Below are 140,290 nucleotides of genomic sequence, written 5' to 3'. Positions count from 1 at the left end.
AATGGAGGGAAAAGGCCTTTCAAGAAAAGGGAATCACTTATGTGATGGCCATAAAGTGTGTGAGCCTGACCCAGGGGGCTCCTGGAACTGTAGGGCAGAGAGAACAAGGTGGAGCTTGGTGGAAGATGAGGCCAGAGAAGCAGGGGTCGGATCACACAGGACTCCATAGGCCTCCTTAAGGAGTTCTATCTTTAGCCTAAGAACAATGGGAAACCACAGAGGGTTATAATCACAGGTTACTGGCGAATATTCAGTTTTAAAAGGTCTCTCTGGCTGTAAAACTCAGAGCAGATGGCTAGACTATCGACCCCCTAATGCACCTTCAGGTAGTAAAGTTGCTAAATACTGCTAGATGATCCTTCCTCCTCATCCTTTGCATCCCTCAACATCTCTTCATGGGATGATTATAGAAACTGGTCTCCCTGCCTCCGGTCACACCTCCTCTACACAGGCTTGATTTTATTTGATCTTCACAGCATGCTTGCAGGTAAGCAAAGGAGCAATCCTTATCCTGAGTTTGCAGATGAGAAAACTGAAGTGTAGTGGTGATGTGGGACTGGGTTGCGAAAGACAATTGTTAAAATTTCAGAAATTCTGTAAGCCAGTTGTTAAACACAGCCAATTATTGAAAATCAAATCATACAAACATAATTAAATGTATTAAAAACAAAGGTAATAAATTCCCCAAACTCATCACTTCTTAATAATCTTACTATTACTATTTACCTATGCTCTTGAGGCTATTTGTATTACTGTTTCTACTAAATAATATGAAACTACCACATAATAGTATTCTCTGTATTCAATAAAGTCAGGACGGTAGACTGAAACCAGCCTTGGTGGGAATCTTTGCACCATAGAATTGGCAAACACTACAGAAAGGGACTTGATTTATTGTTCTTTCTCTATCTAGATTTAAGAAAGTGATGAAGAATAATAATTCAGATTTTAAATGAATGTATTATGTCTGTAGCCATTACGTTTTGGATAGACAAAGCTTGAGGAAACATCCTTTCAGTTATTTGAAAACTGTTTTCTGATCAGCAAGGAAGTTGCTCCCATAATTGACAGTTAAGACGTCTTTGTTTATTCATTTTTTTCTTACACGGACACAGAGGACATCAACCAATAACCTTGTCGCAATTACATTCCCCCCCTCAATCGAAACCAGTTTGGCTACCCATATAGGAGTTTGGCAAAAACCAATGAAAGTATTCTGTGAGAATAAATTGGTTATAAAGAATTTGCAAATGTGCATTATTATTTGTAAATTCTGTGTTACATATCCTTTACTTCAGTACAATTTATGATAAATTTATGTACATATATATGCATATATTCCCCTTTTCTCCCAACAGTCGGCTGTTCAACATTTATCACCACAGCCCTGGCTCTAGAACATATTCCTCACGTGTCATTCTACAAATATTCGCTGGATGCCAAGGGGGGGATACAGTCAATGAACAAATGACTCGGCCACGGTCACACGTCGCAAGCTGCATAGGTAGGACCAGAGCCAGAGGTATTGTCCTCCCAAAGCCAGCGGCTCTCTCCCAGGACGATACCAGGCTTTCCAGGGCCATCCCACCTTACCCTCACCCGAAGGGGTGGTTTCGCCCAGAGCGCCCGGGAAGTGAAAAACTAGGGTCGGGTTGAGGACTAAAGGCCAGGCGAGAAGCAGCTCACGACCAATAGCGGCCCAGGCTTCGCGCAACGTCACTCTCTGAAGAGGCCAGGGCGAGCAAGTCCTGGGGGAGGGGGCGTGACCACCATCTCCCGGAAGTGACGCCATCTGGGGGTGGTGCTCGGTGGCGGCGACGCGCGGCCTGGGCTCGCACTGGGCTCCGCGCGCCCCCCGCCCCCTCTATGAGGCAGAGGCCGCGGCGGCCGTTAGCGCTGTCGCTCCGGGGGCCGCGGCGGGCGGGGCTCCGGCGGGGCCCGGCTTAGTCCCCACCCCAGCCCGGCTCCCTGCCGCCCGCCCTCCCTCTCCCCGATGCAGGGGGCCGAGCTCCGGGATGGCGAGGCGGCGGCGGCGGCCGCTTCGTACCGCGTCCTGAGCCGCCTGCTCGGCTATGGAGAGGCGGCCCCCGAGCCAGGCCCGCCGCCGCCGCCCCCGGGCCATGGCCCCGCGCCGCCACCCTTCCTCGCGCGGCCCGGCCCGCGGGGCTCCAGGCCGCCTCAGCTGATGGTGTTCCGCAACGTGGGTCGGCCGCCGGAGGAGGAGGACGCGGAGGCGGCCCAGGAGCCGGGACCCTCGGAACTGCTGTGTCCCCGGCACCGCTGTGCGCTGGACCCCAAGGCCCTGCCGCCGGGGTTGGCGCTCGAGCGGACCTGGGGCCCGGCGGCTGGACTAGAGGCGCAGTTGGCCGCTCTGGGGCTCGGGCAGCCGGCTGGGCCGGGGGTCAAGACGGTCGGCGGGGGTTGCTGCCCGTGCCCGTGTCCCCCGCAGCCGCCCCCTCCGCAGCCCCAGCCGCCTGCTGCCGCCCCGCAGGCCGGGGAGGACCCCACGGAAACGAGCGACGCGCTGCTGGTCCTGGAGGGCTTGGAGTCGGAGGCAGAGAGCTTGGAGACTAACAGCTGCTCGGAAGAGGAGCTCAGCAGCCCGGGCCGCGGAGGAGGAGGGGGCGGCCGGCTTCTACTGCAGCCCCCCGGCCCTGAATTACCCCCGGTGCCCTTCCCGATGCAGGACTTGGTCCCTCCCGGGCGCTTGAGTCGAGGGGAGCAGCCGCAGCAGCCTCCCCCGCCGCCGCCGCCTCCTGGGCCCCTCCGGCCACTCGCCGGCCTTTCTCGGAAGGGCTCCCTCAAAATCCGCCTCAGTCGCCTCTTCCGCACGAAGAGCTGCAACGGTGGCTCTGGCGGTGGGGATGGGGCCGGCAAGAGGCCTTCTGGAGAGCTGGCTGCTTCAGCTGCGAGCCTGACAGACATGGGCGGCTCTGCGGGCCGGGAGTTGGACGCGGGGAGGTGAGACCGGCTCGCGGGCATTAGGGTTGGCTGACAAACTTCCTTTTCTCTTTTCATTTCCCTTTTATTCTACTGCTAAAAAAAGATCCTGACAGTTCTTAACATGTGGCCTTCATCAGGAGGCAGAGACTTGGGGCTAAAGGTGGTAATATCGCCCAAAAGGTCAGAGCTGTTTGTGGGAGCAGCCTTCACTCCCCCCCCACCCCCACCCCCACTTTTCAGCTGGTTAGCATCTCTCTGGTTGGGCGATGATTTGAAACCACCCCACCCTGGCCCAGCTTTTAAAGTTTTTTCAAGATATGTGTCTACCATTACCCCTGGCAGGAAGCTTGCTGGAAAGGTGTGGCCTTTGGGGCAGAAAGTTTGAGTTTGACCACCTTGCTTATTCTTTCTGTGTACCAGCACCCCCCTTCACACTCATGCATGCAAATGATGTGACAAACTTGTGTAGTTGTAGGCCAGCAGTCAACTGGGCATCTCTAGTCAAAATTTTAATGTTCTTGATTGGTTGCTTAGAAATTCTTGATATCTCAAGCCTGTGTGCTAACCACTGTGAGAATAGAAAATAGCCTTGTTCTCAAACCTGTATGAGAATTCTAAGTATGATGTGCATGCATACTCAGTCCTGTCTGACTCTGCGACCCACCAGGCTCCTCTGTTCATGGAATTCTCCAGGCAAGAATACTGGCATGGGTTGCCATTTCCTGCTCCAGGGGATCTTCCCCACCCAGGGGTCGAAACTGCATCTCTTGCATCTCCTGCATTGGCAGGCAGATTCTATACCACTGGGCCACCTGTACATGAATTCTACCCCAGTTGATGAGAATTCCAAACTTAGACATAGATTTTTTTTCTGCATTTCTGAAGTGCAGACAGCTCTCTGACATCCAGTGTTAGATTTTCTCTTGTGGTAACTGCCATTGTGGTTTGCACTGCTGAATGGGTTCTTAGAACGTTTGGAATTGGTTTTGGTGCAGCTCATAAGATGCACCAGTAGCCACAACCCAAGGCTGAAAAACAGGTAGACAAATTGAGAATTTTACTGTGCACCAGAATCATGTGGGGAGCTTTGGGAAAAGATCAGACGGCCCCAAGATTTGAATTAAAAAAAAACTCCCTCATATGATCTGGACTGAAAATCACTCATCCATGGACTTCTCCTTTCAAAGGAACTTTTACTCCAAGAGGAAAGTATGGGATCACTTTTTTGTTATTCTTGTTGGCCGCATGGCCTGGGGAACCTTAGTTCCTTGACTCAGGGATGGAACCTGTGTTCCCTGCAGTGGAAGTGTGGAGTCCTAATCACCGGACCTCCAGGAAATTCCTGGTCAGTTTGATTTTGTTGCCTTTTCTGAGCAGCTTGCCAGGGTCTCATCTTGGGATCAGACAAAACCTAAACTCCCTGAAGAAACCAGTAAGTTGAGGCATGTTGTCCCTTCAGGTAAATGTATGTTTCACCATTTGCCTCCCAATAAACTCACGCTGGGAGCTCAGGTCTGAAAAAGCATGTGGCTGCTGAAGCAGCTTTTTTCTGGTAGGCTCTTCATTCGATGCTCCACTTAGCGGTGTAGATGAAATTTTCATTTGCTGGGGGCAGGGCAGGATTGGAGCTGTGGGTAATGACCTAGGGTAGATTGCTAATTTTCTTGTGGTTTGTCCTGCCTTTGTTCCATATTGACCAGGACTTGGTCTAAGATTCCAGAGACACCAAATATGAGGTGTAGCGTGAAATTAGCTGCAACATCTAATAGATTAGGAACAGGAAAAGGCATATAACATTATACGGTTTTTTGCCTTTGGAAGCAGAATTTAATGGTCATTGGCTGCTCTGTCACCAACCCTCACGCTAAGCACAATACCGATTTCTCCTGCAGAGCAAATTGGTCTGTAGCTCTGCAAAGAAGCTTAGTTCAGGGCACTGGAGAATTACATTTCTTGGTCCAAGAACTTTTTCTGATGAATTGGAGAAGAGCTAGGTATTCATGTATGAACGTTTGGTTGACTGCTGTTAAGAGGCAGCATGTTGTACAGAGAATGTGAACATCTGGATTCCATGTAGGACTCCAACATCACCTGTGAGATGCAGCCCAATTTTGTTTTCTTCATGCTTCCCTCCTTTTTTAATCTGTAAAATGGGAGTGATTCCTGTCTTGTTCCTGACCTTATAGGAATAGAGTGAAGACAAGAGAAATTGAGATGGAATATTTTTTGCCTTTGGAGGAGAGGTAGTAAAATAGAACTGGTGAAGTTTTAAAAAATGCTTAGGATTTGGTACTGTTAGATTTTCTCGTTAGCTTTTCCATAGCTTACTATGTGCCAGTCTTGCTGGCAGTCTTGCAGCTGTGAGAAACTTGATAAGTCTGGCCAGGGTAGTTGTGATTTCTGTGGCTCTACACCTCAGTAAGTCTGCCCTGTTGGGAGGAAGGATAAGTTTGGATTTTTAGCTTGTTCTCTTGTTTCGATTGGTAGGACCTGGAAGCCATGAGAAATGTCAGCCCTTTGCCAGAAGGTGTATGCCTGGCTTCTTATTGTTGGTTGGAGTTAATTATGAGTCTCTGCAGTCTTTGCTGTATAATTTGGGGATTTTTCAGTAACCTCTAGGCATGATTCTCTTTGCTCTTCTCAGTATTTGCCTTTCCCACAGCTGTCACGAGAAAGTATCTCCAACAATCTTTTTTTTTTTTGGCTGTGCTGTGTCTCTCTTGCTGTGCACGAGCCTTCTCTAGTTTCAGTGAGTGGGGGCCACTCTTTGTTGCAGTGCACAGGCTTCTCATTGCTGTGGCCTCTCTTGTTCCGGAGCACAGCCTCTAGGCTTCAGTGGTTGTGGCTTGTGGACTCGGGAGCACTGAGTCAGTATTCGCCTCAGGGTATATGGGATCTTCTCAGAGCAGGGATTGAACCTGTGTTCCCTGCAGTAGCAGGCCGCCTCCCAACCATTGGACCACCAGGGAAGCCCTCGTACAATTATTTTAAATTTTGTTTTTTTTGGCAGCGCTGCATGGCATGCAGGATCTTAGTTCCTTGACCAGAGAAACTAACCTGCACCCCCTGCGGTGGAAGCACAGAGTCTTACTGAACCACAAGGGAAGTCCCCCATGATCATTTTACAAGACTTAACAGTTTCCATATTAAAATATATATATATTTATTTATTTGGCTGCTATCTTTAGTTGCGGGACACAAGAATCTAGTTCCTTGACCAGGGATTGAACCCAGGCCACCTGCAGTCTTAGCCACTGGACCACCAGGGAAGTCCCTCATATTTTAACATTAAGCAAGACTTTAGTTCCTTTCACATGCTTTGGAGTCTGCTAAGTTGACCTTCCTGGATACACTGAGTCTTAGGTCCTGAGGTCTAGTATGAGTTAACTTAGAGAACTCTTGAAGTGAAGGAATACATGGGCTCACCAGCTCATCAGGTTTCTGTTCTGGAGAACTGGGCTAGGCTGTGTAAGACACATATGTTGAAATTCAGAGAGCTGGGCTTGATGCCTGTGGGCTTCGGTGTTATATAGGATTGCTATTTCAGGAAAACCAGTGAAGTTCCCTTGTCTGGTTCACATATGTTTAGCGATTGTCTTCCCTGGTATTTGGTGAGAAATAGCATTCAACCTGACTTTTTTTGAAGCATTCCATAATACACATTTGGTTGAAAATGGGTACCTTGTTCATTTCTCAAGGTTTTTTTTTTTTTTTTTTTTTAAATCCTACTTAACGATTGAGGCTATTGCTGGCAGTCTTCATAGTTGTGAGGTGGAAAAATGGAGAACAGTTTTGTAGTGGTTTCCTATCTATTTGTTTGGGAAAAAAGATACAATTTTGGAAAGAAAGGCTGCCTTGGCATCAGTTTGGGGCCCTGCTGTCATGGATAGACCTGGCAGACATGAGAAACCCTTTTCTCTGTTTTCTTGGGTCTTCAGGTCTAAGAGAGTCTTTTTGAGAAAGAGCATGACATACTGAGAGAAAAATGATTTTATGGTGTGGTGAAGAGGGTCTGCCTTTGTGTTTAGGTTTTGGGTCCGTATTCTGTTGATCTTTTCAACTATTTTTCCATGAAGTGGTTGTGGTTGGCAGCTCTATTTTGGAATGAGCAACCTGGCTTTAGAAATCTCTGTCCCTTTGAGTCTTGTGTGTTTTACTCCTTTACATTTTGCCCACTGACATCATTTCTAAGGTTTTAGACCTTGGGCTACCCCTCTGGGCTTTTCCCTGGAAGTTCCCTCCATAGGTTCTTTAGTTGGTTTATGGTGGAGTTTTGGATCTGACCTTGTTGCACAGATGTCTGTGTATTGGAACTAAAAACGAGCACATGCTTTTTGTGCCTGTAGCACATGAACAGACACTGGCTTGTGATGTGTTGGAAATGGCACAGGCTGGCTGACTTGGCACTGTGTGCTTTAACAGGGGCAGAAGTAAATTGTGGCTGCAAAACCTGATACTTGGATCCTACATTAAAAGTTAGCAAAGGACATGTGTAAGTCTTAGGACACTGTAGAGGGGATTTATGGACAAGAGAGAAAGAGCATTACTATGTCATTGTTTGTATTTTAGGTTTCAAGGAATTTGAAAAGTGGCCAGTAGTTATATCAGTGTGTTGTCAACCTGTCTAGTCTAATGTTTTTAACTCCTTTTATCCCACAGATCTGTTGCCATTTAATTAGTAATTTGCAGAGTGGAAGTGGACAGAGACATCCTATGTCTTTGTTACCTGCAGCACAAGCAGTGCATAGCTGACACAAAGCACAGCTAGCCGCAGAGAAGACCTAAGGTCTTCCGCTTGCCACCTGAGGCATAGCCCACCAGTCCTACCCAACATCACCCTTCAGGTCTTTCTGCTGCTAAGATGCAAGTAGTCCACTGGCAGAGTTACAGTGGCTTAACTTTGTACCCTAATGCTTGTCAAGGTGATTTGTGGAGCAGAAGAAGAATATGGGAATGTCGTATAGAAGGGTTAGTTAAAAATTTTACCTGGAGCCATATCATTCTTGTTGCTTTCCAAAAAACAGCATATCTAGCTTAGAATGATTATCATTTTAAATGTTTCAGATATACAAAAAGAAATTTATAAAATGTATATACTATAATAATAATGAAATGTATATTTAGGTAACCATCACTAAGCTTAACAAATAACATGTTATCAATATCTTTGAAGACCCCTGAGTGTAGCTTCCTGATTACAACTCCCCCCTCCCCCATGTGACCACCATCCTCAATTTTATGTTAATCATTGCCTTGCTTTGTTTTTTATAGTTGTCTAGATTGGTCTTTCCATGAATGACTGCCATTAGAATGCTCTCAGGATCCTTGAGACAGAAACTGCTTTGGATTTTTAGTTAGACAATATCTCCCCAAAGAGAGAAGGAAGCACTCATATTTGTTACTGGCCTTTCAGCCTCTTAGACCTTCTACCTCTCTAAGCTTCCTTATTTGTCCGACAAAAACCATTCTGAGATGCTCAAATGGCTCTGCCTGGGTTTAGAGTCATACATATTTCTTTTTCTAGATCCTAGAAACTGTGATTTTCTTCTTCAAAATGTCGGGGATGGGGAGAAGATGAGCTGGAGTGAGGAGGCCTCGGCAGGATGTGTGCATTGGGTGCTGCTGTTCTTCAGCGCTTGGCACCGAGGAGCTTCGTCCTCAGCATGGGCAGATGGCAAAGCATTGCAGCTTTCTTTGAAAAGAGGCAACCAGCCAAATGGCTGAGGTGTGAACCCTCTGAGAGGCCAGTGCTTCAGGTTTCTGCTTGCTGAGTTTAATGTTGTATCTGCAAGTTACCGAATAGAAATCAGCTTGGACACTCTTCAGTCTTAAAGTTAATGTCCAGTGGAATTTGTTTTCCATCCCAGACCTCTGGAGTGTTGGGACTAAGCTGCAGACTGCCACAAGCAACTTTTATAAATAGAGGGACTGTGTGTGCGCCTGTCTTTTTCTGATGCAGCCACCTCTCCTGTGTGTGCTGTGGGCGGGGCGTTCACAGTTGGCACCGTCCTTAGACTTCTCAAGTCTCAGCATGGAGGCGGCTACAGAGGGGGTGTGAGATGGGTCAGGAAAGGGAATCCAGCATCTCAGCTATTTCTGAGTAAGGTCTTCACAGTATGGTTTTGAAATTCTGTTTGAAGTGAGTTCTGAGAAGCACAGACATCTGTGTTAAAACATAAATGCATAAAGATCATCCAAAGTCAAATAATTCAAAGTAGGATTTCATTTTGGATTTTCTTTGCTTTTCCCCATCTCTTGGTGCAGTTGAAGTTTTATTTAAACCTTTGGGTGAGAGTAATTTTGGAAAGTGAGCCAGCTCTAAGGCGTGGAGTCAGGCATTTAATTTGGTGGTGGATTTTTTTTTTAAAGGCTGATTTATTGAGATACAATTTATATACCACCTAAAATTCACCTTTTTTTATTGGTTAGTTCTGTTAATTTTGACAGATGTCAAAATCATAACCTCTTCCACAATCAAGATATAGCATATTTTCATCACCTCCACTTCGTTCCCTTATAGTCAGTTCAGTCATCCTGAGGTGATTAGCACATTCCTAGCCAGAAAGACTTTTATCAGTCTTTTGGATTCCTTTCATTTCATTTCTCACCCAAAGCCAGTTCAAATTGGTGCAATGTGAAGTACCTTTGGTGTGTCTTCAGAGATCTGGGTTTTCCAGCTGGTTTGGGAGCAGCATCAAGAACAGGCATGGGGTGGTGGGACTGGCATGACTGGCAGCACCTTCTTTGGGTGCCAGGCAGAGCATCTTAACTTGAAGAGGCTCCTTTGTTGGCTGTTGGCTTTGACCCATGGCTTGGGGGCATTTTGCAGAAATCAGAGGCCTTACTGGTTGAAGATTGCATGTATATCCTGTAGTTCTGTTCTCAAATCCAAAAATCTTGCCTGGTTCACTTTGGGATCTCCTGCTCCTAAGAGCAGGCCCAGAGGGAAAGCTGGTGCTCTGAAGTGGCACCTGTTCAGATCAAGAGCCTTTTTCTTGGCTTTCCTGTGAGAATCAACTCTGCATCTGAATTCCTTCCTCTAGAAATGGACTTACTAATTACCACTCAAGATGTTTTACTCTTTTAAGGTAATGGGTGTGGAAAGCTCCAAAGAGATTTCTTATTGCTTTGTAGGCTGGTGAATTCTGTAGCCAAATCTATCTAAGGAATCGCCTTAATTATTTTTCCCTCTTTAAATTTTAGTCTTTATTACAAAAGCGTGGTTGACAGTGACTCGGGTTTGCTTTATTTTTCAGTGCATCTGGGATTGAGCACTGCAGTGATTTAAATGCATGTGTGTACATTCTCCGCCTCATTCTCTGTGCTCTCTTGCCCCTCAGGAAACCCAGGTTGACAAGAACTCAAAGTGCCTTTTCTCCAGTCTCCTTCAGCCCGCTGTTCACAGGTAGGTGATCTGTTTCTTCTTCTCTAGCATCTAAAAGCAGGACTGTTCTGAGACATGTCAGGAAACACTTGCAGATGCATCGCAGAGGGAGCTGCAGGCATGTCTGCAGTTATTTTCTTCATTCCCTGCCTGCTGGGTTTGGGGTGACGCTATTTTTAAGTTGTGGAATGTGTTCTTAACTTTGGATGCTTTATAGTTTGAGGTAGAGACTGCTTGCTGGTAATTAGGTGGCCCTGGCAGTTATGCAGGCTTTAGTTCAGGGTCATCACATATAAATTAAAAGTAGGAAATACAAATTTATAGGCTCATAGCACATAAAGGACTCTGGAAGTCATACAGTTCCTGTGCCTGCTTCCAAAGGGAGTTCATGGATTATCTAATAAACATGATCCACGATGATCTGGTCTATTTTTAAAGACTTTGGGCAAAGGGGAATCACATGAACTCTTGTCTTACCCATTTTGGGAGCTAACAGTTCTTGCAGCTGTTAAGAGTTCTTATTGGATCTAATTTAAGTCTCTCCTCATGCAGCAGGGAACACAGTTGCTAAAGTAAGAAAGTGGTCAAATATCCTTTCACCTTCTTCTTTGAAGGGGAGCTTTTTCTGAGAGGGAAACCTTTTGTTCTGTGAGTCAGGTGTGGAGTTTCTGCTTGAATGAGCTGTAGAAAAGGACATCTGGAGCACCCAGCCTCGAGTTTCAGAAACTGAGTGCTCCTCACTGGGTGTGGCCGAGAATCCTTTAACCCAAATCCTAGTTTCAAACTCTTTTGGATATTGTGTCCCTTGAAAAAGATGATTACAAGAATTATGATCTGGGACTGGACATTTTCAGGAAAATGTTCAACAGTCTAGTAGAACCCCCATTACTGAGTAGACGGCTGTGAACTGTCAGAACAGGTGAGTTTGGTGCCCGTAATAGGCACTAGTGGAGAAGGAGGACCTCTGTTCTTAGCCCAAGCAAGGAATTAAAGGATCTTACCCTGTAGCAGAATGTCTTTCTAGTTAGTAGTTGTTTCCCTTTTAAAGTAATGAAACCCACATTTGTAGTTTCAGGTCCCATGTTCTTATTTCAAAGAACCTTAGCTCTCTTGAATTATTTCCTTTAAGTGCTATACTACCTACAAGCTAGACCTCTCTGACCCTTCCGGAAACCTGGGCTCATTGCATTGCTCTGGGCCGCTAAAGTGAAAGTGAAAGTCGCTCATTCCTGTCTGATTCTTTGAGACCTCATGGACTGTCCATGGAATTCTTTAGGCCAGAATACTGGAGTGGGTAACCTTTCCTTTCTCCAGGGGATCTTCCCTACCCAGGGATGGAACCCAAGTCTCCCACATTGCAGGCAGATTCTTTACCAGCTGAGCCACAGGGGAAGCCCTGGGCAGCTAGGCCCTCAGTAATTAAGCTGTGTGATGAATTCCTAGAAGTTCCACTGATGACTTTCGGAAGAGCTTTTCTGCTTATCTTAGTGTTCAAGACCTTCGTTGGAGGAAAAAAAAAAAAAAACACCACAAACTGTATTAGATTCTGAATGTCCAGTTTCTGGTCTTTTAGAAATATTTGTTACCTCATTTTCTTAACTGGGAAACATTAAGATTCTAGCTAGGGGCTAATTCAGCTTCCTACAAAAGAAAAAGGTATTGGAAATAACACCCTAAGGGCCAAATTAGAGAAATCCCAAATTCTGACTTGTGGATAAGATCTACCAAAACAAACTGACTCTTTGCGACCTTCAACAGAAGGTTGATAAAATAGCCTTCATTCTCTGGTAATTCATGGGGAGAGAGGGTAGCTGTGCTGGGTGGCAAGAAGGAGTGAATGTGGTAGAGAACAGAACTGCATAACGTGCTGGAAAGTAAGAGAAACCGTGTGTACCTCTCCCCGCCCCAGTTCCTATTAAGAAGCTTCCTCTAAGCTTACCTGACTTTTGCCTGACTGTGGAAGTAATTAATTATCAGGGTTGTAAATGCACTTTTCAGCCTTTGTAGGCTCAGCTGTTAGGAATTAGTTGATACCTGAAATGGTTGGGCTTCTTAGGAGTGACTATTCTGGAAAATCTCAATGTGGAAAACCCCATTTAGGAAGAAGTTGGGGCTAACATTGGGACCTTTATCTGGATTCAGCTTAACAGTTCTTATATTTTAATGGTGCTTGCTGTCCGTGTCCATTTGGGCTTGTAAAAAGTTGCTTGCCTTGCTCCCCGAGGCAAAAATTGATACACAAATCTGTAAAAATAAATGATGTGGGTTCCATTTGAATAAAGAAGACTTCTTGTTCAAGGTTATATCCTCAGTGGCAGAGCCAGCGATAGTGGCTTTTCCACTGTCAATCCCATGATTTTGTCTTAAAGATCCTTGATCTGTAACAGGGTAAAGGAATAATGGAATTTAAAATTGACTTCTCAGGTGTCTGGACTGGGGGGCCAGCCGTGGGAGCATTAGATTTTGAACTTTCTGAGAGCCATGGACCTCTGGCGTCCCTTGCTTGCTCTCTGCCTCCTTTTGCTTCCTGGCCTTGGCTTTGGGCAAGGTGCTGCTGTAACATGCTTGCTCCATGAATCCCTCAGGTGAAACAGTGTCACTTGTGGACGTGGACATCTCTCAGCGGGGCCTGACCTCTCCACACCCTCCAACTCCCCCTCCTCCTCCAAGAAGAAGCCTCAGCCTCCTAGGTATAGTTTCCTCCCCTCTTCCTTCTTGCCCTGAGCTCTGTCGACCTTTTGTTCTTTGCCAGGAACCAAACAGACTCCTGGGTTTCTAATGATGACCCAGTTATTATATTTCTTGTCCCATTCTCAGCACCCCTCTCATCTCCAAAGTGGTTAAGTGGGTCTCTTACCTGCATGCTGTAACATCTAATGTCCATATATTATTTCAATCTTTATTTATTTATAAAGAGTATTTATCTTGTTCTGAATCTACTGCCAGTGGGCAGCTTTGGGGATATCCTTACTTTCCTACTTTCAAGCAAAGGAAACCAGATTAAGATGATTGTGGCCCTCTGCAAAAAAGACAGGGTGAAGCTCAGGCCATTTTGCCCCCGAGGGCAGCCTGATGATCCTCTTCCCTCTCCTCTGCCTTCCCTGTGCTCATTCTGCCTGTATTTCTGAACCTCTTGCTTTTGTTCTCTCTTCTAGATGATATCAGTGGGACGCTGCCTACATCTGTCCTTGTGGCTCCGATGGGGTCTTCCCTGCAGTCTTTCCCCTTACCTCCGCCTCCTCCACCCCATGCCCCAGGTTAGCTTAGCTTAGAGGCAAGACTTGCAAGAGTGGGGAGTACAAAGTGAAACACTTTTGAAGGATGGGAGAGATCTATTTATGGAAATAAAAGAACTTAGGAGAAAGCTTAAATCATATCCCCTTGGCTGGACCAGAACTCCTTGGAAATGAGGCCAAGCACTGGTTATTTTAGCCTGTTTTCTTTATGGAGGCAAATCTGATTTTTGGTAGAGATAAAAGACTGTTGGATTTTTTTTGTCTCTTTGCTACTGAAACTTGTTTGCAATTCTTGAGTCAGTAGGAGGTTTAATATGTTGCTGGTTTTCAAAGTTCTGTGATCTTTCTAAGCTTTTAGCATTTACTGCAGCCTTGTAAATAAGTACCAAGCATTCAGTAGCCCATACCTGCTTGACCAGCCCCCAGTGCCCAAGGAATAAAATGAATGAAATCAGCATTCTTTTCTACTTGCCTGACAAAATCTACTTGCTTGGCAAAATCGTTGCTCTTCCTGGGCAAGTTAAGTGAGTCACTATTTCCAAGGCTGCCTTACTGGCACTTCACCTCGAGGTGGGAGAAGTTGGAATCGCTCTAGGCTGGTGCAGGCCCTGAAGTAGTCGCCTTAGTCAGGTTAGTGAGCTGCTGCCTCCCCCTTTCCTGGGGCTAAATGCCCCCACCCACCCTTCACAGCTTACACGAGCCCACACAGCTTTCTGTCCCAGCCCATCCAGCTCTTCCGCACTGCTTTGGCTTCCACCCTTTCCAGCTTAGCTTCTAATGCCTTGCCCGTCTTCAGTTAGCATCTCTGTTTTGGGGGGAGGGAGGGTCTACTTGAGGTTGGGAATGATAAGGAGCAACATGTGACCACTGCGCTCTTGCCCTGCAGATGCATTTCCCCGGATTGCTCCCATCCGAGCAGCTGAATCTCTGCACAGCCAGCCCCCGCAGCACCTCCAGTGTCCCCTCTACCGGCCTGACTCGAGCAGCTTTGCGGCTAGCCTTCGAGAGCTGGAGAAGGTAGGTGGTGCCTGAGGACTGGCAGCTTTCCTCCTCTCACATTCTCCTAATTCTAAGCCAGGCTCCCCTTTTATTCTTTTTAGAGGAAGAGTAGTTTCCTTGTTTCTGTATTTACAGTGACAAAACAGTATGTTGCTATCATTAGTTCTATGAGATGTTGTAAAATTGAATCTGAAAAAAACATCTGAACCTGGTGAGAAAAGTTATGGAGAAATATTTACATAGTCTAAGCTGACCTAGGTCCCTTGTCTCTTCTTTGTAGGGCTTTGGTAATGGAACTGTAAAGTTTTTCTGTTACTTTGAAGGCCTGAAAGTGTGATGAACCTGGAATTCATTGCTAATGGTTGAGGCACTCCTACCAGCTTCTGCCTACTGCGGTGTTTTGGAAATGGGGGGTTCTTGTGGTCAGAGTAATTGTGCTGAAAACTTTGATGTTTCTGTGTTCTAACACCTTGCCACTTCTTTGATAGTGTGGTTGGTACTGGGGGCCAATGAATTGGGAAGATGCAGAGATGAAGCTGAAAGGCAAGCCTGATGGTTCTTTTCTGGTACGAGACAGCTCCGATCCTCGTTATATCCTGAGCCTCAGTTTCCGATCACAGGGTATCACTCACCACACCAGAATGGAGCACTACAGAGGTGAGAGGTGCTGGCATTTGAAGGCAGCCTTCTTTCCCCTTTGGCTTTTTCTACCTTTGCTATCTGATTTTCTCATTGGAAGGATTCACAGAAATGGAACTGTGAGTAGGTAGGAAAATCTCAGGGACTCAACTGAATATTGATATATGGGCACTGATTTCGATCACAAGAAATATTGGTGGGGATGGTGAGGAACATACATGTTCCATTTAAAAGTTTTCTCAGCATCTTGTCTCCTAAATAGAGTCTGAAGAAGACTATTGAAGAACAGAATAAAGCCAGTAAAACTCTCTTCGTAGCAGGAAGAAATAACCTAGGACCATGAGACAGATTCTCCCAAGCTTTGGTTCATGATTAAACTTACCATCTAGAGATATTAGTCATGTATATAAAGAGGAGAATTTGTTGATCCTATGACTGTTCTGTTCTGAATTTCTTTGCATGGCAGTCACATCAATGATAATTATGTCTTTTCCTGGTCAGCTTTGTAGTCTTGTAGGAAATAGTCATCAAAACTCTATGAGAATTTGTGGAATCAACATACCGTCTGTCTTCCTCTGTGGTCAGGTTGTGCTTAATATTCCAGTCATGTCGAGAAGCTGACTTGTTCAGTACTGCTGTCTGGATGGACTTTGCATCAGGACATTTGGTATTTGATTTGGGCCACAAACTTGTAATGGTTATTGGTGGCGGGGCTGGCTAACACATACTTTGTCAAAATACCTGCAATATGCTACAGATTTTAAAAATGTGGAGAACTCTGGGGAGTTTTATGGACTTGCCCCTCCGATTCCTCTTGCTCTTCCCACATGTGATGAATCTTAAATGAACTGTATGAGATACAGCATTTCACGTAAGGGGCTCTTTCATGCTCTTCTCAGGCACCACTGTATCTTTCCTGCTCTCAGCCGCGTTCTGCTGAATTAATTTGGTTTCCTTCTCTTGTTAGGCAAGAGGTAGCTGTTTAGGTCAGCATAGCTTTGCCCATGGTTTCCTCTGCCCCCACCTCTGCTTTCAAGATGCATGAAGAGAAAGGAACTTCAGTCCAAAGACTTGAGAGAATTAGAGAACTGTGGGGTAGACTGCTACTTGTTTTCCTGCTGTTCCTAAAAGCAAAAGTCGAATAAACAAAACAAAACGCAAAAATAGCATTTCAGAGTGAAGTGCTTTTATAAACCTATTGAAATTATAAATGACTAGGCCATGGAAATGATGAATAAATGCTTGACCTGTAGGTTCCCGATAGGCGAGATGCCTATCTCAGAGTATTTTCAAATGGTTCTCCAATTACTTTTTGTTCAAAGGAACTTTTCTGCCTTGAATAAATGGAATCTTTAATAGAAGCCCTGGGCCTTTCAGTTTCCAGTTTGCAATGGAACATTTGTCTTCATCTTTTTTTTTTTTTTTGTCTTCATCTTTTTAAGTGATCCCGAAAGAGTAGCCAAGGTTCTCAAATCTGCAGTTCTCTTGAGTGATTAGTATTCCTTTTGTGACTCTCTTGGATTTAGTGTTTTAGTTGAAGTTTTTTTTTTTTTTTTTTAAGTTATGGGAGTTCAGATTGCTTTTTGCCTTTGGGATTCTAAAGTTTGGGGTGGGATCTTTGTAATATGTTGGGGTGTGGGATTTTAGAAGTTACAGAAGGAAAAGACTTAGAGTTTGATTTTTGTGCTTAACACATACATGAATGAGTGCGATCCACAAAACCGCTGTTCCTGTCTTTCCTATTCTATGCATACTTGAAGATTTAAATCTTGAGGAATGTCATTTAAACTCACTTTAGCATAGCTGCCTTTTCTTTATGGTCTGTGGTTTAAAGATTAGTGTTCATACTCAACAAAATCTTTTTATATCTTTTTCTGACTCAAATTTATTATTGTTTAACAGAAACATTGTAAGACCTAATTTATATATTATTAAAAGCAACATCTTTCTTTCCATTAGTTGTAGAACAAGCAGGAACAGGGACCTCTGACTCAGCTTGACCACAAGCTACTTTTCCAGGAGGGAAAATCATTAAAATGTTCAAGCCAGCTTCTCAAGTCTTCCTAAAGTAAGTTTTGCATTTTTACCTCTCCTTAACTTTCCATGGCAGGAACCTTCAGCCTGTGGTGTCATCCCAAGTTTGAGGATCGCTGTCAATCAGTGGTGGAGTTCATTAAGAGGGCCATCATGCACTCCAAGAATGGGAAGTTTCTCTATTTCTTGAGATCCAGGGTTCCAGGTAAGGCTATCGTTACATTAATTATTTAGCTTACTTGGGTATGATCAAGCATAATATCCACTCCCCACCCCTCCCCTCCCTCTTCTCCCACAGTTATTCAAAGCTTTATATTAATTATTTAACTGAGTATGATCGTGCAGGATCTCTACCTCCACTCCTGCACCCACTCACCCAAAAAACCCCCAAACCAGAAACACTTAAAGCTTTTTTTCCTGGCTCTTGTAGCATCCACTCTTCCTCGAGCCTAGTGGGTAATATCCTGTCCTTATACGTTAATCCCCCAGGAGCCTGGTGGGCTATAGTCCGTGGGGTCACGAAGAGTTGGACACGGCTGACTAACACACATATTGAGAAGGAATCTTTGCTTCTCTGATCACGTGAATGAGAAAACTGATCCTGCCTCTGATGTCTGGGTGTCATGTATTCACGTTTAACTTTCAGAGGTCTTTCCTTGTTCCTGATCCAGGCATCTCACATTTACATGTGAAACAGAGAGCTCTAGGGTCATTTTCATGGGAAACTGGGAAAGTAAAAGAGTCTTCACTAGAAATGGGAGTGTCAAGGAGGCTGAATTTAATAGCAGTCTGCCCTGGATTCTGTGCATTTGTACTGAAATTTTTGTTAGAGAGTACTTTGTTGTGTCCTGTATCCCTGCCAGTATTGAATTCAGAGGCTAGTCTCGGTTTGGGAGCATTGGCAGTCCCTATCCTGCCCACTAAATAGGGGGTATCTATATCATCTTTGTTGAAGGCTGGGTTGAAGGGATGGTTTGGAGGAATCTGCTTTTATAATGTTGGAAAAAAGTAAAATGAGGAATTTGTAAGATAGAAACGGAACTTCAAATGAGAACATCATGCTTTCCCACTGAATCAGATTAAGATTCTTAAACTGGGTGTCAAGAAATTGCTCTAAAAAGAAGTTATAGGGACGCCTCTGGCGGAACATCAGATGATATCAGGAACATCAGTTGAGCCAGGTTACAGGAATGTGTTTTATAGTCTGGTGATTTCAGTAAGGCACGACAGGGTGTGAACTGTTAACTCTCACTTCATTGACTACTTGCATCAGTGCTGTCAGCACAGTTGGGTCTCATGCAGTTGACTTGGTTAAATGGAAAAAGTTAGAATCCTTTCTTATAGGAACTGATTCTGCCTAGCCATTTTTAGAGTTTGTGGCTTTGGGGGGGTGTTTATTTAATAAACAGTATCAAATAAACTCAGTATCAAAAATAAGCTACTTCTCCACCTCAGAGCGGAGAAGGCAATGGCACCCCACTCCAGTACTCTTGCTTGGAAAATCCCATGGATGGAGGCACCTGAAAGGCTGCAGTCCATGGGGTCGCTGAGGGTTGGACACGACTGAGCGACTTCACTTTTACTTTTCACTTTCATGCATTGGGGAAGGAAATGGCAACCCACGCCAGTGTTCTTTCCTGGAGAATCCCAGGGACGGGGGAGCCTGGTGGGCTGCCGTCTGTGGGGTCACACAGAGTCGGACACGACTGAAGTGACTTAGCAGCAGCAGCGGAAGCCACCTCAGAGAGGGATTCCCAGGTGGCTCAGTGGTAAAGAATCCCCCTGCCAATGTAGGAGACACAGGTTTGATTCCTGGGTTAGGAAGATCCCCTGGAAGAGGAAATGGCAACCCGCTCTAGTATTCTTGCTGGGAAAATCCAATGGACAGAGGAGCCTGGCGGGCTACAGCCCTTGGGGTCGCAAGAGTCTTAGGCGACTGAGCACATACACTACCCTCAGAGAGCTCTTAGCTTCAAAAAGGGGTCAGGTAGGAAGAGAAGGCAAGAGCCCATGTTAAAGTCTATATAAAGCCTGGTGGCGATTGACAGGGACAGGGTGGGTAGTCATCTCTGTTTGTGGGTGGATCCTCTCAGAGGACTCGGGAGTCTGGAGCATGTATCACTTGTAGAATATTGAGAGACTTCATGGAATCTTGGACTCCTCAGGTATAGCTCATTCATTCCACAAATGTGCCTTGTCTGCAGAAATTTTAAGTAAGATTTTTAACACTGCTGAAGGTCAGTACCTGTAGTGGTTGCTGCTATTTGTTATGTGCCTGCCTACGATGTGCCAGGTATTTTGTCAGGATCTTTATTAAATATCTCTTAATTTCTTGCAACAGCTTCAAAGTTAGCTAATAGATTGGTCTCTCGAAAAAAAAAGTTTGTTTTTTTTTTTTTAATTTTGTCAATGAAGAAACTAAGGGTGTCTCAAAAGTGAAGCCACTTGCTCTAAAGGTTACTCAGCTAATTAGTGCTGAAGCCAGGATTCAAACCAAGGCCCAACTGACTCCAACTCCTGTGCTTTACTTCCCACCTTCTGCTATGGGAAAAAAAATAGCAGTAAGCAAGTTGCAGATTGAGTTTCCTGGCATAAAGGGAGGACATAAAGAAGTCAGAATTGTGTTTATCTGTGGATAAACACGGTGGAGAGTGTCTTTCTAGGATACAAGTAGGATATCTATTTGCACTTAAAATTGTAATCAAATTGAGAAGGGAAAGCAAATTAGTTTACCCCTAGACCATAAGTGACTTCTCTTTGAAAGATTGGGACACAGAAGGCCAGGTCAGCGTTCTCCTTTACCATTGTTTGCTGCCTCCCTTTGCTTATCAGCGGTCTAGGCATTCTGTAAGGCTGACTTTATTAGGGGAGAGGATTCCCGTGAGGAGGTGGTAGTCATTAGATTTAGGTTGAGCTCTGTCAGTTTATACCAGGGATTATATCTCAGGGGATAGTAAAAGGAGCCCTTTTGTTTAGACTTTGGGATGTTGGTAACTGCCTACAAGGGGCTCGTATTGTTTCATTTAACCTTTATGAGATCCCTTGAAGGAATGTTACAGTCTCTCCCTCCTTTTTTATCTTTTTAAAAATACAGATTAAGAAACTGATGCACAGTGAATTACAGAGTCAGAATGCAGAGGCAGGTTTTTCTGGCTCAAATCTAGAGCTGAATGTACTAGCAGCATATCCAGCCTGGTGCAAAAGGAGGCCAGGGATTATAGGGATTATAAAGCCAGGCCTAATGAAAGTTCTAGATGGCACCAAGTGAGGAGCAGAAAGAATTTAATAAGTAGAATAATTAGCAGTTGGGGGAGGGATCATTGGTCAAAAGGATGGCCCCTGAGCTTGGTTTGCCCCTTATCTTTTCTCATGACAGTGTTGGAGCATGGGCATGATAAATCTGAGGTTGCTGATTGCATCTCAGTCTGGTCCGATTCACAGTAGTAAGCTAAACACCTAACACCAAGCAGCAGTCTCCAAAAGAGAATGTGATTGGATTAGCACAAAACTTCTGATGCTGTGAGAGCCAAACTCTACTTCAATGTGTTCTTCTTAGTTGGAAGAATCTCCATCATCTCTGAAGTGCCTGAAGAGAGAATATTTTTTGTTTTTTTATCACACTTTGAGTCAGACACTCTAAGGAAATCAATTGCTTCCTCTTTTGTATTATCATTAAGACTATAATTAATTGTTCAGTGATATATTTTCCTTGTATCTCAGATTTCTCAATTCAGTCCTGTTAATAGACATTTGGGGTTGGATATTTCTGGTCTTCAGGGAATAGTTTGTTGTGGGAGAAAGACCTGGGTGTTTGGGTGCTCAAGACCTGAAAGACATTCTTATTACTTTTTTTCTGAAAGAGATTCATCATGCCTGTGTGCATGCGTGCTAAGTCACTTTAGTTGTGTCTGACTCTGCAACCCCATGAACTGTAGCCCATGAGGCTCCTCTGTCAGTGGGGTTTTTCAGGCAAGAATACTGGACTGGGTCGCCATGCCCTCCTCCAGTGGTTCTTCCCAACCCAGGGATCAAACCCATATCTCTTACATCTCCTGCATTGGCAGCTGGTTTCTTTACAACTTGAGCCACGTGGGAAGCCCTCATGCCTAACCCTGGTCCTTTTAGGGGACAGAGAAAAGAGCAAAGTGGCTGAAAATTGGATTTGTGCATGGCATCCTGGCATGAGGACAGAGGAAAGTTCTTCATGACCACTGTTGTATCTTGCTTTTCCCTTTCAGCTGCACTGGTGTCTTATGTTGGACTTATCTTCATTCCTGACCTCTTCTGTGAAACATGCTTTGGATATCAGAGCTCCAATTGTTTGCTGTGTTTGGGGGCAAACAGTGAACAGTCAAGTTGACACTAGGGAATATCAGAGAATTAACAGGTTTCAAATTGCTGTTTGTGAACCTAAGTCTAAAAATAACACAATTAAATAGGCAAGTATATATGGTCATTAAAATTTAAGTAAGCAAACAGTCAGATAATAGTATGCTACTATTATCCTGACCTCTTTAAGTACAAGTCCTATAGTACTGTCTTTGGGAATAAATAATTAGGTACATAAATTACTTTTGTCTCTGAAACGTCATGTTGAGTTTAGCAGTATTACAACCAACCTTCCAAAAGCTTTCTGTTCATCATAGTGTAATTTTCTAAAGACTGGAAATAGATGGGGAAACAGTGGAAACAGTCAGACTTTATTTTTCTGGGCTCCAAAATCACTACAGATGGTGACTGCAGCCATGAAATTAAAAGACACTTACTCCTTGGAAGGAAAGTTATTACCAACCTAGTTAGCATATTCAAAAGCAGAGACATTACTTTGCCAACAAAGGTTCGTCTAGTCAAGGCTATGGTTTTTCCTGTGGTCATGTATGGATGTGAGAGTTGGACTATGAAGAAGGCTGAGCGCCGAAGAATTGATGCTTTTGAACTGTGGTGTTGGAGAAGACTCTTGCGAGTCCCTTGGACTGCAACAAGATCCAACCAGTCCATCCTAAAGGAGATCAGCCCTGGGATTTCTTTGGAGGGAATGATGCTGAAGCTGAAATTCCAGTACTTTGGCCACGTCATGCGAAGAGTTGACTCATTGGAAAAGACTCTGATGCTGGGAGGGATTGGGGGCAAGAGGAGAAGGGGATGACAGAGGATGAGATGGCTGGATGGGATCACTGACTCGATGGACATGAGTCTGAGTGAACTCCAGGAGTTGGAGATGGACAGGGAGGCCTGGCGTGCTGCGATTCATGGGGTGGCAAAGAGTCGGACACGACTGAGCGACTGATCTGATCTAATCTGATATTTAAAGCATATGAGTGAAAAGGTAAAATTCAAAGAGGCATTTGAACCCAGAATCATTTTAAAACCACTTGAGTTTAAATATATTCAGGAGAGAAATCCATGTGTGAATTTTTTTTTAATGGTATATGAGGAGAGGGCCAACCAGTGGTGTGGGTAGGTGGATGAGGGCTTTTGTTATTGTTCAGTTGCTAAGTCGAGTCCAACTCTTTGGGACCCCATGAACTACAGCACACCAGGCTCCTCTGTCCTCCACTAATCTCTTACCATTTGCTCAAATTCACGTCCGTTGAATTGCTGATATGATGTAACCATTTCATCCTCTGTCATCCCCTTCTCCTCCTGCCTTCAATCTTTCCCAGCATTCAGGGTCTTTTCCAATGAGTCATCTCTTCACATCAGGTGGCCAGAGTATTGGAGCTTCAGCTTCAGCATGAGTCCTTCCAATGAATATTCAGGGTTGATTTCCTTTAGGATGGACTGGTTTGATCTCCTTGGTATCTAAGGGACTCTCAAGAGTCTTCTCCAGCGCCGCAAATTGAAAGCATCAGTTCTTCAGCACTCAGCCTTCTTTATGGTCCAACTCTCACATTCATACGTGACTACTGGAAAAACCATAGCTTTAAGTATATATGGACCTTTGTTGTTAAAGTCATGTCTCTGCTTTTGAATAGACTGTCTAGGTTTGTTATAGCTTTTCTACCAGGGAGCAAGTGTCTTTTAATTTCATGGCTGCAGTCATCATCCACAGTGATTTTGGAGCCCAGGAAAATAAAGTCTGCCACTGCTTTCACTTTCTCCCCTTTTATTTGCCATGAAGTGATGGGACTGGATACCCTGAACCTAGTTGTTCTAATGCTGAGTTTTAAGCCAGCTTTTTCACTCTCCTTTTTTGACCCTCATCAAGAGGCTCTTTTGGAGAAGGCGATGGTACCCCACTCCAGTACTCTTGCCTGGAAAATCCCATGGACAGAGGAGCCTGGTAGGCTGTAGTCCATGGGGTTGCAAAGAGTCGGACATGACTGGGTGACTTCACTTTCACTTTTTACTTTCATACATTGGAGAAGGAAATGGCAACCCACTCCTGTGTTCTTGCCTGGAGAATCCCAGGGACGGCCGAGCCTGGTGGGCTGCCATCTATGGGGTCACACACAGTCGGACACGACTGAAGCGACTTAGCAGTAGCAGTAGAAGAAGCTCTTTAGTTCTTTACTTTCTACCATTAGAGTGGTATCATCTGCATATCTGAAGTTTTTGATATTTCTCCTGGAATTTTGATTCCAGCTTGTGATTCATCCAGCCCGGCATTTTGCATGATGTACTCTACATAGAAGTTAAATAAGCAGGGTGATAGTATACACTCTTGTCATACTCCTTTTCCAATTTTGAGCCTGTCAGTTGTTCCTCGTCCAGTCCTACCTGTTGCTTCTTGACCTGCAAACAGGTTTCTTAGGAGACAGATAATGTGGTCTGGTATTCCTGTCTCTAAGAATTTTCCAGATTTTTTTGTGATACACACAGTCAATGCATTAGCATAGTCAGTGAAGCAGAACTACATGTTTTTCTGGAATTCTTTTGCTTTCTCCATGATCCAACAAATGTTGACAATTTGATCTCTGGTTCCTCTGCCTTTTTGTAAACCCAGCTTGTACATCAGGAAATTCTTGGTTCACATACTGCTGAAGCATGGCTTGAAGGATTTTGAGCATAGCCTTGCTAGCATATGAAATGAACACTGTTGTTTGATAGTTTGAGCATTCTTTGGCATTGCGTTTCTTTGATATTGGAATGAAAACTGACCTTTTCCAGTCCTGTGGCCACTACTGAGTTTTCTATATTTGCTGGCATACTGAGAGCAGCACTTGAAGAGCATCATCTTTTAGGATTTTAAATAGCTCACCTGGAATTCCATCACCTCCACTATCTTTGTTCATGTAACACTTCCTAAAGCCCACTTGACTTCACACTCCAGGATGTCTGGCTCTAGGTGGAGTGACCACACTATTGTGGTTATCTGAGTCATTAAGATCTTTTTTATATAGTTCTTCTGTGTATTCTTGCCACCTCTTTTTAATCTTTTCTGCTTCTGTTAGGTCCTTACTGTTCCTGTCCTTTATCATGCTCATCCTTGCATGAAATGTTCTGTTGATAGCTCCAGTTGTTTTGGAGAGATCGCTAGTCTTTCTCCTTCTGTTGTTTTCCTGTTTCTTTGCTTATTCATTTGAGAAAGGCTTCTTACCTCTCCTTGCTATTCTCTGGAACCCTGCATTCAGCTGGGTGTATCTTTCCCTTTCTCCCTTGCCTTTTCCGTTTCTTCTTTCCTCAGCTATTTGTAAAGCCTCCTCAGACAACCACTTTGCCTTGTTGCATTTCTTTTGGATAGTTTTGGTCACTGCGTTCTATACCGTGTTACGAACTTCCTTCTATAGTGCTTCAGGCACTCTACAGATCTAATTCCTTGAATCTATTCGTCATCTCCACCATATAATTAAAAGGGATTTGATTTAGATCATACCTGAGTGGCCTAGTGATTTTCCCTACTTTCTTCAATTTAAGCCTGAATTTTGAAATAAGGAGCTCATGATCTGAGCTTATGTTTCCATCGTGTAGTGGTTAGCAGGTCAGCTTTACATGCAGAAAGTCCTGGTTTCGACCCCCCGGGGAACCAGCCCCTGAGGGTGAGGGTTACAGTGCTTTAAAAATATAAGCGTTCGATTTGAAGGGATAGGGGTGAGAAGTCAAGGACTAAGAGAGACTGGTCCTGAATCAAGAAGCTGTGACTGTCTTGACAGCACCCCCCGTTAAGACAGTCACATGGGCAGGTGCTCTGGAAGACTCCTGGAGAGCCCTCCTTTGAGGTTCCCTGGGCTAAACTCTTCCTCAGACAGAGCAAGTGCTCAGGGAAGCCCAGCTCTGTTGGTTCTGTGCTGTGAGCAAATTCTCTAAGCTCAGTAGGCCTCAGTTTCTTCATTGTGCAGTGGCGGGTAATAGTGGTATCTGTTGGGGAGCACAGCTTTGAAGACTGAGCTAAATGATTTTAAGATAGGCTTACTTATATAGCATGAAATGTATTTTAATTTTTTTAGAAAGTCTGTTATTAACAACCATGAAAAGGCTTTGGGAGACAATCTGCAAGCTTTAATTTTTTCTTCTCATGGCTTCAAACAAAATTTTAAAACTGTTTGAAATTAAACTCCAAAAATAGATATTTTATTTTCCAACAAGTTGTGTCTACAGAGTTTCATTTGATTCAACAATGGTTGAGAAAAGAATTCTTTCAAAGGTTTTGCAACTCAGATTCTTTCTGAGAGCAGTTTGCTTACCTTCCATAGTCCTTTGTTTATTGAAACAAGAGTATTCTTTATTCTCTTGAACGTGTTTCAGTGTCCCTGCCATTGTGGGTGTCTCCATTCTGTGGCATTGACCCCCGGGGGTTGGAATTTCCCAGCATGGAGCCTGCTGATACTGTGATGAAACATGAGTGTGGGGCTTCCGTTGGGCCTGACTGGCCTTAGTCAGCAGGCACTTGTACACAGAACAGTACCAACTCCAGCTTGCCCAAGCTACTGTAGTTGCTTTTCTTTTAAAAGTATTATCCTGGGCTTCCCAGGTGGCACATCCTGGGCTTCCCAGGTGGCGCAGTGGTAAAGAATCCACTTGCCAAGCAGGAGACGCAAGAGATGCTCGTTTGATCCCTGGGTCGGGAAGATCCGTTGGAGAAGGAAATGGTCAACCCACTCTAGTATTGTTGCCTGGAAAATTCCATGGACAGAGGAGCCTGGTGGGGTACAGTTCATGGGGTTGCAAGGAGTTGGACACAACTGAGCACACACAATTAAAGTGAACCTTTTAAAAAAATAATTAACCAATATGAATATTATTTGGAAGCTGTTTATCTAAAAAAGAAAAAGTATCATCATCTTTTTTTCTGTTCCTGTACCCAACCTAAATTTTCAGAAGTAAGAAGGTTGGTTGGTGGGGGTGGAGAATTGTCGGGGAGTAAAAGGTAGCTAAACCTGACTGTCCAGGCTTGAAGTAAGCGACCGTGTGACCGGCCTGTAAAATTTGATCCTAGCTGCTGCCTTCTGCTTACTGTCTCTCAGTTGGAATTTGGTGGGGACCCCTCTGAACAGCCTTTTTGAGTCCTCACCTTCAAGATACTCTAGATGCTAAACAAGTGTCTCCCATTCCCAACAAGGATGTCTTTGACTGTTGTCCTTGGGCCTGAGATTGGCCACTTGGCTCCAAGCAAAGTCTCTAGCTTGACATTTTTCATTGAGCTGTTTGAAGAGCAAGACTCTCAGTTGTTAGAAGTCAGGCTGGGGAAGCCCCCTGCCAGAGGATAGGCTCCCCTGAGTATGAAATATGGTGGTAGTACTATGGAAACCAAGTTTTGTGGAAGGGCGTGTTTGCACAGAAGACATATGTGAACTGTAAAGAAGCACCATTTCCGTTCCCTGGATTCTCTTCATAAGGAAGATTATATATAGTTAGCTGCCTTGTCTCATCTGAATATTTCTCTCGGTTTTTGTTCTTGAAGGACTGCCACCAACTCCAGTCCAGTTGCTCTATCCAGTGTCCCGATTCAGCAATGTCAAATCCCTCCAGCACCTTTGCCGATTCCGAATCCGACAGCTCGTCCGGATCGATCACATCCCGGATCTCCCACTGCCTAAGTATGATGGGGTGTTTAGAGCCGGAGCAGGAATGGAGGGTTACTTAAAGGGTCAGTGAGGCCTGCAAGTGGAGTGTACAGGCAGAGCCTGGCAACTCACAGGCGTCATTTTTCACTTCTCCTGTGTCTTAGCACCTAACTTAGAAATGTCACAGTACAGCCAAGAAGGAGGAAGGTGTGTGCATGTGTCACTTTCCCTTGTGCAGACTCTGTGAAGAGTAGAGTGGAGATGGTAAGAGTGAGGGAGACAGAACTATAATAAGTGAGAAAGTGGGAATTTTCTCAAGTTGGCAGAGACTCTTTGGTGTTGTCTCAACCATATAGGGAATGAAAAGAAGGGAGGGTTGAATAAAAGTGATCTTTCTTTTTTAAGTTCTGTATAACACTTGTGTGTACCCCTCTTGTATTATTCGTAGGCCTCTGATCTCTTATATCCGAAAGTTCTACTACTATGATCCTCAGGAAGAGGTATACCTGTCTCTAAAGGAAGCGCAGCTCATTTCCAAACAGAAGCAAGAGGTGTTGGAACCCTCCACGTAGCGAGGGGCCCCCTGCTGGTCACCACCAAGGGTATGCATACTCCACCTCACTGTCCAGCCTGGTCTCTTCCTGGGCAGTTATCCTGCACTGGGCCTTGCCCCCTCCCTCCCACCCCATGCACATACCCCAATCCAGGCGTCTGTCCAGAGAGTTGCCACATCTGATCACAGAGTCCCAGGGGGGCACATACCCCAGCGGGGAGAAGAACAAATAGACAAGAGAGGCTTGAGTATTTGCAAAGCAACATGCATGCTAATCACTGAATATATATAAAGAGGAGGACATAGAAGTGCAGCTCTTGGACAAATGACATGTAAAGCAGGAAACCAAAGGGGAAGAAAACTTCATCAAAGGGAACACAAAATGCCCTTAATTGCAACAGGCATGCACTTCAGTGAGAGTTCTACTGTCCCATGGCTTGGAATATGGGGATGAGGAAAAAACAGCTTGCTCTTCTGTTTAAAATTCCATCTGGGCCACTGAAAAGTAAATTGGTGAAAAGAATAAATGAATTAACTAAGGGATTCATTTATGTAAGAGTGTATCCCATTGCTATACTGAGTTTTATTTATTTGTTTTCCCATAAAATACCTTGGAATACTGGTTTGTACAGGTAGATTCTAATTAGTCTTGGGGATTCCCTGGTGGTCCAGTGGTTAGAACTCCATGCTTCCAGTGCTGAGGGCTCCAGTTCGATCCCTGATTGGGGAACTAAGATCCCCACATGCCTCGGAGCTCAGCCAAAAAAAAAAGTCTTCTTAAATTACATTAATGTGAATATTGAAAGTAGAGGTAAGTAGGGAACAGAATTACCAGAAAGTGGTGATTTTGGTAGTAAGGGTTATGTGTAAGATCTCACGTTCTAGTGATCTACTGCTGGGGTCAAAGACTACCCTCACCCCTCTCAGTGGGGAGTGTCCTTTCTAAGCGCTGAATTCTTCTAACCTCATCTGTTTTTAATCCCATCCCCCATACAGAAGAAAGGGGGGAAACCCATAGGTGGGACAGCTTTAGAGTGGAAAGGGGGCTTTAACTCTTCCCACCCTCTCAGCTCTCTTCATAATGGGAGAGAGTGACAACTGGTGTTTTTGTTCCGTGGGTGTTTTGGGGCCATGGCTCAGATGACCCCAGCTATGTGTCTCCTCTTGGCTCTGGATGTCTCTGATCCTGTGCTCTTGAGGGGAGAGCATGTGAGCCAGGACTAGCAGGGGAAGAGGAATGAAGAGAGATCAAGAAATGATAACTCTGGGAGGCAGTTAAGTTTTAACTTAAAGGATCCTGGGCCGGATGTGCAGTTTCTGTGTCAAATCTTCAGTTACAGGCATACCTGGGAGATGTATCACGGGTTCTGTTCCAGACCACTGGAAAAAAGCAAATATCACAATAAAGCAAGTCACATGATTTTTTTGGTTTCCCAACGCATATAAAGAGTTTTGTCTACACTATACTGTGGTCTGTTAAGTGTGCACTAGCATTATGTCTAAAAAATCTACATACCTTAATTTAAAAATATTTTATTGCTAAAAAATGCTAACCATCATCTGACAACGTGGAGTTCCCACAAACCTTCAACTTGTAAAAGCGCAGCGAAACAAGTTAAATGAGGTTTGCCTGTATTGGCAAGCTGTGTGCGCTCGGAAGTGTCTCCTAAAACATTTAAGGGCTCTGTTGTCTAGGAGGGTTTCTCTGTTTGGTGGCTTTGCAGTGATTAGGGTAGGGAACTAGGGGGACCCACCTACTCATCTGCACTGTTGAGGAATAATTGGCACTGTTCAATTAGAGCACTGCTTCTGTAGGTGCTGTGCCTTAGGAGGAGCCTACACGAGCACATGTATATTCAGAGAGAGGTTAGGGATGGTGGGGACTGTCCACACTTCATAATGCAGGGAATAAATGATTATCATGGACCAGAGAAGTTTTAGGGTGAGAGGGGCTTGGAGGCCAAAAGAAGTGTTTGATAGGTTTTCGTAAGAGTAATCAAACTTATTCTGTGTGGTTCCAGGGCCCCTGGCCAGAACACAGAGTAAGTTATAAACAGAGCTCAGTCTCCAGCTTTATTTCTACTTTATTTTGTTTTTGGTCGCACTGCGCAGCATATAGAACTTTCCTGACCAGGGATTGAACCTGTGCCCCAAGCAGCAGAAGCTTGGATTCTTAACCACTGGACTGTCAGGGAAGTCCTCAGTTTATCTTTAGAAGAACCTTTTGAACAGATCCAAGTATGGAATGGTTTTCCACAGGAGTTAGTGAGTTCCCCATTTGTTGATTCAGCAGACCTCTATATATTAAGTAGGCAGTATGAATTGAAAAGAGAGTGCTGAGCAAGATAGTCAAAGGCCCTGTTCTCACAGAGCTGCAGTTCTTTAGGGAGGATAGCAACAAGTGAGTCAGGGAATAGGCTAGTTTCAGTTGACTGTACATGTTGTGAGGGAAATTCAGTGAAGTTCAGTGGTTAGTGGTAACATGTCATTCATACTCAAGTTTGAATGATCAGGGAAGGCTCTTGTGAGGAGGTGGCATTTTAGCTGAGATTTGAATATCAAGGAGTTAACTGTGAGAGGACCTGGGAGCAGGCATTCTAGGCAAGAGATCCTCTAAGTACAAAAGCCCTGATATGATCAGGCATAGGCTGGGACTGGCCATTGATCATGAGCGTGGAGGGGCAGTCATGTATTAGTAGAGGATTGCACTGAACTCCTGGGGTCTCTTTTTTGCTGTGACACTGGGGTTGTTGCTTGTAGCAGAGAATAAAGCACTGCTGTGCTTGCTCCGAGGACCCCTTGAAAAAACAGGGAAGTTCTCTTGGGAACACTTCCCAAGGGAAAGGCCTTTTAAGCTATGAAATTTGGCCATTAGGATTTCTCGTTGGTCAGACTTGTTTTAATTTCAGAGTTCTTAGTGGCCACTTGGTCTGTGCATGCTGTTTCCTGGAGAATTTCTTGCCAGGGCGCTTGGAGTTACGGGACAGAGTGACAGCTGGCACAGTGCCCTTCTTGAATCGGAAGGTTAATGCCACACCAGCCTTTGTGATGATCTGTCAGCCCTCTTCACTGGCCAGAAGCCGCAGGCTTGCAGCTGTTTCTAGCCTGACTCGCCAGGGATTCCTCCAGGGACTCAGTTCCTTTTTTTGGTCCCTAGAGCAGGTGGGCCTTAGGGGAGAAGCAGAGGGGAAAAGTGAATGGAAAATGAAGGGGAAAGGAAAAGAGAGAAGGGAAGCGGTGTGAGGGGCATCTTTATCTGTCATTTTAGGACCTTTTTTGGTGACCAGGTTGTAGGCTGCTCAGGTCTCCATGGCAAAGGCCACGCTGCATCCCCAGCCACCTGCAGTGTTTGTGGAAGCACTGGGCTCTCCAGGCTCCATTCTCCCTTTGAGCTGTGCTCCTCTACCTCCAGAGGCTGGCCTGTGACTCCGTTTTGATTCCACTGTATTGAGCCACTCTAATTTTCCCCTTTTTTTAACCTAGGCATTTGGTTGCCAAGCTCCAGTTTCAAAGAACCAAATGAAGCCACCATGAAAAGGAGAGTGAGGAAAACAGGAGGGAGTAGGAAGGATTGGGATCCTCTGTGCAAGAGACTGGTTCCCCTCGCCACCCTGGGACTTGGATGAAGCACACCACCGGACTCTGATCAGGGCTCCACCATGTCACATCCAGCCCTGTGCTCCTGGAGCTGGATGAACTCCCCGGAAAACCGGAAGAAGTCTCAACACTGTTCCTTTTTCAGAAGTTTTGTTTTGTATATTTGCATTTCTCGGTACAGAAGACTCACCCTAAAGGCAACTGGGGTTTGTGCCCATTGGATTGGAAGTGGTGCTGAGGGTGAGCAGGTCTTGGGGAGGGAAGGAGAGGAGAGCGGGTTGCCAGTGATGGTCATTCAGCTGGTGCCAAAGGCAGAATTCCAGTCTTCACATTGACCTTGAAGAAGGGGAAAGGAGTCAGAGTGCAGATCAAGTTGGGAGTTTCTAATTGAGGAGAACCCGCTTCTCTGTAAGCATGGGTAGCTTTAGCAGGAGCAGGAAAGAAAGGAGGGTGGATAGTCTCAAATAGAAGATGCTGGACAAAACCTGGCACATGGCCCCACTGGGGAAGTAGTGACTCCTCATATACCTTCCTTCTAAGGTTTAGGAACCTAATTTCAGAATCACCTCTCATAGAAGCTATATTCGTTCTGTTTTACTGAATTCTATGACTTCATGTTAGCCCTGTTCCTCTTCCCTCAACCTCTTCCCTCGAGATAACTTCATTTCACTCTGGTCATGGTAACATCATTTCTATTGCTTCTACCAGCTGTCAAGGCAGTAGTATTTTCATCACCTGAGCAGTTCAGAGCTCCAGTCCCAGGCTGCTGCCGTTAATGGAGCGTGCTTCCAGATTCTTAATGGCAAACGGTACCCATGACTTAGGAGTCAGTGTTCCTTACCTCCATATGTCTGTCAGCTAGTAAGAGGGAATGTGGAGGAGGGTGAGAAAGGAAACTATTGTGCTCTTCCTAGAGAAAGCTCCCTCATGGCTCAGCTTTAATGGGATGTTTGAGATCAGTGATAGGGGAGGACAGCATTACAGCTCATCTTAGGTTGGTCTGAAACAGGAGGGAGCAAAGGCTTGTTTATTTTCCTGAGTTCTTTCTAGCAACTCAGACATTTTCCTGAGTTAGATCTTGTTTGCCCTCCTTTGATTGGGAAGTCTGTCAGATGCTGATTTGAGAGCTGCCTCTTTTCCAGATGGAAGTAGAGGAAGAGGGAGAAGAATTCCAGTGCTTTTCTGAACTGGGCCATTGTCAAATCACATAGCAGTATGAGTTTGCTTTTCTGTAGAGTTACTCTGGGGAGAGGTTTGTCATTAAGATGTGAAAATTGAGCTGTTTGATCTTTATTACTCTTTTGCAGTAAGTGTTCCAGTAGACTGCCTCTTTTGGTTCCCCTGTGTTTTTATCTGCCTCATCTAGTGAGAGAAATAATGTCAGGTTTGTGGTTTCCTGATGGTTTAGGGTGAGGCCCCAGTGTTTTGGTGGTTTATAGGACTGCCTCACCTGGAAGCATCGACCTTCTGCCTTACGTCCTGCGTGGAATGACCGTTCCTCCTTTTAGCTGAATAGGGTGGAAATTTGCATTGTTACCTGGCTGTCAAGAGGTAACGCACAAAATGAGCTTTGTAGCATAAACGCAGCCCACCTCTGCTCTGTTGTTTGGCCCCTCTTCTCTCTTTGGCTGTCGTGGTAGTATTACCAACCAGTTAAGATAGTGGTCCCAGGAATTGGCTTAACCAATGGGTCTTACCTCTTGAATGTGCAAATTAACTTGCCATCTTGCAGAAAGTGCCACCCACCAAAAGCCTACTGACTGGAATCTATTGAGATCCTCAAGTGGCTGTTCTGCAGCTATCTGAAATCTTTTTTTTAAAAATTACGTTTTAGTGTGCACTTGTCTAGCTCTAGGCTAGCTACTGTGGAAAACACAAGAAGTGGAAGACATATTATCTGGCCTAAGGGAGCTTTTAGGTGACGGCCACATTTGGAGAATGACTCAGCGCAGCAAAGGAGAATCGAGGGCTGGCTCTAAAGAAATTCAGAGTGGGTAAGATCATGGAAGGCCAGATGGTCTAGGAAAGCTCTGGGGCTCTGAGACTTTGGTTTTTAGGTGAGGGGAGGACACTGAGAAATGCAGGAACAAGAGCACACAAGCAGATACCTGCACAGCGTGTACTGAACAGTGCACAGCCCCAAGTTAGAGCAGTGGCATCAAAGAATACTTTTTCTGTGCTGTGGTCTAGACCAAAACTTCCTAGTCATCAGGTAGATGTGAATGCTGAGGGGTTATGATGGCAAGGTGGAGCCCAGAGCCAGAAGTCAGCCAGGGGCCCCTGCCCTGCCCGTGGCTGGGGCTTCACTGCTCTCAGCTTAGCCAGATGGAGGGAGGCAGAACCCTGGACCCATTGTGGTACCAGCGGTTTCCACTGGAAAATCTGTACTCAGGTACAAAACCAAACCAGCTGAGGAGGCGTGACCCACCCTCAACCACCATCCTTTCTCCTGCCGGGAAGGGTGGTGACCGTGTCTGTGATCTGTCTGTGCATGAGTCACAGCCCAGGCGATACCCTACTTCTTCCTCAGTAGAGTGGCTACAGAACAGAATTGTGCCGGAGGAGACAGGCTCCATCCAGAGGTGAGGAGGAAGGGCACCAGCCCGGTCAGAGTCAACAGGGAGAGGGAGCAGGAGCAGCTGGCTGTCGTCAGCACCTCCCCTTCACCCGCCGGCCGTACCCCTGGCCCTCTACCAGTTCTGTGTAGTGCTAATTGAAAAGCAGTCTGCAGAAGGAACTCATTCCTTTTTGGTTGTTTTATTTTTAACTCACAGACTGGAAAAGGCTCTCACTTCTAGGGACCCGTCATTGGTTGTGGCTAGGTGATGTCAGTACCTCGGATCTGCCTGTTTAACCTTTGCTTGTTTATGACTGATCTACTGTAACCTTCCTCAGGACAGGTGTGAACCACTGTGATCTAGTGACAGTTACCGCTACAACTTGCTATTACTTGAATTTCGTGTGCTGTGGTCACACAGGAGTGAGGAGGTATGGGGTCTTTGGTGTGGGACTAGATAAATAGGTGACGACTAGGTCTTAGGGACAGTTGGCGATGACCTTGGTCTGGTTGCCTGCCTGTGCCTAGATACAGTGAGTGTGACACCCTGGAAAGCCAGCCCTGGGTGGCAGCTCCCAGCCTCATGAGGGCAGAGGCATAGTGGGGAGCCCATCACCATAGTTTCTTCTGCTTTCATGCTTGTCCCTGGGGCTGATTCCACAAGCCCCTTATTAAGGTTGGGAGTGATGTGGGGATGGCCACAGAACCCCTATGCTTCCAGAAAGAACTGGCGAGAGGCAGGGTGGTTAGTGTTCCCAGATCCAGGGTGAAAGACTACAGCAAAGCTGGGTGCCAGCCTTGAAGCCCTCACCCCGGGACCCAGAAGAACATGGCCTGCTTGAAACCCTTGACCCTGGTAGGAAATGGCAATTGGAGGAACTTGCCCCCTAGGTTAGATTCCCCGCTGCCCTACTGCCTCTCCCTAGGGGTTGAGCCTTGAAGTTAGAGGCCTCAGCACTGGGACGTACAGCTCTGCTGCTGGAAGGAGGTCTGAAAGTCTCTGTGTGTGCGTATGTGTGTGTCTTTATTTGCAGAAGTCTTGCCACTAATGGGGGTGTGGAGAGCATCCCCACTGAGGGGAGACCTGCTGTTTGTTGTCCACTTCTAAGAGAATGACATGCCCCTGTCCCTAAGGGAGGAGCTTTTGAGTTAGACATTTTCCCTATGGGAATCCTCTTGGTTTGGTTTGTGGGGAAGGGGGAAGTGGAGAAGTGATTTTTAGCTCTAATTGTCGACACAGCTGTTCTTACACGGAATTTGTGCTATTGCATACATGGAGCCATCTTTCTTTTCACTGCAGCAGTGTTTATCAGTAGTTCAAAATGATTTATTTGCTCCTGGGGAGTAAAACCTTTTTTATTAAAAAAGAAAAAGAAAAAAAAAAGCATGCCCCCCTCCCCCCATGATAGCTATAGGATTATTGGGCCACACAGCTCAAGAAGGCAAAGTCAAATCTGCCAGTCCCCGCGATCTATCCTGTTTTGACATTAAAGTCTTCATGCTCAGCACAAAATGGCAGGAGGCCTTGATAAGAGTGAAGCCTTGGGAGGTGTGAGGTGAGAGTTGGAGCATAGAGACAGAGGCACTGGGGACTCAGATGCTGCAGTTAGAAAAATAGAGTAAGGAACTGTATTTAAATTATCGATTCTCTATAATCTGCCAGGGAAAGACCTTTCTTTACATGCAGATTCCATATTGTCTTTGTCTTTTTCATGCTTCTTGACCTTCCTGGTAGGTGCCCCTGAATTCTTCCTGTTTCCCATCTCTGCGCCTTCTCCCATTCCTTCCCGCTCTGGTCCCCCTCCCAGGAAGCCAGTCCTGCATGCTGAGTCTGTGACATACCTCCATGCCCATTTCATCTTCTTAAGAGGGTACCTGGAATTGCTTCCGCCCCCCTCCTACCCCCTCTTTCAAAATGCTGAGGGGGCAGGCAAACAGCAGCCAGTCTGGGCAGTGAATGTCTGCTCGCAGCTGGACTGCGATCCTAGTTGCTCCTGGAGATGGAGTGTAATTGAACTTAGGACACTTCTGCCCCAGGAGATCACAAACCACACAGCCCCGCACCGAGCTGCATCCTAAGCCCCCTACTCGGCTCAGGTGGAGCGGGAAGGCTGGTCTGACTACTCCATCCCTGGTGCTCCCTTGAACAGGGACCTGCCCCTCACTGTTAGGCCCAGAACCTTTTCCAAGGGACAAGCATAATCCAGGCACCGCTCTGTGGGCAGGCCTGTTGGAATGCCCAAACTGGTGCTGCCCGTGGCACAGCCACTGCTGTACATTTTCTGGTTGTTTTTAAGGAGCTCAATGAAGAGGGGTGTCAATCTGGGCTCGGGGTGGTTGCCAGTTCTTCACCAGAAGGGGAGCCACATCCCCCTGCAACCACTTCCGTCCTCTTCTGCCACCCCACCCTCCTCCAAGCCAAAGCGCAGCCTGGCTTTTGTCTTCCCATTTAGTTTTTCTCCTTTCCTCAACCTTTTTGTGCTTAATTTATTAAAATATTTGCTGTATAATTTATTTTCATAAACTATAAAAAATTACTAAATGGTTAAAATAGACTTGCAGGCCAATCTTAAATGGGGTGGGAGGGTCTGAGGGTGGGGTGGGGAAAGGGAAAGATGTTTTGATATAAACAAAACAAATGCACTTTGGATGTGTTTTGGTATTTTTCTGGGGCTAGATGGGGGGTGTTGGGATGTCCCTGTAGATTAGTTCCAGAATGGGATGTCTGTATATACTGTATTAATAGGCATGTTGACTCTTGTAAAGGGACATTAGTAGCTGCTGCAGGTCCTGTTTGGAAAACCCATGTACAATTCCCGGTTTTTTGTAAAGTGTCAGTGCGGGAGACATTTGACTCTTGTGTTTGTATCTCCTTTTTATGATTGCTGTACTGACCCGTGTCTTTTTGCGGAAGGGGTGAAAAGAGATTTGAAATAAAAATGTTTAGAAATTATTTCATGTTAATTGGGTGGTTGTTTCTCAGTCCCTCTCTCATCTCATGACTCCTCACACCATAACGACCCATTTAGGGTCAGATGGCCCACCCTGGCACTCAGGGAATCCCTGTGATGTCAGGTAAACGGATCACATCCAGAAGTGGTCTTGTCAGAATCAGAGAGATTGGAAAATTCTTGAGGCTGATGGCCATTGCTCATAGCTACTTTCTCCTTCCCTAGGAAGTGCAGGAGAATTCCCGAGAGCTTTCTGGGCCTTTCTGCTCTATTTTGGGGGAGTTCATACTGCATACCATAATGGACATTCCTAGTTTATATCTAGACTGGCAGTCAAGGTTTTTCATGAGTTTAACCTGTGTCCCTCCTGTCTTTCTAGCCTACTCCCTTTTGAGCGGTCCTCTTTGGAGAGGAAAGGACTAGAAATGTTTCTCTGATTGTGGCTACTTGGAGCCACTCAAATCTTTCCTCTTAACTTTCTCACCCAGTCTGTCTCCAAGTTCCCCACTTAGAAGGCTGGTGTGCTAACCTTGGCACATTTTGGAGAGTTTTCTGCAGTTTCTCTGCATCCTCAGCGTGGAAAGCACACTCAAGTGAGCTGAAACCCTGGTTCTCAGCTGTGGCGTTGTCTTAGGGTTGATTAGAGTGCCCCAGGAAGGAGTCTCAGGATCCCCGCTGGCCCCACTCAGCTCACTCCCAAGTCACAGGTCCATATTAGGATGAAACAATGTCTTAGCAATGTTGATAGCCATTCTGTGAAGGCATGAACTCCTGATGAAAGTTCTCTTCCCTTTTGGAAGAAAAAATGCTCCAAACTATGAAGTAAGAGGAACATTACAAAGAAAAATGCTTAACTTGGAATCAGTAATCCAGTGCTCTAATGTCCCCCATTTGGATACAGTTTGTCGATCATAAAGATCTCTGCCAACACCAACAGTCAAGAGTGTTAGCGAGCATTTCTTGAAAGTGAAGACATGGGTTTTCATCATTTCAAATCAACACTGTTCATATTAGTGACGATGTGTGAGGTTTGTTGGGAAAGAGGTACTAGGCCTCTTTGGCTTGAGTGATAAAGCCATAGAAGAAAAGGCATTCTTTCGTAAAGAGGAAGCCCCGAATAAAATAGTCCCTTCCCTCCCTCCTCACCCCCAAAACCTGAAACCACCTCCTTCAATTGCTGTGTTTCCTGTCTGCTTTCAGCTTCCACTTTGATTCTGTCTCACCTCAGTTGTGTCTTACCATGCCTGTTCCTAACCTACTTGAATTCAGTTATAAGCACATGGCAGTAACTGTGCAGATTTCCTCCTCCATTGCATCTGTGTCCCCCGATTGAGGGTGAGATGGAAAAAGTGAATTTTCTGTTTTGGTTCCTCTCCAGTCTCAAGAGTGCAAGCATCTTGTGCCATACGGATTCTGAAAACCAACCGTTTTCTTCTGGTGCTCAGCCAAAGGCACTAGAGTTGACTCTAGCTCTGAAGAAGTACTAAAAACTGAGTTATTAATCTCTAATGGAACCCCTTCCCCAGAGGTTCTCAAGAGGAATTTTGACTGCAATTTCTCTCTTGTTCACAATCCCCACTGAAGCTAGGACCTGTCACTCACCCCTCCTCCGTTGCCATGCCCTAGTTTAGGCCCTTCCCCTTTTTCACCTGGACAATTTCAGCAGCTTCCCAACTGGTCTTCCTGCTTCCTGTTTCCCCTCTCCAGTCCTTCCAGAATAAAGATGTGCTTAAGTCACTTCCCTAAATCACTGATGACTTTTAAACTAGATACGAAAACCTTAACTCCTCATCTTCAAGGCCATTTCTCCTGCTCCGGCCACACTGGAGGCACTTGGTCACAATGCATGATTTGAGGTTCCCAGATCATGGCATCTCTTCTCCTGACACTCCATCTTCCCTCATGCTGTCTTGTCTACCTGGAGGACCGTTACTTCTTACCCTCTTCACCTGAAGAACTGCTATCCTTCAAGGATTTCCCTTCAGTCACCTCTGGAATTTTCACCAGCCACTCTCAGCCAAACAAATGCTCCTTTCTGTGTTAAAATATTTGTTCATGTGTCTGGAGTTACTTGACTATAATCTCTGGTCTGAAGGACAGAACCTGTGTGCTATTCAGCTGTCTCCCTGCCTCTGGGCTGGCACAGTGCCAAGGTGGTGGTGCTTGAAGAAAGGTGCGATCAGCCCCCCTCCCAGGAGTGCAGCTCGTTTTCCTAGTCAGCCAGCCTTGAACCTGGATTTTCATTGTTTGCCCAGGACAGTTTGGTTGTATGGAGTCATGGGGGTGGGGGGTTTAGACCTTAAATGTCAGGCTTTTTGAGAATTTTAAGGAAGGGATTGGGCTTTTGGTGGGTGGAGTAAGAGCATGGAGTAAGTGATGTAGCTGTAATGTAAGATATCTCAAGGGGGATGTGGACTGCTTCCTCCTGCTGTCAGTGGTGTCAGAGAGAATGACAAAGATGCTGCCCTTTAGGTGGAAGATGCTGCCAATGTAGGGTCAGCAGGCTTTGTCCAGTGACCATAGGTTGCACTGAACCACACACTGGCCCCTACCGGATAAGAAAGCCTGCAGTTAAACAGCTCAGCTCAGACACCTCCTTTTTTTTAGTTTTACTTTATTCCATTTTAAAAAACTTTGACTGCAATGGGTCTCTGTTGCAGCGCGTGGACTCAGTAGTTAATGTTGCATGGGTTTAGTTGCCCAACAGCACGTGGGATCTTAGTTCCCCTTAGTCAGTCAGCCATGTCTGACTCTTTGCGACCCCATGGACTGCAACACACCAGGCTTCCCTGTCCATCACTAACTCCTGGAGCTTGCTCAAACTCATGTCCATTGAGTCAGTGATGCCATCCAACCATCTCATCCTCTGCCGTCCCCTTCTCCTCCTGCCTTTGATCTTTCCCAGGATCAGGGTCTTTTCCAATGAGCCAGTTGTTCACATCAGGGGGCCAAAGTATTGGAGCTTCAACTTCAGCATCAGTCCTTCCAATGAATATTCAGGACTGATTTCATTTAGGATGGACTGGTTAGATCTCCTTGGTGTCCACGGGACTCTCAAGAATCTTGTGCAACACCACAGTTCAAAATCATCAATTCTTCAGCACTCAGCTTTCTTATGGTCCAACTCTCACATCCATACATGACTACTGGAAAAACCATAGCTTTGACTATACGGATCTTTGTCGGTAAAGTAATGCCTCTGCTTTTTAATATGCTGTCTAGGTTGGTCATAGCTTTTCTTCCAAGAAGTAAGCATCTTTTAATTTCATGGCCGCAGTCACCATCTGCCATGATTTTGGAGCCCGAGAAAATAAAGTCTGTCACTGTTTCCATTGTTTCCCAATCTATCTGCCATGAAGTGATGCCAAGATCTTTGGTTTTTGAATGTTGAGTTTTAAGCCAGCTTCTTCACTCTCCTCTTTCACTTTCATCAAGAGGCTCTTTAGTTCCTTTTCACTTTCTGCCATAATGGTGGTGTCATCTGCATATCTGAGGTTATGGATATTTCTCCCAGCAATCTTGATTCCAGCTCGTGCTTCATCCATTCTGGCATTTCGCATGATGTACTCTGCATATAAGTTAAATAAGCAGGGTGACAATATACAGCATTAACGTGCTCCTTTCCCAATTTGAAACCAGTCTGTTGTTCCATGTCCAGTTCTAACTATTGCTTCTTGACCTGCATACAGATTTATCGGGAGGCAGGTAAGGTGGTGGTCTGGTATTCCCATCTCTTAAAAAATTTTCCAGTTTGTTATGATCCACACAGTCAAAGGCTTTAGTGTAGTCAGTGAAGCAGATGTTTTTCTGGAATTCTCTTGCTTTTTCAATGATCCAGTGGATGTTGGCAATTTGATCTCTGGTTCCCTCTGCCTTTTCTAAATCTAGCTTGAACATCTGAAGTTCTGGGTTCATGTACTGTTGAAGCCTAGCTTGGAGAATTTTGAGCATTACTTTGCTAGTGTGTGAGATGAGTGCAATTGTGTGGTAGTTTGAACATTCTTTGACATTGCCCTTCTTTGGGACTGGAATGAAAACTGACCTTTTCCAGTCCTGTGGCCACTGCTGAGTTTTCCAAATTTGCTGGCATGTTGTGTGCAGCATTTTAACAGCATCATCTTTTAGGATTTGAAATAGCTCAACTGGAATCCCATCACCTCCACTAGCTTTGTTTGTAGTGATGCTTCCTAAGGCCCACTTGACTTTGCATTCCAGGATATCTGGCTCTAGGTGAGTGCTCACACCATTGTGGTTATCTGGGTCATTAAAATCTCTTCTGTATAATTCTCTGTATTCTGGCCACCTCTTCTTAATATCTTCTGCTTCTGTTAGGTCCATACCATTTCTGTCCTTTATTGTGCCCATCTTTGCATGAAATGTTCCCTTGGTATCTCTAATTTTCTTGAAGAGATCTCTAGTCTTTCCCATTCTATTGTTTTCTTCTATTTCTTTGCATTGATCATTTAGGAAGACTTTCTTATCTCTCCTTGCTATTCTTTGGAATTCTGTATTCAGACGGGTGTATCTTGCCTGGAGAATCCCTTGGACAGAGGAGCCTGGTGAGCTACATACAGCCCATGGGGTTGCAAGAGTCAGACACAACTGAGCGACTGATACACACATGCACACATCTTTCCTTTTCTTCTTTGCCTTTCACTTCTCAGCTATTCGTAAGGCTTCCTCAGACAACCATTTTGTCCTTTTGCATTTCTTTTTCTTGGGGATGGTTTTGATCACTGCCTCCTGTACAGTGTCACAAACCTCCATCCATAGTTCTTCAGGCACTCTATCACATCTAATCCCTTGAATCTATTTGTGATTTCCACTGTATAATCATAAGGGATTTGATTTAGGACATACTTGAATGGTCTAGTGGTGTTCCCTACTCTCTTCAATTTGTGCCTGTGTTTTGCAATAAGGAGTTCATGATCTGAGCCACAGTCAGCTCCTGGTCTTGTTTTTGCTGACTGTATAGAACTTCCTCATCTTCAGCTTCAAAGAATATAATCAATCTGATTTCGGTATTGACCATCTGGTGATATCCATGTATAGAGTTGTCTCATGTTGTTGGAAGAGGGTGTTTGCTATGACCAGTGCATTCTCTTGTCAAAACCCTGTTAGCCTTTGCCTTGCTTCATTTTGTACTCCAAGGCCAAACTTACCTGTTACTCCAGGTATCTCTTGACTTCCTACTTTTGCATTCCGGTCCCCTATGATGGAAAGGACATCTTTTTTTGGTGTTAGTTCTACAAGGTCTTGTAGGTCTTCAGAGACCCATTCAGCTTCAGCTTCTTCGACATTAGTGGTTGGGGCATAGACTTGTATTACTGTGATATTGAATGGTTTGCCTTGCAAGTGAACAGAGATCATTCTGTCGTCTTCGAGATTGCACCTAGTACTTCATTTCAGACTCTCCTGTTGACTATGGGGCTACTCTGTTTCTTCTAAGGCATTCTCGTCCACAGTAGTAGATGTAATGGTCATCTGAATTAAATTCACCCATTCTGGTCCATTTTAGTTCACTGATTCCTAAAATGTCGATGTTCACTCTTGACATCTCCTGTTTGACCACTTCCAATTTACCTTGATTCATGGACCTAACATTTCAGAATCCTACACAATATTGTTCTTGACAGCATCGGACTTTACTTCTATTCACCAGTCACATCCACAACCGGGCATTGTTTTCACTTTGGCTCATCCTCTTCATTCTTTCTGGAGCTATTTCTGCACTCTTCTCTGGTAGCAAATTGGGCACCTACCAACCTGGCAAGTTCATCTTTCATAACTTTTTGCCTTTTCATATAAAAGTTCCCCTATAAGGGATCAAACCTGTGTCCTCTGCATTGGGAGGTGGATTCTTAACTGCTAGACCACCAGGGAATTCCTCAGGTGCCCTTCACACAGGCTTCTCATCTCATCCCTGGCTTTCCCCCTTCCCCCTTCTGAGAAATATGGCTTTGTTTCTGGGCCTTAATTCTGCCAATAATGAGGGGTGATGGGATGAGCAGGAAAATAGGGGAGGCTCATTAGATTTATCCTTAGAAAAGGATAAATTATCCTTAATTAATTGATTAATAATAATAAATTATTATTAATTTATCCTTAAGTATGAGAAGGTTCACAGCTGAGCCTGAGGGAGTTTGGAAGATGTGGAATGGAGCAGGGGCATCGGGCAGCAGCTATCTTGTTTGAGAGACTGGCAGAGAAAGAAGATTTCAAGAAGTTTCACTGTGGATTGGGTGTCATCTCCTGGTGCCCCTTCCCTGTAACTGCCACCTTTTCCAATGTCCTAATGTGACGAAAACAGCAGTAGAGATGGATATCCTTTTCTTCTGGATATCAGGCTATTTTTTAGATGGGACCCCATATGTAGAAGTGATGGGAGGACCAGCTTTAGACAAATGAAACACACGGAAGGAGTGTTTTGTGTTGTTCATCTTCAACTTGTCCTCCACCCCGCAACCTAGTGGTGTGCCAGCATACCAAGAGATGCCCCCGTGAATGTTTGTGAAAACCCTGGAGCAGGCCAAAGGCAGCCAGGCTGGAAGTGGAAGCAGCAGTGGGGAAAGGCCCTCTGGGCTGGGCTTGCCTTTGGGCCTGAATGGGGCGCAGTCACACTGCCCTGTGAATGCAAGGGGAGCGCCCAGAATGCCTTGTGGAGCCTGGAGGAGAGCCAGGGGGTGAGGGTGCTGTGGTTCTCAGCCTGGGAGGGGTTTCTGTGAGCCTGAATCACTTGTGTAAAGTTTTCAAGCCTCACACTCACCCCAAGACTAAGGCACCCTCCTAGAATCTCAAGAGGTCGGGGAGGGGAGCAGGGGTGGTAAGGACACAGCTCAGATGCATCCGAGGGGTCCTTCCCCTCCTCCCCATACCTACACCTACTAGACAACACTCCCAAGTCAGGACCCTGGGTTTGAGAGCAATCTATTTATGCTTTCTCTATCTTCTCTTGAAGAGAGAGTTTTTTTTACTTACCTCATGTGTGAGTAGATGAGATAATGCATGTGAAATGCCTGGGACCCCTCCGGCACTCAAACAATCACAGGCACTAATTATTATCGTTGCTATTAGTGGCATTTCCCCTTCCCAAAGGCAAAAAGGAAGAATGAAGACTTCAGGGGTCCCAACATGGGAGGCAGGAGGCGCAGTGAGGATGGGCTGGAGGGAGGAGACGGGAGAGGAGGTTGTGGGTGGGTAGGAGTCTGGGGATGGTGGTGGGAGCAGGTGGTGGGAGCAGCTGGAGCTGGCTGAGTTGCTGGGCTTTTCCTGCCGCCTAGTGGCTGCTCTGGGCTAGGCCACCCAGCTGTCCCCTCAGGTCTGGGTGATGGTGGGGGGAGGTTGGGCTAAGATATTCTGAACACAGTTTCAGCATCCTCTTCTGCTGCCCCCATTTAATATGCACTGTCCCCTTGGGGACCCTGGCTGGTGACCCATCCTCCCCATGGCCCTGGAGGATGGGACAAGCCCCTTTTCTCCAGGTGGAAGAGGGGGAAACCTTTGTTCTCTTGGTTCCTAGACAGAATGGGGAGCTGAGGCAGACACCCATCGAGGTTGGGGAGGCACCCTCCCACCCCACCCCCACCCCCAATGGCTTGATGGCTGCTGATGGTACACCTGCCCCAGGGGGATGCCAGGGTCTCTTGGCATTGGGAACCCAGACCTGGATCACTGTCTGCCTTGGGTTTTTCTTTAATTCTATAAAAATGTACTACTTTGTGCAGGGCCCGGGTGAGATTCTCCTGGGCCTTCCCATCCCACATTCTCTGGAGGATTCTGCCCTTTGTCTCCAGGCAGGAAGGGGACACTGAGACTTGCAGCCCCAGGCCTGCTGGTGAAGGGCCCAATGGGAACTTCCGAATCAACTTGGTGTCTGGGTCTCTTGTCATCTCCTGCCCCTTGTGGAATGATGTCCTCGTTGCATCATGTCTGCCTCCTGCACTGAAGGCAGCTGTGACTCTTTGGGGCGGAGTCTGACCTTGGGTGTGGGGCTTCAGGAGGCAGCCAGGAGCCACAGGAAGGAGTCACATGTTGGGAAGGGAACCAGAGCCCAGCATCCATAGGGCCCTTGCATCTGCCCTGCTGCTTCTGCTCTCCCCACCCCCCACGCCCACTTTTCCCTCTCAGGGCCTTGTAGCCTCAGCTGCACCAGGCCAGGATTGCATCATTCTTGGCTTTGTTTGCAGAGCAGCAGGTGGAGGAGCTAGGCCCCCCGCCCCCTGCCCCCCTCCCCTCTCATCTCCTGCTCTCTCCTGGGTACTCCTCCTCCTTCCTCTCTTCTCAGGCCCTTGGCACCCGGGGATTGTCTGCCTTACCTGGTGACTCTCAGCTCCCTTTGCACTCCTTCTGCTCCCCAGGGAGCCCTGGAGGCTGCTGAGGCAAAGAGAAGGAGGCTGGGGGACCGGGATCAGCACCAGGCTGGAAACCGCCCTTCATTTCTGTTCCTCCACCCAGCTGAAGACAGGTGCCACCTGGTTGTAGACAGCATTTGGCCTCCCAGAACTTGGGAACAAGGTCAAAAATTGTCACCAGCTGAACTAAGGCTAATAATAATCGACATGAGATTAATTCATTCAGCTCTTTGTAGATGGTACTTAACTTTCATTGATCATTTATGGGGCCTTCAGGGAACTGAGCATTTTATACTCCCATCTCATGTAATCTTTCATCGACCCCATGATGTGGAAGCTGGAGCTCAGAGAGGCGAGATTACCTGCTCGAGATCACAGGGCTACTGAAGAGCGGACCCGGGACTGGAATCTCAGTCTGCTTCCCCCGGGCCTGACTTCTCAATGAGATGGAAAGGAGGGCGCTGACCAGACTTGGATATTTATTTTTACCCCCTTAAAGGAGGTTTTTGCCCAAGACACTCTTCAAGAGATAAGAGTGTCCTCTTCTTAATCTTATGAAGCAGATAAAATAAGACAACCTGAGCTAGGCTCCGGCCCCCACCCCCCGCCCCGCCCAGAGGTACTGCTGCTGAAGGTTCTGAACTATGTCCAGTGTAGAATCAAGAATCGGAGTAGGAGCTTGTCAGAGACCCAGCCTGCCAGACAAGAGGGAGGCCTGCACACGTGGACCCCGAGGGCTGGGGCAGAGACAGTGAGCAGCATCATCCCTTCCCTTCGGTGCACTGGGATTCTCTGTGAAGCTTCCTGTAGTGCTCAGGGTGCATTGATAAAATAGCTTTGGTGTCTAGCCATCTAGACACCATGACTTTGGCCAGTAGAAGTCCACTCTTTAGGGCCAGATGAGCATCTTTGGGGACAGACAGTTCTCAACCTTGCAAAGCCCAAGCCCAGAACTTAGGCCTGGCCAAGCAACAGTTGTTTCAGAGGCCAGCATGGGCGGCTGCTGCTGCTGGGCCATCTCCTCCACCTCCTAATTTTTACTTCCAGTGGCTACTTCAGCCCTGAAAGAGAACCAGAGGGCTCTGGGAAGAATGGAGCCTGCCTTCCACAGCCTAGAGCCCAGCTCCACCACAGCCTGGGAGAGGCCAGGTCAGGGTCTGGGCAATATGCTTCTCTGTCTCCCATCTCTTTAGCCCAAGACAGACTCCATTTGAAGGGACAAAGGGCCCCATTGACCCCATAGCCTTGTGACCTCACCAAGTCTGTCCCTCCCTTCCCCTGGCAGCCGGTAGGGCACTCACTCTGGTAGCAGACAGGGCCACAAGGCCGCTGAGAGGGCATGGCTGGGAAGCCAAGAGAGTCTGCTGCCAGCTGGGTGGGGCAGACTGGGAGTGTGTGGGTAGTGCCCCCCAGATCCGCAAAAGGAGGGGTGGCTGGGGATGAAGTTCTGCCGGGACTCCTGGCTGCAGTCCCAGGAGCAAAGCAGCAAATGCTCTGCAGGGCCAAAGCATGGGAGGGCAGGGGGCGTCCATCCCCAGCCCCAAACTGGGCTGCCCGGGGGGCTCAGGGCCTCCCCAGCCTGCATTCCTGAATTCCTCCCCCTAGCATGCCCCCTACACCCAGCCTATAAAGCCCCCTTTGTCTGGGCCCACTGAAGATCTTAACTCTCCCCATCTCGGCTTCCAGCCCTCTGCTCCCTCACCCCCTGGTGCTAACAAAGAGGCCAGGGTGCAGTGGGAAGCGTGCAATCCCCTTCATGCCTCCCGGCACTGGCCCAGGGGTGTTGAGCCACCAGCGCCTGGACACCGATGCCCCAGACCCACTGCCCACCTCAGGGCAGATTAATTCCCACCCCTGTCCACCCAGGACTCCACACTCCTGTCCTGGGCAGCATGCCTGCGTCTCACATGCCTGCGCATGTGATAGCCCCTTGGTGTGGCCCTGCCCTCACAGGGGCAGGACGGAGGGGCAGCAGGCAGTCGTGAGCCACCCCTGATGGGGCAGGGGGGTCTCAGTGTGGGAGGCAGGCTTTTTGCCACCTCCTTGGCTTTCACCAGAGTTGGTGGCTGCACTGTCCACAGGCAGGTTCCCAACTGGCGTCTGGAGCTTCAGATGACCCTTCTTTGGCAGTAGACAAACAGTTCTGCTCCTCCTTCTGCTTGGCATATGCCTGGGGCAGGGAACACGGTAGGCGACAGGAATTTCCATTCCTGTTCCCCACACCCACCCAAGGGCCTCAGAACACATATGAAGAGAGGCAACAGGGAGTGGCCTCTCCTCATCAGCTCCTGACCTCCTGGGGTCACAGGGCTCAGACCTCTGCTCATCAGGGTGGGGGTCTCCCTGTGGTCCAGGCTTTATCTCTCTGGCCGGCTCTTGGGCAATCACAGTGGTCTGGGCCAGGGGGTCAGCTTTGTCATCAAGCTGCTTGTGACCTTGGGCCAGCCCCTCTGAGGCCTCTGTAAAATAAGGGGTGGGGCCCTTCCGACTCTGATAACCTCAGAAATGAGGAGCGGGGCTTCCCTTGGAGGCGATCTTCTAGGGACTAACAGTGCCCCCGGGACAGGCAGAACAGGAGAAGCTGGCAGGGGTGTGCCCCTGGATGTGTGAGGAGTGTGTGTGTGTGTGTGTGTGGTGTGTAAGGTGTGTGTGTATGCGCGCGCGCGACGCCTCTACCCTCGGGTGGGGGGTGGAGGGAGGGGCGGGAGGGGCGGGGCCTGTGGGCGGGGCCTGAGTGGCGGACTCCGGGCGCTCCTCGCGCGCGGCGGTGGCCGGGTGCGGCTGCGGCACCACCGCCTGGGCGCATGGAGGGGCCGCCGCCCACTGCGCCCCACCGGGCTGGCGCGGCGAGGACTGCGTAGCTAGCAACAGCATGGAGCAGGTCAGCGGGTGCGGGGCCCGGGGCTCGGGTGCGTGTCTTGGGGGGGAAGGGCGGGGGGCGGGAGGACTGGCTGAGGGTGGGCGCGCTGAGAAGGACACGGCGGGAGGGGTTTGGGGCTTTGGAGCTCCGGGCGGGGCCAGAGCTCTGGGGAGGGGATAGGGCTGGTGTGACATAGAGCTGGTGCGCGCGCGCGCACACACACACACACGCACACACGAGTACTCTCCCACCACTGACACAGAGGGAGGCGCTCACCGAGGGCTCACACGCTCCCTCGCTCCCCATCCTTGCTCCAGAAGGAGAACATTTAGAAGCTCCCCTCCCATTCGATAAGGTCCCGGCCCCTTCCAGGATCCTAGTCAGCTCTGCATAATGAGGAATGGCAGAGGTGGGGGTGGCTCCCAGGGCATGTAACTACCGCTGACCCTCCCGACCTTGTCCCCTCCCCACCGTGGGACCTCTCGATACAACCATGCCCTCCGCCCTTGCACATCAAGGGGCTTCTCCCACCAGGCTCCCCTCCAGTCCCAGTTCCAGCAGCTGCTGTCACCATTTCATGGCAGTGAAGAGACGGGGTGGGCTGGGCAGCTTGTCCACATGCCCCCCAAATACAGACAAGCCGCCCCTGCCAGGCCCTGGGTGGCTTCCTTTCACACAGTCTCCATCAGAGGGGTCCCGGTGATGGCCCCCTTAGGTCAGAGCACCTCACTCCCTCCAGAGCTCAGTAAACCCTGGACAAGAGGGGCCGTGCCCTTAAGTGTGTGGGAGGGGCCCTCCCTCTATCCTGACTTGCTGCCCCCAGTTCTAAGAGGGGCAGCATCCTGAGGTGCGCTGCAGGGAGGGGGCTGCCTTGCTCCCTTCCTGGTCACAACTCAGTGAGCCGTCTTGGGGTGGGGTCTGGAGTGGAAAGGTTTTCTGTTCCTGCGTGTGCCTTTACATGTCCACGCTCCCAGGCTCAGCTTAAAGCTGTGTCTGGGGCCTGGGCTCTGAGACCCCTCCCCTCTGTGGCAGAGGGGCTCTTGGGTTGGTGGTGAGAAGGGGCGTGGAGGGGTGGAGGGTGATGAGTCAGGGGATGCGGTGCGTCTCAGTTCTGGGGGTTGGAGGGAGGCTCTGAGGAGTCATGAAGGGTTCTCGGCATCTTCCCTGGGCTGGGCGTTATGTGTGGGGAGGGCTGTGGGCTGGTCTACTCTCCAGGTCTGCTGGGCATCTTGGCTGTTAATTTAAATCGCCCGTGGCAGCTCCCTGGAGCACCAGGCGTGGCAGGGATTCGTCATTCTCTGCTGTTGTCATTACTGACTCTACCTTCAACTCCACTCTGAGCACAAAAAAGCAGGGGTTGGGGAGACAGGACTAAGTGCCCCTGAATTGCTTGCGTTAAAATAGTTAAATTTATGTTATGTGAATTTCATCTCCATTTCTTTTTTTTAAAGAAAGGAGAGGTAAGGCTAGGGAATGCCACTGCTTTCTGCCTGGAGGACCCTAAACACATCTCAGTGGGCCTGTGGCTCAGTCTGAACTGGTCCTCCATTCGCCTTTTGTACTTCTTCTGGGAGTCAGCTGCTTTCCATTCCCAGAGGCAGAGCCTGGCTCTCCTGTGTCCTGGCATTGTGGAAGGGACAGAACACGGAGGAGAGTCAGGACATCAAAGGGGCACTGGGAGCCCTTGGACATCTGTCCTCTCGGTGAAATCCCTGCCAGCTGTGCTGAGCGGTGGCTTTCCAGTCCCTTCTAGGTGTCCTAAAACAGCCCTGTTGAGAAGCGCAGCAGGCAGCCTGTCCCCTGGACCGTGACACACCCTCCCCCCCACACCCCACAAGGGGACTCTGATGATCAATACAACCGTGGAGGTGCCCACACTGATGTCAGCGCCTGGAGGCAGCCGCGGCCCTACCAGCCCTGTGGGTGTCGCCAGCTTCCTGAATGTGTCAGAAGCATGGGGTGTATGGGGTGCTTCTGAAATCAGAGCTGCTTTCACCACCCCAGGGGAAGCTCCTATTTTAAGTTTCCCATGTGCGGAGCCCTCTTGTAAAGCAAAGAATCCTTTTATAGTGTAAGGACCGCCCTGATGTGTCTGTTTGGTATGTGTGGATTTTGGCATGGAGGGTTTCCTTAAAGGGGAGCATGCCTGGAATCTCTCACAGGGGCTGGAATGGCCGGGTGGAGTGAGTGCCAGGACAGAGGGGTTTGCCCCTCTGTGGTCAGTGCCCTGCCCCTCTTTTTCCCTCCATTTAATTCCCCTCACTCCTTCCCCGGGCTGGCTCGGTGCCAGACAGAGAGGGGAGCAGCTGCCAGGGATTTCCGGAGCTTCCAGGGGGAGGTGGGAGCCACCCCTCCCCAACTCCTTTCGCTGCTCCCCTCTGTTCCTCTCCTCCCGCCATGTCTTCCCTGCTTCTACATTCCCCTCCTCTCTCCTCTTCTCACCACCCCTCGTCCTCCCAGAAGGGCAGAGAGACAGGGAGGAGAGTGGAGCAAACCCTGCTCCATGCAGGGATGTGCACGGGCCAGGTAGTGTGAGGCAGGGTCCAGGTGGCCTGTAGAAGCAGGGATGCAAGCCAGTTGCTAGTAGCAGTTAAAAGCCCTCACCTAGAACCATGAATTTAGCATCCTGGAGCTAAAAGGGACAACCTGGCCTAGCTCCTCCCAGAGGTATCACACTTGGTAGAAAGAGTAAAGGCTCAGCGTCAGACTTCAGCAATTTATTTATGCTCTCTGAGCCTGTTGCTTCATTATAGAGTGAAACTAATAATACCTACCTTATAGTGTTGTCATGGGGAGTCATGTTGGTAAAGAAATAATGTTTGCAAAGAGCTTTGCACATAGTTGGTGCTCAACATACTTTAACTCCATTCCTCTCCATCTTGGTGTTTTCAGGCCCCTGCTAGGTGGTGTCACAATCCTCGTCAGTTGTCTCTTAGCCTTGCACACACACTCACACACATACAGTCCTCACCACCAGGCCAACGGCCCGGTATCACGCAGTGGAGAGCCTGTGGGGCTGAGACCCCAGCCCAGGGCCAAACTATGACGTAGGTTTCCCAACATGATTCCCTTGGGGGGGGGGTGCTGCCAGTTGAGAGTGGCAGGGGTGGGCGTCTTTTGACCACACCCGACCTGATACTAGGGTTCACAGAGTGTGGCTTGCTTGCCCTGCGGCTGGCCCAGGGAAGCAGCCACCTCTCTCTCCACCAGGGTCAGAGGTCCAGAAGTTGCTGGACTAGGGCCCCAGCTGTTTGGCAGATTGCCAATGTCTCTCAGCCCTCGCCTGGCCAGAGGGCTGTACCTCCCTCCTCAAGGACTTTGAGATAATGGGATCCCTCTTGTCCAGGATTCCTCAGGGACCTGGCAGCAGGGATGAGGGTGAGGACTGGCATGGACTCGAGTGGACTGAGGTCCTACCCTACACCATTCAAGGGACTTGATGAGGTCTGAGGTCCCCTCTCTGGGATGCCTGGGGCTCTGCCAGAGCTGGATCCCCCACCCTTCCCCAGCTCTCAGCCTTCAGGCCTCCTTTCCCTGCCACCTGTCTGTTATCAGCCTTCAAGGTCTAAGCCAAACACGACCTCCCAAGGTCTCTGCCTTCTCCCCTCATTATGGAAGCCTCCCTGTTTTTGTCCAGTGCTCTGTAGCACCATCCCAGCACACCATCCCAGCAACCTTTGCTGTGCTTGTTGCCCTCCCTGCAAAGTGAGCTCTTTGAGGACAAGCACATCACCTGGTCGGCCCATTCCCTGCTACCCACACAGCAGTTTGCATGTAGCCAGAGCTCAATAAATGTCTTTGAACTTGACTGACTGGGCCACCGCCTTCTTTTTTTAATTAATATTTTAATTTATTTGGCTGTGCCAGGATCTTCATTGTGGCATGCAGGATCTTTAGTTGTGGTATGCAGAGTCTTAATTTGTAGCATGAGGGATCTATTAATAGTTACCCTATCAGCGATTGAACCTGGACCCCTTGCATTGGGAGCTCAGAATCTTAGCCACTGGACCACCAGGGAGGTCCTATGGGCCACCACCTTCCTTGGAGATGAAAATTTAGGTGGGCATGAGTTGCTTCAAGGGAACAAGCAGAAAACCTGGGGGCTGAAAGCCAGAGGAACAGGTCAGGTCTCTCTTCAGCCCTTTCCTCCACTCCTGCCCTCCTACCCTTCTCCACCAGGGGGTGCTCTCTCCCCTTCCGTGGAAAGGCCGGAAGCTGTAGCCAGGTGTATGTTGGCTCATCACGCCTATAACCCCTATGACCATAACCCCTATGGTCATCACCCCTATAGTGTTCCACTCATTGCTTTGATTCTTTATCAAATGTGACCTCTCAGTTGGAGACTGGTGGAGAAGGCCTATTGTTTTCATCTACAGAGGGTGAAACTAAGGCTCAGAGTATGTACTTTTCTTCAAAGACATTCAGCTACTATGTGGGCAGGATGGGAACTTGAATGTGCTCTTGGTTCGGGGCTCCTTGATGACACCATAAAACCCCGCAACGGCTCCTAGGCCAGGCCTGATCCTGGCCCTGGAATGCTCTGGTCTGGGGACTCCCTGACTTCCCCCCACTCTCCTCTCCTAGCCCTGCCTGGGTCTGGGGAAGGCAGGTTCTTCCACTGGCAGGATGCTGGGTTCCTTTTCCTCTACTCCACTTATCACCCCCTCAGGCTCTCTCTCCCTTGGCTCCTGCTCCCCAACCTAAAAGCCTGCTCAAGTGTTCCCCCGGAATTGGAGCTGTGCCTCAACCCCACTCACCTGTGCTGTCCCCTGTCCCTTCCTGCTAACTCTCTCAGTGGCCCAATTCCACTTCTTCACACTTGATGCTCTTCCTCACTGCACAGTCTGGCCTCCACCCCGCCTGTCCCCTGCTCGAGGACACAGTGCCACTTCCTCCAGCTCTCTCTCCTCAATCCTCCTTGCTGCCTCTTCCTTCCTGCTTGCCCTGAAAGGTGGGTGCTCCTCGGGTCCCCTCCCACATCTCATCTCCTCTCTGCAGTGTCCCTGGAGAATCCGAACCTCACTCCTGATCCATGAATGACTTCCAAAGCCATGTCTCTAGCTCACGCCCCTCTTCAGGGAGAAGGACCCAGGGTTCAAGCTGCCAATCACTACCCCACCAGCAACACAGCCTGTATGTTAAGTGTGTGGACTTGAGTCCAAATGGTGTGTGTTAATCGCCCAGTTGTGTCCGGCTCTTGTGACACCATGGACTGTAGCCTACCAGGCTCCTCTGTCCATGGAATTCTCCAGGCAAGAATATTGGAGTGGGGAGCCCAAATGCCTGGGTTCAAATCCTGGGTGGCCTCGGGTAAGATGCTCAAGCTCTCTAGGCCTCAGCTTCCTTATCTGTAAATGAAGATAATACCTATTTCATAGACCCTTTATAAGGCTGAATTGGAATAAGATATACAAAGGATTACTTAGCCCAGTGCCTGGCATGTCCCCTCTCCCTGAGAACACACTAGACAGCTAATATATCATATTCTGAGCCATAAAACTTGGAGTTGTTCTGAAGTGTAATGAAAGTTGCTTAGTCATGTCTGACTCTTTGGGACCACATGGACTTTACAGTCCATGGAATTCTCCAGGCGAGAATATTGGAATGGGTAGCCGTTCCCTTCTCCAGGGGATCATCCTGACCCAGGGATCGAACTCAGGTCTCCTGCATTGCAGGCGGATTCTTTACCAGCTGAGCCACAAGGGGAGCCCACTGGGAGTTGTTCTAGACTCTTCTATTTCCTTTCCATAATACGTAGTTGGTTAACAAGACCCAGGGGCCTCTGATGATTGGTGCCCCCTGCCCAAGTGCAGGGCCCTCCCATCTGATCCCCCACCCCTGGCTCCTTACTGCCTCCCCCCCTCCCCCCGCCCCCGCAACCTCCGTTCTTTCCCACGTCATGCTACAGTGGCCCTGGCACATCTCTGCTTAAATCCCTGCTGCAAGCTAGGCTGGAATCTAAGTGCCTCAGACCCAGTCACTCCACGGTGACATCCCCACCCACATTTCCTTCCTCATCCCTCCGTGCTTCCTGCCCACGAACCTTTCACTTGGCTCCAGACACACTGCTGGAGTCTGCTTTCTCCTGCCTCCCTGCTTTTGTCCACAATCTTCTTTCTTCCCATGGCCCACCACACCCTGTCCCATCCATGACACCTTCCAAAGATCATAGCCGCTTGCTTCTGGAAGCCTTCCTCTGCTTCTGCAGCCTTCCATGGCTCCTCTCCTGGGATCTCACACTAGAGTCAGGATTGGTAAGACCAGGACTCTTAAAGGGAAGGAGCTAAGCCTATCTCCTATCCCCAGGGGCCACCTCCACTCTCCTACCGCAGGGTATATTAGGACTCCCAATAAACATTTGTGAAGGGGGAAAGAAGCTGAGTGGGCTTAGAGAGGAATTTAGAAAGGGAGGAGTATAAAGAGGATCCTCAGTGAGGGGCACCCTCCATCCCATGTTGGACTTTATTGCCCTATTCCCCAGAGAGTGTGCCAGGAATAGAGTGGATTCCAGGGAGGATGGTGGGATGCAGGTAATGGGATACAGATGTCAGAGGGGATGGGGAACCGAGGTGAAAAGGAAAAATGAGAGAGATGCTGGAGAAGATGGATGGGGGAGGGCAGGACGGGATGGGGGTGCAGGTGAAGGTGCAGGAAGAGGTGGGAAGGGCAGCAGGGTGGGGGAAGAGTCCACTTTCTGGGAAGTGGGAGAGGGTGGGGGAGGTGAGCGCAGTGCATTGTGGAGGGAGGAATTGCCTGCCGGCCAGTGTGAGCTCATTTCCTCTCACCGCCTCCTGCAGTGTCTGAGGGCATGAAGCTCTGGAAAAAGTGAGTCAGGGGTACCCCAGGGGCCACCCTCCCCCCTTCCCCACACCCTCAGTCCAGTCTGGATCTCAGATGCCACTGCTCCCCCCCTTACACAGACAACCCATTTGTTTTGAGAGGAAAGAACCCCTGAGCCAGCGTTGGACTGTTGGAGCTTCAGGGCAGAAAGTCAGACAGAGGGACCTGGTTGAAGACTAAGCAAGAAAATACAGGCGGTGTGATGGGTTACAGTTAGATAGCAGGAAAGACTTCTCAGAAGTGGGGCATAATTCCGCTGCATATGACCTTGATGAAGAGAGGTGAGGAAGGAAGAGGAGTCATTAACTGCCCCACCACCATTACAAAAGCATCCTTTTCTACTGCCAGAGAATTTAAAACATAAAGACTTAACAAGTCAATACCTCCTTCCTGAGGCTTATAGGAGTAGGGGTGGTCTAGATGGTGTCTGGACAACACTGTCCCTTATAGGGTCCGAGTCCTTGATCCTGAGGATCTAGGGCTTGAGGCTGATCGGCTCTCAGGAGGCAGGGTGGTGATGGTAGAGCAAATAGGTTTTATGAGGCTCCTTGCCCCAGAGGGGGTGGGACATTTCAGTAGGCAGAGTTGGCTTTCCCACTTTCATTGCCTTCTTCATCCAAATCATATTCCTATTTATCTGTGGCCTCTGCCTTCCTTTCTTCACAATCTGGGTGAAGAAGTACAGGAGCCCTTTAGAACTACAAGAAGGCAAGGGAAAAAAAAAAAAAAATAAATAAAAAAATAAAAAAAAAAAAAAAGAAGGCAAGGGAAAGAGGTAGCATAGGCTGTAAAATAAAAGGAGGTAGGAGGGATGTTGTTAGACAGCAGAAAGAACTTTCCAGCAGAAACTAAAGACTGAGAGACTGTCCCTTCCAGGGTCATCAGGGCATGGGCTGCTGGGGGGCAGGGAAATGAGAAATGGACTCAGGACCCTGGTTTGTTCACTGGGCCCAGCTCAGAATGAGGCTGGGAAAGGAGGCTGTGGGAGCTTGTGACTGGAAGGCCTGGAGTCTGTTTTTATTGTCACCCACTGCAGAGTGGATCTGTGAGCTGTCTAAGGGCGTGAGCCACAGGCTGGCTGGGTGGGGGTCTGAACCCTGCCTGCATGAGCTGAGACTAGGAAGGGAGTCCTAGATTGAGGAGCATAAAAACTGAAAGCTCCCCTGTTACCCTCACCCCCTCCCCCTCCCCCTCCTCCATCTCTGCCCTTGTCTCAACTGCCATGGGTCTGTGAATGGAAGGCTTCCTAAGTCTTTTTCCTGTCTCTCCCTCTCTTCCAACCAGAGTCATTTCATCTTTGTCTCTGATTTTCTCTACCTCTCTCTGTCTCTATCTTGTCTCTGCCTCTCTCCTGCTTTCTGAGTCTCTCCGTCTCTGTTTCTGATCATCTCTGTCTGGCTTTGTTTCTCTCTGCTTCCCTTTCCGTTTCTTCCTCCCTCCCTCCCTCTCTCGGTGCTAGCTAGTCCGGTGTTCTGTGCCCGTATCCTCTTTGCTTGGCCTGCCTGGATCGTCTTTTCTGGGCTGGGCCAGCCCAAACTGTCTCCCTGAGACCGTCTCTCTTCTGCTGGCTCTGTCAGCGACAGCCCCAACCTCAGCCCTCCGGTACGCATCTGTAACCCAGCAAGAGGCAGAGGGTGCGCCCCGTCTGGAGCGCAGGGGGTGGAGCGAAGAGACGCCCCACCCTCCGCGTTCGACCCCGCCCCTTCGGTCCCGCCCCTCCCGGGTCCCTGCCTGCGCCCCCAGCAGTGCCCTGGCCACAGAGCCTCCCCTGCCGCCCGATGAATGGAGTCGCCTTCTGCCTGGTCGGGATCCCGCCTCGCCCGGAGCCCCGGCCCCCCAAGGTGAGGGCGCTGATCCAGGAAAGGGGGCGGATCCAGGCGCTGCCGGGAAGGTGGCAGCAGGGCTGGGGTCGCGGCGTCCCCGTTCCGTGGGCACAGCCTGGGGCACACCGCGCGGGCACCGCGGGGCACGGCCGCAGAAACATCCGCTGGTGGTCGGGAAGGGGGCTGGAGCGGGAGCTGCTCTGGGCAAAGGACGGGAAGGAGGAAGGTAGTCAGGGGGTCGCGACGCGCACCGGGCTGCCAGGGCCAGGGGCACCGACCCGGGCAGCGGTGCCAGGCCCCCGGCGGCCGGGCAGCGAGGGCGGGAGGCCCGCGCCTTTTGTCCGGGTTTTTCAGGCGGGGCGCCTGCCGCCGTTTCCTCTGCCCGAGTTTTCGTTTTCCGTTGGCGAGGCCCCGGCACAGCTGGAGAGGGAGTGGGGGAGGGGGTTCCCAGAGCGGGATGTCCTTGGCCACTGTGGCCGGACACCCCCTCCCTGGGCCACACTCCCCTCCTGCCGGGCCGGGCCACCCGACAAGCTGCCCGGCGCGGGTCCACCGCCCCACTGGGTCCTGGGAAAGAGAAACAGGGCTGGGACCCCTGGTCCTTCAGGCGCAGCTGCCCTCCCTTCTGCCCTCTCAGGCTGGCTGTGGGTGGGTCTGGGCACGGGGTGCCAGGGGCATTACTCAGCGCTGGGCTGCTTTGCTTGGTTTCTTTCATCTGCCAGCTGCTGAGGCTGGGGAGGGGCCAGCAGGGGCCTTCGGGCTCCATTGGGGCCAGCCCCCTCCATACCTCTGAGCCTGACTGCCCAGTTCTGCTGGAGCACCACCCCAAAACAACCCCCCTCTTTCCAAGCTGAAGAGTTGAACACTGACAGGTTAGTGGTTTTCGGAGCTGGGGAAAAAAGTTCTCTGGGGGGTCCAGGTTGGGATCAAGGCCTGGGCAGAGGTCTCTTGCTCTTTTAACGCTGCTGGAAGATGTAGGGCTATTCTCCCCAACCATCTGCTCAGTGTTGAGCTGGGGTATGGTGCTTTGGAATCTCTGAGCAAAGGTGTGTACCTCAGAAGCTGGATGTGTGCACAGTATTCCCTTAATCTGCATCTCTATCCCCGACTCCCCCTCTACCTTTCAGCCAAAAGTGTTTCCTAATTACAAACTTGAATTTCAGGATGGACAGGGGATGGAAGTGGAGGTCATTATCCTTGAGTTCCTTGGATCGCCCCCTCCACACACTCCACCACCTATTTCATCCCCACCCCCTCCCTACTATCTCCACCCCCAGCCCCACCCTGTCTGCTGGGGGTGGATGGCATTTGATCCCCTGGGGTTGTCCCCCTCTGCCAGGGCAACAACCCCATTCCTCAGAGTGGCCGCTCTCACTGAGATGCACTCATTGGCATGCAGTTTGAATCTCAGTTACATAACCAGTCATCTCACCTCCAAACACAGCCCAAAGGCCCCACCAGCCCCAGACTCTTCTACTTGCTCAGAAAGTGTTTGGGTCCACCCTAGATTTCAATACATAAATCCTTCAATGCTGGATATGAAGGCCTCAAAAGCCAAGCCCCAGGAGCAGGTAGGGTGGATATTAGGGGCTGAGACTATACAATAGTGCCGGATCTTCTGACGGGAGTCATGGCACAAGATGAAACTCTGAGGAGGCGGGTAGTATTAGGAAGGTGGCTTTGGGACACCATGGAGAATGGGGCAGGCTTTTGAGGATCTCAGCTCAAGCAGAAAGGGACCCGACCTGGGAATAGGCCCTGTGTTTAGGCAGCCTGGATGGGGATGTCTGTGCTCCCGCCTCAGGCCAGCTCTGAGCTCATGGGCCAGGGGTGCAGGAGGCCTGACTGGCCCCCTGTGGGTGCAGCACTTTGAGTGGGGGATGAGGAAGGGTGCTGGTTACAGAACAGTGCAGGAGTGGGCAGCGGCATTTATTGCTTCATCCTGTATTGCAGAGATACTTAAGGACTTCATGATGTATCAGATTAAAAGTCTACAAAGGAGAATGGAATAAGTTACTAAATAAAGGACTGCAGTTAGCTCTTTGGGAGAACTTCTAGGGAGAAGTTTATAAGCTGTAGCATCCCAGGCTAGCCTGGAGCATCATGCAGGGAAGTTTCCTGTGGTGTAGCGGGCTAGGTAGACTCCTATGATGTTGGATTACAGTGTAAAAATCTGGAGAGATTCATGGGAGATGCAAATATACTCAAATGAGCATATACATTAGTGCCTGAAAAAAAAAAAAAAAATGTGTTGTAAGGATGAGGAGTTGCTTTAATAGTAGAACTGATAGCTAAGACATAGATAGCAATTTCTCTGGGCCAGGATTTATGTTACCTCTTCTAGACCTCACAAAAGCACAGTAATTTGGGTACTATTATTTTATTATCCCCACTTTTCAGTTGAAGACACTGAGGCACAGAGAACCAATAGCGTGGCCAAAATCACATTACTAGTGAGTGGCAGGGCCAGGATAGGGACCCAGCAGTCTGGCCCAAGTTCATGATCTCACTCCACTACCCTGCGTCTCACGACCTGACTTGTCTGCTGTTACTCCCACCCTGAATCTGGGTCTGTCTTGGATACAGGCCAAGATCAAGGTCAATGTCTTGCTGGATTGGAGCTTGGTGGCTTGTCTTTCAGCTGAGACAGAAACGGGGACAAGATGCCTCAGGATGGCCAAGCCTCAGGTGTCCATCTGTGTTTGATAGGTGAAGAATCGGCTCATTTGCTCCTCCAGCCCCCCATCCCACCCCAGGCCAACCCACCACATTTGGTCTGTGGCTTGGTTCATTGGTGTTTTCCTTCCAAAGGGGCATCGGCTGTGCTCTGTTGGCTGCAGGGGTTCAAAGGTGAGATATTGGCTTGGTCAGGGGTTTGGACAAAGCCTGGTTTTAATTATCCTGCTCTCTCTCCCTCCCCAGAGAGAGCCATGAATAGGGCCTGTGGGAGCTGGCTCTGCCTTTCCCCTAGCACCCTCCACCCCCTTCAAACACCCGCCTTTAGATCCAGGCCCCCCTCTTTCATGTGAAATTGTGCCAGCTTGTCAGCAGGGCAGTGCCAGTCAGTGCCAGGCTGGCGTCTCCTCCTCACTGCCTCAGTGGGACAGCAGGCTGGGATGGACTCTGGGGCCAGCTGAAATCTCTGTCGGGGTGGAGCTTGTCACCTGTCACAGTGGGTCAGGACCAGAGGGCCCATCTTGTCCAGCAGTGGGGAGCCTGAGGCCAGAGAGTGGCCAAGGCCAGACAACCCGAGAGTGGTGGATGGGAACCCCGGGGTCCTGACTCCCAGGCTCCCGGCCTGTGCCTTTCCCCACACAGCTCTGTCCTGGGTTCCCCATTCTGGTGCAGGGTTCTGACACTGGGAGGGAAAAGGGAGGGCAGGGAGGAGCAGGGAAAGTGGACAATGTGTCCTGTTCATCTCTGTGTGCCCAGTGGCCAGCACAGTGCCTGGCACAGAGCTGCCAGCCCTCCATAAATGTTTGTGAAATGCAGGCTGGGGAGTAGCCCCTCCCCTGGACCTCTAGGGTGCTCTGTGCCAGTTCTGCCCAGCATCGGGATGCTTGGTCTACACATCAGTCTCCCTGCCAGACTGGAGTTATTTGAGGGCAAGAAAAATAATCACGGCCACCACTTCCACGGGGGTGCATTGTCCCCATCCCATGTGACGGATGAAGACACGGACACAAAGAATTATATGGCTTCCTGAGGTCACCCAGCTAGTAAGTGGCAGAGCTAGGGAGTTGACCATGCTTATTCCAGCAGCCCCAGAGGTGCTGTGTTTATCTTGGTGTCCACAGAGCCTGGTACACAGCCAGAGCTCTGAGAATGTTTGTTGATTGACTGACTGACCGACTGTGTGGGGAAAAAACCATGGAATCCTGTAGTCTAATCCTTTGGAAGTAACTGGGTTAGAGTCTTGGGAAGGTAGCCTAGAGATGCATCATCTTATTCTCTGTGCCAGGACTTCCTGAGCCAGACCTGGAGAGGAAAGGAAAGCCTACCCTGGGGACTTACCAGGCAGTCCAGTGGTTAGGAGCTTGCACCCCCGACCCTGGACAGGAGCTAAGATCCTTCAAGTCGTGTGGCATGGCCAAAAAAATAAAGCTCACCCACACCCTATCACACCTGCCCTCCAAGGCCATTGGGGGCCCCCAGCTTTCTGACTTCTCTCTTGCTCTCGCTCCCTCCTTTCCTCCCCCAGAGTTCTAAGGGAGTGGTGCCGAGCAACGGGCAGGTGGGAAAAAGACTACAGGTTGGATTAAAGATGGCTGTTTCCTTTTCATCTCTCTGGCCCTGAGATGTTCAGCCCAGTGTACCATCTTGGTGGAAGATTCCTTCCCTTTCAAGTTGGAGGGTGGACGGAGTAGCAGGTTTGGGACAGGGCCTGGCACAACTACAATTCTCCATCTCTCATGGAAAGGGGTGTTGTGTTTCCAGTCACCTCGAGTTGTAAACCTGAAGCCCAAGGCCACCTTCTCCAGCCTCCTCCAGCCTGTGTACCCCTAGGCAGGTGACTTCTTCCCCTTTGACTCCCTCTGTTCCCCACGGACTGCTTTGAATTAGCATCAAACTGTCGCTATCTGCAGGCCACACTTCATCTGCTGACAAAGGCTGGTGGGAGCTAACTAAGAAAAAAGAAGTGTGGGGAGTGTGGTCTGCCTTCTAATATAGACAGGCCACGCGGGAGACGAGAGCCCCAGGTCTGGCGTGGCCTCTGTGCGCTGGGAGGCACATTGGGTGTCTGGCCTTGCCTTCAGCCTGAGGGGCTTCAAATTTCAGCTTTACCCCTTAGTAATTGTATGACCTTGGCCAACTCACTTAGTTGTTTTTTCTTGTCCCTGAAATAATCCCTCAAAATTGTTGAAAGGATTAAATGAGGTAATACTTTACCTGGTGGATGACATTTGATAATTGCAACTATTAGCTGAAGCTGTTATTAAACAAACAATGATCAGTGGATAGAAATGAAAATGACACACTTTGGGCTCAATAAAGAGAATCCTGTATGGTTGGAGTAATCTGAAGAGCTGTCCTTGGAGGTAATGAGGCCCCCACCAGTGGAGGTAAGCAAGCACAGGTTGGACTAGAGAGAATTCAGGCATTGGGTGAGGAGTCAACACAGAAAAACCTAAGGACCCTGCTTTGGGATCAGCGCTGTGTGGTAAGAAATTAGAGGAGCAGGTGAGATGCGGTCCCTGCTGTCAGGAACTGGGGAGAAGAGTGAGAGGTTGGCTGCTGTGGTTTGGGCTGTGAGGCACCTCTGAGGAAAGGGAATCCTGAAAGGCTGCCTGGAGGAGGCCTGGGAGGAAGGGTATGGTTCTGATGGGTGTGAGAAGTGGCTTGGGAAGGGCTTGGTGACTGAGAGGCAGTGAGGTGTCTGGACCGTGGGCTCTGCAGTCAGCCCAAAGCTGCTTCCACATCCTGGCTGCCCAAAGGTATTGGGTGAATGGTGGGGGTGGGAAACGGGTAGTTCCCTGACCTCCCCACCCTCGAGACTTAGCTGGACCAGGGATCAGGACCACTCCCTGTGGCAAAGAGCCGGGGCCTCCAAGGAACAGAACTGGGGAAAGAAAGACTTCTCATGCCCAGTGCATTTGGGGGCGTCCGGGGGTCGGGGAAACAGTGGGGCCTTTGTCCCCGGCCACCGGGAATCTGGCCCAGCAGCCAGCCCTGGGTCTGGCTGGGCCCTCTGCAGGCAGGTCCTCTTTGAAGTGACCCTTTCAAAGCTCAGCCTGAGTCCCTGGGAGGAGAGAACTGGGGCGGAGCACGGGGATGACAGACCCACAGCCAAGGATGGAAACAGACCCGGCGCAGGGCCCTTCGGGTGGGAGGGCTGGTGGGAGGTGTGTGGGCCAGAGGAATGTGGCCAGACTGGGGGGACATGTGGGAGCCATGTGGAAGGACAGCCGCTCCAGGGTCTTGGCCGCCAAGTAGGGGTTAATTAGGGGAGGACAGAGTTCATTTTGGCCTGGTTTCCAACAGTCCCTAGCTTGATTTCTATCTGACTGTGGGCTCCTAAGTCTGTAGCTTCTTCCTTTTTAATTTCCTCAAAGTGTGTGAGAGCTCCTTGGAGAGAATTGGGTGTAGATGCAGGACTTAGAGGCTGTGTCTGAGAGCCCCCGAAAGGCTGGAAGGGGAGGCTGCAGGGCAGACCTCTACCCGCCACCGCAGTTTCCAGCATTCTCTGAAACAGAATGGATATTAGAGGCTGCCCCCACCTCTGGGCCTAGAGAAAGTCCAAGGCCGAGGGGCTAGAAGCAGAGGGGAAGGGGCAGCCAAAAGTGGGAGGAAGAGGAAGGCTGGATGCCAGGTGAGAAGCAGGTTCAGGCTGCTCAGTTCTGACCCAAGAGGAGTGGACAAGAGCCCATGGTCTCCCCAGCTCTGACCACTATGTTCCATGAAAGGGAGGACAGGAAGGGGCGAGTGTCTGTTGGTGGGTTGTTTTGGACTGAGCTGTGGACCGTGGAGCCTTCGGAGCCCAGGTGAGACCCCTCCCCCACCTTGAGGCTCTTTTCTGGTTCAGGCCCCTCATCCCCATCTTCCCCTGGCACCACGGCACTCTCTGTACTTGGGAAGACACTTCTAAATCTCCCTTTCCTCTTCCGAGGGTGTGGCCCCTGGTTCCTCCCCAAGAGAAGGGGAGGAGGGAGCTGAGCACCAGGCCATGATGGAGGGGCTGCGGGTGGTTCTGGTACTTTCCTGTATCTTGCACTGGCATCTGAAGGGCTGAGCCCTCATTAGCTCTAATGAAGCCCTTGGCTGCTTCTGCAGCACCTGGTGCCCCCCTCTGCCCTGCAGCACCTGGTGGGGGTTAGGGGATAAGGGGGCAGCTAAGGTTGGACCCACAGCCCAGGAGGGGATGGCATGTCTCCAAGAGGGGAGAGTGGGAGTCAGGCAATGGGGGTCACACAGCAAAGCCAGGATTGCTGGTGGGAAGAAAAACGGGTCCCCTCCCTGTCCCACTGGGACCTTTTCCTCCTCCAGTGGTTTCCAGGTGCTTAGATCCCCACAGTGCTAGGGAAAGCATTCTCTGAGACTGGGTGTGGCCCAGGGTGCTGAGGACATTCCCAGGCCTGGCTTGCATGAGAGTGTCCCTCTCCCTAATTTCAGCCTGGGGCAGGAGAAGGACCTGACGCCAAGAACTGGAGGCTCAGTGCCTGGGAAAATCAGGCAGTGGCGAGGTCTTAATGCAGACCAGACCGGACTTTGTTCATTTGGTGGCCGTTTCCTGTGCACTGTTTGTGTTCCAGGCTCTCTCTGTGGATGAATATGAAACAGCCCTGCCCTCAAGAGGTTCCTTGTCTGCTTCCCCACCAGCCAAAAGCTCCACTAAGGTTTTGTAAGGGGTTCTGAGATGTGCACATATACTATCCACCAGTGCAGACACCCCTTGCCACCCCCAAAAAATATTACCATGAAAACTGGCCAGATCTAACCCAAGAGACAGACCTACAGAAGATACAAATGGTGTCTTCACCACGACATCATTTCAGTGTAAATGTGGTCACAAAAGTGATGATGGGAGTTGAAAGATGGAAACTGTGCCACTGGGTAGAATTTCTGTAGGGACTGGTTAAAAACCAGTTGGTGATATGATTAATCTCCTTTCTCTCATCTCCTCTTTCCAAATCTATTGTTGAGAATTCTTTGGTGAAACCTCTTCTGATCAATTTTCAAGGACTGTCATGAAGTGGTTGTACATTTACAAATAAAAAGAACCAAGACCCTGAGAGGCTAAATTACTCCACCAAAGGTCATCCAGCATCCAAATTTAAATCTGGGTCTTTCTGAATTCTAACTAAGGCTATCGTGTGTCATGGCTACGTGCCCAGACAAGAAAGAGCCTGGGAGCACAGTCCCCATCCTGGAAAGGTGGCCACTTCTCCTTGCCCCCAGCTGAGCCTTGAAGTCCAGGTAGGGGCTGGCATAATGAAGGAAAGGTGGTGGATGCAGGCAGCATGATTATGTCTTGCTTCTCTGTGACCCTGCATGCACAGGGTTTCCTTCTGTGTCTGGGATTGTTCATGAGTGGTATGGAGGACCCCAGGGCTCCATCAATAAACGTGGGCTGAGTCCCTGCCCCGCTAAAGATGCTCCAGCTCTGAAGGGAAGAAAGCTTCCCCAAGGAGGTGAGGCTTGCCAAGGCTTGAAAGATGCCTGCTGGGACAAGTGGGATAGTGAAGAAGGGAGAGAAGGGCGTTCTAGCCAGAAGGACCCAGCATGAGCAAAGGCAAGGAGGTATCAAACAGCCTGGCCTCTAATGGGGCCAGTGAGTGCAAGATTGAGAAGAAAGAGAGATTGAGACTGTCAAGGCCAATGAGGGCCAGATTCTGGCCCTCTTCTCCATCTCATGGCGGATCCTTCATGCCATATTATGGAACTTGACTTGCTCCCATCAATACTGTGGAGCCATGGAAAGGTGTCAGGAAATGGAGGAAGCAGGCCAGGTGAGAGTTGATGAGGGCTGAATGTGGAATTGGAGATGGAGGGGACAGGATGGGAGCAGAATGTGTCACCCTCTTCCCCTTCCCAGAAACATGCCATACCATCTCTTCCCCTTGTCTGATAGAACTGCCTTGCCTTCTCCATTTCAAACTCCTGTTTATCCTCAATGTCCAGTTCTAATATCCTTCTCTGTAAATCTGCCACACACAGACACACACACACACATATGTATCAGCCACCAATTCCTCAAATATAAGGGGATTTCCTCCTCTGGGCACTAGACTCTAAGCCCCACGAGGGTAGGGGCTTTGTCTTGTTCACTACTCTATCTCCAGCTTCTAGACCTAGTGAAATTGAATGAATATTGTTGACTGATGAACTGAAAGTTACCATAGTACTTCACAATGCCTTGTGAAAACCATATAATAATAACATTAGGAGTATTGGTTGCAACTAACATTTATTGAACATTTCAGTGTCAGGCACTGCTGTACTGAGCACTTTATACACATTATCTCTTTAATGTGTACAACAGCCTTATGGGGAATACAGTATCTCTATTTTATAAATGCAGAAACAGAAGCTCAGAGAGGTTAGTAACTTGTTAGTAACTAGGACACACAGCTAGGAAGTGTGACCAAGAAACGGGTTGGGGTTCAAAGCCAGATTCTTCTGAATCTTGTTTAGGAATGTTTAAACACTATGCTCTGCAGCCTTTAAATTTTCTCTCATGTCTGTCTCTTCATAAAATCAGGAACTGTTTTATTAACTTAAAAAAAAAATCCTTTGTGAACTACTGAACTAAGATTTATAAAAAAAAAAACAAACTCCTATGTGCCAGGCACTCCACACTGAGCCCTCTCAGGGACCTCATTCACAGCTGAGGCTTGGGAGAGGGAAGAGACTTGACTGGGGTCACACAGCTGGGACCTGATCTTAGGTCTCTTGGACTCCTAGCCCTTGGGGACATCTAGTCAATCATGCCAGAATGAAAGAAAGAGGAGCCAGGCTCTGAGGTTGACTGAATCTTTTGGGGGCACACAAGGGGTTGCATTGGGCTGGGGACTGAGTCTCCTGTTCCTGGTCCAGTGTGCTCTCCACTTTGGTCATTGATGAGAAAAGGGGAGGCAGGGATGGGCTGCTGTAATTTTCCAAAAGCCCAGCTGTCAGACATATGAGCTCCAAGAAGGAGAGGCTGACCTGGCCCTGAGGTGGGCAGGGAATGGTATCTCAACCGCAGAGCCTTACCAGGGCCTCGACAGAGGTAAGGTGAGAGGTTGCACATATCACTGCGACTCATCCAAGGGGTGACCGGCAGGACCGCTGGGGAACCGCGACCGCCACAAGTGTGAGCGGGAGCCCAGAGCGACGCTAGAGCCCATTCGGAGCACGCTTCCGGAAGGGCAGAGACTCACCAATCAGATAAGCCAGCTGCTCTCTATTTGCATTTCATCTGCATGACCACACCTCTTGGATCCTGCCATTCAGTCTCCGCCCCCAAGCGTGACTCCTTGGCCTCCTCCCCATTTCGGGACCTGGTGCAGGGCTGGGCTCGGGGGCTGCGGGAGTGAAGGGCCGTCCTGGGCGGCCAGCCTGACCGCCCTATTCATAGCTCAGGGGCTGGCGTAGTTCGCATACTTGGCGTTACTCACGTCTGGCTGGTCCGAGGTTGCCACCCTCTGCGCTCCTCCTTCCCTCCACTTTTTCCTCCCCTCGAACTTCTCCCTGTGTCTCCTCCGCCACTTTCTATCTGCCTGTTTTCCTGAAGTCTGGGGGTTTTCCTGAAGCCGAACCCTCGGGAGGAAACTGAGGCCTGGAGGGGGGCGTGTCTCTCAGCCGGGCCTCAAGGGAGAAACGTAGTAATGAGGCGTGTGATGAGGTGGCTGAGAGCCTGGACTCTGCCGGTAGACAGACCTGGGCTTGAATCTGTGCTGCTGCTAGCCGTGGCTCCCTGGCAAGTCCCTTAGCTTGCAGTCCGGGAAGCTTTTCAGAAACAGTCAAGCTGAGACCTGGAGGGTAAGGGAGAAGTTAAAGGAAGGTGGGGGAGGGAAAGACAAATGTTAAATTCCAGGGAGCAAGAGCTGTGGGTGTGGTGGGCCAGCGCTGAGTGGACAAGGGCTTGGCCAGCTGGGGTAAGGGGACAGTGAACCCTGCAAAAGAGATGAAGCAGCTTCCCTTTTCCCCCCACCCCTGACTCTCTTTTTCCAGCACCCCCACTTTCTGGATCTGGTTCCTACTGAGGAAGGAGTTGGTGGGGTGGGGCGGGGGAGTACAAGAAGATGGACAAAGATCTGAAGCAGCCTCTGCCCCAGACAGACCTTTCCTGGGAATGGGGATTTGCCAACCATCCACCCTCTCTGAGGAGAAGCTCACTCATTCCTGAATATTCAGAAACAAGTGTGCTGAGCATCCATACTAGGCCAGGAGCTGACACGGTCCCAGAACCTTCCAGAACCTGCAGCCCCCGGGGGAGATGTTGGTCAAAAGAACCTCATAAATATATAGACACCATCTCGAGAGTACTGTGAGATCTGACCTGGTCTGGGGGCCAGAGGTGGTGTCTCTGGGGAGTGACTCTTTTGCTGAGAACTGCAGAGTGGGTTGGAACTAATTAGGGTGTGGGTTGATGAGGCAGGGAGGGAGCTGGGGGAAAGGGAACAGCATTCCAGAAACAGCATGTGCAAAGGGCCTGAGGCTGGAAGGGTGCCTAGTCTTCAAAGGAACTGGAAGGAGGCCAGGGTAACCCGAGCACAGAGGAAGGGGGTGTGGTGGGCATGGAACCCAGAGGCTCATTGCACAGGGCCTGGTGGTCCTCATATTAAAACAATGCATCTGGACTGTCAGGGGCCAGAGGAGTGACAGAGACTTGAGTAGAGTGGTAGACATGGTGAAGTGGGTGGACTCAGGAAACATTTGGGAAACAGAGTCCACTCTCGGATGGTGGGATGTAGGGCCAGGGCTATAACCCCTCCCACTTATCGGTTCCCAGGATGCTTTCCCAGCAACTTTGTCAGACTGCTATACCTACCTTTGTTTTATAACTGAAGAAATAAGAAAACCTGTGTGAAATCAAGGACACAGCCAGAAAAGGACTAGAGTCAAAACCGTTGGCAAGTGTGACCCTTTCTCCAGGTCAGCTTTCTCAAGGCTGGGCCAGAAGTCTCCTTCTCACCAGCCTTCTGTCCCGTGCCCTTAGGTGCCCTATGATTTAGTTCAGCACCAGACTGGGTGGGGGGCCCAAGAGGCCAAGATGGTGTGTGGGTGTGTGTCTCGCTTATCCTAAGAAGCTGCTCTGCTGTTAAATGAGGTAATGCATGTGACGCGTGCCTGGCTTATAGTAAGGGCTCAACAAATATTAATTACTGCTGCGGCTGTCACAGTGTCCCCAAATGCAGAGCCCGGCACCCGGTGAGGGGGAGGATCTGGGGCAGAAAGCAATGCTGCCGTCTGTCCTCTTCAGACCACAGAGCCCATCCCAGAAACCATCCCGGCTCCCTCCTTGGCAGAAGCCAGGGGAGGTTGTTTGTCCCTGCAGAGCCACCGTCCCCTCCACCCTTCCAGTTGCCTCGGGCCAACATGGGCTGGATTAGGGAGAGGTTCAGCTCTTACACTGCCTGTGCGCTGGGCGCTGCCTGTGTGCTGGGCGTAGGATGACCTGGGCAGGTTGAGCAGGGCCTGGGCTGAGGGGGTGGGTGGTTTCAGGGGTGGAGCTGAGAACCTCTCCCTGTAGGGAGCCCCATGTGCCTTTGGGTAGACTTTCAGAATCTGCTGAGACCTGCCCTGGGAGGGGATGTGGTCTCAGCTTGACTTGGACTGAACGCTCCCCTGAAAGAAACCAGTGGATGCACCTGTTGTCTCTGCCCAAGTGGTCAGACAACAGGAAGAACTTCTGGAGAGAGGTGTAGGGGACCACAGGAAGAGCCACGCCCAGGGTTCTCCCCCAGTCTCCTCTGAAATGAGCTTTTCAGTGTGGAGTCAAAGAACGAATATGATGACTTTGGGGAAGAGTCATTGCAGGCATCTTCTGGCCTTCAGGAATGGCTGCCCCTAACACAATCTAGTCTGAGAAAGGGCTCTGGCCTCTCTCTAGGCCTCCTTGATCAACCAAAGTGAGACCCTTCCTAAGGGTCCACAGTTGCTCTGTCCTTCTGGTCCTCTGTAACAGGCGGGGAGTCTGACCCTGGGGCCTGGTTAGGGGCCTGGACAATGCAGCAGGGAAGGGGAGTGGAGGGAATGAGGGCACCCTGCCCACTCTGGGCTGTGAAGGAGATAAGTGTGCCAGACCTGGGCCAGCAGGGGGCTCTGCCGCATGTGGGACCTGCCCGTGTCTCTGCCAAGGCTGCATCCTTCAGCGTGCGGGCGTGGTTTTCATGGAGGGTGTGCCTGAGAGAGCATGGGAGAACAGGGATCTGCCTCTTTGTGCACACCCTGGTGTGTGTGTACATGTTACAAGTGGTATGTAAACATATGTACATAGGCTTGGGAAAGATGTGTGTGTTGAGGGCAGGGTCGGACCTCAGGGGATATGGAGCCCCATACTCAGCCTGACATTGCTAGAAAAGCTCTTCCAAGGTCCTGGCACCTTGGAATGTGGCATTTCAAGACACTGCATCCGTCTGTCTGGCCTCTGATAGATGGTAAGTGAAAGTGTTAGTCGCTTAGTCCTGTACGACTCTTTGCGACGCTATGGACTATAGCCCACCAGGCTCCTCGGTCCATGGAATTCTCTAGGCAAGAATACTGGAGTGGGTTGCGATTTCCTTCTCCAACGGATCTTCCCAGCCCACGGATCGAACCTGGCTGCCTGGGTTGATTCTTTGCAGGTAGATTCTTTACCGTCTGAGCCACCAGTGAAGCCTGATATATGGTAGGTCCTCATCAATGCCAAGGATCAACTGTGTGCGAGGTTCAGACTCCCTGGGCCTGAGAACTCCCCCTGCATGGGGACTACTAGGGCCCCAGAGATGACAATGGAGGTTCTGAGAGGACACAGTGGAAAGGGGTGGGAGGGAAAGGTTCTCCCCGAAGGAGGTGCCCAGCTGTCCTGGGCATCCACTGTGGGCAGGGCCTGCTCCTGGGCCCCATTGGAGGACCCGTTCATTTGTTCTATTTTCTTTCAGTAATATATATTTTTTTAATTTGAATTCTGACTTTGCCATTTTCTTGGTGTGTGCTGAAATATAGGCAGCTCAAAATTCATCATTTTTAAGTGTGCGGTTCAGTGGCATTAAGTCCATCCACATCGTTGTGAAGTGGTCACCACCACAAACCTCCAGAACCTTTTCATCTTCCCAAACTGAGACTCTGTACCCACTAAAGGGTAACTTACATTCCCCTTTCCCCCAGCCCTTGGTAGCCCCCATTCTATGTCCTATCTCTGTGAATCTAGGTGTCTCATATAAGCAGAATCATACAACATTTATCTTTCCTTTTTAAAGCAGTGTTGTCTCTCTCTCTCTCTTTTTTTTTTTTTTTTTTTTGCTTTTTGACTATACCATGTGGCATGTGGGATCTTAGTTCCCAGAGCAGGGATCAAACCCTGCCCCCTGCAGTGAAAGTGTGGTGCCCTAACCACTGGACCACCAGGGAAGCCCCAGTACTTGTCTTTTTGATCTGGCTTATTTCACGTAGCATAATGTCTTCACGGACATAATGTCTTCACGGGTCATTGTAGCTCAGATGGTAAAGAATCTGCCTACAATGCAGGAGACCCCGGTTCCATCCCTGGTACGGGAAGACCCCCTGGAGAAGGAAGTGGCAACCCACTCCAGTATTCTTGCCTGGAGAATTCCATTGACAGAGGAGCCTGGTGGACTACAATCCATGGGGTCACAGACACAATTGAGTGACTTTCACTTTCAATTCACAATGTCTTCACAGATCGTCCATGTTGTGGCATATGTCAGAATTTAAGACAATACAATTCCATTGTGTGTGTGTGTATATATATATATATATATATATATATATATATATATCACATTTTGTTTATCCAATTCATCTGTAATGGGTTGTTTCTACCTTTCCATAAAGGGAACCTTTATGAAATATGGTGCTATGAACATCATTGTACATCTGTTAGAGTCCCTGCTTTCACTTCTTTTGGGTACATGGCCAGATGTGGAATTGTTGGGTCATATCGTGATTCTGTGTTTAATTTTTTCCATAACCACCATATTGTTTTCTACAATTTTAAAAATTGGAATATAATTGTTTTACAATGTTGTGTTGATTTTTGGTGAACAATAGGAGAAATCAGGCATAAGTATACACATATCCCTTTCCTCTGGCGCCTCCCTCCCACCGCCCGCACCCCACCGCCTGGTCATCACGGAGCAGTGGGACTGGGCGCTCTGTGTTTTACAGCAGCTCCCTGCTAGCCATCTGTTTTACACATGGTAGTGTCAACGCCACTCTCTCAGTTCATCCCCTCCTCTCCTTCACCTTCTATGTCCACATGTCCGGTCTCTGCAAATGCAAATAAACCAGTTTGCATTCCCACCAGCAAAGCACAAGAGTTCGAATTTGTCCACATTCTCACCATTGGCAAATAGCTTTTGAGAGTCTACTACAGACAAAGCACTTTAGCCGTACAAATACATTTCTGAAAATGTAGTAGCTATGATCCTTAGGAAACTCTCAGTCTAGTGGGAGAGACTCAGGCCAGGCCCTGGAGCACTCTCTGAGGGAAGGACACAGGCCTTGACTGCTGGGAAGAGACTCTGGACTAACATGGGGCCGAACAACAACAAGCCTGCTCTCAAAGAGCCCCATCTGATGGAGAAAGCACGGCTTCTTCTTCTGACGAGTCCCCAGACAGGCCCAGAGATCAGAATGGCCACCGAAAGGGCATGCCTTGAGACAGTCGAGGGGCTGCTGAGTGGAGTAAATCAGGGGTTGAGAGGGCCTGTGGTGCGCCCTGGCCCACGCCGGGGCCACGGTTGCCTGGGCAATGGCCCCGCTGTTTACTTTGTGGCTGGCTCCAGACTCACCCTGCTCTGGAAGTGCTCATTTCCCACCATGAGGAAAGACCCCTCCCTCTGGTGTCCCTGAGGAGGGCACTGGCTCTCCTGCTGGGAGGAGGCCCTGCCAGCCTGGCACCTTCGCCATGCTCCTTGTCTGCTGGGAGCAGGCTCTGTCCTGGGGTCTCGTGTTGGCCGCCCCTTCCTCATTCCCAAAGGGCCTACAGACAAGGCTCAGGGCCTGAGGAAGTTCTGCTACAAAAGTGGGGGGGCTCCTGATGAGTCCTCCCTGCTGATTAGGGGGCGGTGGGGCACGTAGGGGGCTGGCAGTGGAGATGATGGTGATGCCCGTGTGAATAGGTTCACCTGGGTCTGTACGTGTCACTGTGCCTTTGTGTACGTGGGGCCGAGCTGTTTGTATGTCTGAATGTGAGTGTGGTTGGGTGTGTGAGAGTGTAAATATCCAAAAGATGCTGAAAACATCTTGCACTGACCTTGAGGGCAAGTGAAATAAATCAGAGAAAGACAGATACTATAAGTATGATTTCACTTATATGTGGAATCTAAAAAGAAAACCCCCCAAACAAACCAAAAAAAAAAAAACCAAACCAGGTTCACAGGCTGGTGGTTGCCACAAGTGGGGGGTGGGTGAAATGGGTGGAAGGAGTCAAAAAGTAAAGTTCTGGGGATGTCATGTATAGCATGGTGACCATAGTTAATGATAGAGTATTACATGCTTGAAAGTTGCTAAGAGAGTAGATCTGAAAAGTTCTCATCACAGGAAAAAAAAATCTGCAAAGTGTGGTAACATGTTTAATTAGACTTGTAGTGATCACTTCAAAATATATGTGAATATCCAGTATGTGAATAGCCATCCGATCATGCTGTATACCTGAAACTAATATAATGTTACACGTCAGTTATACCTCAATAAAAAGACCTTTTAAAAGAAAAAGCAACAAACAAAAGCTTGCATTTATTGAATTCCTACTCAGGACTTCCTTTAATTGACTTAATTTTCCCAACAACCTATGAGGTGGAACTTAAGTGTCATTCTCTTTTTATTGGTGAGGAGCTGAGGCTCAAAGAGGTTAAGTAATTTGCCCAAGGTCTCACAGCCAGGAAGTAGTAGAGACAGGACCCAGACCCAGAAGTTCTGGATTCCAGAGGGCCCTGGAGTCCACGCGCTAAGCCCGAGCCATACTGCCACTGGAAGAACTCGGGGGATTCGGTGCTCCTTGAGGGTGCTCTTGAGACTGTCGGGCCCTCCTGGATTTCTGGCATCACAGTGCTTCCTCCTCCCTTTTCTCTCACCTTCCCCTCCCCCAGCCTTCCTGGGGCCCAGTTTCAGAGTGGGAGAGGAGTGTCACCACACCCCCACTCAGGGCAAGACTGACCCTGGATAGGGAGAGACCCTCTGAGCCACCTCCCCAACTGCCTGCAGGCTAGACCGAGTATGGGGTCCTCAGGTTCCCAGTGACGCGGGCTTATCTGCACATTGAAGAATGTTGGGGAGACCCGGGCCTGCCTGGCCGGCTTGTCAGCTTCGCCTGTTGGGGCACGTCAGGCTGCACACAAGCGGTGCTGAGAAGCAGGCATCCGAGTGGGGCAGAAGGGTGGCGGAGGAGGGAGGGGGCAACCGCCCTTGAGCGAGGAGACTGGGGCAGGGGTCAGAGGCCCAGGCGTGGGCGGGCGAGCATGCCTTGGTATCACATTGCCAGCATGCCTGGGATGGACCGGCTGGCAGAGGATTTGCTCTGTCTGTATGTGAGGTTGTGGGGTGGTTATGGTGATACCGACCAGGGTTCTTGGCCTTCCCCAATCAATAAAAATTGACTAGAAGCCAGACAAGAAATTCAGGCAAGGCCTTATTAGGGCCCCTGCTGCAGCAGGGTCTAGAGAGAACAAACAAATCCCCTTGCTTGCTGCTACCTGAGGAAGGGGCAGGCTTGTTCCTTATTTGATGGGAGGGGTGGGGTGTGTCCAAGAGTCAGGCTGGAGGGGTGTCTTAGGTATTTTGCCCACCCCTCTGGTGGTGTTGAGTATAGAGGGCATTCTCAATACCCTTCTTTTTCTCCCCAACTCCTGCTTTTCTTCTGGGCTCTTCAGAAGTGGCAATTGGGTTTTTTTGGTCTCTTTGTATGTTTAGTCCATAATTTTGCCCCAACTGTGAAAGTGTACAGTTATTTTTAGTCCCGTATAGTTTCTTTGCATTTTGTTGCTGGAGGAGAGTTTTGTCCAGGGGCAAGCACTGCAGCAAAGGGTTCCAGGTCCCAGCCTGTGTCAGTGGGTCCCAGTTTGGTCGTGTGCAGCGGGCGTATGGAACCAGTCAGACCTTTGGAAATTCCACATGATTCTCTTGGGGTGGTTGCATTGCATGTCTCAGGGTTTGGAGCCTATGTTCTGGGAGGAGGCACTAAGCAAGCCAGAGGAAGAAAAAGCAGGCGAATTGACCCAGAGACCCCTGTCTCTCACTTCCTGAACCACATGCCTTTCAGCAGTATCCGTTCCCTCCTTCTCCTCTCACCTGACCCTTGGGCCCCAGGAACTCTCCTCTCCCCAGCTCCCGGTTGTCAGACTGGCCCCTGCAACCTTCCCCTCCACCAGCCCTGTCCACCCTCTGGTTCAAAGGCTAACCTGGGAGGCCCCGAACGCCACCCTCAAACAAGCTGTCCCCTTCCAGAGAGAAGCCTTGAATCCCTGACACAGGGCCTCCTTTGGTGTGTGTGTTGGGGGGGGTGGTCTCTGTTGGTGGGGGTGAAGGCAGCTGGCTTGGGCCTGAATCTAGAACTGGAGCCCCCTGATTTCAGGAGCTAGGATAGCACTGTAAGTGCCCTGAGGGTGAGGTCTGCATTTGTCTTCTTGTTCTAAGGTGTCCCAGCCCCCAGCATAGCACCTGGCCCTCAGCAGGCACTCAAGTTCCTGAATAGATAAATAAGGGGATAATGGAAAGAGATTTGAGTCAGTTAGAATCCCAGGATGGTCCCAGCTTAAAAATAAAAGTCAGCCTTGAATTAGTTATTTGTCCTCTTTGAGCCTCAGTTCCTACATCTGAAAAATGGGTGTAAAAACAATTTCACATATCCAGTTCTTAGGGTAAGGATCAAATGAGATAAAGTGAAAGTGCTTTCAAACAGTAAAGGATGATCTCATCTGGAGAGAGGAAGACTGGATGCCCTCCCTTTGGGAGTGTAGTCCCCAAGCCTTCCCCAGGGACCTTCAGGAAGATAAGGTTGAATGGATTTTGCAAGCTGGTCAAACTAGAGGATGATGGGAGAGACTGCTCAGCGGGGTAATTCCTGATTTGGGGGGAGGAAGCCGGGAGGGTGTAGGGGAGGACTCACACCAGGCAGGAAGGCTTGGAATAGAATCTCAGCTACGCCTGGTATTTCCCAGCCCTTGGCCCCCTCCCTGACTGCACTCTGGGGCCCACCCCACATTCCTTTCCCAAAGGAAATGGGGGAGGTGGCTGAGAAGCTCCCCAGGCCTGGAGGATCATTTATTCAAGCTGTGTATAGGTTTCTAGGCCCTACCGTGTGTACCCAGCACCTGACATCCCTACCGAGGCAGCTGGGTGGAGAGGGTGGGGTGGGGAAGGTGTCGGTTTGTGTTGGAGGAGGCTGCTATCTGCTTTTGGGGGCCTTGTTGCCCCTGCCAGGAGACGGGTGTCACAGATGGCCTGTGTTTCCCAGGTCTCTGCAGCCCGGAACACAAACCTGGTGCTGCTTGTCCACCTCGCCTCTGCCCACAGCTCTCAGAACCCTCACCCGTTTCGAGGGAAGGAGGTGGGCTCTTGATCTGGACACACGGACACGTCAGCACCTGTTGGCCATGAGAGACTCCATGGGGTACGAGAGGGGAGAGTGAGCCCATTTTCTCAGAACCAGGGACCAGACTTGCAGCAAGAGGAAAGGCAATCAGGCAGCTGGAGGGACTAACTGGCTGCCTTCTGGGAAAGCAGGTCAGGCTTTGAGTCAGGACGTCCCTATGGTCATAGCCCTTCATCTGGGGTGGCAGAGTCCGAGGACATCTGGGCAGTCCAGGTGGTCTGAGGCCCTGGCTTTTGGAGGGCAAGACAAAGGCACGAGTGGTCCTGACCCAGAAGCCTTGCTTTTCTAATGATGGGGAGCTTGCTGATGGAGGTGCCAGGAGTCCTGCTCCCCTAGACCATGGATGGTCCTTTCCAGCTCTGCCCCAAGCCCTCCTGACTCAGCGCTGATGGCAGCCTCCCTCTTCCTGTCTGGCTTCCGCCAGGGAACGGGTGGGGGTCTGGCTCCTGCACTGGGGGCCCAGCTAGCAGCAAACAGGAAACAGGAGAACAAAACCGCTCCCGGCCCCACACGCCTCACCCTCACCCTTCCGCCTCCTCCCTCGCTCCTGCCCACCCTCGAGGGCCTTTATTTCTCCTCCCTCTGCCCCTTGGTTTTGCCTCCTCCCTGTGCCCCTCTGTCTCTCTCCTCTGCCTCCCAGGTGATTCTCCATCCTGGCCTGTCCTTTCCCGGGACAGCGGGTGATGGGGATGAGGGAGGGAAGGGATGCTGGCTCTTCTGCCTGGTTCTCCCTTCTGGTGGCTTCCCCTGCAAGGGCCCAACCCTATGCCTCTTCCTCCCTGACTCCTAGATCTGAAAGCGGAGTTTGGCTGGTCTGTTCCCTGCTGCCCTCAGCCTTCCTTCCCTGGTGTTGGCTAGAGTTTTGGGGTGAGATCAAGGTTGGAAAGAAGGGGCTCTGGACTTGGAGTCCCAGTGCCACCCTCACAGACTGGGTGCTCTTGGGTTTCTGTTGGTTCCTTCTCTGAAAACTGGGCCAGGGCAGTGGCCCCAGGCCCCAGTGAGCGCTGTGTGGGGCAAGACCACACTGAATAGTCAAGTGCATAGAAATGGTCGTGGTGACACCTACTAGCCAAGGCCTCTGCCAGCCCCACCCGGGAAGGGGCCTGGGAAGAGAGGGAGCAGGAAGGGGCGGAGGACAGGGTCTGCCGTGACTCTGGCTTCCTGTCTGACTCGCGTGCTGGGGGTGAAGTGGGGGCCAGCTTGGAGCCCACTGTCAGCTTTGGTGTCCCCTCTGGGTCGAGCTAATGGGCAGGGGGCCCTAGGGAAGAGGGGCGGCTACGCGTTCCCATGGCTGGTGGTGGGAAGTGTACAACATGACGTGAAACGGGGTGGTATGAGCTGCTCCCTGTGCAGGGCAGTGCGTGTGAGTGTGAGTGTGTGTGAGAGAGAGAGAGAGAGAGAGACCTGAGGGGGCACAGCAGCAATGCATTGAGTGGCTGTGCTGAGTAGTGTGTACAAGTCCTATAGGCGTGTGCCTTTGTGGGTTTTGTGGGTCTCCCTGTGGGGTGTGTGAGTGTGGGTAGGTATGGGTGGGTAGGAGGGGGCCTGGCGTGCTTTTAAGGGCACAGTGGATATGCTTGCAAATGTGTCTCAGTGGGAGGTGGGGGCCATTATATCCTTGGGGGGTGTCCAAAGCGTGTGTGCATAAAGAAGGGTGTCCATGCACACCATGTGTATGAGGGGTGTAGTGTGCTTGTGTGTGTGTCTCTGTGGGGCATGTGGACATAGGGAGAATGAGTGTGCCTGTGGGAGGAGGGTGTGGGGTGCCTAGATGTGTGTGTGATGAGGTGGGTTGGGTGTGTGTTTACATGTGTTCCCATGCGAGTATGTATTTCTCTGGGGTGCAGCAAGATGCGTGAGCTTTGGACTGGGAGTATAGCGTGTGCGGGCGGGTACGGAGAGTTTTCCTGTGAGTGGGGTGTGTGCGTGAGTGTGTGTGTGTATATGCATGCGCGCGCGCCTGCACGGGGTGTGCAGTGTGTGACTGCGGGGGCACTGCGCAGGGCCTCTCCTGTGTGGGTGTGTGTGTGTGTGTGTGTGGGTGGGTGTGGGATGGGGCGGCCGCGGACAGGGGCCGCCCCGGAGGGGGAGGCGTCTGCCCTGCGCGACTCGCCGGCGTGTCCGGGCTCAGGCGCCCTCGGCGGAGAGGCGTGGGAGGTGCGGAGCCGCTACAGCAGTCCTGCCGCCGTCCGCGCGGGCCGTCCGTCCCCTCGGGGCCCCAGGGCCCCGGGCCCGCGGCTCTGGGGGGCGGGCGGGGACCCCGGGGGCCCGCCCGCCGCCGCCGAGGGGACCGAGGACGCCGCCCGCCGGGCGCCGAGGAGCGGCCACCGGCCCCCGCGCGGCGCGCCGGGCTCCGGAAGACGGGCCCGCGGCGCGCTGGGGCCGGGGCGGCGGCCGACCCCGGGGGCCCCCGCCAGCCGCGGCTCTCGTGGGCAGCGCGGTGTGGCGCGTGGAGCGCGCGGGGGCCGGGGGCTGGCGCTGGGAGCGCGCCGTCGGTGTGGACTGCAGCGCCCCGGAGCCGCGCTGCCTCTGGCTGCCCTGCCTCAGCCACAGCGACCGCCGCGCGCCGGGGGCGCGTCCGGCCAGGGTGAGCGCCGCGGGGGCCAGCGGGGCCGAGGAGCCCAGGCTTCCGGGACCCATGCCCTGGAAGGCGGGTGAGGGCGGCAGAGTGGTGGCTGAGACCTTTTCTGGGGGTGCTGGATGACAACCCCCAGTGTGGTGGTGGCCTGCAGCGGGCTCAAGCCTCTTGGTTTACAGGTGGGAGAAAGATGGAAGGGACCGGGGTTGTTTGAAGAGATGCCAGGGCATGGAATCCTGGAGAGTTTGGGCTGACAGTGACCCTGAGTCAGAACTCTGCCCTCTCCCTGGGAGGGGACCTGGGCACAGAGACACACAAGGTTTTCAAGCAGGCCAAGGAGGTAATGAGTGACCTCAGGGTGAGAACTGACATGGCTGGGGTGGGGGGGGGGGTGGGGGTGGGGACAGTGTTTCTGAGGTCCGAGATCGACCAGGCTGGCAGGGTGTGAGTCACAGTGGGCACCATGCCCAGCGTGAACGCTGTGCTCCCCGCAATGACCTCTTTATGCTCCTGGGGGAGGGGAGGAGCCAGACTCCTGGGTTCTAGCTCCTGGTGTTGCCAGCCCATCACATGTCCAGTTCTGTCTTATTTGTGACCCTGGGACCACCTGCCCTTCTCCCACCATCAGTGGGAATTTCTGGATGTCTCTCCTGACCTGAGGGTGGGAGCGTTTGGAAGTGGATCTGGGCTAGGGGGCATTACTTGGTGATGTCCCTGTGTCTCCTGAGCCTGCCTCTCCTTCCTCTTGTCTCTGTACCTACCTCAGATAGCACAATTGGGGATGTGTGTGTGAGCTGTACCTCTTCCCAGTCTAATGACTTTCCACTGCTGGTCCCTTCTCTGTTTCCTCATCTGTCACCTCCCTCCCCATCAAGATGAGAGCAAGACTCAGTGCTGTCCCAGATGGGAGGAAAGCAGAGGGAACATGCATGTGTAATAGCATGAAGGACTGAGGTTAAACCTAAGGAAGAACTTCCCACAGGCTGCCAAATCTGGTCATTAATGGGGGCTGCAGCAGCTCCTCTTCAGGCAGGGCTGTGGTTACTGTGGCAGGGGGATTACCACAATGACATTCTCAGGCGCCTAGTTGGCAGGGATGGGGGAAGGGGCCTTGGAAGGAAGGAAAAGAGGAAAGAGAGAGGCAGAGATAAGCGAGGGAGCGCCAGTGGTGCCTGGGTGAGGAGAGGACCCGAGAGAGAGGCATGCCCACTGCCCTTGATTACTGGCCCCTCCTCCCCAGGGAGTGGCACCCCCAGGCAGCTGGCAGCTCCAGGCAGGATGTGTGCTGGGGGAGGGGCGGGGGGCGTGCGGGGACCTGTCCCAGTCACTTCTCATCACTGGGGCAGCTGGTGGCTTAAACCTTAATCCAGGACACCAGCAAAACAATAGGCCCTGCGCACAGCCTCAGCTCAGAGCCCGGTGGAGGACGTGCAGTGGAGGCACTCCACGCTAGGCAGGAGCAGGGGTTTTGGTAGGAGGGGGCAGTGGAGGGTCCCCGGAGGCCCTCTTCTCTTCCTCATCTGTTCCTTGCCAAACCAGCAGAGATAGGAAATCCAGGGGCTTTCAGATCTCAGCAGAATTCCCAGAGAATTTTCTCTTCTGGGCTCCTCAGACCCCCGTGGGGGTGTGGGGCTCAGTGGGAGTGTCCAGGCTATAGCCACAAGTGGAAGGAGCTGAGGGGGCATCATTGGACCTTTCGCCTGATGCCAGAAAAGGTGGAGGCCTCCTACAGCCTCCCTGATGGGGGTCGTCCAGCTTTCACTTGAGCCCTTGTGAGGACAGAGGGCTCACAGCCCCATCTGGGTCACTTTCCAGATGTATATGATTAGAATGATATCCCTGGCTAAGAGCTTAGCTTGGCCTTCTCAAATCTTCCACCTGGCTGTGTCTTCTGGAACTGTATGAAGCAAGCCTGTTACTTCTGTGGCACTTTAATCTTTTGAGATTTGAGGATATCCCCTCCTCAAACCTCCTGCCCCATGGAGCCCAGCCCCTACCCCACGTAGAAATCCCTAGCTTCGGGCTGGGCACAGGATCCACTCCTTCTGCCAGATGTATAACCTGGAGGGTGGCTGGCTGCAGGCAGGGGCTTCTCAGGATGAGTACATTAGAGTTGCAGTTTCGAGGTGGGGAGCAAGGGGGATTTCGTAGTGAAATTCCTACCAAAATTCCTGCCCCAGAGTCTTCTTCCCTCTGCACCCAGCTGCGCCTTTCTTCTGCAGCTGAAGTCCCCTCCTGCCTGGTGCCAAGGAAGAGCCAGGGGATGAGGACCGTTGAGGGAGGGGAGGGGCTTCTCGCCCTCTGAAGGGTTTGGATTAGGGGCGCCAGGTAGGTTAGGCTGCCTGAGATCAGGGGTTAATGAACCCCTGAGGGAGCTGTCCTGGCTGTTCAGCAGGCAGACTGCCCTTCACTTTGGCGCCCTCCTGTCACCCACTTTCCCTGTGTGTCTGAGCAGGGCACCTGAAGGGAGCCTCCTCTCAGGCACTAACCTCCTTCTCTCCCTCTTGCCCCATAAACACACCCATGTGCCCCCCAAACGCTCTTCAGACACCCTCTGCCCTGCCATCTCGGGGAATCCCAAGTACTCAGGTGGGGTGGCCAGAGGGTAGCGGAGTGTCTCCCCAACCCAGCTCTCCACTCAGCTCTGGTGAGCCAGCCAGAACTGGGCTCGGTCCCTTCAGCGGACTGTCCCTTGGGACTCATGGTCCCTCGCGTCTTCTTACTGCTGCTCTTGAAGGATGCATGTGTGTGTCAGTCTGTCTGTGCCTATGTGTGTGTGTGCGCATGTCTGTGTCTCCGTGAACATGTGTGTGCTCATCGGTGTGTCTGCACCTTTGCACATGAGCGTTCTTGTCTGGGTGTTTGTGGTGTGTCCCGTCTACATGAGTGTGTGTGGGTGTGTCTGTGCCCGTGTCCACGTGCACGTGTGCGTGTGTGAGATTGTGCAGCGGGCACTTCCCAGGCAGGAAGGCTGTGTGTCCAGAGTCGGTGAGCTTCGGCTGAACTGAACAGAACGGACACCTGACTTGCTGCACTCATTTCCCTGGACGCATAGGTGTCTTGAGGGGACGGAGGAGAAAAAGGAAAAGGAAGCTGTTGGGCTGATGAGTGTGGGAGAGGAAGAGACAGGGGAGCAGGGGTCTGGGCACAGCTGGGTCGGTGCGCCCTGGTCGTCCCCCCAGGTCCTCCAGGCTGCAGGAGGCTGTGTGTGGACTGGCATCTCACCCTTGCTCGCTCTGCTCCCGCAGCTGCCCCTGGGCCCGAGAGATGGGTGCTCTCCTGCGCGCCCCCTCCCCTGGCAGGGCCCACGGACGCTGCTCCTGCGCAAAAGCCTCCAAGATGGCTTCGGCTTCACCCTGCGGCACTTCATCGTGTACCCGCCTGAGTCCGCAGTGCACTGCAGCCTAAAGGTAGGCCCGCACCCCTGCCCGCCCTGAGGGAGCTTCAGGGCAACTCCTTTGTGCTCTCCTCCGGGTGCTTCTGTGCCTGGGGAAGAGGGTCACCGAGAGGCAGGGGCAGCCCTGGCTGGGTCACCTGTGTGGCATGACAAGCCCCCGATCCGCTCTGGGCTCAGTCTTCTAAGGAGAATGGGGTGGTTGGTTTGGGGCAAGGAGCTAGAGGTGGGGGAGTCAGGATGCTCCCCCAACCCCGGGACTCTCGGCCTCTGGAAAGTGAACAGCTTCTCAGGAGATGGGCTTCCAAGGACCCTTTGTCTACCTGCCACTTCTGAGCTGGGTTAGTTGACCCTCCCCAGCCTGAGCTCTAGGGCAGTCATCCTCACACAACTCCGGGGCCCCTCCCAGAGCGCCCCCGGCCCTTGCTGGCCTCAGCTCTGGGCCTAGAAAGAGCCCTGTACTGGGCTGGGGACCTGGGCCCCAGTGCTGGTACAACTCCTAACTCCCGGTGGATCTTGGGTAGTCTCACCCTCTCTGGGCTCCATGTCTGCTGCTGTCACCTGAGGGCATTTATCTATTTGACTCCGAGGAACCCTTCCAGGCCTAATATAAATATCAGGTTCTTTGAGTACAGGAACTGGGGCTACTCAAACCGAGCCACGGTATGGGCTGGGGGCAGGGGGTGGTCCCTGACCGGAAGGCTTGAGGGGGGCCTAGGCAGGAACCAGGACTCCCCAGGAGGGCCCAATTCCCTTCCCCTCCTCTCTCCCAGCAGGAGGGGAGAACGATTTATTTTGGGGCCCATGAACCTGTTTCTCCCCTCCCCCGGGGCTGGGACCAGCCTGCACAGCTGTTGAGGGACAGGGAGCTTAGTCCCACCTGCCAGAGAACCAAGGCATTGGATTTCTCTGCCTGGGTCCGTGTGCCTGCTCGTGTTTCTTTGTATGCACACATGCGTGCATGGTATGCTAGTCATGTACACACATGTGTGTATATCTAGACATGTGTCTAGATATACGCTTCATGTGTGCATGTCGCTGCATAGCTCTCACACCCGTGTTTGAGTCTGGGTGTGAGCCAGATCTTCTCATTGGCTGTAAGAGGGGCTGATGGTGTGTGGTAGGGGCACCGCCTCACCCTTTATGCCCGAGGACACCAGCCTCCCAGTTCCCAGGAACCTCCGGTCCTTCCTTCCCCAGAATGTCCCCCCTTTCTGGACCTTCCTCCTTCTCTCAGGGGACCTCCGGAGGGTGGCCCTGCAGATGCAGCTCAAGTGGTCTAGGCTGGGTGGTCGGCCTGTGTCTCAGAGAGACCTTGCTAACGTGGAAGACCCCAGGGCAGGGCAAGCCAGAGACGGGCTCCGTTCCTTTCCAGAACATGCCCAGGGCTGGGAGCCTGCAGGGCGCTCACCCGTCTAGATGCATCCATCTGCCGCTGCCACCGCTCACAGTGCTGTCAGCTCATATCAGCGGGCACGCGCCCCGCTCAGTAAGGCGGGCGCCAAGGGACCGTGCTCCAGCAGAGCCCCGCGGCTTCCTGTCCTGGCTGAGGTGCCCCAGACTCCTGGGGTCTAGCACTGGCTGCTCTGTTGTCTCTGAGTGGCCCTGGACAAATCACACCCTGTCGTCTGTAAAGTGGTAATCTGTGGAACAGATTAGACAAGATGACCCCAAAGGTCCTATCCAGTTGGAAAATGCTGCACCCCGCTGGCCTGGCCTGTCTCTCTGATTTCTTCTTGCCTTTTTCCGATTTCTCCCCAAATGCAGTGCCCTTCCCTCCTCACTCACCAGGATGAGCCCAGAGACCTCCCTCGTGGGTCTCCTTGAGGCCATTTCTTAGCCCTGCACCTAGATGCTGGAAACATTTTCCTATCTACTCTCTCCCACTCAAGAACTTCACTGGCTCCCTCGTTCTTTCCTTTCAGACCTGAAAGCTTGAGTCTGACTCTTGTCACTTGCTGGTGTTGACTCTCTTTCTGCTTCAGCTCAGCTGACCCAGTCCTATTTCTGCCACTGAGTGCCTGCGTACTCTGCTCACCTCACCCCAATGCCTTCTTTCAGCTGGCCTGAAGCTTGCCTTAAACCGCCCCCTCCCAGAGGGACTAATCAGGCCTCTCCTCCCCATTCTCTGAGAGCTGATAGCCACTGTTTACACTTGTCATGCCTGCTTATCTGTGTCCGCCTGGGTCCTGTGTGTCAGTGGGTTTGGCCCCTCCTCCACTGGGCTTCGAGCTCTCCAAGGGAAGGGGTCCTGAGTCCCCCATTGGGCTGGGGGCTTTCAGATGGCTGAGTTGCTGATGTGGTAGGACTAGCAGGCATGAGAGAGGGCTCCTGTGACCGGGGGACATTGCCTGGGACGTGACCTCCCCGTGGACACCCTTCCCTCCCCCTCTGGCTTCTGGGCTAGTTGAAGGATGATAAGAGGGGAGGCTAATGGGTGGGGGAGCTTGAAGGGGCCCACGCCGGCGAAACTGGGCCTCCCCCTGTGCTGCCGAGGGCCCACACCCGCCTCTGTCCCCTGCAGGAGGAAGAGAATGGAGGCCGAGGAGGAGGTAAGGAGTGGGCGGGGCTGGGCTGGGCTGGGGACCCGCTCTGTGTCTGGCCCTCTTCTGCAAGTCGGCGTGGATTCTGCTGCACCCTTGCCCTTGACTGTAGCCCCTGTCTGCTCTTTCCTGTGTATCCACTTGCACATATGCTTACTCTCTGCGCCCTCTCTTTTCTCCACATTTGTCTTCCTCAGACCTGTCCATTTCACGCTGGGGGTGGTGTTCTGGGGAGCAGATGGGTTTCTAAGCCCTGGCCCCTGCCCTAGAGTTACTCCCAGCCTAGATGGAAGCTCAGGCAGGACCTGCAGGGCCCTGGGGGTGGGAAGGCTAATTGAGGGCTGTCCTTGGGGGCAGAGACACTAGGGTTCTCGGGGTATAAGGGCGGCCCTGAGGTCCTTCTGTTTCCAGACGTGAGACTAACTCCCCTGGCTGTCACCCTTGCTCTCCCAAATGGCTTCCCAGGGTATTCAAGGCAGACCTTGAACAGGCAGGCTTCCCTGTCTGCTGCTGAGGCTTCTACTGGGCGCGCGTGGGGACTCTGTCTTTCTGAATCCCCACTGCAGAGGCCTATGATGGGGGAGGAGCCAGCCGGCCTAGTGCAGGCCTGTTTCTCTGATGGATACAGCACTTAGCAGAGGAGTAATGCTGGGATGTAGCGTGATGTCATCAGGGAGCGAGTGCCAGTCCTGGGATTGCGGGCTTCTGCAGCCCTGACCCTGGGGAAGGGAGTGGGGTGGGAGGTCAGGGTGTCTGTGAGCCTCAGGGCCTTGCTCAGCTCTCCCTGGGTCTGGATGTGGACACTCTCTGAGCATGCGGGTGTCTCTCCCCACTGGCCTTTTATGGCACCCTTCTTTTGTCTTGTGATGTTTGTGTGTGTGCGTGTGTGCACGCCTGTCTGTCTGCCCCACTAGACAATGAGCTCGGGAAGGGCAGGGGCCACGTCCGTGCTTCCTCTGAGGTCTACTTTCTAGCATGGTGCTAGGACATAGGAGCCATTTAAGGGGTGACTCCATGCGCCCATGTAGCTTTTCATCCTCCCAGCAGTGTGTTTTGTCTGATCCTGTGTGTCCGTGTCCCTGTGGATGTGTGGCTCTGTTTTGTGTCCGTGTGAGTGTGCTCATTCTCTGAGTGTGTGTCCCCTGTGTGTGTAGCTGTGCATGAGTGTGACCTTCAGTAGCCATCCCCAGCTAACCTGACTGATGCTCAACAGGACCCTCCCCCCGGCACCGCCTGGAGCCCATGGACACCATCTTTGTCAAGAACGTGAAGGATGATGGCCCCGCCCATAGGGCGGGCCTTCGCACAGGTGCGCTGTCCCAGTTACCTGGCTCATTGTCATCCATATGTGATGCAGGGGGTCTCGGGTGGGGCTACTGACACCCTTTGACCTGCTCACCTGTGGCCATGCCCCTGGTCCCCAGGAGACCGGCTGGTGAAGGTGAATGGGGAGAGCGTCATTGGGAAGACCTACTCCCAGGTCATAGCTCTGATCCAGAATAGGTGAGCGCCCCTGCCTCCCTTATCCCTTCAGAGCCCCCAGCCCACTCCCCGAGTCCCTCCACACCCTCCCCCTCGGCCCTGGTGGTGCCCTGGCGACCAGGATCCCTGTTCTCCCAGACCCTGTTGCCTCAGCCTGGCCTGACCCCCTGCCCTGTCTCCGTAGCGATGACACTCTGGAACTCTCCATCATGCCCAAGGATGAGGACATCCTCCAGCTGGTGAGTCCTCCCCGCTCTCTGAAGTGGAGGACCCTGGGTGCGGGGCGGGATACAGCCCTTCTCCTTGGCCTCTCTCCCATGTTGGCCCCTCTGGGAAGCAGAGGAGAGAGTGTGGGGGCACCACCAGCCTGGCACTGCCCCACTGGGGATGCCAGGCCCGTCCCTGGGCTGGGGCTGCTGGCTGCTTCATTCAGGGCTGCGCTGTGTTGGGGGAGGCGGGCACTGGCTTTGACCGGCAGGATTCCTGCCAGGGTATCTGGGAGGAAGGTGGCCCAGCAGGCCCTGCCAGACTGGCACGTTCCTGTGGCTCCTGTAAGATGTCTGTTCCCTGCCCTCTCCCCACCTGGCCTCGTGTGAGCACGTCTCCTGTAGATACATACACACACAGACACACACATACAAAATACTGTTGTGTGCTCCCATTCACATGGCATACCACGGACCACCCCATGCTCAAGCAGACACACTCGGTACACAGCCACACCACACAGCCCGTGGCCCACCCTTCATCTAGCCTGTCCTATGTGATAACGCACCCCAGACACAACACACCACACACACAACCCCTCAGTAGGTAGGCACCCACTACCCCACACGCACAACCACGGGCGTCACAGCATACCACACACTCCTCAGCACCTCGGATCCCCACAGCACGCCACCCATGCGTCACAGCACACACTCGGGGTTCTCACCCCTGTGGCACGAATATTTAGGACATCACGAATGCTTGCTGCTGTCAAAACACATGTGCCCACAGACATCCCAGCCTGCTCCATCCCAGCCGTGGCGTGTGCGCTCAGCAGTGCGACAACCACACGAACTTCCCCAATCATGATACGCGGTGCAGACGCCCCTTCCTTCACCCCACTGCCCACAGAACAGGCACCACAGATGTGGCACGCAATGTGCCCTGCACTCACGTGTGTACCCGTTTGTGCCACACACTCCATGCCTGACATGTGCACACACACAAACACACACGCTGCCTCTCTGTTCCCTCCCAGCTCTGACCCAGAGCCCAGAGCAGTCCTCTCTGCCCAGTGCCCAGTTCCCTGGTCTCATGGGTGCCAGCCAGAAGCCAGCTTGCTTGCCCCCAAGGTCACTGCCCCCCAGGAGAGGGCTGCGGGCCAAGCCTGGAGGCCTTGGGAGCCGCCGTGCTGGCCTCTGCCCTGGATGTGCGCTCACAATCACTGTAATCTCAGTGCCATGCTTGGCACCATGCCCCTCTGGGAACCTCCACCCCATGACCTCGATAGTCCCCTTGCCCTTCCTGGAGAGGGGGAGGCAGGGATGGATGGGGGCCCAGAGAGGTAGGTGGACGGCTTTTCCCAAGTCTCAAAGGCCCTGCCCGTGTGCACCTTTTCCAGGCAGAGGCAGGCGTGCTGTGGTGGGGTGGGGGACTGTGTGTGACCGGGCGGGACCTAGGGCGGTGCTCTCTCCTCTGGGCAGGGTGGGGCGACAGCTTTGAGCTCTGCTGCCCCAGCTCGGGTGGGCAAGCAGCCCCAGCTGTCAGCATCTGGGGGCCTCCGCCGGCCCCCCTCTCCCTGGCTAGCTGGAGGGTGGGGCCCAGGCATTCCTGTGGTTGGGAGCCAAGGCTGGAGGCCAATGGGGCTGCGGCAGCTGCTGACGCCACCGCCGACGCGGCGAGGCCCCTCCACACCCATCCTCCCCTCCCTCCTCCTCCCGCCCGCCTGCGAGAGAGAGTCGGTGGGGGCCGAGGGCAGTCGCCGGGAGGGCAGGCTGGGGGGCCTCGAGGCCAGGGCCGGCACAGTGGTCAGCGGGGGCTAGCAAGGGCGGGGAGGGTGGAGGGGGCCGGGATGCCACCGCAGCGGCTGTGATGCGGGGAGTCTGGGGAGCCGGCAGGATGGCAGGAGGGAGAGGTACGTGAGTGTCCTGGCTGGTGTGTGGGTCCTAAGGGGGCTGAGTACGGGGTGTGGTTTACTCACCCTCGTCACGTGATGTGTGTGCCCGGGATTGGAGCTGTAGTTAACTGTGTGTGTGTGTCTCATTGTGCTTCTCTGTGTGTGTGTAAGTGTCTCTGGGTGTGTATTTTCCTGGGTCTCCTTGTGATGTGTGTGTGTGTGGGGGGGGGTTTGGTTTCACCCTCCTTTTTGATACTTCACGCTGAGCTAGGCCCCTGGGTAGCCCCTCAGGGGCCAGGCTAGGCCAGGGCCACAAGGCCGCTGTCCCTGGGGGCTGCCTCCTTTTTTGGCCGGGCCTGGGCGCTGGCCCTGCCACTCCTCAGCAATGCAGCGTCAGCCTCAGCTCCCAGCGCCAAATTCCAGGGCCGGGGTGGCAGAAGGTGGCGCAAGGTCCCTCAACCAGTCTGGCCTCTCCCTCAAGCCTGGTCCAGAGAAGCAGGGGGTGAGCAAGTCCCTCCCCCGCCCCCCAGTGGCCCAGGAGCCAGGCCCTCAGCTTCCCGTCCAGGGGGATGGAGGGACAGCTGGGCTCTCCCAGCCCCCGCCCACCCCACCCTGGACACACCCCTTAGGCGGCTCCCTCCCCTGTCATCTGCCACCTTGACTGGTCTCTGGTGGGGTTTCCCAGCTCCGCCCGAGGGTCTGTGGGCACCATGGGACACAAGAAAGCAGGGAGGTGGCTGAGGCCAGCATGAGGGGAGGACCCCAGAAAACAGATGTTGGAATGTTTGTGGCTAAAGGCAGTCCTTGTCATAAGCCTTAGAAAAATCCTGGCTCTTTCTTGAGTGAATGTGTGTGTGTGTATGTGTGTGTGTGTGTGTAAGACTCAAAGGCATCTTATTTCTTTGTCCTCCCCTTGACTCTCTTTGGAGCATGCCTTCTTACCCCCGCCCTCTCAGGACCGCCCCCCACAGCTTGGTCCCCTTCCTTCAGGCCCCTTTCTGGGGGGCCTTGACCTCCAGGGGCTGCTGTAACCCTGCCCTGTGGGGTCTGTTCAGCCCTTCTCACCTGCCTTTGTGTCCCCGGGCAGGCCTACTCCCAGGACGCCTACCTGAAGGGGAACGAGCCGTATTCTGGAGAGGCCCGGAGCATCCCAGAGCCACCCCCGATCTGCTACCCCCGAAAGACCTACGCCCCGCCAGCCCGGGTCTCCACCTGGGCCACTATGGTTCCTGAGCCGCTCTCAGCACTGCCCGGTGACCCCCGGAGTCCTGCTGCCTGGAGTGACCCGGGGCCCCGCATCCCGTCTACCGCCCGCTCCCATCCGGACCACCCTTCCTTGGGGATGAGCCAGCCCCGCCCCAGCCCTGGTGCCTTCCCCCGCCTACCCCCAGAGCCCCGGACGCCTCGTGCCTTCCCGGAGCCTGGCAGCCGGGCACCCCCCAGCAGACTGGAGTGCCAGCAGGCCTTGTCAAACTGGCTGTCGAACCAGGTACCCCGCAGGGCGGGGGAGAGACGGTGCCCTGCCATGCCCCCCCGGGCCCGCAGTGCCTCCCAGGACCGACTGGAGGAGGTGACTGCCCATCGCCCTTGGCCCTGCTCCACCTCCCAGGGTGCCTTGAGCCAGCTGGGCCAGGAGGGCTGGCACCGAGCACGCTCAGACGACTACCTGAGCCGGGCCACCCGCTCTGCCGAGGCGCTGGGGCCAGGAGCGCTGGTGTCACCCCGCTTTGAGCGCTGCGGCTGGGCTTCCCAGCGACCGTCTGCCCGCACCCCTGCCTGTGCACCCAGGGACTTGCCCGGGCCCCAGGCCCCAGCCCCGCCTGGCCTGCAGGGCCTGGACGACCTCGGGTACATTGGGTACCGGAGCTACAGCCCATCATTCCAGCGCCGGACTGGCCTCCTGCAGGCGCTCTCCTTCCGGGACTCCCCCTTTGGGGGGCTGCCCACCTTCAACTTGGCCCAGTCCCCCTTACCGTTCCCACCGGAGGCCTCTGAACCACCAAGAGTTGTCCGACCAGAACCCAGCACCCGGGCCTCGGAGCCTCCCGCCGAGGATCGCCGTGATGAAGTGATCCTGAGGCAGAAGCCTCCCACGGGCCGCAAGGTCCAGCTGCCCCCCGCAAGACAGATGAACCTTGGGTTTGGTGACGAGTCCCCAGAGCCAGAGGCCAGTGGGCGAGGGGAACGCCCGGCCAGGAAGGTGGCCCCTTTGGCCACTACTGAAGACTCTCTGGCTTCCATTCCCTTCATCGGTGAGTGATGGTGCGGGTGGCTTGTCTTGGGAGACTTGCTTTTCCGTGTCCCTGTTGTCCTCCACCTACCTGCCACCAGGGCGAAACTCTGGGGTGGGTGCTGATGGGATCAACTCATTTCTGTGGCCATCCATCCATTCGTCCATCCATCTTTCTCCCATCATCCCGTCATCCCTCCTCCACTCGTTGACGCGTCCAGTCTTCTTTCCATCCACCTTTACTTCCCCTGTCTCTCCTTCCCTTCCTTCCTTCCTTCTTTCCCTCCCCGTCTCTGGCCTCCTTTGTCCTGTCCTTCCCTTCTTCTTTCTTTCCACTCTTCCTTCCACTCTTTATCTTTCCTTTGTTCCGTTCACTCTTTCTTCTTTCCATCCATCTTCCCTCCTTCCACGCATCCAGCACCGAGTTATGCCAGGCACTGTGCTAGGCTCTGTCTTCTCCTGGAGCGCATGGTCCATGGGAATGTACGATCAGACGAGAACGATCCAGGTGAATGGGTGTGTGATAGGAGTTGGGGAGCGCTGAGAGACGGAGAAGGGCTGGGCTGGGGCACAGTGGCCAAGGAGAGAAAGGAGATTGTGGCTAAGACGAATGAGTTAGTCAGGGGAAGAAAGTTCAGGGAGAGAGACGAGAATGTGCAAAAACCCCGAAGTGTGAGTTAGGATGTCTTTCCAGGTCACCGCATGGGTTGGGAGGGGCCCATAAGCTGATGAGGAGTTCGGACTTTACTTTGAGAGCAGAGGGAATACTGAAAACTTGTTAGGAATGGATGCGTAAAGGGGAGACGGGATAGCGGAAGGGTTGGTGATTCCCAGGTTTCTGGCCTTCCTGGAGGGTAGAGCTTCACCTCTGTATCAGGAAAGAAAAGGAGCGAGACGGGAAAAGGTTTCGGGTTTGCTGAATAAGAGGTGCTCATGAGGGAGCATGATCAGCTGGGCTGGGTCTGGGGGCTTGGGAAGACTGGCCTGCAAGATCATGGAACTGGAGCCCAGAGGTGGTAACCGGACCTGAGGGTGGTGAGCTCACCCTAGGGCAGCCATGGGAGTGACCCTGGGGAAGATCCCCAGGCCAGGAGAGGAGGCACGACCTGCCCCCCACACCCCAGCCCCCAAGTCCGCTGAGCCAGCCTTGTCTAATAGGGCAGACACAGCCTCTCGTCTCAGTAAGCTCCCAATCTGAAGTTAGGAGGCAGTTCCAGCCCAAGGGGGTGACGTGGCACCCACTTCAAGGAGCCCCCAGTTGGTGGGGGAGATAGATGGTCCTTATCCTCAAGAAGCTCCCAGTCTGATGGGGGAGACACACTCTATGGCCTCAGAGAGCCGTCAGTCTGGTGGGGCAGATGCAGTTCCTGCCTCTAGGAGCCAGGTCTAAGAGGGGTGACTTGCCCCCACTCCTGGGTGCTCTCAGTGTGATGGAGGAGGCTGAAGCTGAGCTTGCGTGACCACAGTGGTGGCTCAGTTCCCTTGGCAGTGGGCATGTTGCCAGGAGGGCCCTGGAGGGCTTTTGGAGTCTGGGGATATGGTCCCAGCCTGGCTGTGAGGCTGGGGCCCTGGGGTGGCAGGCAGGTTCAGGCTTCTGGGACCTTCACCCACCGCTCCCTCTGCTCTCGCAGACGAGCCCACCAGCCCCAGCATTGACCTCCAAGCCAAGCACGTCCCTGCTTCTGCTGTGGTCTCCAGCGCCATGAACTCCGCCCCTGTCCTGGGCACCAGCCCATCCTCCCCAACCTTCACCTTTGCCCTCGGCCGCCATTACTCCCAGGACTGCAGTGAGTGCTTCCCGCAACCCCAGCCCCAGCCGCTCCCTTGCTGCCTGGTCCCACTGGTCCCTGTTGGGCCCACTGCCTGATGGCTGGCCTCCCCCGATTGGCTTCTGCTTCTCCTGGGGTCCCCTGGGGACCAGGTCCCCGGGCCCTGCCTGGATGGGAGGGCTCTGGGGAAGCCCCTTCCGCTGCCCCGCTGATCTGGGCGGCTTTGCAGGCAGCATCAAGGCCGGCCGCCGTTCTTCCTACTTGTTGGCCATCACCACCGAGCGCTCCAAGTCCTGCGACGACGGGCTCAACACCTTCCGGGACGAGGGCCGGGCTCTGCGGTGAGGACCGGGTGTGGCAGGGCTCTTGGCCCTTGGGTCTTCTACACACGGGGGCAGTGGGCTTCCCCCTGCAGGACCTTTGATCCTTGGAACTTGTGGGAGGTCCAAGCGGTGCCTCTCATATGCCTCATCCTTGATCCTCACCCGCTAGGCGACTGCCGAACCGCGTGCCCAGCCTGCGGATGCTTCGAAGCTTCTTCACTGATGGGGTGAGTGGCACGTGTGAGCTGGTGAGGGTGTCGGAGGGCTGGGGTGTCCCACCCCTCAGCTCTGGAGCCTAGCCTTGGCAGCAGGGCCTGGCCTAGGACTCCTGTGATCCCAAATGGGTCACCCAGATTCCTGTCTCCTTCCTACCTTGGCTCTCCCCACACTCACTTTGTGCCAGCCATGAGACCCACCCTCTCTGGGGGCTCTGTCATCCCCTAAAGACACTGTGAGCCCCCCTCCCAAGGCCTTTGCACTGTCCTGCCAAGCCCCCACCTCTGGTCTACAAGGTCCTCTCCATGCCCACCTCCATAGCCGCAGGACTCACTTTTTCACTTTCTCTAGATTTACTTTTTTTCTCTAGATTTTTTTAGGCCTTCTGTCAGATTTCAGCCTAGCCCTGACTTTCATGCCTCCCCCCACCACCGTGCTTTCCTCTGAGCACTTCCCCTGTTGAGCACTTTATGGACTCATCTCCTTTCTTGCCTGTCTCCCCAGCTAGAATGTAAGCTCCATGCGGGCAGGGGTTTCACTTGTCTTAGTCACTGACCCTGCTGGGTGTCTAACACAGTGCCCACGCTGGGAGGCACTGGGTCGGTATTTGTGTGGTGTCTTCAGGGGACAGCGAATACCCTGGAAACGGCAGCAGGGACACAGGGTTGAGAGTGACGGAGAGGCCAACGTTTCCAGCCTCAGGACCTTGGGAGACACAGGATCAGTTCTGAAATGGCCTTAAGTGTTTTTTTTTTTAATATTTTATTTATTTAAAAAACATTTACTTATTTTTGGCAGCTCTGGGTCTTTTGTTGCTGTGTGAGCGCTTTCTCTGGTTGTGGTGGGCAGGGGCTGCTCTTCATTGTGGTGCGCAGGCTTCCTGCAGAGGCTCGTTGTGGCGGGGCTTGGGCTGTAGGGAACTCGGGCTTCAGCAGTTGTGGCGCGCACGTTTAATTGCCCCCTGGCACGTGGAATCTTCCCAGACCAGGGATTGAACCCATGTCCACCTGTCACTGCTATTGCTGGAGTCCTGCTGACACTGTCACTTCCTCTGTTAACTCCTTGTGGGCATGACCACCTGCTCCACTAACTCAGTCTTTGTTGATGTTCCTACTTCCCCTGTTTATGTAACTCCATGCGGACACAATCACTTCCCCTGTTTCCTTAATTCCTTCAAGTCTATAAAGTTAAATGTGCTGAGGCAGGTGGTCTGCAGGTCACATAGCCTTTCCTCCTTTCTGGCTTCCCCACCACATACGTCTCATGACAGCAACACAGATGGATCAGAGAGGGCAAGCAAGGCCTCTGAGACCACACAGCACAGAGGAGTGTAGCACACACCAGGCCCGTGGGGCTGCAAGTGGTCCATGGGGTTTCTGAGATGCTGGTACTGTGGGAGCCACCCTAAATTGCTCTCTGTTGTCTCTCTGCAGTCCTTGGATAGCTGGGGCACTTCCGAAGATGCTGACGCTCCTTCCAAGCGACACTCAACCTCTGACCTCTCAGATGCAACCTTCAGCGACATCAGGAGAGAAGGCTGGTTGTATTATAAGCAGGTCCTCACCAAGAAAGGGAAGGTAAGATGGCTGGAGGAATGAGCTGGAGGTGGATGGAAGCTGGCTCCAGCAGAACTCTCCAGTTTTTCCTACACCCACCCACTGCCTCTGGAGCTAAGACTGCCGCATGAGGGGTAGAGGTTAGATGCCAGGAAGAACTTCCCAGGGATCCTAAAGAACTCATGAAAAAGAGTTCATCAGAGAGACGGTCTTTGCTGTGGGTGGATCTGATCAAGTTGTGCTTGGAATTCTGACAGTACTATCCCATGGTTGATCCTTGGTTGGCAGATCACACCCAGAATGGCCACTGGGGCTCATGGGAAATGACAGAGCAAGGTCAGGGTGATTCTGTTAGGGGAGCTGAAGCCCCAGAAGAAAGCAGAGTTCAGCCTTTTCAAGGCCATCAGAGGTTTTAGTCTTTATCCTGGAAAGTGTTAGTAGCTCAGTTGTGTCTGACTCTTTGAGATCCCATGGACTGTAGCCTGCCAAGCTCCTTTATCCATGGGATTCTCCAGGCAAGAATACTGGAGTGGGTTGCCATTCCCTTCTCCAGGGGATCTTTCCTACCCAGGGATCAAACCCAGGTCTCCTGCCTTGCAAGCTGGCTCTCTACCATCTGAGCCATGGCGGCTTTATACTAAGGGCTGTAGTTCATGGGGTTGCAAAGAATCAGACATAACTTAGCGACTGAACAACAGCAGCAAGGGGCAACTAAAAGCCCCTGGGGCCTCTTCCACTGGGCTTCTTGGGGGGAGTGAATTAGACAGGGTCAAAGGGAGGTAAGAAGGCCAAGTAAGAGCTGCTATGGAGATTCAGGTGAGAGAGGAAGGGGGCCTGGGCCTGGGCGGGGGAGCAAGCAGGATCCCAAGGGGCAAAGTGGAGCCCCTGGATCTGTGGAGTACGAACTCTGGCTCCAGGCAGCACCATGGGCTGCAGAAGCAGGAGGAGGAGCCACCCCACTGCTGTGCCTCCCCGCAGCACAGGCAGAGCCGAGCCGAGCAGAGCGGTTAGTGTGAACCTGGGCTTGGCTTATAACTGTGCTGCGAGTTGCTGGTAAAGCTCAGGCTGCTCGCTGACCTATGACCCAGTTTCCTCGTCTGCAAGCGGAATGAATGCTAATCCCCAGATCGTGCATCTTTGCTGAGGATTAAATGAGATGATCTAAGCAAGAGTTTACCTGGGTGCCTGGCCCTCGGGAGCTGCTCTTCTGCTTATTGCTATTGTTTGAATTTTCTATCCTGCCTTCTAGGGTATCTTGTACCTGGCGGGAACTTAAGCTTCAAAGTCAGACACACTTGGAATTCCTACCCAGCCACTTATCAGGCACAAGGCAGCTGATAACCCCCTTAATGTCCAATTCTCACTTTTCTGATCTGTGAGATGGGGACAGTGTTATTCTTCTCCAAGGGCCCATGTGAAAGTGAAGTGAGAGTGTAGTCCAGGCAGGGCTGGCACTCCTCTGTGCCCTTGTCTGGCCTGTTCATGATGCTGGACAGCCTGCTGCTGCCAAGTCGCCTCAGTCTTGTCTGACTCTGTGTGATCCCATGGACTGCAGCCCACCAGGCTCCTCTGTCCATGGGATTTTCCAGGCAAGAATACTGGAGTGGGGTGCCATTGCCCTACTCGGCTCCAATTCTCTGCTGAGGTTCTACAGATTCAGGGGTGAAGGAGCCAGGCCAGTCCTGCCCTGCTGGGGTTCATGCTGGGTGGAGAAAGCACAGTGCTTGACTGCTGTGATGGGGGGCTCAGGAGAGCAGTGCGTAGCAACCTATGACCCTGACCTCAGTGGGATGGGAGGGGGTGTCTGGAAAGCTGTGAAGGGTGTCTAGGGATCTATGAAGCAGGAAGGGTGTGATCTGACAGGGGAGACGCCCTCCTGGGCAGTCTGGGGGGAAGGTGGCAGGGGGTTCTGGGTGGCTGGGAGCCGGGATAAGAGATGGAAGGCCGGTGTGGAGGTGGGTGCCTGCCTACTTGCAGGCCCATCCCTTGGGGTAAGCCTTTGCAGGTGAGGGGGTGGGGTGGAGGTGGGAGCCCAGGAGGTAAGTGTTGCATCTGTGACAGGCGGAGACAAGGCCATTGCTGTTGTCCAGGTGAGCGAGGGGAGCGGGGCGGAGGAGAGGGGACAATTTAGAGAGATGCGAGGGGGAAGGAAAGCTGGGCGGGCTGCAGGCTGGGAGGTGACGGAAGGTGGAGGAGGCAGTGTTGGTTCCTGGCGTCCCAGCTTGGGCTGGAGGGTCAGTGAATGGTGGGGCCCTTCCCCCAGCCGGAGGGGCAGGTCTGGGGAGAGGCAGCCAAGAGGTTTTTTGGGGGCCTATGGCATCTGAAGGCCCTGGCGCATCCCCCGGTGGAGGTGTCCTCGTGACAGAGGCTCTGAGGGTGCGGCATCAGGAGGGAGATCCACGTGGGGAGGGTGCTTGTCCATCAGAGAGGACACGAGTGTCTGCAGCCACAGGCGCAGGAACACTGAGGGAGAAAGCAAGAGACGGCTGGGCCTCGGGAGGAAGCGGAGGATGGAGACCAAGGAGGAGTGGGCAGGTGTGGACAGATGGTCCGGCCCAAGGCTGGAGGTGATAGCTGCTGACTCCTGCCTGACGGTGGGCTGTCCCCCGCTCTGGGAGGCCTCTGGCAGCCCAGCCGCAGGATCTCCTGGGCAAGGAAGGGACCTGGCCCCTCCCAGGCGCTTCGGTCTGTCCAGGATCCAGATTGCCAGGCAGATGTTGTCTGCTCCAGCCAAGTCCAGCCTTCCCCCGGCCCCCAGCTCCTTTGGAGGCCACTGACTATCGGTGAGAGGATGGGATGGGTGGGTGTGACATCCCTGCAGCCAGACCCAGCACTGGAGCTGGATGTGACCTTGGAGCTGGGTCACCTCTTACTTTTCCAATATGGCAATACTGATGCTAGCGGCGGGGGCCTGACTTGTCCAAGGTCATCTAGCTGGTTTAGTCCCAAAGGGCCTCCTTGTCACCATCTCACTCTGACATTAAACTTCTCTTGGAGGGCCCTGCTGTTTTCTGCTTTGAACATCCTTGCCTGGGTCCAGTAGGTATGGGATGATGGGCAGGGTTCATGGCCAGACGTGGCTGTGTTTACCTGCCAGCCTTGAAGTCTCCTCATCTGGTTTGTTCTGAGGACAGAGGCTCTTGCTGGCTAAAGAGTCGTAGGTAGGCCGTGAGCCAGAGGAACGGTGCCCTCAATCTAATGGGGGAGATGGAGCCCCAGCCCGCAGGGTGTCGTTCCGAGAATGACAAATTCATTTACTCAGTAAATATCGACGAGCACTTCCCCTGTGCCAGCATGGCTCTAGGCTCTGGAGTGTGGAGGCAAGAGGGCAGATGAGTTCCCTGACTCAGGAGCTTTTCCAAGCTTTCCCGATACGGAGAAAGCTGCCCATAGCCAGTAACCTGAGGCTGCGGTGGGCATTCAGAGAAGATGAACAGGGCGATGTAATTGCCTTTAAGTGGGGAGGAAGGAGGAGCTGCCATTAGGGGAGAAGTGCTTAGAGGTGGTTTCGCTAAGAAGGTGATGTTGGTAACACTTGAGCTTAGACTGTAAGGGTGAGAAGGAGGCAACCACATGAGGAAGAAAAACCAGGGGCTCTGGGCAGAAGGAATAGCATGTGCAAAGATCTGGAGAAAGGAAAGGCTTGGCTTGTTCAGTAGAAAAGGCCCCTGTGGCTCAGCATCATGAGAAAAAAAGAGGGATGGGTTAGGAGAAACAGGGACCTGATCATAAAAGACCTTAGATTTGATTCCAGCGGTGATGGGAAGCCATGAGAGGGTGCCAAGCAGGGGGAGCCAGGATCTCATCTACATTTTGAAATGATGGCTGCAGCTGCTGCTTGCAGAGTGGGTTGCAGGAGGGAGAGTGGAAACTGTGAAGGTTCATGCAGTGGTCCAGGGAAGAGATGTTGATGTGATGGCAGGAAAGATGGAGAGAGGTGATATTCTGGAAGCAGAACAGTTGTGATTTCCTGATGGGTTGGAGTCAAGGTTGAGGAACAAGGAGGCGTCAAGAGCAATTCCCAGGTTTTTGGACAACTAGGTGGATTTACTGAGCTGGAAAAGATGGATGGAAGGGGAACGGTAAAAATCAAGTGCCCCATAGTGAGCAGGCAGCATCTGCTGTGCCTGTGGGACACGCAGGTGGAGACACTGAGCAGACAGTGGGAGGTACCGGAGCGTGGCTCTGGGGAGATGCTGGGCCACGGGTACTACTGGGCATCAGCATCAGCAGACAGACAAGATTTTAAAAAACAGGCGTGGATGATGTCATGGGGGAGGTGGGCAGGGGGTGGGGGCCCAGGACGAAGTTCTGGAGCGCCCCCTCCTTTAGGGCAAGGATGCTCAGCTCAGCATTGTTGGCATTTTGGGCCAGGTGAATTTTTGCTGTGGGGTTGGCCTGGCATCAGCATGCTTGGCAGCATCCTCAGTCTGCCTCTGCCCACTAGGTGCCATAGCACTTCCCCAGGTGTGACAACTGAAAATGTCTCCAGACAAACATCTCCTGGTTGAGAACTGCTGGTGTAGGGGATGTTGGTTGATGAGGGGTGGGGTGGAGGAGTAGAAAAGGAGTCAGTGAAATTAGGAGGAAAACTGGAAGCCATAGGATCCTGGATGCCAAGAGAGAATTTGGGGAGGGAAGGAATGACTGCTGGCTGGGTCCTATACCACCAAGAGGCCAAGCAAAGGGCTGAGAAGGGCCTGGACGCTGCCACAAGCTTTCGCAGTACTGAGCCCAGGTGGCCTGGGGGGCAGCTTCCCAGGAAGAGGAGAGGGAGTGGAGTCTTGAGTGAGAGGCAGAGAAGCAGGGAGAGCAAGCGTGGTTGACAGCTTCTGACTAGTTTTGCCCGCGAAGGGAAGCAGAATGTGGCCCCCAATGGCTTTAGGAGGATTGTACGAAGGTGGGTCCTGCTTGGTGGAGGGATCTGATTGCTCTCTGGAGCCCCCTGCCGGTTCTCCGGGGGCATTGCCGATGCCGCAGGAGCGCCGATGCTAGCACTTGAAGAGAAGGTTGGGGACCCTCTGAGGGCACTGAGAACGATGGGTAGGGGTGTCCCGGCCGCTGCGGGGCTGAGAGAGGTGGGGGACTGCGTGCAGGAGGCCGCCCCAGGCGCCGGCGGGAGTGGCGCAGAGCAGGGGGCTCCCGGCGGGCAGTGGGGTGGGGTGCACACCGCTGTCCACCGCCTGCAGCTCCTAGGGCCCCCTCGGGCTCTGGGGCGGGTAGGGCAGGCCCAGCCTCTCACCCCGCCCCCCTCCCCTCTCTCCCCCTCCCCGTGTCTCCCTGCAGAAAGCGGGCGGCGGCCTGCGCCAGTGGAAGCGGGTGTACGCCGCGCTGCGGGCGCGCTCGCTCTCGCTGAGCAAGGAGCGGCGGGAGCCCGGGCCGGCGGCGGCGGGGGCGGCGGCGGCCGTCGCAGGTGAGGACGAGGCGGCGCCCGTCTGCATCGGCTCCTGCCTGGTGGACATCTCCTACAGCGAGACCAAGAGGAGGCACGTGTTCCGGCTGACCACCGCTGACTTCTGTGAATATCTCTTTCAGGCTGAGGACCGGGATGACATGCTGGGCTGGATCAGAGCGATCCGAGAGAACAGCAGGGCCGAGGGCGAGGTGAGGGCCCGGCCCGGCCCCAGGCGGGCCAGGGAGGGCAGGGCAGGCCCCGGGCCCCTCTCACCGACCGGGCTCCTCCCTTCGCCGCTCGGAGCCTCAGTCCCCTCTTGCATAAAATGGGCCAACAGGAGTATACCTGGCGACTCTGCCCGCCCAGGGTTTGGTGTGAAGAGAGGATGCATGGGCCAGTGGCTCACAGAGGGCCTGGCGTCCTTAGTATTCCATGACTGGCAGTAACAATAATAGCTGTCAGAGTGACAGTAATTATTATTATTATCATCGTTGTTATGACTGCCTTGGGCAGGCTCTGGCACAGAGAGGTCAGGTCCAGGCCAAACCTCAGCCTCTTTGTGGAGCTTCGGGAGGCAGGGGGGTCTCCTGTGAAATGTATTACAGAAAGAGGTCCCCGTGGGCCAGAGCTGTAGGGGACCCCCCTGCCAGGGCTGGCCTTTCTGCAGGGGCAAAAACACATTGACCTTGGGAGGAGGCCAAGGGGATTGGCCTTTGGCAGCAGGCAGCAGGGGCTGAGCCAAGGGCTTTGGCAGGGAATCCAGGAGAAGTTTTAAATGGTGCCCCCTCCACGGTGGCGCTGCACGCCAGGGGCCGGGGTGGAGTATCTGCCTCCACTCACTCCAGCTGCCGGGTGGCTGCACAAGTGTGCCTCTGTACACCTGAAGTTCTGTGAGGGTCCTGGGCTGGGAGCTGGGGGCTGGCCTCTGCCAAGAGGATGGTGGGCTTGGGCCCTGGTCCAGCGTTCACCTGCTCTGACCACAGGAGGGGTTCCTAGTGCCCACCGAGGCCCACCATCTCACTGAGCTCTGCTGCCCCAGGACAATGTCCTCGCTGCAGGGAGAAAAGCACCTGAAGTTTGGGGCCCTTCTCTGTGGGGACTGGCTGGGCTGTCCCCAGCAGGGTATGAGCTGGGGGTCCCACGTCACCTGCATTATTGCAACAGCTGCCCCTCTTGGGGCAGCTGGGCTGTGCCTTGCCAGAACTGTGATGAATGCCGCATGCATAATTCTGCACCCCAACCCTGAGGTTGCCATATTATCTCTCCAAGGAGGAGACTGAGGCTCAGAGAGGTTAAGTGGATTACCCAAGGTCACACGGCTGGTGAGGGGGTGCTCGGGAGTCCGGCCCTGGTCTTTCTTGCTCCGGGGTCTGTCCCCTCCAGCTGGCAGATGGAGGAGAGGGGAGGCAAAGCTGAGGCAAGGGCCAGGGAGAAATCCTGGTGGGTTGGCCATGGGCACTGATGGGGTCTGCTTTCCCTTTCCTTCCTCCAGGACCCCGGCTGTGCCAACCAAGCTCTGATCAGCAAGAAGCTTAATGATTATCGCAAAGTGAGGTAAGGCCCAGTCCTTGTCCTGGCCATGGGGTGGGGAACACCCCAGGCAGAGGTCATTCTCCTGGCCCATCTCCAGACTTGAGGGCAGCCCCTGAATCGCCCTCTCTTGGGGGCAGGGAGGGCAGAGGGGCATTGAGGCCTCCAGTCCCCAGAAGGGCATGGGGGGAATGGGCTTGGGGATGGAGGAGAGGTCTGAAGAGATGGGAGGCCAGGGCAGGTGGCATGCTGGGCCACCCCAGTGAAGACCTCTCCCCTCTTCCTACACAGCCATAGCTCTGGGCCCAAAGCTGATTCTTCCCCCAAAGGCTCTCGTGGCCTGGGGGGACTCAAGTCTGAGTTCCTCAAACAGAGTACGGCACGTGGCTTCAGAACTCAGGACCAGCCTGCCGGGAGCAAGGGTAGGAAGGTGGCTGCTAAGGGGGCGGTATGCATGTGGGTGTGTGCCATGGTTATCTTCATGTATCTGCCCATGTGTGTATGCCTGTGAGGGGCTGGGGGCTCTGAGGGTCTCAGGGGTGGAAGGGCCTGGAGCCTGATTTCCCTCCAGGACATCCCAGCTGGCTGGTTCTCCAGTCTCTGCTTGTGTCCTTCAGGAGCAGGAGGCAGCCTTTTCCATCTTCACACGCTTTTGACCATTAGAAAGTTCTTTCTTTGGTTGTACCAGAATCTGTGGCTCCCACCTTGTTGTCAGCCCCTGAGCCCATACAGAAGTCCCCTATTACTCTGAGGCCTCTCTTCCCCAGGGTGAACACCCTCATGACTTTGGCCTTCTCTGTTGGGATAGTATAATTTCCCATCAGCCCTCAGCATCCTGGTTGCCTTTCTGAAGGAGTCCCCTTACGTCCAGTGTGTGAATGTGATGTACAAGTGTCTGTGACCGAGTGTGGCTGCTGCCCCTCCCTGGGCCCCTAGCTCACCCTGGCTCTCTCTGCCTCCTCCAGCGCCAGATGACAGTGTCTCCACCTCCAAAACCCCCTGGGGCATCAGCATCATCAAGAAGAATAAGAAGGCGGCGCCCAGGGCATTTGGTGTCCGACTGGAGGAGTGCCAGCCAGCCACGGAGAACCAGGTGGGTTCCTGCCGTGCTCCAGGGCCAGAGGGGAGTGGGGAGACTGAGGCACAGAGGCTCAGAGCTGCCAGGGACCTTGGAACCAGCTCTCCACCTCATCTTATGGACACAGCTGGGGAAGCCGCTCAGGGAGGGAGCACAGAGCTGAGTCAGAGTCCCTGATTCCCAGCTGGTGCTCCTTCCCAGACCATGGCAAGGCTTTGGTGTGATTTCTGGCTCCCAGACTGGAGGCAGCGAGAGCCTTTAGTAACTACCCTCCATGGGGTTCTGCCCTTTCTCTACCCCTATATTGTCCTCCCCACCTCTGGCCCACTGGTGGAGAATACTGTTCTTTTTTAAATTGTATTTCATTGAAGTATAGTTGTTGTACAATATTATGTAAGTTATAGGTGTACAATGTAGTGATTCACAATTTTTTAAGGCTATGCTCCATTTAGCATTATTATGGAATAGTGGCTATGCTCCCTGTGTTGTACAATATATCCTTGTAGCTTATTTTATACCCACTAGTTTGTACCTCGAATCCCCTACCCCTGTCTTGCCACTGCCTGCTTTGCTCTCCCTACTGATAACCACTGCTTTGTTCTCTACATTTCTGAGCCTGCTTTTTTGTTGTTGTTATATTCACTATTTTATTTTTTAGATTCCACATATAAGTGATATACAGTATTTGCCTTTCTCTGTCTGACTTATTTCACAGAGCATCATGCTTTCCAAGTCCATCCATGTTGCTGCAAATGGCAAATTTTATTCTTTTTTATGACTGTGTAGTGGAGAAAGCAATGGCACCCCACTCCAGTACTCTTGCCTAGAAAATCCCATGGATGGAGGAGCCTGGTAGGCTGCAGTCCATGGGGTCCCTACAAGTCGGACGCGACTGAGCAACTTCACTTTCACTTTTCACTTTCATGCAATGGAGAAGGAAATGGCAGCCCACTCCAGTGTTCTTGCCTGGAGAATCCCAGGGACGGCAGAGCCTGGTGGGCTGCCGTCTATGGGGTTGCACAGAGTCGGACACCACTGAAGCCACTTAGCAGCAGCAGCAGCAGTATTACATTGTATACATGTACCACATCTTCTTTATCCATTCATCTGTTGATGGACATTTAGGTTGCTTCCATATCTTGGCAGCTTTAAATAATGCTGCTATGAACATTGGGGTGCATGTATCTTTTCAAATTAGTGTGGTTTATTTTTTCTGGATATATATCCAGGAGCGGAATTGCTGGGTCATCAGTCAGTTCAGTTCAGTTCAGTCGCTCAGTCATCTCTGATTCTTTGCGACGCCATGGACTGCAGTACACCAGGTCTCCTGTCCATCACCAACTCCCAGAGTTTGCTCAAACTCATGTCCATTGAGGCGATGATGCCATCCAACCATCTCATCCTCTGTTATCCCCTTCTCCTCCCGCCTTCAATCTTTCCCAGCATCAGGGTCTTTTCCAATGAGTTAGTTCTTTGCATCAGGTGGCCAAAGTATTGGAGTTTCAGCTTCAGCATCAGTCCTTCCAATGAATATTCAGGACTGATTTCCTTTAGGATGGACTGGTTGGATCCCCTTGCAGGCCAAGGGAATCTCAAGAGTCTCCTCCAACACCACAGTTCAAAAGCATCAATTCTTCAGCACTGGGTCATATAGTAACTCTATTTTCAGTGTTTTGAGAAATCTCCATGCTGTTTTCCACAATGGCTGCTTCAATTTACATTCCCACCAAGAGTGTACAAGGGTTCCCTTTTCTTCTTATCCTCGCCAACTTTTGTTCTTTGTGGTCTTTTTAATGCAACCATTCTGACAGGTCTGAGGCGATATCTCACTGTGGTTTTGATTTGCATTTCCCTGATGACTGGCGGTGTTGAGCATCTTTTCATGTGCCTGTTGGCCATTTGCATTTCCTCTTTAGAAAAATGTCTGTTCGGTTTTTCTGCCCATTTTTAAATTGGGTCATCTGTATTGCTTTTGGCCTTGACCTGTGGATTGGAGGATCTTAGTTCCCCAACCAGGGATCAAACCTGGGTCCCCAGCAGGGGATGCATGGAATCCTAACTGCTGGACCGCTAGGGAATTCTCAGGTTGTTTGTATTTTTGATGTTGAGTTGTATGAGCTGTTTATGTATTTTGGCTGTTAATCCCTCATTGACCAGTCGTATCATTTGCAAGTATCCTTTCCCAGAGAATGCTGTTCTTACCCTGCCTAACACCCCTGCCCTGCCTATGTCTCCAGCGTGTCCCCTTGATCGTGGCCGCATGCTGTCGAATTGTGGAGGCACGGGGGCTGGAGTCCACGGGCATTTACCGAGTCCCAGGCAACAATGCAGTGGTGTCCAGCCTGCAGGAACAGCTCAACCGTGGCCCCGGGGACATCAACCTGCAGGATGAGGTGAGTCTGATTCAGGGGTTGGTCCATGGAAGGGGGCCAGTGTGGTGTGTTCATTGTACCCTGTGATGTGCCTGGCACTGGGCCAAGGCACCAAGATGGGCACGACAGGACTTGCCTTTGCAGACCAGCCGCAGGGATGGGCCTCAACCCGGCTGTAGCCCAACAGGTGGATGCGGTCAGGGCCTGGGAGCCCTGAAGCAGAGGCTGGCGGGTGACAGGTTTTTGGGCCTGGGCCTGGAGGATGAGTAGAGTTCATGAAAGCCAGGGAAAGCCAGGAAAGGGCCCTCCAGGCAGGGAAATGGCCTGGGGAAAGGCGTGGCCCTGGAGGCTTGCTGGCACTCACCATGCCGTCTCTGTAAAGGGACAGGTGGCGAGTGTTCCAGGCTTTGGTTATGTGGCCTGTTGTACACCCTCCTCCTCCTTGTTCTCTTCCTTCTTCAGCTCCACAACGTTTATTTGTTTATTTATTTACTTATTTTTGGCTGTGTTGGGTCTTCATCGCCGCCCAGGCTCTTCTCTAGTCGCAGCGAGTGGGGCTACTTTCTAGTCGTGGTGTGTGGGCTCCTTAGTGCCGTGACTTCTCTTGTGACGTCGCACGGTCTAGGACTCATGGGCTCAGGAGTTGCAGCTCCTGGGCTCTAGAGCATAGGCTCAATAGTTGCGGCACACGGGTTTATTTGCACCACAGCACGTGGGATCGTCCTGGCTCAGAGGTTGAACCCACATCTCCTGCATTGGCAGGTGGATTCTTTACCACTGAGCCACCAGGGAAGCCCTTCTTCACAACATTTTAAAAATGCAAAACCCATTCTTACCTCGAGGGCCACACAAAAACAGGTCATTGGCTGGATTTGACCTTTGGGCCATGGTTTGCAGACCCCTGGTTAAAAGAAAGGGAGTATATGGTGTTTGCTGGAGTGGCCAGCAATGTGGGTGGCTGATCAGATGAGACAAGACTAGCTTGTGAAGGGATCTGACAACCACACTTAAGAGTTTGAAGCATGTTATAATAACAATGGAGTATAACCTTTAAAAATTGTGAATCACTATGCTATACACCAAAATCACTGCAGATGGTGACTGCAGCCATGAAATTCAAAGACACTTATTCCTTGGAAGGAAAGTTATGACCAACCTGGATAGCATATTCAAAAGCAGAGACATTACTTTGCCAACAAAGGTCCGTCTAGTCAAGGCTATGGTTTTTCAGTGGTCATGTATGGATGTGAGAGTTGGACTGTGAAGAAAGCTGAGTGCCGAAGAATTGATGCTTTTGAGCTGTGGTGTTGGAGAAGACTTTTGAGAGTCCTTTGGACTGCAAGGAGATCCAACCAGTCCATTCTAAAGGAGATCAGTCCTGGGTGTTCTTTGGAAGGAATGATGCTAAAGCTGAAATTCCAGTACTTTGGCCACCTCATGCGAAGAGTTGACTCATTGGAAAAGACTCTGATGCTGGGAGGGATTGGGGGCAGGAGGAAAAGGGGACGACAGAGGATGAGATGGCTGGATGGCATCACCGACTTGATGGACATGAGTTTGAGTGAACTCCGGGAGTTGGTGATGGACAGGGAGGCCTGGCATGCTGCAATTCATGGGGTCGCAAAGAGTTGGACACAACTGAGCGACTGAACTGAACTGATGCTATACACCTGGGGGCTTCCCAGGTGGCGCTAGTGGTAAAGAACCCACCTGCCAATGCAGGAGATGTAAGAGACGAAAGTTTGATCCCTGGGTCGGGAAGATCCCCTGGAGGAGGGCATGGCAACCCACTCCAGTATTCTTGCCTGGAGAATCCCATGGACAGAGAAGCCTGGTGGGCTACAGTCCATGGGGTCATGAAGAGTTGGACATGACTGAAGCAACTTGGCACACACATGCTATACATCTGAAACTTATATAATACTGAACATCAATTAGATCTCAATTTTCATGATAAGACATGTTTAAAGCAGGAAAAAAATTACATAGAAGGACTCTGGTTCAGTTAAGATAGAGAAAGCACACTCTGACCAGTTTTTCCTAGTGATTACATCTAAAAATCCTGGACAGAGTATATAAAGTAAATGTCAAATAACTCTGAAAGGTGGGTAACAGCAGACTGGGGAGGAAGGGTACAGCCTTCCAGAGGTCAAGGCCATCTAATGCAAACTCCCAAAATGTCTGTCTTGTCTAAAAATGTTTCTGTGCTTTCATTACAACTTGTCCTTTTTAGCTATAGAGAGAAACACAGAGAGAAATGTCTCTGTGTTCACAATCCTGTTTTGGTATTTCCTCCAGAATTCTACTCTATCATCTCCCCTTTCTCTTGTGCTGTGAGCTGAATCGTGTCCTCCCAAAATTCATACATTGAAACCCAAACTGCCAACATGACTGTATTGGGAGTAGGGCCTATTGGGAGGTAATTACGGGGAAATAAAGTCAGGCTGCAGTATGATAGAGTGAGTGTCCTTGTGGAAGGAGACACCGAAGAGCTCCTCTCTTCACCCTCTCCACCTCGTGAGGACACAGCAAGAAGGTGACTGCCTGCAAACCAGGAAGAGAGCCCTCACCAAAAACTAAATGGGCCGGCACCTGGATCTTAGAGTTCCCAGCCTCCAGAGTTGTGAGAAAAGAAATTTCTGTTGTTTAAGCCAAAAAAAAAAAAAGAGTTTGCAACAGTTTAAATGTCAATTATATCACAATAAAACTGGGGGAAATATCCAAATAAACATTTCCATTTAAAAAAAGAGTTTGCAGTAGGGCCAGTGTTTCCCAGAATCCTAAGGTTCCCCAGAGGTGCTGTGGGAGGCTGAGGGCAGGTCAGGACCTGCGTCCCTGCCTGAACTGGAGTAACCTGCTTTGCTCTGTCTCTTTTTATTCATCTTTGGCTGTGCTGGGTCTTCGTTGCTCTGGGTGAGCTTTCCCTAGTTGCCGCCAACAGGGGCATCTCCTCCTTGTGGTGTGCAGGCTTCTCGTTGCAGGGGCTTCTCTCGTTGCGGAGCAGGGACCCTCGGGAACTCAGGCTTTAGTGGCATTGGCTTCAGTAGTGGCAGCACGTGGGCTCAGCAGCCATGGCACACAGGCTTCCTTGCCCCGCGTCATGTGGAATCCTCCTGGACCAGGGATCAAACCCACTCTCCCCTGAATGGCCAGGCGGACTCTGCACCACTGGACCACCAGGGAAGTCCTTCTGTCTGTTTTTTTTAATGTCGATTTTTTTCACATTGGGTTTTCTTGGATCATTTTACTGGACAAAAGATACTCTGCTGGAAAAGATGTTTCAGAAAACCATGAGTTTGGGCAGTAAAGTCCTATGAGTCACATACTCTGAAGCTGTATGTGAAGACATAAGACAGTCTTTCTGCCCTTGGGAAGGAACTCAGGAGACAAGATGAGCACATGTGAAATAGTGGACAAGAGAAAAGGCTGGTTCTCATTAGGGACCAGATTGTGTATCACAGAGAGGGATCTGAGTGTCAGAACAGAGAGTGGACCCACCTCTTGGGCTTGGCAGTGGGGAGGGTGAGGCCCAGGGCCGAGGACAGAGGGCTTTTGGTGGCTTCACTAAAGCCTTTGACCTTGAGCTAATGGACAGTGGTGAGCCTTGGATGGTTCTTCAGTTGGGGAGGCATAAATGAGAGTAGGGTTTGAGAAGCAGGGCTTTAGCGTATGCCTAATGGGTGTGTGGGCTTCCCTGGTGGCTCAGCTGGTAAAGAATCCGCCTGCAATGTGGGAGACCCTGGTTTGATCCCTGGGTTGGGAAGATCCCCTGGAGAAGAGAAGGGCTACCCACTCCAGTATTCTGGCCTGGAGAATTCCATGGACTGTATAGTCCATGGGCTTGCAAAGAGCTGGACACAACTAAGCACCTTTCACTTCACTTGAGTGGATGTAAACTAAGGAGGCCCAGAGCAGGATGTCTAGGGAAGAAATTACCCATCTTGTGGGAGAGGGGGTCAGGAGGACTCAGTGGTCCAAGGGGGATGAGGAGGATGGGAGCAGCTCTAGGACTTGGCTGCACGAGAGGGAAGAAGGAGGAGTAGGAAAGGAGCCAGAAGTTTGAGCTGCAGACTGGTGGTATTTGTCCCTGGCAGACCTGGGGTGTAGGGCAGGAAAGAGGATGTCATGTAGCAACCTGTTGGACTTGGGCTTGTCGATGGAAATTCAATTAACTATCAGTTAAGAAGAAAAAAGTGTTGAGCTATGGACCCATTGTAATGAGTACTATATTGCTGAGTTGTGTGTCTTTGCTCGAGGATTCTGTTGCTTTCTGAACATGCGTTATTTTGAGCAGGTCCTATCCAGGGAGGACTTTGCATTGGGTGATGGCGCCCCCTGGTGCACAGAAGGGACACTGACCCGGCTATTCTTCATTCTTGTGTTCAACAACCATTTGTTTAGCCCAGTTTCTCAACCTTGACACTTTGGGCAGAATAACTCTTTTTTTGTGGGAGGTTGTCTTGTGCACTGGAGGAAGTTTAGCAGCACCCCAGGCTTCTGTCCACTCGATGCCAGTGGCGTGCCCCAGTTGTGAAAACCAAACAGTTCCAACGTCCCTTCTTGAGAATTCGTGATTTAGACCAGCAGGAGTTGGCACCAGCAGGTCCAATAGGCAGGCTCATGTGGGGGTGGGTTTTGCTCACTTCTGTCCCCCACAGTGCCTGCACCAGGGAAGGTATGTTCTTTCTGTGGAGGGACAAATGTCCAAGCCCACTGGGCTGGCTGGAGCAGGGGCACTGGGGCTAGGGGCTCAAGGGGCTTGGACCTGGCTGGGGACTCTGTTCTGCTGTAGTGGGTATTCTTAGCCCAGTGACCCTTGGTCTGGGCAGAGCTGGGTATGGTATCAGTAGATCCCAGAGAAGGCCAGAACCAGGCTGGACTGGGCTCTAGGGCTGGACCAGCATGGAGGCGTAGGCACCGGGGCAGGGCCTGACTGCAGCCTTATGTCTTTGCCCCCTCCCCAGCGCTGGCAAGACCTCAACGTGATCAGCAGCCTGCTCAAGTCCTTCTTCCGAAAGCTACCTGAGCCTCTTTTCACCGATGGTGAGTTGGGGGCGGACGTGGAGGATGGAAGGGGGAGGGAATACTGTCTATGCTGCATCCTGACTGCTTTTTAAATTGAGTGTGTGGTTTTACTTTGGGGGTTTAATACAAAAGAAACACATGCTTGTAAAAAACTTCATCAGTACCGATATAAATAAAGTGGACACAGTCATTTTCCCATTTCCTGTCCACAGAGATTATCCTAACATTTTCTGGGCATTTACCATGTGCCAGGCACTACTCCCTACAAATCCATGAGGAGGTACTATTATTTCCACCCCATAGATGAGGGAGCTGCTGCACAGAGAGGTTAAGTGACTTGCCCGAGGTCACAGAGGTTGCAAGTGTCAGAGCCAGAATTCGACCCCAGGCATCTGTCCCCAGAGCCCAGCTCTTGGCCGTTTGCTGAGCTCCTTGTTAACAGTGCACTGTGTTCGCTTCTAGACCCTGTTACATGGGGCTTCTCTCGTGGCTCAGCTGATAGAGAATCCTCCTGCAATGTGGGAGACCTGGGTTGGATCCCTGGGTTGGGAAGGTCTCCTGGAAAAGGGAAAGGCTACCCACTCCAGTATTCTGGCCTGGGTCACAAAGAGTTGGACACGACTGAGCGACTTTCACTTTCCTTTTTCCTCTTACACGTGTGACAAAGACACACGTGCCTACATAGGGCTTGCAGTTGGGTGATGCTGGTAGCTGTTTTATCTGGCTCTGAAAGGAATAAAGCTGCAATGATAGCACTTTCCAGTTTCTATAGTATAGATACTCCTGCTGTGGCTGGCTTCAGGATCCCAATCTGCTATCACCGACATGAGCTGGGACAAGACAGACATAGCCAGTTGTCAGGAGTCCTGTGAGCGAGTGGCTCCGCTGCTTGCGTGGTTCTCAGGAGAAGGAGGCTCGTTAATTTTGAGATTCATTCGTGTCAGTACAAAGAGCTCGACCTTGTTTTCCTTTTAAATCAACCACATAGTGTTTCCCAGCCTGAATAGACAGTAAGTTGTCTAATCACTCCCCTTGTTGTTTAGTTGGTGAGTCGTGTCTGACTGTTTGGTACCCCATGGACTGTAGCCCACCAAGCTCCTCTGTCCATGGGATTTCCCAGCCAAGGATTCTGCAGTGGGTTGCTATTTCCTTCTCCAGGGGATCTTCCCAACCCAGGGAGCAAACCTGTGTCTCCTGCTTGGCAGGCAGATTCTTTACCACTGAGCCACCTGGGAAGCTCAATCACTCTCCTACTGATGGATATTTAGATTGTCTTCACATTTTTGCTATTTCAATACATGTTATAATGATTTTCCTAGACTGTGTCCCTGCATGCCTGGACCAGGGTTCCAGAGGTAGATTCCTAGACATGGACTCGCTGGGTCAGAGTCCTGGAAAGCATTTTTGAAAGCTAAAGTCAAGCTGCATGCCGAGGAGCTGACCCAAGCTCACACTGCCGCTGGTGGTGTAAGATACTTTACTTTCCCACGTCCCCATCACACTGGATGGTGTTATTAATATTTTAAAGTTTTGCTGATCAGAGAGGGGAAATGGCATCTCACCGTTGTTTTCATTTTCACTTCTGTCATTACTAGGAGATTAACCTTTAATGGATTCTGTGTTGAGATACGTACACAAACAGTGTTTAAGAATACCTTATGATTATAAAAATATTTTCTTATTTTTCCCAATACTTGAATAAGTATTATTTTTGACTCTGTAACGCAATTAAATTTGTTTGTATATTACGTAAGCTAGAAATGGATTTATTTTCCCGACAAGATAGCCAATAGTCCGCGGGACATTATTGACACCGCCATCCTTCCCCACTGACTTGAAGATCCCCTGAAGAAGGGCATGGCAACCCACTCCAGTGTTCTTGCCAGGAGAATCCCATGGACAGAGGAGCCTGGCGGGCTGCAGTCCAGAGGGTCGCAAAGAATCGGACACACTTTTTCCTGTAGATCCACAGGGCCTGTCTCCCTCCTTTCAGTTCTGACCCTTCTTCCCCTTTCCATCAGCGTCACGTTGCCTGAGCTGTACGATCGTTTTAGTCCATGTCAGTTTCTCACAGGCAGGTCCTCCCTCATCATTCTTCCCTTGGAGAATGTTCTTGGCTGTCTTTGCACATTCTCTCATCCAGATGTATTTCAGGATGAACTTACCACGTTCCCTTTTTTAAAGTTCCCCGTGGACTTCTTCTGAGGGGAGGTGGGGGAACCCTGATACAGATGGGGAGGGGTGTTTGGAGGCTGAAAGGGCCCTCCCTCTTTCTAGGTAACCTCTCTTCTAACCTCATGGTGTCCTTGTCCTGGAGCCTGGGGCAGGGACCCCTTCTCCAGGGTCAACAGGCAGCTGAGGTCTCATTTCTTCCCAAACGAGCACGCCTGGGCTTCTCCAGGTCAGGCGTACCCCTGAGGGCAGCTGCGGTGGGTTTGGTCACATGAACTCAGGGCCCTGGAGCCCCCCTCGCACCAACTGAATGACCTCAGCACAAACATGACCTCCCCGCAGGGCCTCCTCAGCCCGGAAGCCCCCCTCTCTAAAGAATCCTCACTGTTCTAGACAAATACAATGACTTCATCGAAGCCAATCGCATTGAAGACTCGAGGGAGCGCTTGAAGACGCTGCGGAAGCTGGTAAGGAGAGGGGGTGCTGCTGGGCCAAGGGCAGACTGGACAGGCGAGCGCCGCGCCCCCAGGAGCCCAAGCCCAGTGCCACCAGCTTCCCCTGTGACTTTGGCAAGCCCTTCTCCCCTCAGGGCCTCAATTCCTCCATCTATCCCCGGGGGACAGTTAGAGAGTGGGTTCCAGATCCCCTGAAATATGGCAGTGGAGCCCCTTTCAGGGGCGGTGGGGAGGCAGAAACCATCACAGCCTGGTCCCATGCCCCTTCTTTCTCCCACCCAGATCCGGGATCTCCCAGGACACTACTATGAAACACTCAAATTCCTCGTGAGTCATCTGAAGACCATTGCCGACCACTCGGAGAAAAACAAGGTGGGTCCAGCTCTAGTTTGAAGTGTGGGGGAGGGAAGCCTAGTGGGGTCTCCTCAGTATATTCTATTCAGTAAGCTCCTCCAGGTCAGGTAACCTCAGGCTTCACTGGCCCCGCCCTCCGACCTAGGGGGTCCTTCTGTCCCGCTGCCCCCACATACTGGCCAGTACTTCTTCCTGAGCCGGCTCCTGAATTTCTGAGGGTCTTCAGAGGCGGAGAGCCTCAGACTCTGTCTGGTGCAATCTACCCTCTGACTGAGCTTGGGTCCCTTGCGTTGCGTTTTCGTAAGCAAACCCCTATATCTTCTAGTTCTGCAGGGGGATAGAATGAGGGGACATACAGGATTCCTGCCAGTCCAAAACACCCTGGGGACGTCCAGTGGGTCTTCACTCTGGCCTCTCCCATTGCTAGACAGTACGGGTGTGCAGGTGGGGAACTGCCTGTGAGAGCTGGGCCTGGGTTGAGTGGGGCCTATTCTCTACTTACCAGGCACCTCCATGCCCAGCAAGGAGGCACATGGCCCCAGGCCAGGACCAGCTCAGGATGTGGTCGGGCTGGGGGCCAGAGGGGCCCAGAGTCGGGGAGGCCCAGGGGCCTGGAGGTCAAAGCTCACAGGGATACTAACCCCGATCCGCTTCCCTCCCCTGCCCAGATGGAGCCCCGGAACTTAGCCCTGGTCTTCGGGCCGACGCTGGTGAGGACGTCTGAGGACAACATGGCAGATATGGTGACCCACATGCCTGACCGCTACAAGATTGTGGAGACGCTGATCCAGCATGTAAGTGGCCTCCCTGCGCCCTGGCTCCTGCTCGCTGGGGTGGGTGTACTCAGGGAAGGATGTGGAAAATGCTCCGGGGGTGCAGGAGGCCCTTCAGAAGCAGTAGCCCGCACTTTAAGGCCAGGCGGGTATGAATCCTGAATGCCTGTCCCCAGCGGGAGAACCAGGAGGCTGCTGAGTTTCCAGGATGTGTGTGCGGGACAGAGGGAGGAGGGTCAGGGAGAGCTGCTGCTGGGTTGGAGGCAGAAAGGGTGAAGGAAGGGGGGTGCCTTCAGGTGACCCGCGGGAGAGGTGTCCAAGCAGAACCGGGCGGACAGATGGGACAGCACTCTCCCTGCGGACCCACTGAGACTTTAGGGGAAAAATGGCGATTCCCTGGGGGATGGGAGGCAGATGGGGCAGGGTGGATGATGGGCTGGGGCAGGATCTGGCTGTGTGGTCTCCGTGTCTTGGGCTGGTCACCTTCCTCCTTAAGGCTGCCTGGAGGCCCCACAAGAGCCTGTGATTTCTAAGTAGTCATATTATCCACCACAGGATGAGAACCCAGAATGGCCAGCAGAAGGCGCAGGAGGCTTTTTTTTTTTTTTTTTTTCTTTTCTTTTAAGCGCCAAACCCAGGGCAGCACTGCCCCCTTCTGGGGGCACTCAGAGATGTTTTTATGAATCATTGATTTTTCCATTTCCAAATCTAGGTGGGACCTGTGGTTTAACCCACAAAGAATGGAATCAGAACCCTCCTGCCAGGAGAAATAAGATGGGCAACTGGTCAAAAAAAGGGTTTGCTTCCCTGGTGGCTCAGTAGTAAAGAATCCAGCTGCCAATGCAGGAGATGTGGTTTCGACTCCTGGGTTAGGAAGATCCCCTGCAGTAGGAAACGGCAACCCACTCCAGTAGTCTTGCCTGGAAAATCCGACGGACAGAGGAGCCTGGAAGGCTACAGTCCATGGGGTTGCAAAGAGTCGGACACAACTGAGCACATATACATAACAAACAACAACAAACAAGGGAAAGGAACTTCAGCTCCCCCACCTCATAGACACTTTAGGGAAGGGAATAAGCCAGGTCATGTTACTCCTGTTTTACAGATGAGGAAACTGGGGCTCAGAGAGGCAAAGTGATTTCTTCAAGATTACACAGCTATTAAGTAGCAGCCTCAGGATTTGAAGGCAGGTCTGTTGGACCAACTCCTCTGCTTTACTCCCCACTGAATGGGAGGGCCGACTCCTGGGTCCACCCTAGAGCTGGCTTTTGAGTGAGCGAGGTGGTCAGAGTTAGCTGAGTGAGGCCGTGGGTAGACTTTGGTCATGCTGGCTGGCCTTGCCTGCTCCTTTCCTTCCTTCACTGTGTGTTAGAGCTCTGAGCCATAGGAGGGTATGTCGAGGCCTGTTCTCACTCTAACATTGGGACCACCAGCCCGGAGGCCCACTCCAGTGCTGCTGGGGAGGCCAAGGCTGCTGGGCAGTGTCAGGGATCCTGATGAGGCCTTGGTCTGGGGAAGCTTTCCTCCCTTGGAAAAGTTCAGCTCCCCAAACGAGGAACCCATGCAGCCCCCATGAGTGTATGCTTGGTGGGGAAGGTAGTGAGGAAGAGAGGGAGACTGGCCCCCTGACTCCTAGCGAAGTCCAAAGAAGCCCAAAGCCTTGGTCAGCTGGGGTGTCAGGACCTTCAGGGAGATGGGAGGCCCAAAGTGTGTCCACTTTCCCTACCCTAGGGTCTCAGGGGGACATCCCCAGCCAGTGGCAGCATCTTTTCTGGGTAGGGTGGGGGAGGTGGAGTACCTTGGTCTCCTTCATAGGTGTAACCCCAGCACTGACCCTGTGCCTGGCATAGAGTGAACCCTCAGTATTGGTTGAATGAATGAATGAATAAATAAATGAATTGTTGTTGAGGTTATGCCAGTCTGGGCATTCCCACTGAGGAAATCATTTCTGGGGAATGACCAAACATGCACCTCTCCATTTTCTGCTCCATTGGCATTAAAGTAATCAGCCCTGGATGATTGTCAGTTGCCAAGAAAGTGAGCTGCCTGTTCATTCACACTGAGCCCACTGAGCCCACCTACCCAAGTTGGCCAGTCTGTCTAGCACAGAGACTCTTGAGCCAGGGTAATCCCAGTGTAGTCCCGAGCCCAGGCAGGGCAGAACTTGTGGCAGCAGTTGTTCTGGCTCTGAGCCCCTGGCCAGTGAGCGGGTGGTTGGAGTTTGTGGGTGACATGACCTCCCGTCCCACTGGGAGGTTCAGCTGTGACCACCCCTGCCTCCCTGCCTGGGACTCCTGTGTTCCATGGAATTTTTGGACAGCAGAGCTGGAAGGGGCCTTAAGTTATGAGACCTGACCTTACATTGTATAGAAGGTGGAAACCGAGGCTTAAAGAGGAATGGTGACTTGCTCAGGGTCCCACAGCAAGATATGGCTGAGTTATGAGCAAACCTAAGTGTTCAGCCACCCGGCAGCAAGTCACCAGCCAGCTCATACCCATGATTACTAAGCCAGCCGAAACCGAAACAAAGACCATGCCGAGGCAATTGTTCATTTATTCACTCAGCAAACGTGGTGATTCCTACTGTGCATGCACTGGAATTTCTCAACCTGGCACTAGTGACCTTTGGGGCCAGATCATTGTTGGGGGCTGTCCTGTGGCTGATAATATGTTTTGTGGCATCTCTTGGCCAGATGCCAGGAGCCTCCCTCCACTTGTAACAATTGAAAGTGTCTCCAGACATCACCAAATGCCCCCTTGGAGGGGCACAGTCACCCTAGTTGAGAAGTACTGATGCAGGGGCTCAGGATACTGCCCCTGGAGCAGTCTGCCTGAGGTTGCACCCTGGTTCTGCCCCTTATATGCTGTGGGGCCTTGGACAAGTTAGTTACCCTTTTTGTGGCTCTGTTTCCTCACCTGTTTGTCTCGCAGTGTTATTGTGAGGGTTGCATGAGTTATTACCTGGAAGGCACTTAAAATGGTGCCTGGCAGGTAGTAAGTGTTATGCAAGGGTTAGCTTATTGATCGCCATTGCCATCATCACCATCATGTCATCGTTCCATACCAGATACAAATGCAGGTGCTGGCAGCCCAGAGATGAATGGAGCTCAGACCCTGCCCTGAAGGCACGCTGCCCAGTGAAGGCAGCACTTCTGGGCTGTGTCCAGGGAAGCCACAGGGAAGGACCCAGCCCAGCCCTGGGTGCAGGGCCGAGTCAGGGAGTTCCTGAAAGGCACTAGGGTTAGCCAGGCAGAGAAGGGAGAATGAGCATTCCAGGCAGAGGGAACAGCATGGGCAAAAGCAGGGTGGCCTGAGCTAGTGTGAATTCTTCCAGAGAACCACGGGCCATCCGGAAGCTTCCCATAGACTTCCAGAAGCTTCCTGTAGCCTTCCAGGTTCTCAGAGCACTTTCAGGTACTCTTAAACCTGAGTTAGAGGCTGGGTTTTTAGGGCTCCTTCTGGACAGTCTGTCTCTAGGGACTGCACCTTTTAGTAATAGCTAACATTTATTATACACTACTGTGTTGTACTAAATGCTTTACATACAGTATTTCTTTTTTGCTTTTTTAAAAAATTAAGATGTATTGACATATTAGTTTCAAGTATACAAAATGATGATTCAATATTTGTATAGATTGTGAAATGATCAGCACGAAAAGTCTAATGTCCAACACCATACGTAGAAAATTTTTTCTTTGATGAAGCCTTTTAAGATCTACTCTCTTAGCATCTTTGAAATATACAATACAGTATTATTAGCTATAGTCTCCATGATTACATCTTCACAACTTCTTTATTCATTTTACAATTGGAAGTTTATACCTTTTGACCACCTTTGCCCATTTCAGTCACCTCCCCATCCCTTTTCCCCTGGCAGCCAACAATCTGTTGTCTGTATCTATGAGCCTGGATTATTTTTTTTCAAATTCCACATGTAAGTGAGATCTTACAGTATTTATCTTTCTCTGCCTGACTTTGAATTTCACTTAGCATAATGCCCTCAGGGTCCATCCGTGTTGCTTCAAATGGCACGGTTTCCTTCTTTTTTATTGTTGGATAGTATTCCACTGGGTATATAGACTGCATTTTCCTTATCCATTCATCCATTGATGGACACTTAGGTTGCTTCCGCGTCTTAGCTATGGTAAATAAGGCTGCAGCAAACAGGGAGGTGCATACATGTTTTCATTCCCTTCAGATAAATACCCAGAGGTGAATTTTCTGGGTCATATGGTAATTCTATTTGTAATTTTTTGAGAAGCCTCCATACTGTTTTCCATAGTGGCTGCACCACTTTACATCCCCACCAACACCGCACATGGGTTTTTGCTAAATCCTCGCCAACACTTGTTATTTCTTGTCTTTTTGATAATGGCCATATGGTATTTTATTTTAATCTTCAGCACAGTTCTCAAAGTAGATACTCATGTATCGTGCCCATTTTAAAGATAAGTAAGTAGACTCAGAGAGGTGGTTTACCTGAGGTGAACTGGAGCCCGGAGTGACCGACTCCAGATCTTGCATTTCCCCCTCGTTGTGTCTCTTTTTTCCTCTGTCTCTGCCTTGTTCCTGTTCTGCGCTGCTTATTTGAGTTAATCATATGCCTGATTATGATGAATAATAACTGAAGTTCATGACCCAAGGTCATAATCAACTTTGCAAGTCTCCTTGTTTCCTCCCTTCATTCCAAAGCCCACTCAGCAGCCCCCAGTAATTACCACTCTAAAATAGGCTAATGCGTGTCTTTTCAATCCACCTTCTACATGCTAATTTTAAGTATAAAGATACCCATAAATATAAATAATACTCCCTCTGTTTTAACTTTCAGTTAGTGAGCTTAGCTCATTTACTTTTTGTAATTTCTGTACTGTCAGGACTTATTTCTGCCATCTTAAATGGCATCTCCTGTCTACTACATTTTCATTTTATTTGCTTTTTTGGGTCTTTCCTACCTTTGTATGGGTTGATTTTATTTTCCTGATATAAAACTTACACAATTTATAAAACCCATACTTATGTTGAATGATACAATTGCAAAAAGCCTGTAGTCATGTTTAATTTTTACTATCAATTTCTAAAGTTTATCAGTATCCACGTCTTCCTTCCACCACATCTAAGAGTCAAGTACCTTAGTATATTTTCACCTGTCACTGGTTCCTCCCTATGAATTTGAAGTCCACGTTGTCACGGGTATACTTGGTGTCTGTTTGTATATGTATGTGTGCGATCATTGCTTAGTTTGATAACAATTGACTTTTCTACACTATTATCCCTCTTTACTTCTTAGAACTTCCTACTCTTTCCTGGATTTATTTATTTACTTGCTCATGAGCTCAGCTAAGAGAATCTTCATGTAGCAAACTTTCTGATGTGTTAGAATAGCTTTATTTCACACTCAAATTTAAATGAGAGTTTAGCAAGATATAAAATTCTAGATTCAAAATCTCTTAAATTTTAGTTCAGAAACACATCAAAAAATATTACTTTCGTGTCGTCTTGTATCTGTTGCTGCCGAAAGTTCTAGTTAAGGCTGATACCTGTTCACATGTAAGCAATGTTTGTGTTTTTCAGCAAACTTTTAGGGTGTTATCATCAAAATATATTTGAGTGGGATTTTTATTTTCTATTCTGTTTGGCACATATGAGAACACCCTTGCCTGCCTGACCCTCAGGGAGCCTCCTGACACCTCACTGTTGGCACTTGCCTTATCGGGGTTTGGGGGCACTAACCCTGTTAGTGTGGAGCCCAGCCTGGGGTGGGATGCACACAGCTACAGCTGCAGGGGCTGGCTTTCTCCCTGCAGCGTAACTCGCTGGCACTAGATGGCGCTGCTGCACCCCTCTCTTCTGGTTTGCAATAGGGAGTGGCTGTGGTGATGCGCAGGGACCGTGCGTGGTGAAAAACAGGCAGAGAGAAGCTGTCCTGAGCCAGGCATCTCTCTGTACTCGGACCCTCTCCCACTCCAGGCTGTGTTTCCTTTCCACACTGGGTCCCAACTTTTCCATCAGGTGCCTGAGTGGGTCCTCTGAACCGAGCAGTTTGGGAGCTCTTGTCTCCCTGTCTTCCCTCAGCTCCTTCCCACGCTGATTCCATCACTTCCTTTTGTCTCCTCTGCAGTCAGACTGGTTCTTCAGCGACAGCGAGGACAAGGGAGAGAGAGTGAGTGATGCAGAGGGGCCGTGGGGTGGGGTCAGGTTGGTGGTGGGCCCTCATCCCAGGTGGGTGGGGTGGGCAGGAAGTCTGAAGCGGGAGAAGGTTCCTGCCCTTAGGACATCCCAGTCTGTTGGAGGAAGCATAGGCCCTCTCCTCAGGAGCCTCCAGTCTGATGGGAGATACAGCCCTCGCTTTCATGAACCCCAGGTCTGAGGGGGAGATAGAGGCCGTGCCCTAAGGAATCTGAGTCCAGTAGCAAAGACGGACCATGCCCTCCAATCTTATGAGGAGGATAGAGGGCTTAGGAAGGTCCAGTCTAATGGAGGAGACACAGATCCTACCCTCAGCGGAGGGAGCAGCTCGGCCTTTAGGGTTCAGCCAAGGTGCTGGGGAAGGCAGGGACATGTAGGACTGCCCTGGAGTCCCTGACTGATGAGGGGACACTCCTTGAGCCTCCTCTAATGGAGGAGACCTGTGCCCTGTCTTCAGGGTTCCCCGTTCCGAGGGGCTTGCAGTCGCCCATCTGAGGCTGTGGGCCTGACCCTTCTCCTGTTTGCAGACCCCTGTGGATGACAAGGAGCCTCAGTCAGTGCCAAACATCGAGTACCTCCTGCCTAACATTGGCAGGACAGTGCCGCCTGGAGAGCCGGGCTCAGGTGAGAGCACGGGCCCAGGAAGGGGTGGAGAGGCCATGGGATCTGCATTCCTGAGGGTCCCAGATGCCTGGCCAGGCGCCCAGCTGCCCTGCTCCTGCCCCACGGGGCCCCTCCCTGCCCCCACCACTGGGCTGGGCTGTGGCGGGGGCTTCCGCCTCCTCGGCTGCCCTGGGCTGGGTAGGACCTTTGTTTTCACCGGTTTCTTTCTTGAGCTTTTTGTTTCTCGAGGGCTGTGTCCTGGGCACGTGCCTCTTTTTAATTTTTCTTCCTTTTCTCCTTGCACCCCTCCTCCCCTCCTCCCTCTTCTCCCTGTGCCCTCCCCCCATCCCCTGGATCCTGCTCTTCTCTTCTCCTCCCTTCCTTCCTCCAGCGGACCTGTTGGAGATTTAAAGGGTACAGTGTGGCATTGCGACCTCGGTCACTAACAGTGGCGGGTGATTATAAGAAGGCTGGGCAGGCATGGGGCGGGGGGCAGGCAGAGCCGTCCAGGGCGGTGAGGACCTCTCCCCGACAGTCCAGCTCCCCATGCTTGTTAACAGTGTACCGGCCTCCCATCGGAAAGTCCCTTCTCAGGAGGAAGGAAGCACTTGCTAGAGCCAAGTTGGGGCCCCTTGCCAGGAAGCCTGGGCACCACATGGCTGCCCTCCACAGCCCCCCGGCCCCCCCACTCTATGGCTTTCTCTCTGTGCTGAGCTTGGCCACTTCTGATTATCTGGGTGGAGGAGGCTTGGATGGTAGTGGGACCCAGCATCTCCAGACTTCAGTGATGCCACCCCAGAAGCCTCTCTGCATCTATAGCTCCTGCGTCAGCCGCCTCTGAAGGCTGGCTCTTCCTGCTCCTGAAATCAGAGCCTGGTCACTCGGCCCCTAGTCCTGCTCCCAGGGGTCTGGCTGTCATAGTAGAGGAGTCCAGGGACAAGAGGGTAGCCTTCTGGCTCTAACCACTAACTCCCCACTCTGTGGGTGACCTCCCCCCTTGTGTCTCTGACAGAGGCATACCACAGCACCCCTAGTTGCAAGAGGCAGGCTGGGGAGGGGGCCAGAGGACGTGGGGTGGGGATGGCCAAGAGGAGCCCCCCGTCTCTTCTAATCACCTGCTGCCACTCTCCTGCCCGTGTGTGTCGCTGTGTGGTCAGCCCATCTGCTCTCACTGTGTGCAGGGGAGGGCTGGGGAGGAGGCATCTAACTTGCTTGCTGGAGAGTGTGGATTAACCGCACCTGCCCCCCTTCAGACCCCCAGAGATCCTTGGGTGGGCCTGCTCCCTCCCCAGTCCTGGGGACAGCACTGCAAGACTTATTTCTGGGTCCTTCCCCACCCCAGTGTTAATAAGGGAGTGGAACCTGCATTCCTTCATAACTTTGATAATAAACAGGGGCTTTGCCCCTGAGGACAGCCTGACCTCTGGTCTGGAGGTAGATGCTTTCCAGGCTGTAATCACCAGCCCTCCCTACCTCCTGCCCCGCCCATTTCCTGTCTGCCCTGTGCCCCATCATTCACGTGGTCCCTCTGCCCTCTCATGTCCCTGAAGTCGGGCGGGGGGGGGGCGGTGAGGGTAGGTACAGAGCGCCCCTCTCTGTGCACTGTGTGGTCTCCATTTTTCCAGAGCATCTGTGATTTGCTGTGTGTTGTGGTGGTTTCTGTGAACTGCATCTGATGTTTGGCGTTTTCTCTCTAGTGCTTCAGAGTAACAGGGACACGAGGGGAGGGGAGAGGCCAAAGAAAAGTCCGCCTGCCCTTAACCCTGGGCAAATGCAGGTCCAGGGGCCTGATGTCACTTCCTGCTTCAAAAGGAAGTGGTGATTGACATCCTTCTCTGCTCCATCCTTATCCCCCAGGAAATGACATCAGAAGTCCACCGCGCTCCCAGGACCTGGGGAGAGCTCAGGTTTCTGAACTCCCTGGTTTCTGAAGCTGTTGAGGAGAGGGAATTGTGTTCACAAGAATCAGCCTTCTCTTGCCCAGTCCAACTTTCATTTTTCCTTTGTTTCTTACCAACAGATTCCACCACCTGTAGTTCAGCCAAGTCTAAGGTAAGTGCCAGAGCGGTTCTGAAAGTTATATCCCTGTACAAGCCAGCCCACTTGCTTTTTGGTCACAACAGTTGGGAGAGTTGTGATTAGAACCTTGAAGAAGATTGCTAGTCACTGGGAAGGAAGGTGGGAAACACCTGAGTGTCCAGGGTAAGCTGAGGTCGCTCACCGTGGCGTGCCTGGGGAGATAACTGATGAAGTAGAGGCTCTGGCTTGGGAGTTTGGTGGCCCGAGGCAGTGTTGCCTACTCGTTAGGAGCACAGACAATTGTGGGCCCACGTCCTGGCTCCACCACTTAGTAGCTTTGGGACATTAGGCAAGTTATTTAGCTTCTTTAAGATCCTCAGCTTCCTCATACTATTTATAAGGATAATATCTACCCTCATAAATGGGGTTAACAACAACTATAAGTGATATAATGATTGTTTTTAAGGTCTTTGCAGAGCCCAAAGCAAATGAAGGGAAATAATAAAGATAAGAACAGAAATCAATGACATTGAAAACAATGAAGCCTAAGCTGGTTCTCTGAACCAGGTCTCATAGGCAGCTAGTTGCCTGTTCCAGAGCCTGCCCAGTCGGGCAAGGATGCCTGCCCCAGATGAGCCCTGCTTGACTGTTAGGTTAGAGCTTGAAGGCCAGGGGTATGTAAACAGAAATTTATTTTCTCACAGTTCTGGAGACTAGAAGTCCAAGATCAAGGTGTTAGCATGGTCAGTTTCTGGTGAGAACTGTCTTCCTGGCTTGTAGATGGCTGCCTTCTCACCATGTGCTCATATGGCAAAGAGAAAGGGAACAGGTGTGCGTGTGAGACAAAGAGCAAGCTCTCTGGTTTCTCTGCTTATAAGGGCACTAATGCAGCCATAAGGGCCCCACCCTCCTGACCTCATATAAACCAAATTACCTCCCCAATGTCCCAAGTACCATAACACTGGGGGCTTAGGGCTTCAACATATGAATTTGGGGGTGGGGAACAGTTCTGTCCATGGTAGTCGGTGAAATCAGCTAAATATTGTCTGGTCAAACTGGGCTTATTTATTTCTGGATCTCTAAGCACTGGCTGAGTCCCAGCAAAATCAGTGTGCCTGACACCAAGCACATTATGTTATCTAGTCATTATATTCATTATATATCAACATATATCAACATATATTATATATTCATTATTTATAATAAATATTCATTAGTTCATTATATGTCAGATGAAAGCCCACAAGGAAGGAAGGCTGCTCTAGTCTAGTGCAGAAGTCCACTGTAACCTCTCCATAGAGCCTCTGCTTGCACACCTCTGGCGACAGGGAGCTCACTCCATCACAAGACTTATATGGCAGGGAGCAAATTAATTATAGTGACCTGAATTTAGTTCCTTGTCACCTCCACCCCTTGCTCATGCCAGACCCCTGGTTTCCTGTAGCCTGTTTTGGACTGGCCCCTCAACCTTTATGTCAACCTGCTGACCTCTGTATTCCCTAGAAGTGACCGTTCTGACCTCATTGCTTCTGTAACTCGCCAGGATGAGAGTGTAATTTGATCAGACGAGCCCAGCGGTCTCTCAAGTCTCCCAGAGAGCACAGGCCAGGAAGGAAGGCCGGGGAAGAGGCCGCCATGTGCCTCACGCTGGTTGTAGCAGTGCTGCAGCTCACACAGCTTTAGGCGGGGCCTTCTAGAATCACACAACATGGGCAGCCGCGGCCCAGGAGTCGCAGGCCTGTGAATCCTGAATCCCTGGCAGACTCCGGTTTTCTCAGAGCTAACTGATATGAGAGAGGGCGGCGGTCATGGGAGGCAGTGCTGTGTCTCCGTCCCCTGCAGGCTGACCTCGTTTTCTTACACTTTGCTTTGTGCTTTACGGCTACTGCACTTTTTTTTTTTTTTTTTAACAAATTGAACGTTTGTGGCAACACTATGTTGAGCAAGTCTGTTGACACCATTTTTCCAACAATATTTGCTCACTTTGTGTCTCTGTTCACACTTGGATAATTCTTGTGCTGTTTCAAACTTTTTCATGATAATTACATTCATTATGGTGTTCTGTGATCAGTGATCTTTGATGTTACTTTTCCAAAAAGATTATGATTCCCTGAAGGCCCAGGTATTGTTTAGTGTTTCTCAGCAATGACGTATTTTTAAATTAAGCTACGTACACTTTTTTAGACATAGTGCTAGTGCACACTTAATAGACTGCTGTGTGAACAGAACTTTCATATGCTTTGCGAAACCAAAAAATCCATGTGACTCGCTTTATTGCGGTATTTGCCTTATTGCTGTAGTCTGGAACTGGGTCTGCAGTATCTCTGAGGTGTGCCTGTTATACTGTGGCTGCAACAGAAGGTGGGCTGTGAGAGGGGTGGCAGGGCAGGTCATTCATTCCAGCCCAGCAGGGGACCAGTCCCAGCATCTGCTTCTACTGAGCTTCCTACGTTCGTTCACCTATTTGTTTAATCACTGAACATTTCTCGAGTGCCTCTTATGTGACAGGCACTGTACTAGGAGTCATGGATGCAAACATGAGCCACGCGACCTTGCCTTTGACAAAGGACTCAGGGTTTGATACAGATGATGTGGAAACAAAGCTATTCTGATGTGAGAAAGAGCTGCTGTATGTGTATTTTCAAAGGTCTATGTAACAGGTAGAGAAGGGATTTCCCAGCTTAGCCAAAGGGAGAGCTGGGTGGGAGGCTGCTGTACAGAGGATGCTGTGTTTGCGCTGTGCCTAGTAGGTGGACTTAAGAGTTCATCCCATAAATAGGGTGGGGAGGGGGGCACGACTAAGGGCTTCCAGTGTTAAAGTGCAAGGCCTATCAAGGGAAGGGTCTGAACCGCCTGAGTGACGGCTGTGTTCAGTTGGGGTCAGGGCAGAGGGGCCTCAGGCAGGTTGTGAGGGCCCTGTGTCTGTGCTTTATCCTCATGGGGGTCTCGTCCTGCAGAGGCCGGAGGCAGTCAGATTCTTGCCTTGCCTTAGAAGGACTGACTGCTCTTGAGGAGGAGGGGCTAGGATGAGGCAAGGGTGGAGGCAGGGAATCCTATTTGGAGAGGGCAGAAAGGTCTAGAAAAGGCAGAGTGAGGGTCTGAACACAGGATAATGGGGATGAACCACTTTGGGAGTCATTTCTGGAGAATCTAGAAGGAGGAGGGGAGAGGGAGGAGTCAGAGTCACCTGAGGTAAGGACACGAATGTTGGCAGTCTAGGGCAGGGGTAGGGAATGTAATGTGGCTCCAGGTAGGTGAGTTTCAGGTGCTGGCAGACCCCTTGGTAGAGGCAGATTTGCAGTTGGAAGAGGAGTTCTGGATGGAGCTCAAGAAATAAAGAATTTGGTGTTGGAGAGGGAGACCTCGGGGGCAGGATATTCCCAGGGAGAGAGAAGAAACAAGGGGCTGAGAACAGAGCCCTGAGAACATGGCTTCTTAAGGGGTAGGAAGAGGAAAACGAGCCTCCCAGGAGACAGAGGAGAGGCCAGAAAGGCAGGATTAAAAACCAGGTGGAGGAGGCAGTGATGGGCAGCTTGGGCTCTGCTAGGGGATCATGGAAGGCCAGGACCAAAAACCACCCACGGGCTCAGCAGTGAGAACAGTGGCAGAAAGCTGCCCACGTTGCAGCTGTAAATCACAATTTGGGAGTGGCTTCAATCCAAACCATTGGGTTGTGCAGGATTCTTAAGCCACTTTTGGCAGCCGAACTGGTGGTTGGATTGATCTGGAGTTGGGGATTGTGGAGGTGGAGAGCTGGTGGGGAAAAAAAGTGAAAATGTTAGTCACTCAGTCCTGTCCGACTTTTTGCGACCCCATGGACTGTAGCCCTCTGTTCGTGGAATTCTCCAGGCAAGAATACTGGAGTGGGTGCCATTCCCTTTTCCAGGGGATCTTCCTGACCCAGGGATCCAACCTGGGTCTCCTGCATCGCAGGCAGATTCTTTATCATCTGAGCCACCAGCGGGGTGCTGGTGGGACCACAGAAATGCTTAGGGTGTGGTGGGAAGGGACATGAACTTGGGTGGGTTGCCACAGAGAGGCTGTTCCTACTGAGTAGGTGGAAAGGCAGGTTTCCTGGTGAGACTGAGTGGAGAGGAAGGGAAGGAAGAGTTATGGTCAGAGAAAGGTGCAGGCTCTGGCATCATAACCCAGGATAGTATACGTGAAATGGGTTCAAACTGTCAAGTGTCATTTCGCTGTTTAGAGTCTATTATTAGTAGAGCTTGAATCTAAAAGGATTTATGCCACACTGGATGTGGAAAATGGAATGAAAGTTGGGGCGAGGTGAGAAACCAGCCCCCGGCTCGCAGGAAAAAGCCGAGTCTGGATTAAGACCAGAGGAGGCGCCAAGGAGGCTTCAAAATTGAGGGGGCGGGGGTGGTAGGCTCTAGAGCGGATCTGGTTGGGACCTCCGTCCGGGGGTGGGAGGGAACAGCGGACGGTGCAGGTGGGGGTGCTGGGCTTGGCTTGGCCCTGTCAAGATTAGGTGCTGTGGTGTGGGAGGATGTAGGGTCTGGAGCTTGGAGGGCGCCCCCGGCACATTGACCTGTCTTCCGCACAGGGCTCATGGGCCCCCAAGAAGGAGCCGTACACCCGGGAGATGCTGGCGATCTCCTTCATCTCGGCGGTCAACCGCAAGCGGAAGAAGCGGCGGGAGGCGCGGGGACTGGGCAGCAGCACAGACGACGACTCGGAGCAGGAAGCGCACAAGCCTGAGGCGGGGGCGCCGGCGCCGCGGGCCCAGGACCGGCCGGAGGGGCAGCGGCCGGGAGCCGCCGCCCCCGAGGCCCCCGGACGCCTCAGCCCCCCGGCGGCGCCGGAGGAGCGGCCGGCCGCGGACACGCGCTCGATCGTCTCGGGCTACTCCACCCTGTCTACCATGGACCGCAGCGTGTGCTCGGGCGCCGGGGGCCGGCGGGCGGGCGCGGGGGACGAGGCGGACGACGAGCGCAGCGAGCTGAGCCACGTGGAGACGGACACGGAGGGCGGCGCGGGGTCCGGGGGGCGCCCGGCGCGCCGGCCCTCGTTCAGCTCGCACCACCTGATGCCCGGCGACACCCTGGCGCGGCGCCGCCTGGCCCGGAGCCGCGCGGACGGCGAGGGCGCGGGCGCGGCCTCCGGGCTGCCGGGCTCCGCCTCATCTAGCAGCCAGGAGTCGCTGCGCCCCCCGGCGGCCGTGGCGGCGGCGGCGGCGGCGCTGGGCTCGCGGCCCTCGCGCCTCGAGGCGCTGCGGCTGCGCCTCCGCGGCACCGCCGACGACATGCTGGCCGTGCGGCTGCGGCGGCCGCTGTCCCCCGAGACACGGCGGCGCCGGAGCAGCTGGCGCCGCCACACAGTGGTTGTGCAGAGCCCGCTGACCGACCTCAATTTCAACGAGTGGAAGGAGCTGGGAGGCGGGGGTCCTCCGGTGTCCGCGGGCCCGCGGGCGCACAGCGACAACAAGGACTCGGGCCTCAGCAGCCTGGAGTCCACCAAGGCGCGGGCCCCGTCTACCGCCGCCTCTCTGCCGCCCGCGCCCGGGGACCCGGGAGCCCCGCAGAGCCAGCCCCCGCGCCGCTCGGCCGCCTCCCGCCTCCATCAGTGTCTGTGACACCAACCGCGCCGGTCACCCCCCTCCCCGCCCCGGTTTCCCAGGAGTCGTCTTTGCCTGCACCCCTTCTCTAGTCGCCCATAGGAGCATCCGGGTGCAAGTGGGGGCGCTGAGGCCGCGTCTCTGGTTTGTGCGCTGGAATTGGTCGGGAATGGCCAGAGGAAAAGCCAGGGCTGGACACGGAGTGTGAGTGGAAGGCAGGGGCGCCGAGGCTGAGGAGACCGAGAAGGGTTAGGCTACTGGGGCTCCGTGCAGAGCTGTAGGGTCTCTGTCCCCTGGATAAGTGTGCCCTTCTGGGCCCTTGTGTCTGCACTTAGGGACCCTTATCGGCCCATGGGGTGTGGATAGGGAGCCCCTAAGGCTCAGACTCAGGAGAAGACACTGGGTGATGCTGGCTCCTCACGCCTTTCCTCTGTCCTCCCCGCCCGCATTAGCCCCTAGCTGCCAGCTAAGGCGGGGGTGCAGTGTGTATGTATATTGGGGGAGAGGAGGTGGGGCGATAGTGTCCGTGGGGGCGGGGTGGTGTGTGCGAGTGTGTGTTCTCACTGTCCAAGTGTTTTCAGTAGCAACTCCTGCCACTCCTGCCCCTTTCCTCCCCCGCCCCGATTAGGGCTCCCTGTCTTCCCTGCACACGGGATCCTGCTCCCCTGCTGCTTGTCAGAGCCAGAGAAGGGGGGTGGGGCCCCTCCACAGAGGCAGGACTGACACTTACCAGGGTTACTCCCCACACCAACCTTTTCCCAATCTTTACATTACGACCGTGGGGAGCTGCCTGTGCCCCAGACCATGGGGAGGGTCCAGAGTCCCCCCTGCTAGACCTCTTGCCGCTTTTTGTTCTTCCAGCTGCGCCTGCTCCTTCCACAGCTCAGGCACACGGGCCCCACCTTCTTCCCTTTAAGAGGGAGGGTAGAAAACATCCTTGATGTCTAAGTGTCTGTCTCTCACACTCTCATTCACTCACTCTCTCTCTCACACACACACACAGATAGATGGATGGGCTCTGCGCTGGGCTGCTCCTTCAGGAAGGCCAGGACCCAGCGCCCTCTTCCCCCCACAGTTGTAAATAGATCTCAGATCACAGGCCTCTCCACCCATGTCCTCACTCATCCCAGGGAAGCCCAGGGGGTTGTGAACCCACTGCCACGTCTATCGGTCCTCTTGTTTTATGCAAAGATTTGCTGTAAAGTAGATTTCTTGATCCTCCCTCCCTCATCCTTTATTGTAAATATTGTCTCTAAATGTGTAACATATTATAAAGAATTTATAAGGATTTTTAAAGATGTTTTGCTCATTTAAAAAAGTGTTGTAACAGTGTTGAATAAGCCTCTGCCCCAAGTCCGCATGTCTCCTTTCACTGTGTCCTTGACACACCTCTTCTAGGCGCCAACTAAGATTTCCTGCTTCTGAAAAGTCCTGTCTGAACAGTATAGTCTATATCTTGGAAATAAATGGCCTTCCTTGAGGCACGAGTCAGCTGTCTCACTTGTTTGGGAGGGAGGAGAGGGACAGAGTGGGGCTGGGAGGGGTTGAAAGTGAGGTACCTGGCCCACGGAGCAGGGGCAGTGGGGCCAGGCCAGGTGGTGACTTAGGGGAGACAAACCCCTGCTTCCTGGTAGCTTGGAGGTGTCCTCGGAGACTGGCTTGAGCAATGACTTGGGCACAGAAGGTAAGACAGAAGGGTGCTGACCCTCATCACTGCAGAAGATTTTCATGCACCTGCTCTCTTTTCCTGCAGAGACCAGGAAGGGCACAGGCACCTTCCTTCTCAGGGCTGTCTGGACCTTCAGAATGGTCCAGAGGTGCTGGCCAGCAGAGAGGAGGCTTTGGGGAAGCCCAGGGTCCTCCCTCCTGGCCAGCTGTCATCGCCCTTTGTCTTATTCACATATGTAAGCTTACAACCTGGGATGGGCTTTCATCCATGTCATGTCTCTATAGTCGCTCCTGCCAGCTTCAGGCTGCCTCTGATGACGCTAGTAGCCATCTGTAGGAAAAACAGATGACAGTCATCAAAGAGAACCTAGGGAGGAGCTTGGAACTGGGAAGAGCTTAGTGGTTCACTGAAATCTGCTTCCTTCTTCCACCTCTATCCCAGAGGTTGTTTTTGATTGGCACATGGGCTAAGAGCTAGTGTTATTGTGGGCTCACACCAGCCTCCAAGGGCTTTATATGTCCTTAATTAATCCTCCAAAACTCTTTGGAGCTATGGTCACAACACTGTTGTCTCCATTTGTATATGTGAGGAAACTCTAGACACAGAGAGATGACATACTTGTCCAGGGTCACACAGCTAATAAGCGGTGAAGGCAGGATAAATCTAAGCCCAGAAAGCCATAAGGGCAGGGTTGCTGCCCACTGGCCTTCCTTCATGCTATAGTTGGCTTTGCGGGAGAACAGATCAAAAACCGGGTTTCTCTGGTGGCTCCGTGGTAAAGAATCCGCCTGCCAATGCAGGAGACAGCTTTGGTCGCTGGGCCAGGAGGATCCCCTGGAGAAGGAAATGGCAACCCACTCCAGCATTCTTGCCTGGAAAATCCCACGAGCAGAGGAGCCTGGCGGGCTATAGTCCATGGGGTCACAAAAGAGTCGGACACGACTTAGCAACTAAACAACGACAGATCAAAACCCTGTGCTTTTCTTCAAAACCAGAGAGAAATGAAGACATCTCCAGTAAAGAAAAGCAGGCAATTTCTCATTAGCAGGTCTGCCCTATGAGAAATAATGGAGTCCGGTGAGCTGAAATGAAATACACTAGATGGTAACTTGAATCCATATGAAAACATAAAGGACACCATTAAGGGGAACATGTAGGCATTATAAAAGGCAGTATAAACATTTTAATTAATTAATTAATTTATTTTTTGGCCATGTCACATGGCTTGTGGAATTTTAGTTCCCCAACTAGGGATCGAATTTATGCCCTCTACAATTTCCATTGGAGGACTGCGCAGGGAGTCCTAACCACTGGACTGCCAGGGAATTCCCATAAACATCTTTATTTGTAATTCTTCTATTGTTTGTCCTTTGTAAACAAACTCCCTGTTGTTTAAAGGTAGTTGCATAAGATGATAACTACAAAACTGTATTGACAGGCTTATAATGTATAAAGATCAAATTTTTATGGTAATAAGAGCATAAAGGAGTCAGGAGGGAATGGAGTTATAATGAAGCAAAGCTTTTGCATGTTATGAAAATTAAGTTAGTATTAATCTAAACTGTTTTAACTTAAGATACTAATTGTAACCCCCAGGGCAACCACTAAGAAAATAACTCTCTCAAAATATTATAAATGAAAAAACAGCTAATTAAAAAGGTACACTAGAAAATATGTTTCACACAAAAAAGAGAATGAGTCAAGGACTGGAAAAACAACAAAAACATAAGACATATGAAAAACAGCAAAATGGCAGGCATAAATCCTACCTTATCAGTAATTATATTGAATGTAAGTGGAGTAAACACCCTAATCAAAAGATAGAGATTGGCAGAATTGAGTAAAAAACGTGCTCCAACTACATGCTGTTCACAAAACCGCTACTTTAGATTCAAAGACACAAAATAGTTGAAAGTGAAAGAATGGAAAAGATAGGAAATGATGAAAAGAGTTATGAAAGACAGCCAGAGTGGTTATACAGGTATGAGATAAAATAGGCTTTAAAGATTAAAAAAAAAATCATTACTAGAGACAAGAAGGATGTTTTATAAGAATAAAAGGGTCAGGCTACCAAGAAGATAAAACGATTATAAATAGATATGCTTCAAAAAATGATCTTCAAAAAATGAAGATCATGGCATCTGGTCCCATCACTTCATGACAAATAGATGTGATAACAATGGGAGCAGTGACAGACTTTATTTTCTTGGGTTCCCAAATCACTGCAGATGGTGACTGCAGCCATGAAATTATAAGATGCATACTACTTGGAAGAAAAGCTATGACAAACATAGCGTATTAAAAAGCAGAGACATTACTTTGCCAACAAAAGTCCGTATAGTCAATCTATGGTTTTTCCAGTAGCATGTATGGATGTGAGAGTTGGACTATGAAGAAAGCTGAACGCCGAAGAATCGATGTTTTTGAACTGTGGCATTGGAGAAGACTCTTGAGAGTCCCTTGGACTGCAAGGAGATGAAACCTGTCAGTCCTAAAGGAAAGCAATCCTGAATATTCATTTGAAGGACTGATACTGAAGCTGAAGCTCCAATACTTTGTCCACCTGAGGCAAAGAGTTGACTCATTAGAAAAGACCCTGATGCTGGAAAAGATTGAAGGTGGGAGGAGAAGGGGACAACAGAGGATGAGATGGTTGGATGGCATCACCGACTCAATGGACATGAGTTTGAGCAAGCTCTGGGAGATGGTGAAGGACAGGGAAGCCTGGGATGCTGCAGTCCATGGGATCGCAAAGACTGGAACATGACTGAGTGACTGAACAACAACAATATATGCTTCTAACAACAGAACCCGAAGCAGAAACTAACAGAATTGAAAGGAAAGTAGACAATTCGAAGCAATAGTTGGAGAAAATTCCAGTGGTTAGAGCTCCATGCTTTCACTGCCAAGGGCACAGGTTCAGTCCTTGGCCCCTCAAGTTGTGTGGTGTGACCAACAAGCAAACAAAAATCAAAACAATAGTCGGACACTGTCACTTTCAATAATGACTAGAACAACTGGACAGAAGATCAATAAGGAAGTAGAAAATGTGAACAATACTGTGAACCAACTAGATCTAACAATCTCCAAAGAAGCTTCCACCCAACAACAACAGAATATATATTTTCCTCAAGTGTGCATGGAACATTCTTCAGGATAGACCAAGAGCTAGGCCATAAAACATGCCCAGAACATTTAAATTACAATTTAAATTTTAATGAATTTAAAAGGATTGAAATCACACAAAGTTTGTTCTCCAAACACAAGGGAATTAAGTTAGAAGTTAGCAACAGAAGGTTTGGGGAAGTTCACAAAAGTGGCAATATAAAAGCTCACTCTTAAATATCTAATGAGTCAAAGAAGAAATCACAGGGAAAATTAGAAATACTTTAAGATAAATGAAAGCAAAAGCACAGCATGTCAAAGCTTATGGGATGCAGCTAAATTAGCTCGTGAGGGAACTTTATATCTGTAAATGTCATACTGGCAAAGAGAGATTTCAAATCAACACCGTAACCTTGCATCTTAAGAAACTAGAAAAAGAAAAACAAACTAAACCCCAAACAAGCCAAAGGGTGGAAATAATAAAGAATGGAAATAAATGAAGCAGAAAATATAAAAAAATAGAGAAAACCAATAAAACTAAAAGCTGGTTCCTGGAGAAGATCCACAAAACTGACAAATATTTAGTTTTTTTTCTTGGTCAGTCTAACTAGGTATTTATCAGTTTTGTCAATTTTTTCCAATAACTAACTTTTAGTTTTATAATTTTTAATTAATTTTCTCTTTTTTTCTATTTTCATTTGTCATTTAAAAAATGCAAATCACAACCACAATGAGATACCATTTCACACTCACCAGGATAGATTAAATCAAGAAAATAGAAAATAACAAGTGTTGCTGAAGATATGGAGAAATAGGAACCTTGGAACATTGCTGGAGGCAGTGCAAGACATACAGCTACTATGAAAACTAGTTTGGTGGTTCCTCAAAAAATTAAACATAAAATTACCATATGATCCAGCAATTCCACATCCAGGTTTATACTCAATAGGAATGAAAACATATGTCCCAACAGAAACTTGTGCCTGAATGTTTATAGCAGTATTGTTCATCATAACCAAAAGGTGGAAATAGCCCAAATACCATAAATAGATAAATCATTGTATATACATAAAATGAAATATTATTCAGCCATAGAAAGAAAGAAATCTTGCCATTTGCGACAACATGGATAGATCTTGAGGACATTGTGCTACATGAGACAAGTCAGATAGAAACGACAAATACCATATGCGCTCATTACATGTGGAATAAAAAAAAAATCTCAGAGAACAAATGGTGGTTGACAGAAGCGGGGGTTGGAATGGGGTGAGATGGGAGAAGGGAGTCGAAAGGTACGAGCTTTCAGTTATATTTTAAGTCAGTCCTGGGGACGTAATGTATAGTGCGGCAAGTACAGTTAATTATACTGTTGTACTGCATAGTGGAAAGCAAAAGAGTAAATCTTTACTGAGAGAAAATCTTAAGAATTCTCATCACAAGAATAAGATTTTCTCTAACTATGGATGGTGAGAGATGTTAACTAGACTTACTGTGGGGATCGTTTTACAATATACACAAATATTGCATCATTATGTTGTATGCCTGAAACTGACAAACGTTGTATGTCAATTGTAGCTCAATAAAGAAGTCTTTATCACTCACCCCACTTTATAAGTGATGAACAATCTAAAAATGAAATTAAGGAAACAATTCTATTTATAATAGCATCAAAAATAATAAAATACGTAGGAATAGATTTAATAAAAGAAGTGCAAAACTTATACCAAGGAAATGAAAATATCATTGAAAGAAATTTTAAAAGATCTTAATAAATGGATAGTCCATGTTTTAGAAGATCTTATGTTGTTAAATTGGCAGATTTAACACACTGCCTATTAAAATCCCCATTTTTTGGTCTTTTTGGGCAGAAATTGACAAACTGATCCTAAAATTCCTATGGAAATGAGAGGGACGTAGAACAATCAAAACAATCTTGAAAAAGAAAGTTCCCAATTTCAAAACTTACCACCAATCAAGACACTGTGTACTGGCATGAGGCTAGACATATACTTCATAAGAAAACTCCACATCTGTTTGGGTTGAATTAAAGGAAAAAGGATTTTTTTCTGACATGGGCAGGTGGAAGGACTACAGTGGTGGGTCTGAGCTGAAGCAGAGAGTCTGGATTTGCGTGAAATTCCTGGCACGTGGCCAGGGATATGGGGTGGAGCTTCTTGCCAGATGCCGTTAAGAGTGCTGTCAACTATTCGGCATTAGAGAATGTTGAGGGAGCCTATGTCAGCTAATGGGTACGGTGGCCTTGGGCCCAAGGCCCTGGCACAGTAAAGGATGCTTTGCTGCCCTGTGAGTTTAGGGTCACTTAAGCCACTCAGGGGCTTCCCTGGTGGCTCAGAGGTTAAAGCGTCTGCCTGCAATGCAGGAGACCTGGGTTCGATCCCTGGGTCAGGAAGATCCCCTGGAGAAGGAAATGGCAACCCACTGCAGTATTCTTGCCTGGAGAATCCCATGGATGGAGGAGCCTGGTGGGCTACAGTCCACGGGGTCGCAAAGAGTCAGATACAACTGAGTGACTTAACAACTAAGCCACTCAGAGATCAAAGAGGAAGAACACTCCCAGGGGACTCAGAGATGTGCAGATGCTGAGGGAGAAAATATGTGGACTTCCCAGGTTCCTATTGGTAAAGAAGCCCCCTTTCTACTATCAATTAGAATCTGGCTCTGAGACCAACCTGAGGTCAGTCAAATCCTTTGCTCAGTCACTCTCCCCATCAGCAGACAGGAGGTAATGACACCAATAGCCCATATGGTAAGGATTAAATGAACACTTAATCCGTGTGTTTGTGTGCTCAGCTGCTTTAATCGTGTCCAACTCTTTGCATCCATGTGGCCTGCCAGGCTCCTCTGCCCATAGGATTCTCCAGGCATATATACTAGACAGGGTTGCCATGTCCGTCTCCAGGGGATCTTCCTGACCCAGGGATTGAACCTGCGTCTCCTGCATTGCCTCCATTGCAGATGGATTCTTTACCCACTGAGCCACCTGGGAAGTCCGTAATATGTGTAATGATGAGTACTAAAAGCACCAAGAAAGCATGGCTAACAGGAGAGATGGGTCATGGGTTTGAGTCTTAGCTCCATCACTCTGTAGCTACAAAGTCTCTAAGACTCAGTTCCCCCCCCTCAGCCATCAGATTGTTCACTGTGAATGAGTTCGGGCAGCCGTCATCTGCACCCCACCCTCACCCTACCTCATCACACCACAGCCATAGGTAAACTCTGAAAAACAGCGTCAGATCATGTCACCTTCTGACTTGACCCTCCTATTGGTTCAATGGCCTAAGAAGAAATTCGCCTTCCTTGCTACATTTGCCCAAGACCAAGACCTCCTGTGACGCTGCGCCCCCTTGCCAATTCTCAGTCTACTTGGGTTTCATTCATTTTCTAGAACCCACAGATGACTTCCTACCTCAGGGCCTTCTGGGGGGGACACCCAGCCACCAGGTCCCAGACAGTCCCCTTGTCGATTCTGAAGACCTGCCCTCAGTGTGACCTCAGGGCCTCTGGTCACACTCTCGGCGGTGGTCTTCATTACTCAGCCACCGCCTTGGCAGGCCTGCTTGCCTTCCTGGGGCACAGCTCACTGTCTGTCGTGATTTTGCTCAGGAACCTCTGTTTTGGCTGGGTCTCCTCCTAGGCGCTGAGTCATAGTCCCAGTGAATCAGTAAGCGGTGCCCAGCCAGGAGTAGACAGCTGGGAGGTATTTGAAGGACGAATGAAGCGCCTGGCCTAACTCCTGCCATGCACTGATGGTCCCACTTACGACTTGATCTTGAACTGTTGGTGAATGGGGGTGATTCTGGAAGATGAAGGGATTTTGGCTACTTGCCCAGCTTGCTGGAAATAGGATGGGAGAGAGAAGGCAAGATCTGCTGCCTTTTAAAAAGGACAAAAGGGGTGGGGTCTGACTTTCAGTCAGACCTCAAGGGCTACATGGCAGGTGGGTGACCCAGGGAGGGGGCAGTCCCTGAAGACAGCAAGCACATCCTCAACCTAATTGTGATGGGTTCCAGCGAGGCCTGGAAAAGGGTGGTTCTAGGCCACTGTAATTATCTCATGGGATGGAAGGGATGGTTTTACAGGAGGAGGTAGAGGTGACCCAATAATACCCCAGGTCTCGGCCACGCTGGAGAATGCCTAGAAGCGCAGCCTCGAGGATGATTAGAGCACACTGGGACAGTGGCACAGCCTTCAGAATTCCAGGGAAACCTGCAAAACCAAAGCGGGTCAGCTGGCCCACTTGAGGGCAGGGCAGGCTAGACTCTGACGTGGTAGCCTGGAAGGGTTCAGGCAGCTTGCTGGCTGTAGGGTCAGGGTCCAGGGCCCCAGCCAACCAGCATCTAGGGTAAATCTCCTGTCAGGGGTCTTCCAATTTCAGAGGCGACCATGGTGTAATAGGAACCAGTGACCTTTGAGGAGGACAAAGCAGAAATGCAATGTGACTGAGGCTAAATCTTCAGACTAGTATTTTGCAAACTGTGGGTTTTGACCCTTTCAAGGGTCATGAAATCCAGAGTGGGCTGTGACCAAATGTTTACGATTTTCCAGGCAATAGTACTGGAGTGGATTGCCATTTCCTTCTCCAAGGGATCTTCCCAACCCAGGGATCGAACCCGGGTCTCCCGCATCATAGACAGACGCTTTACCATCTGAGCCACCAGCGAAGTCAGCATAGTATACAGCGGGTGCCATTTCACTAAATATGTGGATGTTTGTGTACACGTGGACATGTCTAAATCACTGGGATGTAAAATGGATTTCCTACTGAGATACAGCTGAAAAAAACAGTTTGAAAGCTGATGTTCTTAACAGGATGGATGGAGACCATTAAAGGGTCAGCTCACCCAAAGGGCAGGAGGCTGAGGCCTAATCCAGGGAACAGCTGGAGGTAAGCAGACTGGACTCAGTTCTGGGGGGAAGGCATTGGTTTTGGAGTCAGGCAGAGCTGGACTCCAATGCTGCCTGTGCTGCATGATGGTCGGAAAGACGCCTAACATGCCTGGCTTTGTCGCCTGCCGGTGCCAGTGATGCCATAGCATCCTCGCTGATGGTGGAGGGCTGGCACCCCAGGAGTTAGCCGTGTTCCTCTCCAGCGTCCAGATGTTGGCTCTCAAGGGCTCTTGCGGGCAGCAACAGCCCCCCGACCCGGGCCCTGATTCCACCCCTCCCACTTCGCACTCTGCCTGCTAAGCCTTCTGCCCGCTAAGTCGTAAGGCAGTTGGCTGCCAGGAATTCCCCCTCCCCTCACCCGCCCCAGCACCTTCCAGGGTGAAGATGAGAAATAATGAGACAGTAGCCTCTAGGAAGGAGATCCAGGAGAGGAAAAAGAAACAAGTTTTATTTAAGCCCCAAACACTCAGCTAGAAAAACCAAAAAGGAAAGAGAGCAGGAAAGTGGGGGAAGAAAAGGGACATTAAAAAAGAGACAGAGAAAACACAGCAACCCTTTTCCATTTAGAAATTGTCAAGTTACACTGACAGAGGTCACAGAATACCCACAGAAGTCATCGCTGCTACACCAACATGGGCCCTACGGGGGAAGGGTGGGGTGTGAGCCGGGCCCGCCCTGGGGGGCTCCCACCTGGGGCCCCTCGCAGAGCCTCAGGCCTGAGGCTCCTGGGGAAACAGCATATTGTGGAAGGGGTGGGAGAGAAACCCCCCATGCGAGTAACACAGCACAGTGGGCAGGGGCTGGGGGGACCAGGTACAGGGGCCCGCCCAGACGTCTTGGTTTTTCTTGGTCAAGCACACACTGATGGACAGAGCAGTGAGGCGCATGCAGCTGGGGGGGCTTTGACGTGCTGGGGACTTTGAGAGGGCCCAGGGGCTGGGGGCTTGTGAGGGAAGCCAGAACCAGGGGTGCAGGGATGAGGGAACACACACTCAGGCGCTTCTACACTTGGGGTCTACACACACGTGCACGCACGCACCTCCATGTGCACCTACAGGTCTCACAGCTGCCACGTCTGCACACACATACTACACACGTTCTTACACACCAGGCTTCTCCACGCCAAGGTGCACGTGCGCATGAGCCAACGCCCAGGCTGGTTACACGCACCACTGTGGGCATGCCTCCCTGCACACACATGTGGGAGGTCATGTCTGTGCGTGCTCATGCTTCCTTTCCTCTGCACACCGATAAATGGACTAGTGCCAGTGGATACACACACACACACACACACACACGTTGCGCACAACTCCTCCTATAAATGTGCTGGCACCAAAGTGAAAGGTACGAATTCCACTGGGCTCCACATTAGCAGCGGGTGGGGTGGGGCACACGACTCCCTCCATCTGCCCCCTCATGGATGGACACGCCCCCTTCCCCTCCCCCACAAAGGGACATTCAACTCAGGACAATGACGGTGGGGCAAACATTCAGGGCACAGGGCTGAGGGTGGAGGCGGGGCAAGGGAAAAGTAGCAAGCAAAGGGCAATGGAGTGGAGGGAGGAGGGGGCACCACTCCCCCTCTCCTCCTAAGTCAGGGGGTCTCTGTACAGCCGAATCAAACCAAACCATTTCACTGGACCACAGAAACCAGGCCAATGCGCCCACCCTCCAGCCCCCTCCCCCGCCAAAAGAGCGGCCAGGGAGAGTGCTGTGGTTTTCTTTTTTTTTTCTTTTTTAAATATTTATATATATTTATATTACGTATATTATATATATATAATATGTAAATATATTTTTAAAACAATATAAAATGTTAAGACACTTCACTTAAATGTAAAGAGTTGCCTGCAATTAAAAGTAATTGCATCATTTATGAGGTCCTTTTTTTTTTTTTTTTTCTATTTTCCAGGGTTATTTTTTTGGGGGGAGGGGTTTTTTTTTTCCTCTTCTTTTGTTATTTTTCAAAAAGGCTTGCTTGCCTTTGTACAAAAATGATCCAAAGCTAGAAAACAAGGATGAACCAACAAAAACAACAACAAAAAAAGAAAATGAAGTAACACAACCCAGTGTCCCCTCCCTCCCCAGCCCTCAACAGCTCCCCCTGGCTCTCCTCAGGCGCCAGGCCCCAGAAGGTTCTGCTCCTTCAATGGCTCCTTCTCTCTGTGCTTTCTGTGGGGGGTGACTAATTCCAACGCCCTCCTCCCCTGTGCTTACTCCACTTTGTGCTCCAAACAGGAATCCTGCTCCCTGGGGACCTCTCTCCATCCTCCTCCTCCCCCACCCACAGAATCTCCCTGCTGGCCCCTCACTGTGCCCTGCGGGTGGGGGGGTTTGCTGAGAGCCAAAACTGATCTCTCCCTCCCCTTCTCAGGACCCCCATCAAAAGCCTCACTGCCCACAGCCTCTGCAAGGCGGGTGCCCACGGGCTGGAGGTTGGGGGCACTGGCTGGCTGGTCAGGCCTCAAGGACCCTTGAGAATCTCACCAGGGTCACCAGCTCCCCATTTTAAAAACCATCTCTAACGCCTTCCCTGAAAACCCTCAAATCTCAGAGAGGATGGTTAAAGGTCAAGTCAGCCCACCTGTGGGGTCAGAGCTGTCCTCGCTGCCCCCCATCAACCCCCTCTCTATTGCCCCCACTTCCCTCACAACCAGACCCTTCCCACCCTCTAGGCCTCTAAGTCTAATTTGCTAGGCCCTTCATTCTTGTCCATCCCACCCCATTAAATAAGTTAATATCATTTAAAGTGCTAAATTAGGAAACTAAAAGTACCAGATACCCCTCCTCGGGGCTGCCCTCTCCCAAGGCAGTGTCCCCAGCATCAGGCTGTCTGCTCAACCCACCGTCCACAGCCAGCAGTCCAAAGGTGCCCCATTCCTCCCATTGGCATGGGCCAGGCAGCTCCTCACTGCAGGGAGGTGGTTCCGG

General features: G+C 51.3%; 2 protein-coding genes across 8 annotated transcripts; both read left to right on the top strand.

Annotated features, from left to right (window-relative positions):
• The first annotated feature begins 1,675 nt into the window (after positions 1-1,675).
• SOCS7 (suppressor of cytokine signaling 7) lies at positions 1,676-36,839 on the top strand. Of its 3 annotated transcripts, XM_055576045.1 has the most exons (10): positions 1,676-2,961; positions 10,284-10,348; positions 12,913-13,017; positions 13,483-13,584; positions 14,450-14,580; positions 15,051-15,219; positions 17,312-17,440; positions 27,077-27,212; positions 27,628-27,781; positions 31,216-36,839. In XM_055576045.1, exons 1-9 carry the CDS (start codon positions 1,994-1,996, stop codon positions 27,749-27,751), a joined length of 1,929 nt encoding a protein of 642 aa, XP_055432020.1. In that variant the 5' UTR covers positions 1,676-1,993; the 3' UTR covers positions 27,752-27,781; positions 31,216-36,839. The 3 variants fall into 3 exon arrangements, with proteins under 3 accessions (XP_055432020.1, XP_055432022.1, XP_055432021.1); XM_055576046.1 differs by lacking the exon at positions 13,483-13,584 and having other exon boundaries at positions 1,694-2,961; XM_055576047.1 differs by lacking the exons at positions 12,913-13,017; positions 13,483-13,584 and having other exon boundaries at positions 1,686-2,961.
• Positions 36,840-56,647: 19,808 nt separating this feature from the next.
• On the top strand, positions 56,648-129,152 carry ARHGAP23 (Rho GTPase activating protein 23). Of its 5 annotated transcripts, none has more exons than XM_055576042.1 (24): positions 56,648-56,729; positions 81,775-81,936; positions 84,445-84,472; positions 85,677-85,772; positions 85,888-85,966; positions 86,130-86,184; positions 89,137-90,301; positions 91,911-92,066; positions 92,278-92,389; positions 92,541-92,598; positions 94,021-94,164; positions 99,679-99,747; positions 101,031-101,092; positions 101,360-101,490; positions 102,034-102,161; positions 104,384-104,539; positions 109,483-109,561; positions 112,109-112,182; positions 112,453-112,542; positions 113,193-113,318; positions 119,416-119,457; positions 120,011-120,107; positions 122,107-122,138; positions 126,667-129,152. In XM_055576042.1, the coding sequence occupies exons 1-24, from the start codon at positions 56,667-56,669 to the stop codon at positions 127,693-127,695; spliced, it is 4,233 nt and encodes a 1,410-aa protein (XP_055432017.1). In that variant the 5' UTR covers positions 56,648-56,666; the 3' UTR covers positions 127,696-129,152. The 5 variants fall into 5 exon arrangements, with proteins under 5 accessions (XP_055432017.1, XP_055432015.1, XP_055432016.1 ...); XM_055576040.1 differs by having other exon boundaries at positions 99,430-99,747; XM_055576043.1 differs by lacking the exon at positions 56,648-56,729 and adding an exon at positions 78,343-78,535 and having other exon boundaries at positions 99,430-99,747.
• The last annotated feature ends 11,138 nt before the right edge of the window (positions 129,153-140,290 follow it).

The sequence above is a fragment of the Bubalus kerabau genome, chromosome 4 (genome assembly GCF_029407905.1).
Source record: "Bubalus kerabau isolate K-KA32 ecotype Philippines breed swamp buffalo chromosome 4, PCC_UOA_SB_1v2, whole genome shotgun sequence".
Lineage (NCBI taxonomy): Eukaryota > Metazoa > Chordata > Mammalia > Artiodactyla > Bovidae > Bubalus > Bubalus kerabau.
The sequence above is the reverse complement of the archived record's forward strand: the minus strand, read 5'-3'. Positions and strand labels throughout refer to the sequence as shown.

Excerpts from the sequence above, each read along its gene's own strand:
- ARHGAP23 (XM_055576040.1), top strand. The coding sequence starts at position 56,667 with ATGAATGGAGTCGCCTTCTGCCTGGTCGGGATCCCGCCTCGCCCGGAG. Across the intron at positions 85,773-85,887 it reads TAGGGCGGGCCTTCGCACAG|GAGACCGGCTGGTGAAGGTG; the intron begins GTGCGCTGTCCC and ends CCTGGTCCCCAG. Across the intron at positions 109,562-112,108 it reads TGAGCCTCTTTTCACCGATG|ACAAATACAATGACTTCATC; the intron begins GTGAGTTGGGGG and ends TCACTGTTCTAG.
- SOCS7 (XM_055576045.1), top strand. The coding sequence starts at position 1,994 with ATGCAGGGGGCCGAGCTCCGGGATGGCGAGGCGGCGGCGGCGGCCGCT. Across the intron at positions 14,581-15,050 it reads GCCTTCGAGAGCTGGAGAAG|TGTGGTTGGTACTGGGGGCC; the intron begins GTAGGTGGTGCC and ends CTTCTTTGATAG. Across the intron at positions 27,213-27,627 it reads CCGGATCTCCCACTGCCTAA|GCCTCTGATCTCTTATATCC; the intron begins GTATGATGGGGT and ends TATTATTCGTAG.